Source organism: Strigops habroptila, chromosome 4 (genome assembly GCF_004027225.2).
Source record: "Strigops habroptila isolate Jane chromosome 4, bStrHab1.2.pri, whole genome shotgun sequence".
NCBI lineage: Eukaryota > Metazoa > Chordata > Aves > Psittaciformes > Psittacidae > Strigops > Strigops habroptila.
This window is the reverse complement of record NC_046358.1, coordinates 77,185,729-77,311,697: the sequence shown is the minus strand read 5'-3', so window position 1 is coordinate 77,311,697 and position 125,969 is coordinate 77,185,729. Positions and strand designations below refer to the sequence as shown.

General features: G+C 41.2%; 3 protein-coding genes and 1 long non-coding RNA gene across 13 annotated transcripts; all 4 read left to right on the top strand.

Moving 5' to 3' along the window:
- Positions 1-7,095: 7,095 nt before the first annotated feature.
- SMG1 (SMG1 nonsense mediated mRNA decay associated PI3K related kinase) lies at positions 7,096-93,890 on the top strand. 6 transcript variants are annotated; one of them, XM_030481472.1, is made up of 63 exons: positions 7,096-7,421; positions 36,254-36,417; positions 40,352-40,507; positions 45,378-45,514; positions 47,714-47,772; positions 48,522-48,735; positions 49,533-49,658; positions 49,753-49,825; positions 50,507-50,604; positions 52,173-52,346; positions 53,389-53,613; positions 54,356-54,457; positions 54,886-55,155; positions 55,713-55,843; positions 56,576-56,737; positions 57,235-57,353; positions 58,103-58,190; positions 58,273-58,374; positions 58,816-58,956; positions 59,250-59,449; positions 59,733-59,929; positions 60,625-60,792; positions 61,593-61,747; positions 62,828-62,973; positions 63,792-63,993; positions 65,580-65,689; positions 66,078-66,225; positions 66,651-66,810; positions 67,478-67,598; positions 68,274-68,522; positions 68,830-69,114; positions 70,095-70,239; positions 70,524-70,662; positions 70,952-71,182; positions 71,281-71,458; positions 72,125-72,286; positions 72,605-72,822; positions 73,012-73,166; positions 74,128-74,350; positions 75,291-75,537; positions 76,129-76,358; positions 77,366-77,614; positions 77,999-78,137; positions 78,225-78,334; positions 78,688-78,906; positions 79,598-79,788; positions 80,400-80,572; positions 80,955-81,234; positions 81,941-82,213; positions 82,347-82,581; positions 84,091-84,317; positions 85,532-85,682; positions 85,769-85,958; positions 86,212-86,681; positions 87,705-87,842; positions 88,744-88,896; positions 89,233-89,412; positions 89,634-89,861; positions 90,307-90,518; positions 90,742-90,848; positions 91,548-91,727; positions 91,866-91,972; positions 92,645-93,890. In XM_030481472.1, the coding sequence occupies exons 1-63, from the start codon at positions 7,315-7,317 to the stop codon at positions 92,720-92,722; spliced, it is 11,007 nt and encodes a 3,668-aa protein (XP_030337332.1). In that variant the 5' UTR covers positions 7,096-7,314; the 3' UTR covers positions 92,723-93,890. The 6 variants fall into 6 exon arrangements, with proteins under 6 accessions (XP_030337332.1, XP_030337334.1, XP_030337333.1 ...); XM_030481473.1 differs by lacking the exon at positions 7,096-7,421 and adding an exon at positions 27,050-27,316; XM_030481476.1 differs by lacking the exon at positions 7,096-7,421 and adding an exon at positions 27,510-27,611.
- Positions 93,891-99,126: 5,236 nt separating this feature from the next.
- ARL6IP1 (ADP ribosylation factor like GTPase 6 interacting protein 1) lies at positions 99,127-106,175 on the top strand. Of its 2 annotated transcripts, none has more exons than XM_030481478.1 (6): positions 99,127-99,246; positions 101,376-101,509; positions 103,256-103,375; positions 103,962-104,079; positions 104,722-104,806; positions 105,058-106,175. In XM_030481478.1, the coding sequence occupies exons 1-6, from the start codon at positions 99,211-99,213 to the stop codon at positions 105,174-105,176; spliced, it is 612 nt and encodes a 203-aa protein (XP_030337338.1). In that variant the 5' UTR covers positions 99,127-99,210; the 3' UTR covers positions 105,177-106,175. The 2 variants fall into 2 exon arrangements, with proteins under 2 accessions (XP_030337338.1, XP_030337339.1); XM_030481479.1 differs by lacking the exon at positions 99,127-99,246 and adding an exon at positions 99,334-99,427.
- Positions 106,176-106,707: 532 nt separating this feature from the next.
- RPS15A (ribosomal protein S15a) lies at positions 106,708-111,961 on the top strand. Of its 3 annotated transcripts, none has more exons than XM_030481482.1 (5): positions 106,708-106,802; positions 107,928-108,065; positions 108,264-108,343; positions 109,984-110,069; positions 111,826-111,961. In XM_030481482.1, exons 2-5 carry the CDS (start codon positions 107,933-107,935, stop codon positions 111,917-111,919), a joined length of 393 nt encoding a protein of 130 aa, XP_030337342.1. In that variant the 5' UTR covers positions 106,708-106,802; positions 107,928-107,932; the 3' UTR covers positions 111,920-111,961. The 3 variants fall into 3 exon arrangements, with proteins under 3 accessions (XP_030337342.1, XP_030337343.1, XP_030337341.1); XM_030481483.2 differs by having other exon boundaries at positions 106,771-107,154; XM_030481481.1 differs by lacking the exon at positions 106,708-106,802 and adding an exon at positions 107,111-107,128.
- Positions 111,962-113,296: 1,335 nt separating this feature from the next.
- On the top strand, positions 113,297-123,773 carry LOC115606115. 2 transcript variants are annotated; one of them, XR_003990818.1, is made up of 4 exons: positions 113,297-113,709; positions 115,141-115,701; positions 120,086-120,382; positions 121,052-123,773. It is a non-coding gene; the product is annotated as an uncharacterized LOC115606115 (long non-coding RNA). The 2 variants fall into 2 exon arrangements; XR_003990817.2 differs by lacking the exon at positions 113,297-113,709 and having other exon boundaries at positions 114,185-115,701.
- Positions 123,774-125,969: the final 2,196 nt, after the last annotated feature.

Genomic DNA, 125,969 nt, shown 5'->3' with positions numbered 1-125,969 from the left:
CAGGGCAGACAGTATCAGCTGCCATGGTGCTTGCAGCGGTTCACAGCGCAGGCTGCCGAAACCTGCTGCCTTCCTCTGCTGCTGACAGGAGCAGGACTCTGATCCAGACATCCTCGGCACAAAAATGACAGCTGCTCAATGGAAATGTGGTTTCAGGAGCTAGAGATGCTATATTTTATTTTCAGTACCAAAAGAAACAGTGCCCTGCTCCCATGCTGGGAGAGATTGGGCAGTCTGTCTAAGTGGGTGCTGGGGAAGAAGAACCATGAGATAGGCAGCCCCATGCTCCTGCCTGGCAAATCCCACAGGCGCAGCCTCCAAGGGTCTGAGAGTCATGGTACTGTTGTGATAGTGATACAGGAACTCTGCAAGAGGTAGCAAAACAAAGGTCTGGTTTTAGGCTTCCCCCCCTTCCCTAATGGTGCACTTTAACCACCATGGCTGCTGCCAGAGCATCCCTGCAGATGCAAATCCAGTTTTTCCCCTACTCTACCCCAGCCCAGAAAGGATTAAATCGAAGGGGGGCCAGGGCCAGCTGGGCTATGCCACAGCATTCTTTTGGTCCATGCAGCTGAGTGCCTGCCTCATGGAGACCCGACTTTGGGTAGGGAATGGGGAGTTTGGCACCTTGGTGTCCTGGCTCAGTATGAATTCAAGAAAACTCCAGAGCATGTTCCCAGACCCCTGACTGGGGCTCCCCACGTGCACCCACTTACACAGAGCTGCTGTAAGGCTGGTGGGATCCAACTCACTTTGCCACCTGAAAGGAGGTTTTATTGGGGTGAGTGTTCGGTCTCTCTCCCAAGTAACAAGTGATAGGACAAAAGGAAATGGCATCAAGTTGTGCTGGGGAGGTTTAGATTGGATGTTAGGAAAAATACCTTCACTGAAAGTGTTGTCAAGCATTGGAACAGGCTGCCTAGGGAAGTGGTTTAGTCACCATCCCTGGAGGGATTTGAAAGACGTTTAGATATGGCACTTAGGGACATGGTGTAGTGGTGGGCTTGGCAGTGTTGGGTTAGCAGTTGGACTTGGTGATCTTAAAGATCTTTTCCAACCTAAACAATTCTGTGATTCCATGATCAGTGCCTGGGGCTCGCCATGGCCCTGCAGGTAGGAGGCTCCGCTCAGCACCTGCTCTGCCAAAGCCACCACTGTCCACCCTAAAACCTCCTGGTTGATGGCTCCAGAAGGGCCGGTATGGTGCTTGGCAGGGCAAGGCAGGAGTCCTGAAGCGATGCCAGGGCTCCATGGACCATGCAAACCCTCTCTTCTGGCTCTGCACATGCACCCAGCCAGGGACTGGGAAATACCTGGATTTATCCAGCAGGAAAGCTGCAGGACATGGATGTCACTGAGCAGCTTCTGCTGAGCAGCCTGATGTGATTTAGAAGGAAAGCCCCAGAACTTAGAGTCATTTTCCAGGCTTGACCAGCGCAGCTTAGCAAAAGGTCAGTCTGTGGCTGGGGCTGACTGACAGTCCTTGGGGTGCAGGTACATACCCACAGCATCAGCAAAAATGATGAAACAGCTGGCAGGACCTGGGGTGATTGAGCACAGTTTGCTACAGAGGGAAGTATTTCAGTAGCTTTACAAGGTCAATAGAGATGCCCTTTTGGCTTGGAAATCCCTGTAGCCACAGCTCCTCTCTGCTTCTTGCTTGGGAATGGAAATGCAGTTGAAGTTAAAGGAGCAGAGCTGAAAGCCCTGCAAAAGCCCTGTCTGCTTTGAGGCTTTGAGGAGAAAACAAGCTTCTCTGCTGCCCAGGTGGCTCCCTGCACACAGAGCACTGGGATGGGGAAAGCATGAGCCTGCATAATCATTGTTATTAATGTCGTCAGTCTCCAAAGGCATTCTCCCTTGAACACACACCTCACAGATAGTAACCAACCAGCTGGGCAGATTAGATTAACCAGATTTCTGCATCCGAAGCTGATGCTGATGCCCACTGATTGGAAACCACTCCAGAGCAGAGGCAGTTAAATAGGAAGGTGTTTCCCGTTCATGCACAAGCTTTGCTCAAAGGAGATAAGGATACTTAATAAGAGGAGGCAGAGGAGACGTGCAGCAAGGCTGAATTAGCAAGGGGTTTGGTATGCCTGTCTGACGGTTACTACAGCTTCAGGAATTTGCTAATGGGCTGTGTGGGACACCTAATTATCTTGTCAGCCAGTAAGTCCAATAATAATTCAGTTTAAGCACCATTTATTTATTTGGAAGACTATTTGGCACTTTGACATCTTCATGCACTGTTGCAGCGCTGCACAGGCTGCAGGTCATTAATTCCCTGGCTCTGCAGGAAGGAGGGCTCACAACCACCCAGTCTCTCGGGTGACATGGCCCACAGCCCCACTTGCTGCTGCAGGAAAGCAAAGCAGGACACAATAGGAGGATTTGGGAAACAACATTGGAGTTTGAGGGGTTTTGTCTGTTTGGTTTGGTTTTGTTTGGTTTGGTTTTTTTTTTGGGGGGGGGTGTTTGGTTTTGGGGCTTTTTTCATCCCACAAGACCCTGAAATACACCTCAAAGATGGGGCCAAAAGACAAGCCCAGTGCAAAACAACAGCTTTCAGCCTGCTCTTTGGAGGCAGTGGTTCACAAGCGCCAGAGATAGCTGGAAAATTAAAACCTGAATGTTTTCAATAAGAGGCTGTGAGCAGTACAGAAACTTTTGTCTCAAGAAGATGCCGTGGTTACCCCAGGCCCTTATTTCTTCAGTCTTGTACTCTTCTCAGATGAGTATCCAAAGCTGCATGCACTGGATGGGGCAGAAATAGCTGGAAAAGGCTTTTTTTTTCCACCTACTTGGTGAACATTTCAGTCTGCGGGCTTAACTCTGCCCTTACTGACACCAGGGTAAATCTGAAGTTAATTTAGTTTACTACAGTTACTCCAGGTGTAACAACCTGCAGAATTTGTTCCTGCATCTGATGAGGGGTCCACATCCTGGGCAGGAGAAGAAGATCCAATATCAGTGCTGCATTTTCCCCATCAAAGAGTTATCTCCCCTGAGCCAAGGGAGAGGGGGAGGAGGTGGTAACTTACATTATTCATGAGCTGAGTCCTAATGAGGCTAATCACTAGTTAATTAAAGTTATCCTATGTGCTGGTTTTGGCTGGGATTGTTATTTTTCTTCACAGTAGGTGGTATGGGGCTGTGTTTTGGATTTGTGCTGGAAACAGTGTTGATAAAGTAGGGGTGTTTTAGTTACTGCTGAGCAGTGTCTACATAGAGTCAAGGCCTCTTCTGCTTCTCACCCCACCAGCGAGGAGGCTGGGGGTGCACAAAGAGGGGACACAGCCAGTATAGCTGATCCCAACTGACCCCAGGGACATCCCATACCCTGTGTTGTCATGCTCCATATATAGAGCTTGGGGAAGAAGAAGGAAGAGGAGGATGTTTGGAGTAATGGCATTTGTCTTCCCAAGTCTTCATTACATGTGGTAGAGCCCTGCTTTCCTGGAGATGGCTGAACACCTGCCTGTCCATGGAAAGTGGTGAATGGATTTCTTGTTTAGTTTTGCTTGTGTGCATGGCTTGTGCTTTACCTATTAAACTGTCTGTATCTTAACCCACAACTTTTCTCACTTTTACTCTTATGGTTCTCTTCCTCATCCCACTGGAGGGGTGAGTGACTGGCTGTGTGATGCTGAGTTGCTGGCTGGGGTTAAACCACGACAGTCCTTTTGGTGCCCAATATAGGGCTTGAAGGGTTCAAGATAACAACAGATTTGATCGGAATGCGCTAGGTAGAGTTTATGGCTGTTACTGCTGATTAGCTATTAAGCAGCCGGCTTCTATGTTTGCCATGGGGCTTGCTTGCCTTACTGGATATTAGAGTCCAGTGCTCATTTGTGGCTGCTTTTTGCTTACATTGCTTGCTGTAGTGCTGCACTGCTTATCGTCTTATTGTGCTGTGCCTGGGAACACTCTGATAACAGGAATGGCCACATGCCTGGGCTGGCAGACGGCCAGGGTATCCCTGCTGTAGTGGACAGGCTGGAACTACTGCGTGAACTCATATTGAAGGGACTGGACCTGTGGATGAGCCCATGTGGGAGCAGGACACTACAAAGCATCTATGACTGTGGTTATGTCTGTGCTGCAGCAGGTGTACCTCTGAAGGGCTTGTGGCCAAAGGATAAGTCCACGCTGGAGGAGGTACGCCTCAAAGGTGGCTGTGCATAAGATCATGCTGGAGCACCTCAAAGCATTTGGCCATGGATAACCCCATAACAGAGCAGGGGCATCCCTGGAGGGACTGCAGCCATGGGTAAGGCCATGTTGAAGCAGGTTTACTTCTGAAGGCACCATAGCTTGGGTAAGGCCCCACTGGAGCAGGTATATCTCTGAAGGCATTGTGGCTCGTGTATAAGGCCATGTTGGAACAGTTACATCTCAAAGGGAGGTGGTTATCCAGCACTTGTAGCTGTGGATAAGCCTATGCTGCAGCAGGTATACCCCTGAAGAGAAGCTGACCCATAAATAAGGCTTCACTTGGAGCAGATGCACCCTAAGGGACTGCAGACTGTGAATAAGTCCAAGTCAGAGCAGGGGCAAGGAAGGGGGTTCATTGCAATGTTAAACACTACAACCTGACCCACAAGGACATAGGGTGGGTATCCTGCACTGCTTTCCCTAACATGGGGAGTTAACTGAAGAAGCTGAAAAACAATTTCTTTGGAATACATTCCAAAATCAATTTAATACATGATGTCTGCTGGGACCGGGTGAGTCAGAGCACTGTGATGGGCCTGTGAATATGCTGCAATTTATTTGTGCTGAAGTTTAAACAAGATTGATGGAGCCATAAAAATATTATTGAAAAGACTTTGTGGTGGAGCCTGGGGAGAAAATAAAGCACAGCAACAGGCTCTTGGTTTTGTGGCATCCTCCCACCTCACTGTGGGGTTGTGATGGTGGTAGATCTTTGTCAGCTGTGTTTGGGTCCCCAGAGAGTTGTGGATGGCTGTAGGCTGGGGTGGATGCCTGGGACTTGCAAGAGCCACCAAAGCTCTGCACGAGATTTCTCAGGAGATGAGAGATGGTTTATGGAGCTGTATCCATGTAGCTGTAGAAGTTTAAGGTCAACCTGAATTTTCTGGTTTAGATCTGAGCTTTTGTCAGAGTCGGCCTTGAAGAAGGCGGCTTGCAAACCTGCTGAGGTCTGGGGCTAGTTTGATGGGGATAACTTGACGGGAATGCAGAGGTCCCAGCTGATTTGAGCCATTTTTAAAAAACATCTCCTAAATTGAGAGCTCGAATTTCTTCCTGTATTCCTTGAAACATTGACAGGAGAGTAGACCAGAAGTAGCCTTTTGGCTGCCTGGGACGAGCCAAGGCCATGGCAGGGAAAGGTGTTTTGGAACAGAAACCAGAAAATCCAGAACCGCTGAAGGTTTTGCTGGGAGTTACTGGTGCTCAGACAGTTCAGAGGTGGCTTGGGACTGGAATACCTCCTGGAAAAGAGCATTCATGCTCCTACAGAAGAAACCAACCCCTGTTGCTGGCTGTGCTGCCTGGGAGAGTCTTTGCAGCAGCAGGTGACTGCAGCTAGGGATAGAGGTGCTTTGAGGGTCTGGGCATCTCCCGCTGAATCTGAGGCTGTCTCTCCACATCCTTTTTTCTCTCTTCACCCCACTTCTCCGCAGTGCCAGTACCTCTGCCCGCAGTGCTGTGCAACGAACTTCACCAGCAAACCCCGGCAGGCTGGGAACTGGGGACAGCCCATCTGCCACAAGTGCTTTTGGAAGCAGAGCAAAAGAAATTGGATGGATGCTATAATACAACTACAAAGGATTATTTGCTTTGGTTTGCTTTTCAAAGATTAAGAAGCTCTTTCAAGTGTCTTGGGCCTCATTTATCACTTAGATGTAGGCCAGCACAGGCAAATACATTTATGGTGCAAGATATCTCTAAAGGTCTTTCTTCATACTTTGCAGCTGTGAGGTATCAAACCCTCAGCTTTTTAATGATAATTCAGTCCAAGAAAGACATAAAGAGCAGCAGCAAGTATATGTGGAGCTGTGGCAGTCTGCAACCACAGGCTGGACATCCATGAGCCCTGGGGCAGCTCCACTTTCCCAGCACTTATCACAGTGTCGCATTGCCAGCATGCTTCAGCAGCAGGGGTGGCCTGGGAAGGTTAACTAAAAACCTGCTGTCAAATGTTCATAGGCTTCCAATTTTGGCTGAACCCTCTCCATTTGGGTCTGTAGAAAGGTTTAGTGGTGGCTGCTGCCCTGAGGTTTTCAATGCCGCACGCGTGCAGGTGACACGTACAGTATTTCTCATTTGGAAATCTTTTTCCAAACTGAGACCTCAGCTTCAGGGCAAGAGCAAGAAAGACCTAGGACACACCAGGATTTCCAACCGGGGTATTTCTGTTGCTTCTGGATAAAAAGAGCTGAAGCAGAATCCTTCTGAGTAATTCAGAGTCTCCCTTTGCATTTGGGCATGTGAGTCATCAATGTGTTGACACATAGTCATTTTAGTAAAATCTGGTATTTGTTTCACTAGTAGTGTTGATGTATAAAAGGCATTGAAATTAAGTGCTGCATGTTAAAGATCAATTAGCTTCTACTCCCACTGAAAACGACATTGGTATTTGGAAGACATATGTGCACACCCACGTCCCTGCTTACGCTTGCTGGGAAATTTATGGCCCTCTCCCCAGCTGCAGAGAGGCCATTTCCTCTGCAGTGAACTTGACACTTTGGTTTCTAGCTCTGCTCTTTCTCCAGTTGAGTATGTTTGTGTGTGCAGGAAGGAAAGTCCTGGAAAGAATGAGTACTGGCCAGGAGAGGCTGAGAGCTGCCTGCTGTTCTTCAGACCTCACTGCCTTCTCCTTGGGGCTTATTTTGGGTAACCAGAGGAGCAGATTTACATCATGTGTGTGGGCTGCAGGTGGAAACGCATCACCTGATGTGAAAGCTGCACCTCTGGGGCCGTTAACAGCAGCTTATCGGGAAACACTATCACAGGTACCTCCAAGGGAAGTGCTGTGGGATCTGGTGCAGAGGTTTACAAGGCTGGTACCAAGGGCTTTATGCTGCTCTACTAGAAGAAGAGACGAGGGGTCTCTTGCCTGGGTCACCAGAGACACTGAGTTAAACTTGTCCCAGTCCCCATGGGCATTCCTATGTGGTTATCATGGGGCCCTGCTGATTGCTGGCTTGCTCCTCTGCTGATTTGAACTGGGGGACTCTTGCTGCTGTTCTTCTACTCAAGCAGCTTTGTTCATCAGTTCCCTGTGGTCTTGGGCCACTCTTTTAAAAGCAAGTGGTATTTTGAGGAGTAAAGCACATCTCTCAGATGCAGTATCTAAAGCAAGAGTCATCCTTAAATGTGTATCTGTCTGGACTTTCCTGTTCATGTGGTTGGTGTTGCAAAGAGGTGGAGGAGGCTGTTGCTCAAGACCGGTGAGTAACACACCCCTCCCTGCCCACAGCTTTCACGGGGAGTAGGCACCCTCCATCCCATCCCATCCCAGCCCTGCTGGAAGCCGGGATGGCCAGCACAGGTCTCTGCATGACCAGACCTGGGCCAAAATATCCATGGGAAAGGGAGCAGGGGGGCTCTTTTCAACCTCGTTATTTCTTTGATGTGATTAAGGGGACTGCCATTCCTCTCTCTTCTGGACTCAGAAACATTGGTGCATAAAGGATATGGGCACCTTTTCTTGTGTTTTGGCTTATTTCCTCTTCCATCCCCATGTGAAGAGAGATGCAACCTGAGTTTAGTACAGACAAGCTACAAAAGTGATTTCAGTTGCTGAGAACAGACTGGAAAGAGAGGGATGCGCATAATCTGCCTCTCATTTGTACCAGAGTTGTAGCTGTTATTTGTCATTTCCAATCGTGTGCATGACTTTGTCAGTTTAATCAAATTCCTTCTTTTAACACTAGATTTGCTCAGGGGCTCCTTTCCATTCCCTCCTATGTCAGGTGAGGATCCAGAACTGGCAGGGCAGGGAAGGCCATCCTGATGCCCTGCAGCCTCCCCAAAGTGCTGGTGGCCAGGGATGCCGCTGGGGGGCTGCCCCCAGCTTTGGGCCCAGGCTGGAGCTGGACACGCAGAAGCAGCATGTTGGGGGCCAGCAATGTGTCCCTGCTGTGATGCTGGTCCCCGGGGAGACCCAGAGGAGCTGACCCGGTCATGGATAGCTGCGAGTGATGGCAGGGAGGGCAGCAGTAAGAAACTTGACGTCACTGCTACGGCTGCTCGCTCCGTCTCGCCTGCTGGGGTCTATTTTTAGCATTATCTCTAAAGTGCCTCCTCGCCAGGGTTTAGTTGCTTAGCAGCCGCTTCGCAGGGTGTGATTTGGATGGGAGCAGGCAGTTATTAATGCACATTTGCAGAGATTACCTGGTGGCTTCCACGCAGTCGCTGCCCAAAAACCTGGTAGCTTTCAGGTCCGTGGGGCTGGGGACAGGGGCATTTCTGCCCCACAGGCAGATGTCCCCGGTGTGCAGTAGTGACAACCTGCACTGGCCTTGGGGGGCTGCCTGTATGCTGTCCTGGGATCACCCCTCTGGCACAGTGGACCCTTTCCCTCTGTTTGGGAACAGGCATCAAAAAAGGGGTTCAAGGTCAAAATATACCTCTGTGGAAGTCCTCAACCTGCAGCCAAGAAAACATGGTGCACAAAAGATGGGTGGGATGCTTTGTTTATTCTTCAGCGAGCCATTTTACTTTCAGATGATCTGTTTTCTCTGACATGTATATATAGAATTGCATGTTTCTAAAACTGCCTAGCAGGATCGCTGGTGTCAGAGTGGAATTATGTTTGTCGTTAAGTCAGTGATAACTTCAGTCAGCGTTAGGGCTCTTGGAAGACAAAGGGAGTTATTTTCTCAAATCGAAAATTTTAGTACTTTACTTAAATGATATCTGCTCAAATTGATTAAATCAGATTGCTGAGCCACAAGTAACTTTACAAATACATTAAGCTGAAGGAAAAAAAATCTTTTAAGTCTCCATGCCCTGACAGGCTCCTTTTAAATCCTGAAATGAGTTACTGCAGGTACAATTACAATACACAAACAGGAGTTTTAGGGACTGGTTCCCAAAATGGCAGGAGCCCAAGCTGATGCACAATTGTAAGCATGTCCCAGCCGCTGGCAAACTGATGTCTACACATGGAGACTGCAGCCTTCCGAAGTCAGAGCATTGCAGCTCCTCCTAGGAATTACTAGAAGAAGTTATTTAGACAGCAAAGTTGTCCTTCAGTCTCTGTTCAGGGATGTTCTTGCTCAGTGATGGTGTTGGACAGTGCCTCTGGGATGGTCACTGTGCAGAGGGACAGCCAGCATGCTCAGCCAAGGGTCTGCCCTAAGGAGCCTACATAAAGGGACAGACAGGCCTTGGAGATCAGGTGGCAAAGACAGGGGCTTTTGTGGATGGGCAGAAAGCGATATCCACCACCTTAATGCCATCCTTGACCATGCTCTGGCCCTCAGCACTCTTTGAGCTGTGTAGATCAAGAACTTCCTCAGCAGGACCCCAGCTGGGGACAGCAGCCCCTCATTAGCACCTTTAATCCTATTCAAATTCCAGGATAGTGCAAATAATATTCCTCAAGAGTGATCAAAAGCTTACACATAGACATGGAGCAAAACTGGAGATTGTGCAAAGTGGGCATAATCTGATAAACCTGAAAAATCAGGCTGAGGCTGTGTGTGCCTGCTGGGATGATTCCTATTCTTGTCTGCCCAGGACCTTCAGGGACATACTGTAGCTCTTGTTCCTGCACTTGCATCTCATCATCATGTATGACTAGTTATGGCCAGGAGTGCATCCAAGCTGGAGAGCAGTGTTGCAGAGCCACAGGTCTCTGAGCACAGGCAAAGGAGGTATTGGGAAGGGGAATGGAGGTCTAGGATCTCCTCAATAACCCACTGCCTGATTATCAAGGAGAAACATGGCATTGCAAGGACAGATGCTATTTCAGGAGTAACACTGTTTGTGAGACAGAAGGTCTTCATCAGGCACCAGGGCCTGAACGCTGCTGGCAGGAGAGGGTTTCTGTTGCATGTCAGAAGCTGTCAGGAGGAATCCTGCAGCATTCAAACCAGGGATCAGATTCCTACTCCAAGGAAGTGATCTCTGAGTATCACCCTCTGTTCAATCTAGGGTAGGTTATGCTACTGTGTGTTTTATGCCCAGGATCTCATCTGGAACATCTCCACCTCTCCTAGGCAGTGGGTAGGGAGAAGAGGTGGGAGCACTGGCTTCCAGCACGAACGCCCTGCATGCATACCTGTAGTCTTACTGATTTAGCATAAAAGGCAGAAATCAAGTACAAATTCAGCCTTCTCTGCCAGCTTGATTCACAGATTATGCATTTTTAGAAAGCCATCCTACATCCTTCAGGCAACTGAGAGTTATGGGCCACCACTCGTGACAAATGTCAGCCAATTATGCAAGGTATGGGAATGGGGCAGTCATGTCCTTCCTGCAAGTGACAGAGATACCAAAGGCCTTCCTGGTGGCCTGTGCTAGTACCCAACTAGCTGGCAAGCTTGAACAGAACTTCAACGGTTTGAGGAGAAGTAAAATACAGTACTGCACAACAGAGGAGGTGTTTCGGTCTGGCTATGGTTGGCACCCTAGAGTAATCTTTAATCACTTAAAGATTAAATGGCAATTCCTGAGCTACTGGAAACTCAGCATTTCAGAAAAACTGCTCTCTTAAAGCATGCTCGAGTGACGGAGCTATTTCCTCTCACTTTGTCCTCTTTAACCAATGTACAGTGAAGAATGTAGAGCCAGTTACTAAGCTGTTTTTCCTGACCAGCCCTGGGTCAAGCAGCAAAACGCAGGTGTGTATTTCTGCCATGGTCCCAAAAAGGCGATGGAGAATCGAGTACCGCTGTGCCTGTGCTCCTGTTCCTGTGCAAATACAGCCGGCTCATTTGCACTGTCTGGCACGTGTCCTGGCTGAATCAACCCAGTGCGCGCCCAACTGTCTGCACAGGCATGCCCCGAGGTGATGCTGGAAAGGTTATTCCTTGGCTTTTTGCTTCTATTAGTCATGTCAGCGCTTGCGCCTGTATCGATCACTTTCAGACATTATGCAACATTTAAGCATGAAGTTGAAGCTCCTTCACCGTGGTGAGGCAGCGTGAGAGCAGATCTCTGTGTTTTTCTTCAAAACAGCTAAAGCTATAAACCTGTGCGTTTGCAAAACCAACCCCTCACCAGGCCTCTGAATGCTTTTAATGAAACACTTTCTGCATCCAAATTCCAGTCGCCTCTCGCTCAGCGTGACAGTGCCTTCGCTCTGCCACCTGCTGCCAGCTGCTGCGGGCACTGGCTTCATTGCAGCCAGGTCTAGGCCTTGGGTGGTTCTTCTTTATTGTAAATGAAATTTGAACTAAGAAATAATATTTAGGTGTTTTAGGGCAGAGCTTTATCCTACTACTTGTTTGCTTGATGCTTTTCACTTTGGCAAGCATGTCAAGAGTGGGAAAGGAAATGGGTGTTGACATTTGTCACACATTTGGTACTATTGCATATAGAAAGGTAAATGCCAAATGTACATATGCCATTTTATAAATAAATGCTCCTGGCAAGGAAAGGCGTTTTCTACCCAATTATGTGGCCTTTTTGATGTAAATGTTATGAATGTGTGGTAATATTTGGCCATCTGCTGATGATAGTAAGAATTGCAGTGGCATGGCAGGAGGAGTCGCGGCTCTGTGCTGCTGCAGGCGGCGGGAGGGATCATGGGGACCCCAGCACCTCACAGAGGTACTGACATCTACCTCACATGGCGGGATGGGGTGGCAGCCTCATCCAGGATTCCTGACATCAAAAGAAACCCAAATTCAGGTTTGGGATCACCACCTTGGTCTGTAATAGTGCCTGTGGGTGGCAAGTAGCAGATGACTCTGCTGGTCCACGGCAAGCTTTCCCCACGCTGTTGACCACTTGCTGCTTTCAGTCACTGGAGGTGTTTCTAGAAATGTGTTTGCCTAGTGTCTGTAACCTATAGGGTCATGGACTGCACCCAGAAACAAAACCAGGGTGCAGTATCTGAGTGAGAGGGGAAAAGGAAAGGAGCAAGAAGAAAGAAAGGGAGATGAGAAAAACACAAAGTGGAAAAGGTCTAAATCAACAGAAGTCTTGATTTGTGAGGTTGAGGCTGTGTGAAGGAGGAGACGGAGGTGGAGAGAGTAAGGAAAAGCTGATGAGGGTAGACTGAGAGACAAGAAAAAGGCGCTGGGAGATGGAAGTGATGAGCCCTTCTTAGAAGAGAGGTTAGGATCTGTCATTCAGGTCCTGATACACAGAAACTCATTCTCCACAACAGCTGTGGGGCAGCGGGGCAGAGGGGAGGGTGCAGGACTTTTCTGCTCCTGTCCAAACCCTGCTAGCACCAGTATTTCACACCTTCTCAGCTGATGGGCAGTGGGATGTGATGTCCCTGCATGTGCGGGTTGGGATGTTTCAGTGCCCTTCCAGCCTTCTGGCTTTCTCTGCGGATTGGGGAAAACTGTGGGTTCAGGTCTTGCACTCATAAGCTGGAGTCAGTCTGGGTGGAGGAGCTGGGGCAAATATGCTAAGTGCTGGGGTGATGGCAGGGGCACAAGATTGTGACAGCAAAGGTAAGGTCTAACTTTGCCTTGACTCCCTTTCAGAACCAAAGGAAGTTAGTTATCAGTTTCATCACTGGTTTTGTTTTCATCTCTGACACTGGCCATGTTTTGTGTGCCAGCATAGACCAGCACGGCGGTGACCCTGGCCAGGGTGGACACAGGGACACAACTGTGTCACCTAGGAGACACCTGGTGCTGAAGTCTCCACCATCCTGTCCTGCTCTTCCCTCATCACATGCACATATTGCAGGATATTGGTACTGTGCTTTACAAAAAAGGGTTGTATAAAGGGATGTGATTTTACACTCTGCCCAGCAGAAGGCAGTCAGGTGAGCTCTGACAACTTTCATCCTCTCCTCCACCCATCAGAGGGATCTTTCAGTTCTCATCCCTGCCACCCCATAAAAGGTACCGAGGAGGTGTTTTAGGAGATGAAAAGGGAGGACTTGGCTTTTAAACCCACAGAAACATAGTGAGTCAGGAAAGGTTTCTAGAAGAGACAGATAAAATAATAGCACAGCTGTTTTCTTCTGATCTTTCCTAAACGTGTTACACACATTTTTCTGCTGAATTAATCCTGAATATTCTCAGCACAGCCAGAGTTTTGCCCTATGAGCCCACCTCCTACAAAGAGAAGGGCACCTGGCATTGTTATAACACCAGTCCCACCTGTATCCACCCTGAGCCTCAGCTGTGGGTCGTGAGCTGGGAACAGAGGACCATGTCCTAGAGCAAGAGTTAGAACTGGGCAAGGGAAGGTGACAAATACCTGGTAGGGATGCTGAATTAGTGGAATTCAATAGGAGTATGGGCCCCAGGCTGGTCAGTGCTGAGAGCCTCCAGCATGAGGAGCAGTCCTTGGAGTGTGCAGTGCTGCTGGTCTGGCTTTCCTGGGGGAGAAGGAGAAATTCTCATCTGTCAAAAGTCATCCCCTGAAACCTCCCAGTCTGTGCTTCAGCCCTGGGGTCATTCCACTGCTGCAATGAATTTGTGCCAGGTAGGGACTTTGTTGTTTGCATCTGTAAAAAATATGTGGTTTTTTTACTTTCAGCTATCATGACTTTGAAAAATGCTTCTATACTTGGCAGGCAGTGTACTGACTTGCCTCTGCTCATTTGCTTTCCTACTCAATTTTTCATTTCACATTTCTCAACATCTCACCATAAGCTATTGAAGTTTGCACTCTTTCTGTGACAGGGCATGTCCACAAACTAGTAACTGCGCATTTTGGACAAGAGATGTCTGCTTCAAGGCTTTCAGCTTGGCTTTTTAGAAAGACCTGAACAATTTCCAAAATCTGGATCCAGCTGTGTTTCAAATGGATGCAGCCAAGACTGCATTAGGGAGCTCAAGTACAGCACTGCAGCACTATGATTTTTTTTCAGCTTAGAGTAAAATATACATCTGATATATATTGAAGGAATTTATGGAGATGTCATTCAGAAGAGTGAAGTACCTGTGTTAAGAGGTATGGGGACAAATTCCCTGTTAGGGGATCCTACAGGGAAGAGCCTGACTTCCAGGGATGGGATGTTCCTTTGGCTGAAAATCCTGTGCAATTCCTTCACTCTTCTGAGTGAAAAGCTGTGTGCTCTCTCTCTTACCACAGTCCTTGATCACAAGCGAAAATCTTTCCACATGTGGCTCATATCTTTATGTGGCCTAACAGCATTCATAGCATTTGTATTCTAATTTCCTCTCTTATGTGACAGTTTAATAATATCCTGAGTAGCATTTAATGCTACTGTTACACTTGCCACATCTGGTACAGAATGAGTATCGATCCCTTACAAAACTGGAGGTTGGGATATTCATGAAAGCTTTCTTTTATGCTGAGTTCATTGTTGATTTGTTTAGTGTTCTATTTTTGTATCTTCTGTTTCAATTAAAGAAAAAACAACTCTGAATAAGAAAGTGAAGAGAAAAGGCAGTTTCTGTAGGCTCATGTTAGTGTTCCTGACCTACACCCTCTTGGTCCTGCTTACCTGTAGCTCAGCTGAAGCCAAACTGACATTCAACCCCTGTCACTGTATCAGACTGGGCCATATGATCTTTATGTATAGATTCCCCTGCCTTCAAGGGGAATATTTGACCTCTGAAGCATCTGAGCAACCCCCATTGCCTGGAATGGTAAAAGTGTCCTCTGTGTGTTTGCCAGGAGGAATCATTGAGCTATATTTCAGGCTATTGCTCCCTCCTCCAGAGGTGGCTGCATTGCAGCAACAGCAAAAGAAATCCCAGGTTAGAGCACTGCAAGGTTAAACTGAAGCAGACACCGAGTCATTTCTTGCCATGAGACAAATGGTATAACTGACACAACGTGAACAAGATCTAACCCAGGACTTATGAAGACTGTCAGCTTTGCACACAAGGATAAAAGGCATTAAGGAAATCTCTCTTATTTTTATGATGTCTTGTCTTTTCTGGGACTTGCCCATTTGCCAGGTTTGTGCCCTCATGCTGAATGCAGTTTGAGCTCTCAAGTGCTGTGTATTTAATTGGCTTCACAGGCAGGCACCTCGCGCGACACAGTCTGTCTTGCTGGCAGCCTGAGAAATATTTTGCCATTGTTCTTTTTCACTTGGCACAGGAGGATCTGCACACAGTGTCCAGGATAGCCAAGTCCAAGTCACTGATGACATCATGGTCTCTGGAAGAAAAACTTCCTTGGGGAGCTGGGGCAGTAGGAGCAGCTTTGGGCTAACTACAAATCAAATTCACTTTTATTTTGTATAGAAAATGAAAAATATGCTCATAAAGATAAAGGGAAATTATAACGTTGATTACTAGCAGAGGATGTGTTGGATGAGCCCAAAGTTGATGTGATTGTACTTTATACTGTACCAGCAGTTACATCTGTAGAGTGAGCCCTAGCTCCCAGTGGATTCATCCTCACGCCTTCATGGCCTTTTTCCTCTTACAAAGAGCAAACTGTGGTCCAGAGTGACCTGTCAGGATTCAGCAGCAGCTGACCTGAAGGAAGCCTCCTGTCTTGGGAACCTGTCACTTCCAGACTAGGGCCTGCTGGGCCCGTGATTTCCCTTTTTAATTCTTTTTCTTTACTTTTTTTAAGCTGATTGCAGGTAGCAAACGGTAAAAGCCCTCTTTGGCAACACTGATGCAAATTCATCATTCCTCCTGGTTTCCAGGAAATACTGAAAACTCCAAGGCAGGGAAGAGTCAATTGTAAGGGAGGGAGGAGGAGCATGGCAGGAGCTATTCAACTGTCCTGGGAGATTTGCATCTTTCGGCTAATAACTGAAGTAGGGTATAAGAATGGAATTAAATCGTCTGAACAATCAAAGACCAATTACTTCCTTTAATTATGAGCAAGTTGGAGAAAACAATAGGGTTTAATTTCAATAAAATCTCAACCAGCTCAGCTGTGATTTTTATTTAAAACAAAAGTGACAGAACTTCCCACTTTGCAGTATTCTCTGTGCCTGAAAATTACCGTGCTTTACCTTCACCATACATGATAAATCATGGTACGGACTTTGCTTAATACTCAGCACCTGACTGAAAAATAAACCAGGGCCCTACACTTTGTTTTCAAATTATAATCCCAAGTCTGTACAGCAGTATCTGCTCTCAGTGTCAAAGTTCACTGGGAGAACCCAGCACTAAGTTGAATGATGCCCTGTTTGTTTTGATATTACTTATTAATTATATATTTTTAGACCCACCCAAGTATCGTAATTCCTTTACAGAGCACACAGCCAACTCGATCTCTCCCTGGAGAGGCTGAGGGCTCAGCAAAGGGGATGTGAGAGGGGCCTTTGGGTACTCCAGGCTGGAAAAACTTACCGAAATCTGTGTAAACAGAAATGGAAATGAGAGCAAAAGTAACAGCTGGATTAGTTGGCCACTGGAGTGCTGCAGGCAAGCTGGTGAGTGGCACAGCTGTAGAACAGTTTTGGCTTGCTTCTTCCGGCTTTTTTTGCCTTTGTAATTGCAGATTATTTTTTTGCTAGTATTTTTTAGCATTGTTCCAGTTTGGTAGCATTTAACCTTGCTGCTATAATAACTGCTGCAAACATTGTCATGAGGGAATTTATTCTGTCTTTGTGAATGCATTTGTACAGCATGAAATAAAGAAGGCCTGAGGCAAGCTATTGAACAACAAGGAAAAGACAAAATATTGACTCATCAATTCAGTAAGCATCATTTGCCTAGTGTGCTGAACAAGGCAGGGGTCCTATAAGAAAAATCTCCCTTGGCCATGCTATTAAGGAATATCTCATAAGGCAGAGAAACTGGAGGATTGAAGACCACTGCATGGCCTATAGTAAGCCTGATAATTTTTGGATACATGATTTTGCAGCATGTGAATATATAAAACTCATCTATAATTCATATAGATAGGCAAAGGAACTGATATAACCAGAAATATATTTCCAATTCATGTAAATCAGTGGTAGTTTCATTCCTGGTGTTACTGGTTCCATTTATTCTCATCTTAGTGTTTGTTGCTTTTATTTAGAGTTGCCCCTTCTGACGTCCTGAGTCACTTCAGAAGAGGAGGACATGAGGATCCAGCTTTAGCTTCTCCAGGCAGCTCTCTCATGCCTCGGTTGTTGTCAAGGAGACATATCTCTGGCATATATCTTCTCTGTGGTTTCTCTTCTTAGTATGCTTTTCCATTGCTATGGAGACTATCAGAACTCATTTAGAAACTCCCAGTGTCCCATGAGGAACGTGTATTTCATAACTCACTGCTCAGAACAAGGAGCGTTGTTTAATTTTTGACCTCTCACCTGCACTGTCCAGCCCGGCTATGCCAGGGACTGTCTGTGCTGAGACCTTCTGAACTGACACAGCTCTAAGGGCAGAGCTATAAAAAGGTGTCTTCAATGGGGACAGTTTTGAAGCTGAGGCAAACCTTGCATGTAGGAGGTAGCCAAAGGCCTGCCTTGGCTAGTTGGCATGGCTCTACAGGTCCAAAACCCTCTTATTCTCCAGTTCTTCAGCTTGTGTTCTGCTGAGGTCCCATGCCATTGTTATTTCTGGTAGAGACCACTTCAGATCAAGGAGTGTTTGCATGTTGTAGGTGAAATGTAGCTCTGGAGTTGTCAAGGGTTTCCTAATAATTTATTTTGAAGACACATACTTACATATTAAGAGACTTCCCTACAAATAGCAAGAGGGACTGAACTTGTTGGGATAAGAGCCGAATCAGCTCAGAAACTTGAGGATCGGGGCAGAGAACATAGGTATGGTGGTCTTTCATGGATACTACGTGAAGCAAAACAGTTGAAATCAAGGAAAATACCTAACTATAATGGTGCAAAAGGAAACAGAACCAAGCTTGGCCACCACTGCGGGGCAGGAGAGAGGGAACCACGCAGCAGGGCTAGGCAGTGTGGAGGGATCCAGCGAGAGGGAGGATCTGTGGTTTGGTTCAACCAGCTCCCAAGACTGCCAGCGTCCTGATACTGCAGATGAAGGCTGCATCTTCCTCAGGGCAGTACCTGAGTTTGTGTCAGTCAAGTGGTGACACTTTGGCTCCTAGAGAGCAGTGGAGCAGTTGCGCTAGAAGCAGCAGCATTCCAGCAATGGAGATGGCAATAGCAGGCTGGAGAAACCTAATTGTGTACTGGCACTGTGCACTCAAACTGTGCTGACCAGTACAGAAGTACAGGCTTTACTAAGAAAACCAAGACATAAGAGAAGTTATCATTTGGGGTTTACAACAGCTGGTACGCAGGAAAGAGGTCACTGCTGGGCTGAAGGGACAGAAAGCAGTGGGTTTGAGCACACCAGAGCATCTTCCTCCTGAGATAGGAGAATCATCTTTGCAACCCAATCCAACAGGGACTCAGTTCCATGGGAAGACCCCTTTCAAAGTGGATGCAAGTGAGCGGGCAAAAATTAGAAGTAAATGGGGCAGCCTATAAAATAATGAAGATTCACGTTCAAGGTGGGAATTAGAGCTCAGCTCATGAGCTCTGTGGTTCATACTGAGATGGCAGCTGAGGCTGCAGTTCCCAGCTCCCTGCCCTATTTCCCCACTCCAGTGCACAGTCTGACATATTAGCATAATCCTCAATTCCAGTTTGCATTAATATGTCGGTCTATACCCTGCAGTAACTCAGGAACAGATACACTGTCATTCAGCTCCTGGAGCTAGAAGGCCTAGGAGGGATCTGAGATGGGGAGAGTAACTCCATTACGCTCCCAGGGTAAATCAGAGCCCACCTATGCACAGAAATCTGTAAGTAGTTGGATAGTCTCCAAATCACCACCTAAATGCCACACAGAGCCATAAATATTCAGCAGGTAATAGGAACAGCTGAACCCAACTAAAAGAATCTAAATATATTTTTAAAAATGAGGTAATTAATCAATTCAGGCATTTTACAAAAATGTACATAAAATTTACATGTTTTGCTAAGGCACATGATTTGTAATGAAGTAGAGTTTTGGGGAACTAAAAGGAATCACACATAACCTGTCACTTATGCAAGTCACTCTCTATTCAGATATTTTAAATATCAGTTACATGTGAAGCTGCCTTAAGATGCTGACATGCATCTCTGAGGTGTACTAGGCCTCCTCTAGATGTGCTGGACCGCAGCTGGTTCAGCACAGCTCTGAACTGTGCTGGTATAGGAGGCATACCTTCAAAGTACCCTGCAGCCAACACGCTCACAGGCCATGACCAAAAAACGGAGGGAAATGCATAAAAAATCTACCCTGAACAATTAATCTCAGTATACCTTAGAAGAGATGGGTTGGTTTGTAATTTGCTTCGGTGTCATTTTTAACCTTAGGAAGTTCAAAATTATAAGGGTATATTTCATTCAAACTTAGATGTTCTTTTTTTCAACTTGGATTCCAGATTTAAAGGAAAGCAGTTATGTTGATCCAGGTAGGGTCTGTAGAAATATATGTGTAGGCACATATACACCATACATGCAAACGCATTTCAGAGGGGTACCTATGCCGAAACAGCAATTACCTGTGCAGCTCTGGTTCGTACCGCTACATTTCTCAGTGTCATTTTTTTGTCCCATCATCGGTTTTCTCTGCAGCGTTTAAACACTTAGCTTGTTCTTTAGCTCTGTGTTGGTGAAAGTATACAGCCAGGATTTATGGACTTGCAAACATGTCATTATCAGGCTGGTGGACTGGGTCTGCACGCCTGGAGCTAAATTCCATTTATCTGGAGAGTAGGTGTTTAACTAACAGGCACATCAGACATGGAATAAATGCACGGCAGCTTCTAGTGTCAGTGTTTTACAAAAACATCTGAATGAATGAGCTGAGAGAGCAAAACATTGACTGTTTTTATATTCAGTGAACAGAAATAACAAGAAAAAGCACCACGATGAAGCGCTATCCTGGTGTATTACTGATTACCTCAAGGTTAATTTTATTCACTCTGAATGATCGCTGTATCTGCAGGACTGAGGAACAAGAAGTTCAAGGAATCGGGAGAATTAAGCAATTACAAAACATAGGCTAAAACCAATCTAATTAATATCTCAAATAAGAATTTAGAGGAACTTATGTGAAAGACAACAATAAATTTATGTCACTTATTGATTACTTTCTAGCTGAATGAAAAGCTGATCATGCTTGTTAAAAGGCCTCGGGGTTAAAGGATTGTAACACCACTGTGTGCGTTGGCTGTGTGAGCTGTGGTCTAAGGAGGACAACTGTACTACAAGGAATCAGGCAAAAGTGTGGTGTAAACTGTGGTCTAGAAAAACAATAATAGAAAGAAGAGAGAGATGTGCTCTGTTTAAGGGCTCATTCTGTTTCAAGTAATGAAGCTCCCACCAACTTTAGGCTCTTGAACTCTTCTATAGCAGAATTATTAGACTTAACATTATGCTGTGCTCCAAGATCCCAACTAGATCAGGGTCTTACTGTGCTAAACATAAGGAAAGATATCATTTCTGTCTAGAAAGATTCACAGTGTAAAGAGTTTTATAGAATAACATGTTTTTTACAGGAGAAATCACAAGTATTGGGGACTAAAGAGTATCAATTCTGCGTAAATCACCAAAAAAAAGCTAAAAGAACATATCTATATAGCATGATGAGATCTGCTGTCTTCCTTCTGTTTCTCTCTGATTAAATCCTGGAGTTTCCTCTGTAAACATGCAAAAACTGAATTAAAAGAACTTTATGAAGGTTGAAAAAGAAAAATTCAGGTTGACTAGGAATAACGTATGCTTTTTATGCACAAGAACGCATGCTATTTTTTCATCCTGGCCTGGAGATGAGTCAAAGCTGCGTATTGAAGGAAGCTGTGGTTTGTGAGGCTGTTGTTAGAGAAGCTGGCAATTGTAGTGATTTAGATAGGGCAGTACGGGAAGATGATTTGGTGGTTACGATGCATGTATGTTATTTGGGAAATCAGATTCTCTTTTACATAATGCTAGACAGTCCTCCCACACCAAGCTTTTCAAAGGCTCAAATTAATACCAAGTCTTCATGCTGAATATATCTGAAAGTAGAAGGCAATTTATTCTCATTTGATTCAGCTGGAATTGTGTCATTATTCCAATACTGGACACAGCCTTTCTCACAGAAATAACATGCAATAACAACTATGCAGGTGAGATTTCAACCAGGTAGTGCCTGAGGCCTCTATTCCCCTATAGAGACTTTGACCCTCCCGAGTTTGCTCTAGATAGTGCCAGGTGACTGCAGCCACAGGGGTGCCCATCCTCTGCAATGCCAAACAGAACAGCCATGGCAGAGCTGGAGCAGAGCAACTCCTACTGCTGTTGCCCTAAGTTTACCCCAGCTTTATCCATACACCACGAGTGAAGGAGTCCAACTCATGCTCTGATATTATGTTTTTTCTCATAAAGGCTGGTTACTGAGCTATCACTTAAAGTATGACCCAAGTGACGTCTCTAGTGATATCGTCATAGTCTTTTCCAGAGGCTTCAAGGAAAGATAGAGAGATAAGGACTTGGTAATGCTGAGACCTGAAACACATTCAAGAACAGGTAGGAAAATAAGCCGAGAAAAAGCAGTTAAAATTAGTGGAGATTAAAGGATAAATACCCTGGGGGAGTTTACTGTATGTTTCACCTTCTAATTGTACTGCACCTCTTAGACCAATCTTTCTTTTAATTTTCATAGCACTCCACTATCAGCAATAAACACCAAACTGAGATAAATTAACAAGTTGGATTCATTACACCATCCAAACAAATTCTCCCAGGCTTATTATGCCTTAAGGGCTTGACACTTTCCTCGCAGCCTCTTTCAAGTTACTCCTTCAACAAACACAACATAAACTTGGGTCTGCAGAGCATGAAAACTTGTGTGATAGAGCAGCTATTTTAAGATGATGGAAATTCTCAGATTCACCAGAAAGGTGAAGTATCAAGTACATGATTAATTTTTCAAAAGGACTTCACAGTATAATAGTCTTGTACTATTGGCATCCATGGTAAAAGATAACTGCTTCCTGCTCCAACTTTGTCTTTTCTGCAGTGCAGTGAACACCAGCTCTGTTCCAGCACTGTGCAGCATTTCATAATATGCAATTGCTTGTGAGTCCTGATTCAGCTTTTGCTCTTGCAGGATGCAGTGTTTCTCATTAAGCTCCTGCACAGGCTCTCCAGAAATAATGCAAGCAGCACAAATTTCCCAACAGCTGCCAGTCAAAACAGCCAGCTCTTGCAGCAACATGAACTAATCTGCAGCCACGCTGTTTGGCTTGCAGATAACAGAACATCTTGGGCAGGACCTTGGGTACTCATTGAACTGCTGCTCGTGGCACACATTTTATTCAGTATGAGTAAAAGCATACTTGATTCTTGGCCAGCACTGTCTACCAATCAGACATACAACTGTTCCACAAAGAGTTTGATTTTCAGAAATGTTGAGAATTTTTTTTAACCTAGTTGCTATGATGCTGTCACTTTAACCACGTAACACACTGCATGCAGACTATGACTTTCCTCCAAGGCATTCTGCGTGGCTTCCAAAACTCATAAAAGGATTGCTACAATTTCTGCTCTCCTGAAGACCAGCATGGAAACTACTGCTTTGGGCTGCCTTGTTGGTTTTACTCTGGCTGAAATTTAACAGATGTAACATGGCCAAAAAAAAAAAATTGACACAAACAAAAACAAAAAAAAAAAAAAAAAAAAAAAAAAAAAAAAAAAAAATTTGACTTTTCTACCTTTTTTCCTTGGATATTTCAAGACCTAAATATTTAAAGACCTACAACTGTTTTAGGCTATGTATTTGTCAGTTCAAAATAACTTAAATGACTGCTTGTTTAGGGACCAGTTACTTCAATGGAAGTGCTCAGTTTATATGTTATATATGACTGTTGCTGGTAATATGTAAATGTTTAGGACATTTAAGGACGCATATAGTTAATAAACAGAAATTAAAAAAACAGCTTATACACACAACCAAGGACTTCTGTAGTTCTGATGTAATAAATCCATAACGAATGTCTGTGACAGGAACTCAAATACTTACTCATATACTGTACATAATGCTACCTTACCTAAGAGATGTAAAATGCCTTAAAGATGCAATAGCCTTAAAGAAATTCAGTAGAGCAAAAATGCAAGTTCTAAGAAAGTTACTGTATTTGTTGCACTGATGTAGAGGAATGCTGTTCAGAAAAAGTTATCCTCTAAAAGACCTTGAGGAAATGGAGCAGATGGTTCCATGTCCTATCCCACTTAAATTCAAAGTGGTTTTATGAACACTCAGAAAAAGCAAAATACTATTTCCCTCAGTCTTTTATCTAAAGAAAAGAAGGTAAAAAATGTTTTTTGTTAGTATTCAAATCACAGTGCATTTATTATGGAATTCCAAAATATCGGATTAACTGTTTTTTGCATTAAAAAGATATTAAACTCAAAACTGTAGAATGGTTCGATATGCCTTGCTATCAGGACTATTTGTACGTTGGATTTCTGTATTGATATACCTCAAATGATAAGGAAAAATTCCAGTTTGGGGTGAAACAAGGTAGACCCCTATATAGTCTGTGCTATTTGTCCATGAAAGACAGTATCTGTGCTCGGCAGTACAATCTCCATAAATCATTACACCTGCCGACATTTTTAATGAAGAAAACAGTAGGAGTCCTGCGGGACCTCCTGTGCATGCGCTGACGGCTGTGCCTGCGCCACAAGTACAATATGTTCCGGACACCCTGGGCTCTCTATGCCTGCACAGATTGGCCATACATCACATGTGCTTTGAGTCTGCTATGTCCAGAAAATAGTGTATGGGGCCATTCAACTGGAATTCTGGTAGGTTACTGATAAAAATAGGATTCTGCCATCCAAGCAGTAGAATTGGCAGGTATAGGGAAAAACTGTTCTAGGAATCCGTTGTAATTCTTAAGAGGTATCCATTTGCAATATATGGGCTACAGGATCTTGGCGTCTGGTACTTCTCAGCTCTAGTTAAATACTCTTTTGCTCCTTGGCTTCTGTCCTATTTCCAGAAGAGGAAATAGCATCTCTTTCCCTCTCGTGGTTGGTGATTGTTTTTCTCTCAATCTGTAGCTTTGTTATGGATCAAAGCAAGCCAAGGGCCAAAAGTGATTTGTAATCCTCAGAACATGCTGTTTTTTCTAGACATACTGCTTAGTAAGGAAATAAACTAGTAAGCGGTAAAAGATGCAATATGGTGCTTACCGCCCTATTTCAGCACATTAAATGTATACAATCTGCACTTAATTCCAATTAAAAATAATGCTCAGATTAATACAGCTTTCTTTTATGTATTAAATAGAGAAATCATTACCATGAATTACAAAGCAGGAAAAGTGTGGTTGACAGTGTCTGTCACTCCAGAGTTCTGCATTAGTATGGATGTGGACGATTTGACAGAGTGGATGGAGCATACGCCCAGCAGTGAGAAGGGAGATAGACAGACCTCTGCAAGTGTCATCGACTCATTCTGAGATTTAAAATTCGTCTTTCAAGTTCATATAGTCCTATTTTGAGAGGGTCCAGATTTAGACATGCTATTTATTTATTTTTTAACAAGACTCAAGAATCTACAGCTCCAACTGATGTCAGTGCCAGCCACTAAGTACCCAAAACTGAAGTCCCAAACTTGAGGACAGAAAATTAGAAGGCAGTTTTGAAAATCCTGGCTTCAGCTTCCCTGGGCTTCTTCATTCATTGAGTGGTGTCTGGATGGCCTTACTCATCTTTGCAAAGTGGCTGCAACTGATAGAGTGCTATACAAATAATTATTGCCCTCTCTCACAAATCTTGAAGAGCATTTTCGGTATTAGTAACATTCAAATTTCACAATATAATCATCCTTGTAGAAACAGATCAAGTATGTCTTCTCATTTGGCAACTGTATGATATTCCACAGTTTAAGGCTGTGCACAACAGCAGTTTGGAAAGCTAAACATCACTGATCCATTTTACAAATGGAGACAACTGCACTCAGAAGAGGGATCTGCATTATACCACACAGACTGCAGCAAATTCACCACTAGAATACAGGATTTCTGATGACACAAAATTTCTAAATCAGGCAGTTGTTTGTCATAGTATGCCAGCTTCCTTCCTTGCTTTCCTTTGCTAAATTCATTTGAAAGGTAGTTAAAAATACATTCCTAGTATTACCTTGCCCCTCAAGTGATTCATGTTGTTATTGCTGGGATACTACTCAGTCATCAAATAAGAAAAATTACCTGATGCATCACCAAGGGCAGGATCTGCTAGACCTTGTTGGAAAGGGTGAGCAAATTTGCAGCAGGTATTGTTACTGCATTTATAAACACGTAATTTTGCTGCATACTGTGTAATTCTGGATCTCAACTATAAAGAAGGGAAAAAAGATCTATCATGGTTCACGGAATTGATTGTTTTTGCAAAATTGAGTCACTTAAGATACACAAGCGTGCGCCAGTTGAAACACAGTCTGATGGGCACTGAGTCCTATCACATCAAAATGGCATTATGCTGCAATGAAGCCTCAAGGTATGATTGTTTTGTTTTTTTTTTTGTCCTAAAGCTGATTTTTAAATCTGTACCTGTCTTGCACACGTTGCTTATGGACTCTAAGCCAACAAGAGTGTACCAGCAGGATGGTGGCTGTCCAGCAGAATCCAAGGGAGGCAGCAGGATGCCATCTGTCTTAGCCAAGTCACCACAGAACCATGGCACATTACGCACAGGGGAATTTTAAAAGTCCCTTCAGGTTTTTCAGTGGTCTCAGATCTAGGATAATGTAATTAAAAAAAGAGGTTTAGCTACTCAAATCTCTTTGCTGAGTATCTCGCTAAACTATTCTAATTCTTCATAACTAAGAAAATATTCTGCAGTCAGGAACTGGGTTTATCAAATCAGCTAATACAATTCCAGGTGTTGCAGGAGGAAAAAATATGCCTGAGACAGTCTTCGCATTTTTGAAGGGGGGGAATGTACTCAGAATATCTACCAAATTGAGGAGATTTTTATTTTACTCCCCTCAGATTTCCTCCCTTCCGATTTACAGATAGGCTTTCCCCACAATGGGCATCTAGCAAACGTGGCGATTGCTTTACATAGAAAAGTCATCTGGGCTTAGAAAGACACTATTTCATTATTCTGCTTTTGAAATGCATTTTAGCAGCCGTGAGGAAGAAGGGAGGAAGGAGAAACCTTTGGGGTTTAGTTAGTGTTTAGTGTGGGATTAATCTGCTTTTTGCTGACCACTGCCAAACATCAGACTTCTCCCTGGCAGTCATATAAGGGTGGCATGTCCCATTGGGAAGAAACGTGGGGATGAAGATCTGATCTGTTCAGGACACAGCAAGGCTTGGGGCAGCACAGACCGCTTCAAGAGAAGCGGGGCACGGCGATATCCACATCCTCCTAGCAAGGGAGACGGGCCCCAGGTTCCCCTCAGGCCCTGGGGCCCTTGGTCCCCTCAGCACGCAGAGGCCCAACCTCCCGTCAGGACCCAGTGTCTGGGATTCTCTGGCTCCCCTCGCATCTGGGGCAATGGGAGACCCCACTTGCCCTCATGCTCTGGGGACACTGGTCCCCTCGGGGCGCCGGGACCCCCTCCGTGTGCGGGAACCCCCAGATCCCTTCATGCTGGTCAGGCTGGGATTCCCTGGCTGCCATCACGCCCAGGTTCCCCCCACAGTTGAAGGGCTGGGAGCCTGTCTGCTGTCACCGACGCTGACAGCCCATGGCCTCAAGCTCCCCTCAGGACCCAGGGACTGGGATCCCCCGTTCCCCTCACACCCCGGGTCGGGGTGCTGATGACGGCCGCCCGCTCCCCACCGCCCCGCTCAGGGCAGACCGCCGCCCGAGGCCCCGCGGTCCACGCAGCCGCGGGGCCCCCGGCCCCCCGCCAGCGGGGAAGCCCGTTCCGCGGCTGCCGGAGGCGGAGCTCCGCCGCCCCGCGCCCCGTCCCCCGCCCTCCCGGCGTGCCCCGCGGAGGGGGCGGGCGGCCCATGTCCGTGGTCCCGGCATGCCGTGCGGCCGGGCAGCAGCCGGAGCAGCCGCGGCGGTCGCGTCCCCTCCCTCCGGTGTGAGACAGCAGCCGCCTGCGGAGCGCGAGTGAGGAGCCGCCGCCCGCGCCCCAGCCTCGCCTCTCTCCGACGCCTCCTCCGCCCCTGCCCCGCGCCGCTGCCCGGCCGGCCATGCCGTCTCGGGCAAGGTAATGAGCCGCAGAGCCCCGGGGTCTCGGCTGAGCGGCACCGGCAGCAGGCAGCACTACCACCCGCGGGGCTGGAATGACTGGCAACCCAGGTGGGCAGGGCTGGGGCAGGGGGCGCGGCCTGGCCGCCTGCGGGGCGCGGGGCAGCGGGGCTCCGCGGCTGGCGGCTCGGCCCGGCCCCGCCGCCGGGCCTGGGGAACGGAGCGGGGCGGTGCGGGCCGGGGCGGCGGCGGCGGCGGAGCCACTTCCTGGCTGTTGGGCCTAGCGCGGGGCGGGCCGGCCTCCGGGCCTAGGCAGCGGGGAAGGGGTCGGCCGCGGCCGTGCCCCGGCGGGGCGCGGAGGGGATTTCCGGATCCGTGTCCGCCGGCGGGGCAGGGGCCGGGACAGGTCTGTCACCGCGCGGGGCTCGGCATGACCTGGCCCGGGCTCCGAGCTGGCGGGTGCGGGCTCCCCTTCCTCCCCGCGCTGTCCTCTCGTCCCCGCGGTCAGTCGGGGCTGTGTAACGTACCGAGCTGATATCCGGTGTGTGTCCGCAGGCAGCAGCTTCCCTCTCCCTGCGCTTCGCGGTGGGAGACGCTTCCCTGGGAAGCTGAAGCGCTGGGTGACCTGCAGCGGGGTGGAGAAGGGGTGGTGGGCTTGATAGCCGTGTTCTTTCTGTCTGGTTCTCAGCTGGCAGTTCATCAGAGAACAGAGGCTGCAGGAGTACCCGTAGTCTTCTGAGGGTTAATGAAACAGTACAGGATTATTATTGGGTTTGTTTTCATCTGGGGAAAGTAGTTGAGCTGTAAGTAGGCTGGGGTGAGAGTTTATGTGTTAGGTTTTAAGGTGTGTTTATACCTGGTACCTCTTAGTAAGTGACAGTCAGAGTCGGCTCACTTTAGTTGTGTAGAGACAGTGTATTTCAGGTCCTGATTAATATCTGGTTAATAAATCTGATGCCAGTGTATTTGCTATACTCCTCAGCTTTGCTATTTTAAGAGTCTAAATTGTCATGTAGGAATTGTGAATAAATTTGGTATTTCTTTCTTTCTGGTGGAAGATTTGGGCTTTTTTTTAGTGTTTTTGGAAGTTTAACATGATATGGCATCCTGCTTTAAAACTTTCCAGCAAAGAACAGAGTGGCATATGTTTGGGAATGTGTTTACAGATGACAGTCCCAGTCGCATGTGATTTAGGCTAGGAAAATTGGGTGGATGTAAAGGTAAATCTTCAGATGAAACAGATGTAACTGCAGTATTTACTATGAAGGAAGCTTTCCTTTTCCTCCAGCAGCTAGCAGCTCAGCCTTAAGGGCTAATACTAGAGGCTATTTAGTTCTTAATGGTGTGTGGGGCATGATTGTTTAAGTTCTAATTTCTTCTATTATTGAACTACTTGGTTAAATAACTTACAAGTTTTTCCTTGCTACATACTTGGAAACCTCATTGGTGACATTTTCTTATAACATCTGGATTTTGGGAGGGGAGTTAAGAAGTCTGGTCTCTCTCTTCTTAACTACTGCCTTGCTTTGGATTTCTGGGCTGCAGCCTAACTGTTGACCTTCTCACCTGGAAGAAATTGGATGTACATCTTGTGTCTTTCTAGTGGACAGCTTCTATAAATGCTTTCTGGTTGAGTATATTAATTTGTCATATGTTCCATCCTTTAGCCTAAAAAACTACATCTTACAGGGGCTAGGAAGTTTTTCCAAGGCAGCACTGTCTGCAATAGGTTCAGTTGTGTTAGGGATGAAAGGAACAGTGTAGCTGCAGAAATGCTTTGTCTGGTGGTAAGCCTGGTTTAAGAAGTTACTGTTAGCTCAGTGTCTGACTCTGGTCCATACCCCATGATGTAGTTTGGTGCCTCCTTAGCTCCCAAGTACAGCTGCTGTAAGCTGTGCTGCTAAAATAATTATCCCAAAAGCCACAGCAGAAACAAAAGTCTGAAAGCACTAGAGGAAGGGTACCTTCGTAACATGGGTAGGGCCTAGTTCTATTTCCATCATGCTGTGTGTTAGAGCTCCTGCTAAGAAATAGGTTACACCTCTTCACTGATCCTGTCATTTGTAAGGATTTAACTTTATCCTTTCCTTTAAATATTATTTTTTTAATCTGATGAGAAAGCCCAGGAATCAGGAATGTTCACACAGTCCCAAACACAGAGCACATTTTTCCCTATGTGCTATGCCCAGTTTTTTTAAACCTCAAAAAGATAGCTTTAGTGATACGGAACCTGTGAGTCTACACTAAGATCTCACAGAACTACACGGAGATTAGATAAGTCTTTGTTGTTTTGGCGGTAACTGATTTTTTAGAAGTGATTCAAATGCACAGTAGAAAGGAGATCTGTTACGTAAAACTGGCAGTGAGTGTTTCTTTTTCATTGATTGTTTCAAATGTGCTCTTGGACAAACCCCACAACACAAAATATACCCATGCATTCTTCCCTTTCCCTTTCTTTTCTGTTAGTTTCGTTTAGCTTAGGTGATGTTTCTAGTAAATGCTTTCTTGAAGGGCGTGGAAGAGGGAATGCACGTGGCCAGAGTAATGAAAACTGCAGTAATGGTAGTTGTTTCAAGTTCCTGAAAGGGAAAGAAGGAACTGCTAATACACAGGTGTATCATCAGATGGATTGTGTTTTCAAGCACACATTTTTGTCTGTGTAAAAATGACTAGATTGATTGTCATTACTAGGTCCAGATTCCTCTCAATTTTTAATAATGCTAATCAGCACTGGGACTTGGGAGGAAAACACTGTGAAACTGAAAGTTGGAGCCCACATTCTTCTTTAAGGGAGACTAGTTTTTACTTACAATTCGATATTTTTTTTTTTCCTTTGTGCCTTCATGAATGCAGTAATATCTGTGAGATGCACGTGGGCTGGTTTTCCTGTAGTATGTGTGTCGACAGTGTATTACAGAGGAAGAAGTTGTCCTAATATATATGGGCATATTAGTTTGTGCACTGAGGTGTACCAGACCCTAAATTAATAGCAATACATTTTCCCTGGTATGACTTCTGGGGGAAAAAAATAAAATCATGTCAATGTGCAGGTCTTGCATGTGAGCAAAGTTAATTCGGTAGAGTACTGAAGGCTAATTATATACTGAAACAAGCAATGCTTCCCTTTGATAGGAAATGCAAGTTTCACGTGCTTAGGTGGTACTAAGCAGGAGTGTGAGTGCAGGGTGGCAGGTTAGCAAGTGCGAGGTGCACTGTGGCTTTCTTATTCTTAGGCAAAACTGAGAAAAGGAAGATAAGATTTTAAGTGCCAGGACCTGTCTGTATCTCCTGCCATGATGTAGGTTAGGAGGGGAGTATACAGAAAAGCGAAAATCATTCACCTCTGAGAAGAGTTCCAGAAGTGTCTTACTGAGTTCAGTTCTGAAATTCATTCTTGAAAATAAAGTTTATTGTTCTCATGCAATGTGAGTGTTACGAATTACTAATTTCTGTTAGTATGGTGCCTGCCAAGCCAAGTTACCGCCTGGGTCCCCATGGGTCTAGCCATGATGAGACAAGACAATGAGACAAGACAAGACAATGGCTCCTCTTCCAGGTAGCTTACAACCTAAGCAAGAGAGTGGTATTGGCTAGCACTTCGTAACTGAGGACAAGTACCCTGTCTTTAATTAAAGACAGGACAGGAAGTATTGGCAGGGAGCAGAGAAACTCATCAGAGCAAACGGACTAAGAAGGTGATGGTTAGAACAGTCCTTTTTACATGTCTATGAAGAGCAGAGGTATGTCTTACAGAAGGCAAGCACTAGTTGTGGATATTGTCGGTTCATAATGCAGAATTAATGCATTGAATGACAAGTGGAGTGATAGTAGTGTAGGAAACAGACTCTAATTCTTCTGCATTTGCATGTATAAGGAACTAAGAAAGTGTTTGTTAGAAATAGGCTGAAATCTTAGTTTGAACAGATCTGTAACTGAGAGACCTGAAAGTTGACAACATAAAGGTGTTTGAAGATGTCACTGAAATTAGCTGAGAATGGATGTAGTGTCATTTCATGTAGGATGAAAGTTTGTAAGACTTCTCCATGTCTTCAGGGATAGTTGAGAGAGGAGTGTGCAGTGAGATAGGTGCAGGGGGGGAGAGAGACAGAAAAATAATCTGTGATGTTGAAGGCAGTTGTGAGGTGCCGTTATGAAGAGGTCAATGGAAACCTTGGGAAGAGATTCAGTGGACTGCATGTGGGAGGTGCTGAACAGGAATGGGTTCAGTTCCGAACTGGCAACAAGTAATACTTGATCTCCTTTCACACCTGATTGTGTTGAATATGCTGATAAGGTTGGAAAGCTATGAGATCAAAGAGCTTTTTTGGGTTTGGGTAAAATGGGGGAGCCTAAGTTTGTAATGTGAAAGCCTTTGTTTTTAATGTGAAGACAGAGGAGAATGAGATGCGAGAAAGATGAAAGAAGATGAAAGTGCGTCAGTGGGAACCAGAAGGAACTTGGAGAACAGAGTGTCTTCCACACAAGAGCCATACTAGATCGGACGAATGATAGAGCTAGCATATTATCCTGTATCCAGAAAAGACTATCAGAAAGTGGCTATGGAAAAATAAGGACAGGATACATATACGTGATACACTTCCTAAAGTTCTCTCCCAATGTCCACCACAGGACAGAAGGAAATTGGTGAGCTACTGTATAAGAAGGGAGTGATGCAGAACCTAGAGGTGATTTAAAAAACTACTGTGACTGCACATGGTTGTCCAGCGGTGGATATGGCAGAACTGAAGTAGGAAAATAGTTAATTAGTTGTTATTTTACTAGTGGGAAACACTAGTAGGCTACTTCCACTCTCACTGTTCTCTCTCAACACAGGAGTTGAAACAGAAGTAGACTTTGGGGTGGGCTCAGCAGGCATGGGCCAGGCAAGATGGACCAAGTGATGATAGAAGAGCATGGCAAAAGAAGGCTGTCATAGCTCTGCATGCCAGTGGAAGAAAGGTTGAAAACTTGGTTGGAAGCTGTCAATTGAGTGGATACAGTGACTCTAAGTTTTGAGTGTTTTATTGATGAAGATTTTAAGTAATGAAGAATTTTTCTGCATTATAGCAAATAAACTTGTCAAATAGAGCAAATAAGCCAATAAAAAAATTGACTGGCTTGAACAATAATACAACTCATATGGTAGTTTTCTCAGAATAAATCTTCCATGTAGATTCTGTACTTGGAAATAAAATTAAGTGATTTTTGTCTCAAAATAATATCCATATGGCAGGGTCACTCTGAAAGAGCTGCAGATAATGAGTAGTACACACCAGATTGTTTGTAACAAGTTTCTTGGGTAAAAATTCTTAAGGCTTCTATTTAACAGGAAAAACATGGTATATTTTTGATTGACCTATTTTTCTTAGAGATTATTTTTAAGCCAGTTGGTTCATGCTTTCTTCAGTTATACAGGTTGGTTAATCAAATCAGGCTGATGCTTCTGATGGAATGAGTATACACTTAGTTTTTGAAAAGTCTAACTTTCCTTTTGTATGTGTGTCCTCCCAGAAAAAAGTTTTGGTTTTAGGGAGAACCAGTGCTCATTTCTGCTTATGTAGGTAGGTGAACTATTTTCTTTTTCTGATGGATAGAGGCACATTTAAAAACCACCCTGCAGAAAGCTGAATGCAATCTCTTCTGTATAAATGATATTGCTAAACCAGTGTATGCAGGAAATTGGTGCTGCTGTTGGTAGTAATCAGGTAGTCTTCCACCTGGAACCAGGCACAGATGAGAACTGTCATGTGAGCTCTTGAAGTACTTTGTTTAGTCCCCATCAAGGACCTTTTCAGGTTGAAATAAAGCAGAGTAGCATCATATAGTGGCAAATACGTTTTTGCAGCTACAGTATAAGGTAATCATAGACACGTTCATCCTTTCAATTTCCCGTTCCCACTTTGTATAATATCACATTTGTATTTCTGCTTATGTGTTGCTAACATTATACCTTGTGGTTTTATTAGTATACAATGTTTGGTGAGGTCTGTGACAATGTCAATATGTGTAACTGACAGATTTGTTGTTACATAGACTTCTTTTGAAAGATGATGCTAAGCCTCAGGTCTGTGACATAACCTACCATCTGCTTGGCACAATGTAATTAAAATGGAAATACTGCCATGTGAACAGGCAAAGGCTCTCCTGAAATGCAGGCATGAGCTGGGGTAGCTGGGAGTACAGTTCTTCCCATCGCCACGTGGAATGGCTGCAGTGTACCTTAAAGGGCTGGAGAGAAGTGGAAAAAGTAACACTTTGGCAAGTATCTGTCCATAGAGTGGCTGCGTTTTGAGTTCTAAGTGGTCGTCTTTCAAAATCATGAGTACATTACTGACATGAAAAATGGTATTTTTCAGAAACAGATTTAAAAAGTCAATGTGACAGGTACTGGGATTGTGTGCCCAGGTCTTGACAAGCTCATGCCACAAACTCCCAGTGTGCTGATGCAGGAGCCTGCACTACAGCTTGCTTCCCACCTGAGACATAGTGTACATCTCTGGACAGGTAGAAATGCACAGGCCCATGACGTGGTGGGCTCTGCTTCTTGTGTCAATCTTACTGCAAACTTCCTTTGGTTCAAAATCCTTCAAAGCAGTATGGGCTATAGCAGCCAGTTGGGTCACAGAACATAGTTCGCTGGAAACAGTATCTTTCCACGAAGCATTTTTTTCTCTGCCTCAAAGAAGGGGCAGAAACTGCTGGGTATCTAAGTTACACGTTTATTGTAGTGGCAACAATGTTTTCAGTGGGAACTACTGTGTCTTAACTTGATACATAGGAAAACAATTATACATTTTTAATAAAATTGTGCTCCCCTTTTAGTCAGGTGATGAAGTGTGAACAGGTCAACTTGCAGAAAGCTGTTCCCACAGACAGAATGAAGCGAGCATGTGGATTTTTTCAGAGATGCAATAGGCTTATGTATTTTTACCACAATGGAAAATTTTCCTAACTGTTCAAAGGCTGTGCTGCAGGAAGTGAGGTTAGCTGAGAACACGGGTAGTCCTTCAGTTGATTGGGATACACAGAACAGTCTTAAAAATTGTACGTTTAATCAGCTTGCCTTCAGACTTGATGACTGTCTGACAATTGGAGATGATACAGTCTACAGCATGTTGCCTTAAAAAAAGCAATGCTCTTTGGGAGGTACACCGTTAACCCATCAGTACTTAAATTTATCAGTTGAAAATTTGTCAGTTTCATTGAAAGGCTAAAATAATTTGAATCCTCTGTAATAAACTGTGCTACTCCTCAAAGTAAGCTGGAAGTCTGCTGTTTTACAGCAGAGAGAAAATCTGGGGGCTCTAGCTGACTGGAAGATTTGCACGTGGTTTAGGCATATTTAAAGTTCATATCATTTGAAGGTACAGTGCAGAACTTCATCGTTCAGCCTTACTTAGGTAAACGATGAAGGTCCAACTGTGTAAGTATTTCTGTAACCCTAGTTGACTGTCATAAGCAAAGACTTTTAGTAAGGCTTTGCCTCTTGAGTAGCATAGCCTGTTTTATAAAATAGGCCAAGCAGTGCTCAACAAAACAGTAGATGTGATGCCACACTGAATACTGAGTGAGAAAGAGTCTTATTGTGTGTATCTAGAGATTAATTTGTTTATAGAGCAGAAGGGAATAATACCTGCCAAGCAAACCTGGTGTCAACCTTTCACTGTAAGAAAGGGCAAAAGCACAATTTTGTTCTTTGGAACCTTATTCCAAAAGATAGTATATTGTCTTTTAACAGTCTCATAAAATACATGTGTGTGGGTGTTTTTAATTCCAGTTGGCTTTGTGAATATCAACCCTCGTTGTATTACTCTTCCAGTTTTACTGAGGACAACTATATTTGAAAATAGCAACTAAACAGTATTTAACTCCTTTTCCTTGAATTTGTCTATCAGTTCTAATCACAGTGTTCTCTTGAAATGTATAAGTGAAAGACTTCTTCCCAAGAACATGTGGTGTTTGTTCTGACATGAATTGTAGTTAATTTACAAGAATGAAAAGGAATGAATAGTCTGTCCGGCTTTTTGTTAAAGAATCAAATGAACTATCCAAAGCCTAAAATAAAAATAGTAGGTCTTCAAAGTTTGCTTAAAGGAGAAGACCTCTGTAAATAATTTCAACAGTGTGATTCCAAATATATTTGAGTTGAACAAAATTTTGTTTTTTATATTGGATTTTTATATTGGATGACTATTGTTTTGCTGATTTCAATGTAAAACCTCCAGTATTGCTTGTAAGAATGTGTTTAAAGTGGTTGAATGTAGGTTCTGAATTCTCATGTGCACAAGTTTCATCTACTAAAGTTACTGTATGTTTAAAAATGAAATCACATAGTATATCCAGTGAGAGTTGGTTCCAGTATTTTCACCTTTTTCCTTAGAAATTTATTGCGGGCTATAAATCAGTTTTCTGAGATGAGTGGTTTTAACTTAATACGGATTTTTTTTAACTCGCTTTTTATCTGCAAACGTTTACTCTGAAGGATAACAACTTTTAACATTCCAGGTTTTGTCACAGTAAAGCCTGTTTTTTTGTTTTGTTTTACAAAATCTTAATGTATGATTCCTGTATTGATTACCAGTGACGTTAGTGATACCTCCTAGTAAGTGGATATATTGCTCAAGAAGGCCCATAGCATATTATGTAAATGTTCATGTGTGGATTAGTAATGACTTTCACAAACGGTAGACACTATTGCCTAGCTGTGGTGTATACCTGTACATGGTTGTGTTTTGTTTTTCACTTCTGGGAAGTAATTTTTGCTTATATAGGCCTCCAACTGGAAAGAGACTTGACAATGTCCTGAGAAAAGGCACTGGCACACTAGAATATGTTATTTTGCATGTTGCTGTGATAATGTGTCAATTGAGTCAATTCTAATCCCAGTGTGAATTTAGGGTCACTTTTGAAGAAGCAGGTTAGATGTATTTTCCTGTGTCAAAAAGTTGCACATTTGTGATTGTCATTTAAATATGTTGCATTTGTAAGTGAATGTGAATCCTGCTCCTGTTATACCACTGCATAAAAAAAATATTTTTCTCTTTATAGAACTGACAGTGCATCAGCTGACCAGGACAATTTAAAATACTCTTCATCCAGAGATCGGGGCAGTTCTGCCTCCTATGGATTACAACCCTCAAATTCAGCTGTGGTGTCTCGACAAAGACACGATGATATCAGAGTCCACACTGACATACAGAATGAAGAAAAAGGTATACAGATTGCTGTTTCATGTGTAAATTCTGAGGGGACATTCAGAGAAAGGCAGTAAACTTGAAATGGTGGAGATTACTTTCCAACTTCCCCCAAAAAGAACAGTGAAATGATACAACTCATTACCGTAGTATTGTTGTGTTAAGAGATTTATCAGGGATCAAAGAAATGTGGTTAATATGAATAGTGAGAAAAATATGCAGTTGCATTAGGAGAAGAATGTAAGAGAAGACTTAATGCATTAACAGAATAAGCAGTCTTTCCCTAAAAACCAGTATTCTGGATGTGTCTGGTCTGCAGGTTGTAATTTCTTCCTGAATACTGTCTAGTGCTTCTGGTTTTGAAAATTGACTGCTTGACTAATCTGACACATTATCTACTGCAGCTCTACTGCAGCAAACTGGAATCTTTATTTGGAATCAAATCTATATTTTTTCATTAATGGGATTTTCTACTTCTGTGTGGCTCTGTCAGACTTCATAGAAATCGTATGATGTACGGCTAATAGAGACTTTTTCCCTTTTTTATTTAGTATGGAAATACTTTCTTTACAAAATAGCTAAAATTCAGAATCATATCTCTCAGCTTTATTAAAAAGAAGTCTGTATTCTGATTTTTTTTTTTTTCTTTTTAAATTGCTAAATACAGGTATGAAAGAGGAGGATTTTTTACTTGCAGAGTCACTTTTTAGACTATGTAAATCTTCAGGCAGGCCAGACTCAAAAATCTCACAGGAATATTAGTGTGGGAGTCTTTGTTCAGGAACAGAAAAAGCATTCGCACTCCCGTACTTCTGTCCTATAACTATCTGTAAAGAACTGTTACATCTTAAGGGAAGTTACAGCTGGGTGTGTTGATGCAAATTTATTTTTTATAAGTAGTAGGTATTATTGGTAGGAGGCAGGAGCATGAAACAGGTACTTGTTTATCTGCATACCTTGAAAACCTTAGGATTTGGTTAACTTTAACAGAGAAACTGCTTAGAAAGTGAGTATATTTGTCAGTGTGTCTGCTAAGATGGAGAGTTTTACTGCGTTTCACAGACTAGCATAGTAGGTTATTCTTATGCTTTGAAGTGTGCTAGTATTTAAAGAATGTACTGCTAATATAGCGAAATAGTACGTTTCAGCTAAATTCAGCAAGGTAGTCTGTAAAGTTGGTGGGAGAGTGCCATTTGAAAAGAAAAATGCACCTATCTCTCTCTGAAGTACTGTATCTTAAAGTGTTGAAGTAGCAGAGACATGCCCTGTAATTATGCTGTTTTATTCTGGTGTGACTTTGAAAAGAGATGATTAGGATATTCTGTACTATAAAACTAAATTCCAGGTATTTCTAGTTCAGTTTTTATTTTTGGAGAAATTTATAAGCTCACAGATGCAGAATAGTTTCTTTGTTTACTAAGATTTTTCAAGGAATCAGTTGGAGTCTGCCAGCATGGAATTTTCATTTTAGGAACTTCTAGCTTTTCTGTCCTGGATAACCATGTGCTATAAGTACCCAGAATCCGTGGGAAGAGGTTCCACACATCCCCTGCCCCTCCTTCCTCCCAGTTTCTGGTATTGATAATAAAAATTACTTCCAACTTGATAATTTCTGGAAGTTGTTCAGGTTTGAAAACCTCCAAGGATGGAAGGTTCTATAAAGTGTCCCTTAGCAGCCTGTGTAGTGCTTTGCCACTCTGCTGGTAAATAATTGTTTTCTCATATCCAGTTTGAATTTCCCTTGCTGCAGCTTGTGACTGTTGACTTCTGTCCTTTTGCTCTGCATCTGTAAGATTAGACTGGCTGGTTTTACTTTTTTTATTACTATGATTATGATTTTTAATAACCCTTCATGTTAACTAGTGGAAGAGTACAATTATATCTCTCTCCTTTGTCTTCTTTACTTTATAAAACAAGACAGAGGAGTTGAACTACTGAAGTTTTTAAAACTAAATAGAAGGCTCTTGGGTTTTTACTTCCAGATGAGATATTCACCCTTCCTATGACACTTTCCTCCCTTTTGATTTGTAACTATGACGTACTCAGAGTCCTTACTGCTAAGGATACTGCACTAGTATTTGTATGTCATGGTATCTGCATTTTCATGCTAAAATTATTAACAGTGACATAGCTGGTCATATCCTTATTTGGCCTCAGATTTAACATTTAAAGAGAAATTAATAGAATTTGTATATATTAAGATTTTCAGAAACTTTTCAGACCAAGAGATAACCAAAGAGAGTTATAATATTTACGTCCCTATTGCTGGGGCAAAAAAAACCCACCAACTTTTTTAAATTACTCTAAACGACAGTGTGTTTTATATTGTTGCCAAAAATGTACCATCTACATGTCAAGTGGGAGAATACAGGTTTGTGTTTGATTCATTTAAGATAACATCACATATGCTGCAGCAAATGCTACATGCCTTTGCAGACAACCAAAAAAGCTCTGGGATATTGTGTGCTAAAGTATGCAATAACTTTTAAGAACTCCAGAAGTATGTGATAGTAGGTATGATAGTCTGGGTTTGATAGTTGATGTCTATGGTCTGAATGCATGATTATCTGATGTCTTCAGTTAAACTGATTTCTTTGTTGCTTTGAATTTTAGTGATACACTTCTCTTTAGTCATAAATACAATTATTGTCTTAAGAGGTAATTTCCTTCATAGGACAGTGTTGGTTTGTTACGGCAAAATAATGTTAAGGTGGCATACATGCTACTTGATGTTTAAAAATTGAGTTTAATGTTGTAAATCCAAATACACACATTATCTTTACAGTAATTATAACTAATTACAACTGAGATGTTGGACAGGATTTTCTGTAATGGTAGGGTAGTCCCATTTGTTTAGGAATATAAACCGCTACCAATAGTTCACAGCTTCTTTTTATCGAAAGTTTTGCTTTCAAGATGACATTCTTTACATCTACTAAGGTCCAGATTCACCTTGATATTTGAAATAATGTCTTTTTAACTACCCCGTAGGCTGCCTCTTATTACAGAGAGCTCCCTCTCCTTTTCCGCAGGCTTTCTTTTATAAGCTGATGCACGTGGAATTGTGGAAATACCTTTTCTGAAAGAAGCCTTGCATATCTTTTGTCATTCTGGGTTTAATTTTACTAGTCAATTCTTCCCTGTCTCAGGCAGAGAGGCACTTCAGAAAGCTGCCTGCACAGCTGCCTTGAAAGTGAGCTCTAATACATTGAGTGAGGTATTGGGCAGGCTCAGGGGACAGTTTCAGTTCTCCACAGTACTGCATAGGAAGAACTTGCCCTCACAGTGGTGTGAGAGACTGGAAAAATCTTTGGTTTCAACATTTAAGTAGGTAAAATCTTGTGGATCTAGTAGTAAAAGTAATTGAATTGCTCAAAATGACACTTCTGTTGCTATTTTATATTGTTACCAAAGATGTACCATGTGTGTCTCAAGTGGGAGAATGTAGGATTGAGTTGAAGTATTAGTGTGTGAAAATATTCACTGTTGTATGTTTCTGGAGAGTTGTTTAATCTGTACACAAAATGATCTGTGTTTTTTAAAAGCTTTTTCCTTTTTTTCTGTTGACCATTTTACTGAGCCTGTGTGGTGGATCTATAACAAAAGCAGAGTAAAAAATTATACTGCATAATCAAAGAGTTTGATGTGAAGGGCCCTGTAAAATACAGGGTCAGAAGTAATAATAATAAAAGCCCAAATGCAAAAAAATCAATGTTAAACTTCATTGCAGTAGAGATTTTTTCATATGCTTCAAAAAAGACTGATAGATTCTGAGTATGTGACCTGGAAACTCACAGGGCATAACAACAACATTTTGCATGTGAAAGTGAAAAAGGAAGCTAAAGAAGGTGATAGAGGTTAAAGCTGCTAATTTGCATGTGAATTGAATAACTCATACTACTAAATATATGGTCTGATTGCCTGTTTTAATCTCATGTTGTTTTTTCCACAGGTGGCTACAGTGTCAATGGAGGATCTGGGGAAAATACTTATGGTCGGAAGTCGTTGGGGCAAGAGCTGAGAGTTAACAATGTGACCAATCCTGATTTTACCAGTGTTCCGCATGGGAATCGTGCTTTAGCCACAAAAGACATGAGGAAATCACAGGGTAAGGATACCACAGATTTTCAGGAAAGGAGGATGTCTTTTGGCAACATCTCTTTTGTGTTCAGAATCTGAAAAGAACTAGGTGATCTTAAGGTCCTTTCCAGCCCTAACTATTCTATGATTAGGTAATGTATATGGGTTTTATTTTTTGTGATACTTGATTAGATGATGTTGATGGAAACTGTCACCTTGTATTTACTGTTCCCTGCATTGAGACTTCCTCCACACGTTATGCAGATGTCTCGACTATATAGCTTATGCTATCAATCTTTCAATTTCATTTAAATAGCTTTTGAACCCTTAATCAGGTTAGCCAAATTTGGCAAAGAGATCAAGGGCTTCAGGAAGGAGAATGTACTCTTAGGTTTGTTGAAAATCAATGCCTGAGTAAAAAGTTGTTAATTAACGAGTCCCTAGTGTGGGAAAACCTGCAGTGGTGAGCTCAACAGTTATCTATTCTCACTGGCCTGCAGGTCAACTAGTCATCACATCATACCAGTTGATTAGTCAGTAGATGTGTACTCCTGAACCAGCCACAGTTCATGCTCCCTCTTGCTCAGCTGCGGATTAGAGGCCAGGGAGGAACTGGAGGCATCATAAGAATGTGGGCAAGGTCTTGAGATGTAGTGAGAGGAAATCTGGAGTTTCAAGAGGGTGCAAGAATGCTGGGCACATTTTTGAGAAAGAAGGCTTTGCTTTTCCCACTATTTGGGTTTAATTTATAGGGTTTGTTTTGTTTTTTTTTTTTTTAAACAAGTTTTTCTGAGGACTTCTGATTTAAAATAGAAACTTTGTTATGACTAAGCACTGTTACTTATTGCATCATTTAGTATAAGGGGTAGTTGAGCCACTGACAAAAACTGTGACTGCTTTATGCCACGCAAGTTATATGCAGACATGGTGTTTCATCTCAGGAATTTTTATTTCAGAAGATACAAGTGGAAGAAGAGTGAGTGTGCTTTGCAGGTGGAAGAACTGAGGTGCAAGTGGTGACATGACTGTTGCAAAAGCCTGATCTTTGGAATGGGTCAAACTCAGGCTTTGTAATCCCATTCTGGTATCTTGATTTAAAAATTATTCAGTCCTTGTAGTATCTTGAATTATGTCTATGTAGAAGAAATAGAGAATTGTCTAATAGAGAATTCTGTGTAAATAATATTTCTGGTAGTGGGCTTGTGCATGAATTTAGTATTAGTACTGGCAGAAACCGTTCTGCTATGTATGTGATCACCTCTTTAAGCCTTAAAATGTTAGGAACTATAATTTCAGATGATTGAAGCTACTGCCTATGACTTCTATGCTTCTGTATGTGTTGTGTCCTCTGGATGTTGGTTTTCAAGAGTTTCTCCTTTTTAACTGGACTGTGTTCATGACCGTAGGTTTTGGCAAACCATTTTTATTTTTCGTATCTTCAAAATACAGTGGGATTATGTTGCAACAGGATCTTTTTTATTTGTTTATATTTTCTTGTTTGTTTGGTGTGTGCTTTCAGCAATTTTTGTAATAGTTGTCTTCTGTGAGTTAGCATGTGGCTGAGACCTTGCTGATATTTCACAAATGGAAGTTACACAGGTGTTCATTAACTAGTGCTTTGATTTATCATAGCTTCAGCTGTGCTCTTGGTTAGCTTATTCTTTTTCTTTAATTTTATTTTTAGGTTATTATTATGGCTCCACAGACAGCTAACACTTACTCTCTTAGGGAGTAATGCCAATGTTCATCAGATATTAACTGGATAAAAACAAAGCTGCTTTTAGTAGAGAGCTTTGAACAGTATGTCTTGTTCTAGCAGCAGTTTGTGTGTTAATTGTGTGTTTCATACCAGTAACCTTGGTAGTGGTAGTTTTATTTACACAGTCCTGGTTTTAGGATATTTTTTGCATGTAGAACAGCACAACCATATTTCAAAATAAATTACCGTTTTCCATAAAGAGATTACAAACAAAAAGATAAACCACAGAGAAGACAACACTAAAAAGTTGCAAGTTGTGGATTTAATTAATTCAAGGCTTATACTTCTTGTTGACTTTTCATCTAATACGGAAGAGTCAACATTATTAGGGACAGGAGGGAAGACTTTTAGGGACTTTACAAAGATCTAGAATATCTTTGTTAAAAGTTATCTAGTAAAACCAATTTTCAGTGTTTTCAAACCACTGCATGCTATTTGCCCTTCAGGAGCAGTATGTAGTGACCTAACCCTGCTGTGCCAGTGTAGCTTCCCATGTGCTTGCTGAGTGGTAGAGATCAGTGCAAACTGGGAGTGACAGAAGAGAAGTGATGTATACTGTGCATTTCTGATCAACGTTAGTGTTGGTAGGGTGCAGCTGTAGGAATATTGTAGGATGGATTTTTTTCTTCCTCATGAGACACATCTGTTGTCTTGGAAAGGAGTATGTTATGGGGTGGCAAATGCATTGAATTATTCAAGGACAGATTCAGATTGCTGTTTTGAGAAGCTTCGTATAGAGAGAGTCTAATAGTGAAATAAGTTTGTGTAGATTTGGATCAGCTTAAGCTTTCAAAATACATTCAGTAGTGTAGAACACAGTACTTGCCTAGCAGAAGAGTTTTCACATGGAATTATTCATGAATAGCAGTTGCACTTTTTATTGTGTCTACTGTAGTCTGTGTTAATTTCCATTGTAACCAAGCTTTAAAAGAACTTCAGTTTTTATTTGCATATGTTCTGTTTCTGAACTATTCATTAGAACTTTCAAAACATAAAAATTTTTTTCCTGGTCTGGTGATCTGCTGCTGCTGCCCAGGTTTTAAAGAGAATGGTAGTCATGGTACAGCCCCGCACAGGCTGCATTCTTCCTGGTAGTCCTTTTCTTCTTTTTCAGGGCTGACCAAATTTTTTGGGTGGGTGACTGCACCAGGTCCATCTTTCTGGAGCTTTGCTATGTATTGACCATTGGCAGGCAAGCCTTGGACTACACCTTCTAGCTCAGCTCTGAGCTGAAATAAAAGGAGATCGTTAGATACAAGTGATCATCTATCAGGGATTGTTGGCATTAGTCTGGCACCATCACTCAGGAAGACATCAGATACTTGCTTCAGAAGGTGTCTTTGCTGATCATGATTCCTTTTATGTTTCTCACCAGACACGTGGCTTTTTGTCCAGTACTTAAGACTGTGGTTTCCACATAAAGAAACTTAATTCTTCCTAAATGGATATGTATGCCTTAGTCTCTTGTAAAATCAATAGCATCTTAAAAGAAGTGCTCTTAATATCTGTCACATAACATTTCAACATCTCTTGTGTAGTTGTGCTAGCTAGGAACAAAATGTAGATTTGATCCTTCAGACTCTTACTGCTATTTTAATGTTTGCTAAGCCTGCCTAGTTCTTCAGGATGTCAGATGTCTTCAAAATTAATTGCTTAAACTGATGCCTGGCAAGAAACAGATTATCAAACCTATTTTACTCATACTGTCTTTTAAAAATTCAAAAAATAAAGACATCAAAATAAGGTTGAGAGTATTCTTCATGACTATAATACAGTAGATATGCTCCTCTGTAGATGATGTCATGACCTATAAAAGTTACTGGCCTGTGGGTGGATTCACAGGATTCTGTAACGCATAAGGACATAAAGGTTTTTGTTTCTTAAGTTTCTTTATTACAACTTACTACAAACTACCACTAGAAAAGGAAGTATATAGTTACAATTAATTACATATATGCACTTATATACATACTATTCAGATCCTTACTGGTACAGCATTTGTCAGATTTTTCCCAGGAGTGGAGCAAATTGATGATGGTCTCACTTCAAAGGTGATCTGCAGCAGCCTGGAGTCAGTCAGGCATTCCCAGTGAGGGTCTGGTCTGTCCAGGAGATCTTGTGTAGTGAAGTCTTTGCAGGGGAAGCTTTTGGAGGGAAGCTTCGTTTTGGGTAGAAAGCGAGTTATTTTTATCCTGTTAGAGACATAAGGGGGTGTAGGGCACAACCACTTGGAGCCACCAGTAGCTTTTACTAACTGCTGTTTTTCACCTGGAACTAGGCAGTAGATGCTCCTGCTTTCTATTTTCTCAGACTAATGTTTGCATTCTCAATCTGTTTTTCCAATTTGAGCAGCCAATAGCTGTTGCTTTCCCAGGGTGACTTCCACCACTGCAATCTGTTTTTCATGTTTCCAGACAATAAGTTGTTGCAGTTTCTTGGTTTGTGCTTATCCAGGGTGTGTTGGGATGTCTCAGGTTCCTAGGTACCCAGCTGCCCTTCAAGGATGCTCCAGGTTCCCAGGCCAGGTTCTTGGGCTAATAGTTCCCAGGCTGGCAGACATCATCTTCTGTCAGTGTTTTTCCATTATAACCTTCCCGTTTTAAGCAGGTTGCCTTTATGGCTGCTCCCAGCAGATGATTGTTGTATAACATACTGGAGAAAAGAGCTGTCTGTAGTTGTCTTGGGTGTTCATATAAGAGTCATGGTGACTAAGAAAATCTCATCATGTTCCATGAATCCTCTAATTTTAATCATTATAGAACATCTAATGTTAAACTTTCAACAGAAACTTTTTTCCTTTTTGCAAATTATGGAAATGAATTATTCATATGAATTCATTGTAATTGGTACCTAAGGGTACTAAACCCAGGGTTTTGTGTAGAAGTAAAACAGCTCTGCTTAGTTCTGAATGAGTTCTACCCAGGTATTGGACAGTCCACTGAGAGAAATTTAACATTTAGGTAGCTAAATTAAATTTTACATTTAATTTTTCTCATATTAGCTTTAAAATCAGGTTTTATCTTTTTACTTTTGCTCCAATTATGACTTATCAAGCGCACAAATACAAATATTTCAGACAATACAGATCTTACTGATCAAGTGCTGTAGAGAAAATAAATAATTGCCATTTCTTTTTCAGAGCGATCGTTGTCTTATTCTGACGAGTCTCGACTGTCAAATCTTCTTCGGAGGATTACTCGGGAAGACGACAGAGACCGAAGACTGGCTACTGTAAAGCAACTGAAAGAATTCATTCAGCAACCAGAAAACAAACTGGTAATTTCTACTTTTCCATAGCACCAGAGTATTTCTCATTTTATAAAACTATCTTTTTAAAAATCTATGTGTTAGGATATGTTTGTGAGGAATATCTTATATACAAAGAATTTCCTTCCACAACAAAGCGTATTCCTGGATTGCATGTTGTTTTTCTGGCATTGAGGAAATTTTTTATTGCTTGATTACTTAGGGCATACTGCCTTAAAGCAAGCTACTGAATGCATGAGCTGTAGGAATAAATATGGTATGCATGTGGGGTTTTTTGGCTGGTCTTAGCAGTATCCTCTGGATCCTTCAGCAAGGAAATAGAAGAGTAGTAAAATGCGTTGTCATGTTCAAAAACTGTTTCTGTATTTCAAATTAAAAATATGCAGATATTTAAACAGTCTTGTGAATAGCTCATCTTAGAGTTATTCAGCTTTCTAGCTAAACACCTTTGTATGCGGATTCCCTTTTATGGGAGAGAACAAAATGAGTCTTTGTTTTCATTACATCTTTGGTTTTTTTAATGGATTGTTGAACTAATATCCTCAAGTGTTTCTTAAGGATTGGGTGGGGGAGAGTATCCTGCTGTGGATATGTTTTTATACTACTTAAGTGTTTATTTTGTCTGACACAGTTTCCCCCACTGTTTTGGAGAGCTTAGGAGTTCTCCAAGTATTGAAAAGGCAGGAAGTGATGGTTTAATACCTTGCCACTCATTTACTGGCAGTACTATGATTTTTCAGTTGTGGGTTATGTGTCTATCCATATTTATAAGAAGTTGGTTCATTCTGTCATTATGTATTGATTAACCAGTGTTAATTGTGCTCTTTCTCAAAAGATATGATAGTCAAATACTGAGACTTCTATACTCTGTGCATCTAGGTATAAGCAGACCACGTGCAAGCCTAGCTAATACTTCAGCTTTCCTCTGAAACAAAATCCTTGTTAGTACAAGTTAGTACTGAAAATGCTTCCCCCCCCCCCCCCCTTTTTTTTAATAACTGCATTTTAGTTAGGTTTATTAGTATCTCAGATATAGAATCGCGATTCCAGTATGTTGTAACTCAGTGGTGACAATCTTTGTTAATGGTTAGAATGCTAGAAGTTTGTCACTGAGAAACTTTTCCTTAAGCTTCTTCCAGCTTGGTAATGAGAATAAGATCAGATGCCAAGTAATAGCCACGATGTCAAGCCTAAAATTATAATGGACTATAATAGCAGCATAAAATAGCAGTAGCTCCTGCAATTCTTGACACTACAATGTGTAGCTAGAGTTCCCTTCATTCTCAGGGTTGAAATGTGTGTTCAATGAAGTGAAGTAGTAAAAGTCACTAGGCAGTGGCATTGTCATGTAATGGCATCGTGCTCCAGCTTCTAAATTGTATAGATACTTGTCTCTTTTGCAGATACCAGGCACATTTTTAAAATGCCCTTGTGAGTTCTGAGGGGCCAAGTATGTGGACTTCTTTTCCACCTGCCCTTCTCACACCCCTGCAAAAGAGTGATGTTGCTCAAAACTTAGCAACAAAAACTAGATATGACTCTTTAACACAGTAGAAGTTATCTTTCTGAAGATAAGAGAACAAACCTTTTTATTAACTTATCAAGAAAGCTTATTATTAATATCTTAAGCAGTTACAGCTAATGTATTATTTTGCATCTCAACTCACTAATGTGGGGAGGGTTTTTTTTTTACTGCATGTTGGGAAAACAAGTATTTCTGGTTATGTTTGCTGAGAAGCACTGATTTATCAATAATGTTTCATGCCCCTAAATAATAATCCATTTCTCTGAAATTCAGGTTTGCCTAAGGAGAAATTTTACTACTTCAGATTATATTATCTGATGAATTAAATATTCTGCTGACTCAATTGGTTATTAGTATAGGAGACTAGGTGTTCAGTAGATGCTACTGATGAGCTGTATGTTGAGTCTTACATTTGTGATGTAATGTTATCAGCAAGAACTAAACATAGAACAAACCTTGATAGCAGGCTGCCAGTGTATTTTTGTGGTTACTGTAAATAAATATGAAATATAACATGTAGGATAATATTGCAGTATTGCTTAATATAGTTCATGCTAGTCTGCAATGGCCATGGGAAGCATAATAGCATTCTATTAGCAGCCACTAACAGGGATGTAAAGAGGACCTAGTTTGCGGAAGTTATTGTGCCATTATTATGCTTATGGCTTTTATGTATCTTATAGGTACTAGTTAAACAACTGGATAATATCCTGACTGCCATTCACGATGTACTCAATGAAAGGTAAGCTGGAAAAACTAAGGCTTTTCTGAAGAGGAAAAATAATGACAGTGTTAGGTTTGGATTTCAACATTGAAATGCAATGAAGGGGGAAAGGTTGAAGGAAATTAATTCACTAATTTTGCATGGGTGTGACATTGCAGTAGCAGGACGGAACTGGGGGAGAGTTAAGACTCTCTTAGGTGTATCAACAATACTGTTAGACTGTCTAGAGTATACTTAACACGAAAGAATTTGAATGCATGCCTGTGGCTTTTATTTTGTACGTCATACAAAGTCTGTCTCAGCTATGTTTGGTCACCTGAGTGTAGTAGTGTGCTGCTGTGGTTGTCTAGCTTGCAAATTGAATTTCAGTTTTTTTATAACCTGATCTAATGGATTTACATACAACTAAGAGCATATGTAGAGGGAATTCAGGTGTGTGTGAGGCTTTTTGGTGTTTAGTTCAGTGTTACTACCTGAAGTCAGCTGTCTGTTAAGAATTTTCTTCTTTGGATAGTGTGTTCTAAGTAGAATAGCCTGTTCATTGCATATTTTTATTCAAGTTGTTTTATTCCATAGAAATAAGTATTTCACAGGATTTTTCAGATTATTAATTTTTCTTTTAGCTTCACTGCTGCTGCCATTAGGTAGGAGAGAAGCAGCTTCGTTCAAGCATTTTTCTGCTTTAGAAATGTCTTAATCTGTTCATTGTTTATTCTGCTGTTATGTCTGGAGATCCCACTTGGGTTTTTTTCTGCCCCAAAATACAGTAGCAAATTGCTGCAAGAACTGAGACAGGAAGGAGCTTGCTGTCTTGGACTTCTTTGTGCTTCTCTGAGCTATGAGGCTGAGAAGATCTTTAAATGGATTTTTAGCAAATTCAGCTCATCCACAAAAGATGAAGTTAAACTTCTTTATTTGTGTGCAACCTACAAAGCACTGGAGACTGTAGGAGAAAAGAAAGCCTTTTCATCTTTAATGCAGGTAAGACTACAAGTTAAAACAGGATTATTAATGATTTTTCCAGTGCAAGGCTTGAATCAACTTTTTAATTGGAATGAATGATAAGTAATGATATGTTGACATAGTAAGTAAATATAATTACAGCTGGGAGGGAACTTTCTGACTGCATGGGATTCTTTGGTTCTGATTACATTAGCAAGGAATGTCAGGTCTTTGTAGGACAATATATATTTTGATGCAACTTTTTGGTATATGTTGCAGATTTAAGAGGAAGAGTCTTGTTGAGACTGAAAAGAGAATTCAGGTGGAATGGCGCACAAACCCCAACCTGTTAATTGCTTTGTACTACCTCTTATTTACAATTTCTATCTTGAATTGTGTTCAGATCTGAGAGGGAGTAGGATTTGTGCAGACAAATCTGGTCCCCTGGTTCAAGTTCTAGGGTCTTTTATTTTGGATGCAGAAAAACTATATCCAGGTCTGTACTCCAATTTAATATTAACTTTACAGAGCCAAAAACCTTCTCCAAAAAGGAGAAGCAGGAACTTAACTGGTTGTTCTGTGTCCCTGAGACTAAAACCTGGGTCTGCTATATTTCAAGCAAATGCCCACTTTAAATGATTATTTTCGTGCAGTATATGTTATGCTTTTTATGTTTTTCCTTCATGCAGAAAGAGTATTCAATGTTTCTGATGAGCTGAAATAGTTCACTAAAAAGTGTTCAACACTAAATAAATCTGTGTGTGTCCAGTATCGTAACTTTTTCACACGTTGTTTTAAGGAAGTGAAATGTCTAGTGGCTTTGCTTTACTTTTTAGCTTGTAATGACGAGCCTGCAGTCCATTCTAGAAAATGTGGATACACCAGAGTTACTGTGCAAATGTGTCAAGTGCATCCTTTTGGTGTCCCGATGCTACCCACACATTTTCAGCACCAATTTTAGGGTAAGCTTACTTCTTAGTCTGTATCTTCCTTCTCACATGGAAATGTTGGTGCAGCAAATTGGGTAATTAACCTTTCTTCAAAATTGCTTTCCAGGACACAGTGGACATACTGGTTGGGTGGCATATAGATCACACTCAGAAACCTTCCTTGACACAACAGGTGTCAGGTAAGTTTGGCCAAGGAGTCACTAACGTAGTCCACTCTGGCTTGCAGATGATGTGGGTTTACTTACACAAGTCTGGTCCTACTGACATGGAAGTTAACATAAAACGGAAATGAGTTTCTGGCTACATAACAAGAAATTTTGTTCCTAATTTGTAATTATATTTGCATTTGCCATTTTATGCTGTATCTGGAAAAAAGGGATGCTTTATTCAAGCTACAGTTAAACATTGTTTTGTGTAATTTTTTTAACAATTGTAAATAAGTTTATAGATCTTAATATATTCTCTGTGGAAGAATATATTTTCTCCTATGTACTTCTAGAAAATCTTTGTGATAGATACTGTACTGGCATTTAAGAAATTGGGAAGCTTCTTCCTATAGCTAGAGCAGTTGTCTTGGAGTTATTCACAGCAAGTCTGTTAGGTTTCCTGTGTCACAGTCCTAGGTTCCATCATTAATGTTTAACTGCTGGGGGGCAGGGCTGAACCTGAAAATGAATTTGTCAAAGGCATGAATGAGGGAAATACAATTTATATTTATCTTAAAAACACTTTGTTAACATTTTGATGCAGATGACCCTGTCTTACCTTAGCAACTTTTACCTCAGCAATATGCAATTAAAATTTAATTTTCATGTGTTACCTTGTTCCACTGTTTTAATTGCCTTGATATTTTTATACAGGATGGCTGCAGAGCTTGGAGCCCTTTTGGGTGGCTGATCTTACTTTTTCTACCACGCTCTTGGGTCAGTTTTTGGAAGATATGGAAGCTTATGCTGAGGTAAACAAGACTTTATGGTTTATACTAGAGTTAGCTCTTGCAGATTTCTTAATAAATCCACAGCTGTGATTCTTATGGATGTATCACATTTGTAGAAAATAAAATTATCTGGTTTTCCTAGGGAAAAGAGAATCAAATTACAGAGTATACTTAAGGCATGTACAATAACAATTCTACACAAATCCTTATGAACTACTTACATAGTATCATAGCCAGGCTTTCAGCCATTGTTGATTGAGAATATGATGTTATAATAAAAATAAAAACAATTGACCAAGTAGGAATGCCTTCATTTTTAAAAATCTGTAGTAAAGGCATTTCCCAGTCTTTCCTTGGTGTTTTCTCTAATTGTCCAACTTCAGAGTTTTTCAGAAGTAGTGACTGCTGGGGGGAGAGGGATTCCTAATGCTTCTGGAGATTAATGGTAAATTTGTCTTTTTACTGAAGTAACAGATTATACTGTGCAGGAAATAATGAGGCAGGATCTGACAGAAAACTAAAGTATATTGACTTAACATACTTTGTTTTGACTTTGTAACCTTTGCTTAGGTAACAGAGTGTAGAGGTTGTCTGGTGCTGGCATTAAATGGGTTTTAGAGGGGAGTGTTGGTTTTTTCTTAAGGTGCTCATATGTATGCTTCTAACTACATTATGCTGTATTATATATGTTAGCATGCAGTTCCTATAGGTGAAATTGTACTTCCACCTAAATCTGTTTCATTCAAGGCAGAATAAATTATTTGACATTATTATTGTACTTATATGTACACAAGGCTTCTGATAGTACAGCTTTGAGTTAAGATTCACAGACCTCTTTGGCAGTGTCAAGCCCAGAGAAACCTGCGTGTGACTGTAGGCACACAGTTGGAAGTGATTAGTCAGGGCAGTAGGTCGCTACTTACCAACTTGTCTGCTGAACTGGACAACGTGTATATTCTTAGTCACGGAAGAGTTTTAAGATAACACATTAACTTAAATCATGGAGGAGGTGGTTCCTCCATGTGTGTGTTTACCTCACAGTGGGGTAGACCAAGGCTATATCTATACTAATGAGATCAGTACTTCTGGAATGTTCCCAGGCACTGATGCCAGCTGGCATGAAGCAGCCTGCTAAGTAAACTCATCATCTCCAGATCAAGGTAGCTACATGTAAACAGTGTGATGGGAATGGCCACTCGAACGTTTTCGCTCCAGTTTGTGGATGGGAATTATTTGGGAGAGTGGTAAAAGTGTGCAGACAACTGTAAGTGCAGCAATATGAATGATCATGTTCTGGGGCTCAGGAACATCATGAGCCTCTGCTTTAATTTGCACAATATAGCCCGAGCACTCCATTTCAGTGGCTAAACTAATGAGCAGCATCTCATTACTGCTCTGTGGCTTGCTCAGTGTCATTATGTGACTCTATCCCATCTTCATACATACGTAAGGTTAGAGATACTGGGTGAATGTATCTATAATATGTCTGGAAAATAGATAAAATATTTTCAATCTCATATTTTGATCTTTTATACATGTATTATAACTGTTAATGATGTGTACTGAAATAGAAAACTTCTGTGCTGTAGGACCTCAGCCATGTGGCTTCTGGGGAGTCGGTAGATGAAGATATTCCTCCTCCTTCAGTATCTCTACCTAAACTGGCTGCACTTCTTCGGGTTTTCAGTACTGTGGTGAGGAGTATTGGGGAGCGCTTCAGCCCAATTAGAGGACCACCAATTACAGAAGCATATGTAACTGATGTAAGAATTCAAGGTTTTCTTCCTGTTTTTCTTTGTTGCTGACACAATTTATCATCATACAATGATGCTTTTCACTGTTGAGTTTGTTTAGGTTTTGTGAATCTTACATGAATATGTATATGCTCAGCTTTGAGCAAACGTATTTTCTAGAAGAAATATGCTACAAGAATTTTATTAAATATTAAGGTATAGGTTGTGATAGTGGCACATATGAGTAGTATATAGAAGAAACTAATTTTTTTTTTAGGCATTTTAACTTCATGTAGCTAGGTTTATGCTTTTGTTATGTCTTTGTAACCATAAGTTACTTTTATTCAGATTGCTATGACGCTGTAAAAGCTGAATACATATTATGAGTTTGATTTTGTAAAACGTAGGGGTTTTGTCCATGCCGAAATTGTGTCTGTCAAATCTGATAGCAAAGTCCTTCTGTTGTAAAGTATAGTATAGGATGGTTTAAACTTGGAATAAATATTATATAATATGCCAAGTAGCTGCTATACTTCTGTAACAGAAACTGTAGAGGGGGTGAATGTTAAAAGAAAATAAAAAGGAAAAAAAATAAAAATATTTGCAGTCAAATTCTTCTTGCTGCTGAGCTGCACAACAGGAACTTACGCTTTTGCAGAGTTCTCGGATAAGTGTGTGGATTTCCCAATTAAAGCCAAAAGAGTTATGTAACTTGTCTCTTAATCTGCAGGCGATTCTTGTGACAAAAGAGAACTAGTCTGTCTTTTAAAAGAGGAGTTCTGTTGACTTCAGCTGCAACTGTACAGATTTCTGAATAATTGATTTAAGTTTTCTAGGTCTTTTCAGGTCTTTAACTGAGTAGGAAACCAGACAATTGAAGGTTTGTTTTGTCTTATACTTCTGAAGTGTAATGCCATGATGCATTATTCAGAATATTGTGTTGACAGAATTTACCAAGCTGCAGAGTAGGTTATGGAACAGGATATCAAATAGATGTGAATATAATCAAATAGCATGCAGCCTTTGTCTCTTTTTAATGGAGCTTAATTTAGGTATGTTTTTAATTTTCCAGGTTCTGTACAGAGTAATGAGATGTGTGACTGCAGCAAACCAAGTATTCTTTTCTGAAGCCGTACTTACAGCTGCCAATGAGTGTGTTGGTGTTTTACTTGGCAGCCTAGATCCAAGCATGACCATACACTGTGACATGGTCATCACATACGGATTAGATCAAATGGAAAATTGTCAGACTTGTGGCACTGATTATATCATTTCAGTCCTGAATCTGTTGACACTGGTTTGTACATATTTTTATTATTGTGGGGTTTTTGCATTGGAAAATACTATTTTCTAAGCAATCTTGTTGGGTTTTTTTGTTTTGTGTGTGTGTGTATTAGATAAATATTTAGAACTCTTCCTAACCACAAACCAGAAATTCCTCTTCTAAATGCTTGTATTCTCTTCTCTAAAGCTTATGCTGCTAGCTTGTTTATGCATTTGGCTTGTTGATATAGTAGCATGTAATTTTAGCTTGAGTGCTTGTATTTTGTATTTTTGGGTTGGGTTTTGGGGGGTTTTGGTTTGGTGGTGCCTTTTTTTTTTTTTTTTTTTTTTTTTTGCAGCTTGAATGTTGGACAATGTCATTCTCTGGCCTCTGAAGTTAATAACAGCACCTGATGAATTTCAGAATCTTGGTGCTTGATATGTTCTATTTATCTGCTTATGCCATGACCTGGGAAATCAGACTTCTTCAAAACATAGCTCTGAATGTATAGGCCACAAACTCCTAACCCCACAATGATCTAAATTAAAAGAGCAGCTTTGTCTCAGGTGTGCTGTTAAAGCCTGAAAATAACTAATTCTCTAAATGTGAATTTGAGAGAGCAAATACAAGATACTTGCATTGCTGGGGAGCAGGATTTTTTCTAGATGTAGTGTATACAAGCTAGAAAAACAGTATTTTAATTCATCTTTAATAATCTATTCTAATAAAAATTAATTCAGGTAAAGATGTTTACAATTTTGGTTTTTGTCCCCAGATTGTTGAACAAATTAATACAAAGCTGCCCTCATCATTTGTAGAGAAATTATTTATACCAGAGTCTAAACTACTTGTTCTTCGTTATCATAAGGAGAAAGAGGTAAGAGTGGCTTCTACAGGTGTTACAACAGCCTTTGTGTATTTCCCAGCATATATTAAGCTGTACAACTTTGTTCATCTTAAATATGTTTTTTTATCTAGCTAGATATCTATGAAACTTCTGAAAAGGCAGATGTAGGTAGTTCTTGGTTTTGGCATTTAGATTTGATAAGGAATTGGTAAGATGGCCATCATACCAGGTAGATAATTCCTTAGTCGATGTGGCTTTCATGCTCAGTGTGTTATATGGATGATCCAGAAAGTAATTAATAGGTTTTTGTAAGTAAGTAGTACTTAATTACAGAAAACTAAATCAGATTAGGCTATTTATAGATAAAGAAGCATCATTTTAAATTCTACACTGGTGATAAATATATTTTATAATTTTATGCTTATCACTTATTACTGTAATTATTTTTTATTCTCAAGGTTGTTGCAGCAGCCCAGGCTGTATACCAAGCCGTACTGAGCCTGAAGAACATTCCTGTTTTGGAGACTGCTTACAGGTTGATTCTAGGAGAAATGACCTGTGCTCTAAATAGTCTTCTCTATAGTTTACATCTTCCTGAGGCCTGTTCTGAAATCCAGCATGACTCTTTCAAGAAGCGTATACTCAATGTGGATAATGCGAAGTTTGTTGTTATATTTGACCTTAGTGCTCTAAGTACTATTGGAAATGCTAAAAACTCATTAATTGGGGTGAGTAAAAACTCCACAGATAAAGCTTGTGCAATTTTTACTTACAATATACCATAATATATTTCACCAGTAGTGCACATATGTGTAATTAAAGTGATTGGTCTTTTTTTTTCTCCTAGCTTAGTTAGAGAAAAACTTCAGTATTAAAACTTGGGGGAAATAGAATGTGTGGATCATATCTCTAATTGGTGCATAATGAAAAGCAGTTTTTAGGGAAGAGCATTTTGTAGGGGTTATTAACGGATTGAGTCTATGATTGTCATAGTAATTTTTTTTTTTTGAAAGTCAAGACAGATAAAAACAGCTTTAGTGGTCCTTTGCTAGTATCAGCCATGTGAAAACTTCTATTCCAGATCTTTCCAAATAAAACAAACTGCTTTTAACAGGGTGTGTAAAAAAGGGAAAGAAAATAGTTACAATTAAGGCCAGAAAATTAATAGAATTGAATTATTTCACATGAGAAGAGGCAAACCACAATAATTAATGTTATGGAAACTTCACTTAAAAATAGATCCTATTTATTATGTTTCTTTGCTCACATTGCAATTGTTTTATAGATGTGGGCCCTTTCGCCGACTGTGTTTGCACTACTGAGTAAAAATCTGATGATTGTTCATGGTGACATAGCAGTTCATTTTCCTGCTGTCCAGTATGCAGTACTCTATACATTATATTCACACTGTTCCAGGTATGAAGTTTAATAATTCATCAGTATTTTAAGAGCAATAGGATGGACTGGTCTGAGTAGAATATGTTGGAGAGATTAATTAAAATAGGCTATTACAATCAAGCTTTTGCCCAAATTTCTCTAATCAGTTTTTACTTTCATTAATTGCAGGGAGTCTGTATCTCAGCCAAGAAAGCATGTCCTGACTTAAAATTTGGCATTTTATTCAAAGGCAGATTAGAAGTCTTGTGTTTGAATAGAGATAACTGAGGGAGAACTCTACTGAAAGTAAATAAGGAAAGATTATTTACTGTTTTGCTTACTGTGAGATCTAGGAGAGGTAATAAAATGTAAATAGATTTAAACAGTTTTTGGACCTTATTGCTGCAAAGTGTTGGCAAAGTAAGGGAATATACTAGTTTAACTGTTACTCTGTACATTTCTCGGATTCAGTGATTTTTCACTAAGTGTTTGATATCGACCAGAGTTAAAACTGGGTTACTGGGCTGCATGGACTAATGTAAAATTGTAGCTTTGTTCTTTTAGACCAGGGATCAAAATATTTGGGTTTTGACATAATGTGGTTACTGTGTGGGTGTGCATTAACTTTTGTTGCTGGGATTTTTTTCTTTGTTTGTTTTGGGGGTGTTTGTTTTTTTTTCCTTACCCCACACCTCTCCCCACCAATACTCTAAGGAAGTATCCCTAATCTGGGGGTGAGTTTACATTTTATGTTTTTCCTTGCCTTTTCAGGCATGACCATTTCATATCCAGTAGCCTCAGTTCTTCCTCTCCCTCTCTGTTTGATGGAGCAGTTATAAGTACCGTAACCACAGCAACAAAAAAGCATTTCTCAATCATACTAAACCTTTTGGGGTTACTGCTTAAGAAGGATAACCTTACTCAAGACACCAGGTAACTAACATTTTCTTATTAATCAGGAGTCTTTTCTCCCCCTCTCAGTAGAATGGCTTAATTCGGAAATCAGGATAATTTTCATCTGTGAAACTTGGCATAAATTTGACTAGTCAAGTATTTGGGTTTTGTTGGTTTGTGGTTTTTTGCCTTTAAAAAAAAAATTAATAACGAAATACCTGTGGAAAAAGTAGATGCTCATTCTTACATGTGAGAGTAGAAAAATTGAAACCATCATAAGGTCTATACAGTAAAAGCAGAGCTATGAGATTTTACTGAAAAAAATTTTGGTCGCTGGAGGTACTCTTTTACAATAGTTACAATCTTGTATTACCAAAATGCTGTTTAAGTTAAACACATTTTTAATGTTAAGAAACCTTTTGTTTAAAAAGTGAGTTATGGTGTAATACTAATCTGTAAAGTGAAGTAGTTTAAGTTACATTAAAAGGTATCTTTCTGTAACTGTATGGAGTGATTAATACTTTTGTTTTTTGAAGGAAACTACTTATGACGTGGGCTTTGGAAGTGGCTGTTCTGATGAAAAAATCAGAAACATATGCACCATTATTTTCTCTCCCATCTTTTCATAAGTTTTGTAAAGGACTTTTAGCAAACAGTAAGATACCGCATATTTTTACTTTAACATGCTTTAACATGTCTTCTATATGGCATAATTAAGTACATAATTGACCGTGTCATATACCACTGATAGCTGTAACTTCTTGTTTCATTTACATTAGGGATGCTTTCAGTTTGTATTGTGCAAAAACTTACACTATATTTTTTCTCAAATGGATCCCTACCTATTACTTACGCAAACAATTTTTTCTCTTAAAACTTGTGATTGTGAAATTGATCTGCCAAAAATGTCAGTGATGTGCCAAATCTTGTAAGATTGCATTTTACTTTATCAAAAGCAGTGGAACCATTCGATAATGTGATGTACTGTTTTGGATTTCAAAACTTGGAAATGGAAATATGGGAACTAATGCTTTTAGTAGCATAATACTAGCAAAAGCAGTAATTTACCAATGCCAGGAGTTACTAACTCTACCTTAGGGTTTTTTTATTTAAATATATTGTGTATAATCTTGGTGTGTGAACTGTAGAAGGATTTATCTGTTAGCCACCAGGAAAGGCCTATAAGTAACACATTGCACAAGTGACTTTCTGTTACTAAGCATTTACTTGTTATAGTAAAGCAGTCAATGAAATTGATAGAATAGTATCACTTAAAGCCTGTGTCTCCTTCTACCAGCTATGCTGTAAAAACATCTTTAGATGTTCTACCACAACCAGCATAATGCAAAAGTTACCTAATTCTAGCAAGAATAATTTTTTTTTCCTTTTAACTCCTTAATTCAGCCCTTCTGGAAGATACGAACACTTGTCTTCAAGCATGTAGCAGCCTCCATGCCCTGTCTTCCTCCCTCCCAGATGACCTTTTACAAAGGTACTTGTGCAGAATTCTATGTGTTATTTTAGTTATTCTATTAATGGAAATGTTATCACCTCTTTCTTTTTTATTGACGCAGGTGTGTTGATGTGTGTCGTGTTCAACTAGTTCATAGTGGTGCTCGTGTAAGACAGACTTTCGGAAAGCTTCTGAAGTCAATTCCTTTAGATGTTGTGTTGAGGTAAGTTGTTCAGATTAGCTTCAATATAGAGAATAGTTGGTTTCTTCAATGACAATTATGTAAAAAATAATGCCAGTTGAATGTCATCATACTGTCTTAAAATCAAAAAACATGAAGTGCCTTGCTGTCTCTTCTACTTTATTACAGGTTTAAGAATGGTAGGTAGTACACAAAGTAATTAACAAGTGTGATACAGCACTTCTTGCAGCAAATATGAATGCTTGTAAGTTCCATGTTATCCAGAGCTTCATCAGTACTGTGTCCTGCAGTTTGTCTCAAAGACCTGAACTCTTAAAGCACTTTGTCTTAATACTAAAAAGTATACTTATTTCCAGTTATTGTGCATGTATATACATGTGTGCTTGTGTGACTTTTTGAACAACTTTTTTTATTCAAGTACATTATAGCATGGGTTGGTTTTTTTTCCCCCTCTTCCTGCAGTAACCGTACCCACACAGAAATACAAGAAATTTCTTTGGCTTTAAGAAGTCATATGAGCAAAGCTCCAAGTAATACATTCCACCCACAGGATTTCTCTGATGTCATTAGTTTTATTTTGTATGGAAACTCTCACCGAACTGGGTAAGAATTTCTTTTAAAATTGAAATTCGTGGATGTTGAAATCATAGTAAGCTGTATTTATTTTAGAATTTTAGAAATCACATTGCTTTACTTTCAATCATTTTTTTTTTAATACTTTATAAGTATTTATAAATATCTTTAAATACACACCTTTTTGCATATTTGCCTATGTACATTGCTGCTTGGATATAATCCGATGAGATTTGTTGGAGAGCAATACGCAGCTGAAGTGTGTGCAGTATAAACTCCTGAACCACGTGAACTTGTGTTAATGTACTGATGTTTTCTTTCAGGAAGGATAATTGGTTAGAAAGATTATTCTATAGCTGTCAAAGACTAGATAAGAGAGATCAACCAACCATCCCTCGCAATCTGTTGAAAACTGATGCTGTTCTTTGGCAATGGGCTGTTTGGGAAGCAGCTCAGTTTACTGTTCTTTCGAAGTTACGAACTCCTCTGGGTAGAGCCCAAGATACATTTCAAACAATTGAAGGTAATGTAAAAACTCTAGTTTACTTTCATGGGATTTTTTTTTGTAAGGTTATGCAGCTAAGAACTTTGTGTCCAAGCAAGAAGCACAATGTTATTTTTCACTGATTATAGATTTTAGCATGTTCTTGACTGAGGCATCAAGAAATGTAATGGCAGAAGACTGGTTGTATAATTACTGTTAGTGTTTGAGAGGTTTTGAGAGATAGCATTGCTGTGCCTTGACATATACTAAACAAAATACTGTCTAGTAACTCTTTTGTCCCATGTTTTGGTAAAATATGTAGGTATTATTAGGAGTCTTGCAGCTCACACATTAAACCCTGACCAAGATGTTAGCCAGTGGACTACTGCGGACAATGACGAGGGACACAGCAGCAACCAGCTTAGGCTTGTTCTCCTTCTACAGTATCTGGAGAACTTGGAAAAATTGATGTACAATGCTTATGAAGGATGTGCCAATGCCCTTACCTCTCCACCCAAGGTTGGTTTGTCTTACAGTGCTGATGTTACTTGAAACAAGCTACTGAACAATGTTTTGAGGGTTGTTTAGTTCTTAACCATGGAACTTCAGAAGAACTTCTCAAACCAAGTTTGAGACTCTTAATTCATCTGGCTTTGGCCTATGCATAGAGAACATGTGAAAACCAGGATTTATTTCTGGAGTACCAGCTTGTATAGTAATGTAAATCAAGCAAGTCTGTAGTACCTCTAATTTGTAGTAGTCACTTACTTGTAGATTGTCAACAGTCCTGTTATAAAGTAACACAATTATTTGAGACTTTAAATTGTTTTTTGAGGAATATAATAATTATTTATAAACAACATGCCCTTTTGTGTAGTTCTCACTGCAAAACATTTTTCACTGTTGAAATAAGCTGTTATATTACTGCCGTGTCAATGCCTGGTAACTACATAATTATAGGTGGTTCGTTTCAAGACTTTTAACTTGTTTTTAAGCCTGGCCAGTTGCATGCTATGCATGATTTCAGGATGTCTGCATTAATAAAATTAAAGATGCAGAATTTTGCCTGTTTCTTGATCTCCTGATTGGAAACTCAGCTGGAGAAAAGACACCTGTCCTGGCTTTGATTGTTACAAATATTAAGTACTTAATGTAACTATTTGGATTCATACAGAAGAATGGTATTGTAAACCTTACCTTTTCTGTCTTTAAAGGTTATCAGGACATTCTTTTATACCAATCGTCAGACATGCCAAGATTGGCTAACGCGGATTAGGCTTTCCATCATGAGAGTTGGGTTGCTGGCTGGCCAGCCTGCTGTGACAGTCAGGCATGGTTTTGATTTACTCACAGAAATGAAAACTAATAATAGTCTCTCTCAGGTACTCTCTTTTCAAACTCTTTGTTTGTAAAATTTGTAAATTATTGCAAAATATCACCATGATACTCTAGAAGAGCTAAGCTAAGGCAATCGGTAGTTATTAAACCAACTGGTCTGTAAAAGATCGCGTAATTTAAAGCCACGTTTTAAACTCATGCTTTGGTGTTGACAAACTTCTGTGGTTAAGTGATGCTGTAGGTTGGAGATTAGGATGTACTGTATACATATGGTGAAATATTATACTTGAATGAATGAAACCTATAGTTCATTCACAATTTGTATTGAACAATTCCTTTTTAAGCAGAATGTTCTGCTTAAACTTTACAAAACTGCTGTTTTATTAGTGTGAGGCCTTCCCAAGCTTGTAGTAGTGTAGTGTCTTTGCTTACCTGTGTATGAGCAGGAGAGGGATGTGTTCTGAGGATATTCTTCCTTTCTAAGTAACTAGCAGATAAGTGCAGGGGTGGGTTGAGTGGATAAAGTGGCTAAGCCTTCTTAAAAAGGCTGAATAGTTTCTTCAATACATGACTTGATTTGCTTAAATATTTTAACAAAGGAGGTTTGATAGATAATTACTACTTCCTATGAAGTAGTGGACAGTCAGGCCGTGGATTCACAGCATAGACTCTTCACTTAGCTCCCATGCTTTTCCAAAAGCAGCGTAATGGATGGATATGCCAAGCACTTCACTTGTAGATGCATATAATGAAATGCAGCTTTACCATTTGCAAGTACTTAACCATGTATATAGCTCTTATTTTATATGAGGTTTGTTAAATAAAGCTTTTGGTTTGGTTTTAGGGAAATGAATTGGAAGTGACAATCATGATGCTGGTAGAAGCATTATGTGAACTTCATTGTCCTGAAGCTATTCAGGGTATAGCTGTCTGGTCTTCTGCTGTAGTTGGGAAGAGTCTTGCCTGGATCAGTTCTGTAGCACAACAAGCAGAAGGGCGGTAAGTTTTCTGAGTTAACTGGATGTTACAAACTTGGATACTTTTTGCTTCTTATGCATAGTTCTACTTTTGAATCTTTTAAATTGTGGTGTGAATGAAGGCTAATGATCTAATTTCCTTTTCAGTTAGTCATTGTGTCTTTCAGAGATACTCAATTCATCCAGCATTTTTAGGTATTTTAACTTTTAACTAAATTACCAGGATTTTAATATAAATGGTGTTCCTATGCTGTTTTTTCCTTAGTTTTTCATACATAGCAATGCTATTTTATATTGTATTTAATTGCAAAATATTATTAATTTAAATACTTTCTAATGAAGTTTCTGACCAACATTGTGATCTGGTACCTGCCACAGTTTGCCAAGAGAGGGCCTCCAAGAGAGATGCTTTGCAGCTTTAGTTCAGCTTTGAAAAAAGTGGCTTCTACGTCTGTTGAAGTAGAATCTTTGGCTGCAGATACAAATAAGTGGGTCAATGTTCCAGATAGGGTATGCATTCCTTTTAGTGTTTTCATCTCCTTAAAGGAATGCATCCTTTCTTTTGTATGAAATGAAAAAGGGACCTCTTTCATTATTTTTCTGCATGTAAAAATTCCCAAATAAAACAAAAAAAGTAGGTTTTGTATTTATAACTATCTTTCCCCTATTTTTGTAAGACTCCTGAAAATAATGTGCAGCTTTGTAATATGTGAGAAGCTTCTCAGAAATGTCAAGTTTAAGGTGTGAATTGTTGCCTTAGACCCAGTTATACAATCCTCTATTAAATGATATGTAGTTAATCGGTATTCAGCTTTACTCATCCATGTAAAAATTGACAGTCAAATATAAAACTGATTTATTTCCTTCAGTCTGTACTTGATTTGAAGTTGGCATTAAAACCTGAATGGAAAAACTCTTATATTCTGCTATAACCTGGAAATTTAGCTGGTAAACTTGTATTCAGTGCTAATCCCTTTCTTTTGCTGAAGGTGACATGTGAACTTTTTGGGTGTGGTGGTAAAGGAATGTTTAAGATACAGTCTATTTACCCCAAAAATAAAAGGTTCTGTAAAATGCTGACTAAAATATTAAACCATTTAAGGTTTGAAAAAGCAACTGTGGAATACCAGGAGCACCTGTGCTCCATGACAGGAGTGGATTGCTGCATAACAGGCTTCGACAAAACTGTTCTGAAGTTGGCCAATTCAAACAGTGTGAATAATGCCAGTCCAAAGCATTCCTTGAATGGTCAGTATTCCTTTCTTTTTATGGGAAATACAGTTTTGTAACACAATGTACATAAAATTAGAACATCCAGTGATATAGCCATGATAATGATAGTGTCTAATCCTTAAATCTGAAAACTTCTTTCTGTTTGTGGTTAAACTGAACCACTTAATGCCACTTTATCATAGAATCATAGAATGGTTTGGGTTGGAAAGAACCTTAAGCTCATCTAGTTCCAACCCCCCATGCCATGGGCCGGGATGCCTCATGCTAGACCATGTCACCCAAGGCTCTTTCCAACCTGGGCTTAATGGCATTGAAACCAATGTTATGTCTAAATATGAGGGTTTGCAGTACTGAGGTCTAGCTGAATGAAACTAAAAATAATAGGTAAAATATTTTGTATCTTACTAATTTGGTTCTAAATTATTTTAGATCATCATAAATTAAGGCTTAGTATTTATGTTTGTATCATAAATGCATTAGTGACTCAGAGTTTTTTAACTACTGAGACTTTGTTTCCTCTTTGAAAAGTGACCTTCTTTCTTCCTAATTTAGTTCTTCTGTTTTCCTGTTTTGATGCTTCTTTACAGATATGGACTATTTCCAAAACCTCGTTTGAAAACGTTCTTTTTTTTAAATAAAAATTAGAAGTGGAATAAGGATGCTGCAAATGTTGTGTAATTTTTTTTTTTTATATTAAGTGTTTTTCTTGGTAAAACTTAATCAAGAAGTTACATTTGAGTAATAGAATTTACATTTGAGTAATAGAATTGCTATTTAAAAACACATAAGTAGAAATATATATTTAAGCATATATTTTTTTGTTTGTTTCACAGGAGAAACTAGAAAAACTGTTCTAACTAAGCCAAGTGACTCTTCACCTGAAGTTATAAACTACTTGGGTAACAAAGCATGTGAATGCTACATTTCCATTGCTGACTGGTCTGCTGTTCAGGAATGGCAAAATATGGTCCATGACTTGAAGAAAAGCAATAGTAATACCTCAATCAATCTGAAAGCAGATTTTAACTACATAAAGTAAGGATATAACTAATTTTTTCAACAGTTTCTTAGAGTTCAGTATCTTAGAACTGGATTATTAAAGTTTTTAGGGATTTTTAGAAACTAGATGTCTGAAACAGAGGAGTGATAGGAAGAAAGTTATGTTTTTGGAAGGCGGGGGGAATATTTTCATTCATTAATATAAAAAGCATATTAAGGAGGTGGTCTTGACTGCTTTGATTTTTCTTTTTAATAGCATTTAGAATTGTAGTTTTTACATTTATTTCCTAACCCTGGATATTTGTCTGGTTCATGAAAAAGTATCTGTCCTTGAAATAGTCATTCAAGGTTTAAGAGTCTTTCTGTTTCATTTTGGCAACTTGATTACTATCCACCCCTGTGCTGTTGTGGTAAACATTGTAAAATCCTTTTCGCTGAAATTTCTTGACTAGAAAATGGAAGCATAAAAGGAAGCTTTGAAATCAAATCTTTCAGGTCTGTAAAGGTGACTACTTCTGACAGAGAATAGGGCAATCCTTTTCCTTACTGCAGTAACCCAGAGTGCTGTGCAGTTAATCATTAGGAAAGTGAGTGCTTGTCGTGGATGTGAAAACGTGTCATTTCTGAATGTTCATGGTTTTGTAAACTGAAGCCACTGTACTTTTGATAAACATCACTATTGCAGAGGTCTGGTTGCTTGTTTGAGTTAGTTTTCATCCAGATAATTACTGGAAGAAAGATACTATATCATCAGAAAAATCCTGTGAAGAGCCTCTGAGGATGCACAGCACTTGGACCCTTCTATCCCTGACCAGGCCGAGCAGAGACTTTCTGTAGTAATGAGGATCAAAATAACTCAGCAGAAAGGGGAGTTTTCACATGCTGAATAGTTTTGTTTGTGTTTTTTGGTTTGTTTTGGTTGTTTTTTTCTTCTTCCTTTCCTAATGCAAATACTTAGATAATTCCTTCTTCAGTGGATAGTAACAAGAATATAGAACCTTTGAGTCTTCTGAGCCATGAAGGCTCTTAACCTTTCAGTACCTTTTTTGTAGAAGTCTATAATGCCCAAATTACTTCGGGGGGGGGGATGGGGTGGGGGGGGGGGTGGGGAAGTTAAGTTTGCAGCTTCAGGCTATTAAGCAGTATAATTTTGTATAATCTATGACCTGAACAATATACCAGTCTGAAATTTCAGTTTCATGTAAACTGAAGAGTTGAAACAATGGCCACATGAAATTCTGCCCCAGAACTTATCTTGCTGTGTATGGCAGGGAGGGGGAAGTTTTGGGGGTTTCTTTGCTTGTTTTTAAACTTTTCCAGAGTCAACCTTTTTCTTCCTGATTATGGTGGAAGAGTATTACATGTAGTGTAATGATAATATGAAAAGCTTCATACCTGGGGAGGTGTTTTCCTTTCACTTTGATATTGAGTGTATTCTTTTGGTGCAGTACTATTGCCTTTTGTTGATCCATTTTAGAATTGGGATTTTTGCTTAGAATTAATCGTAAGTGCTCTGCAGGATTTCGAGTAGGCTTGAGTCTTTCTTTTTTGCTGCATAAAATATTTAGCAACTGGAATGAAGTGAGAAACATGAAAATAAAACTATAAACATTGAATTGCAGATCTTTGAGCAGCTTTGAGTCTGGACAGCTTACTGAATGCGCTGAACAACTAGAATTATTACCAGGAGAAAATATCAACCTACTTGCAGGGGGATCCAAAGAAAAAATAGGTATAAATACTTAAGTTAACATTGCTTCAAATACAAAAGTAAATATTTCTTCATGCATCTGTATCTATAAATGACAGACTGAAACTTCTTCTGAGTGCAGTTTGCTGTGTTCAGTGGACTGACCATAACCTTTATGAATCGAGCTTCAAAATGATTGGCAATGGTCATTCTATGTGTTGATATAAGTGTGTTTTCTGGAGCTGATGTGTGTTTATAAGTAATCTATCATCAATTTCTAATATGAATGAATGCATGCATACATACATATTAAATATGTTTTAAAAGTTCTTTTTCCAAACTTCCTTGCTCTCAAATGCGTTCTCAGATGGTGATGCTTTGGTAAAATTTGGCTGTTCTAGTTGGTTTCAATTGTTTAATTTCCATATAGACATGAAGAAGCTCCTTCCTAATATGCTAAGTCCTGATCCAAGAGAACTTCAAAAAGCAGTTGAAGTACAGCTTTTGAGAAGTTCAGTATGTCTGGCAACAGCTGTAAACCACATAGAACAGGAGCAGAAGTGGCAGTCAATATCTGAGTAAGTTGCAATGTGCTATGAATGAATGAATTTTCTGTAATGTGGAAAACTGTTCTAGTTTGTTAAACATAAATTTTTTTTATGTTTAACAATGTTAAACATAACGTTGCATACCCTACTTTGTACTTCAGCATCTATTGTAATTGCTACCAGTTTTAGCTGTAGTGAGTTATAAGTTTACTGAGGAAAAATCAGGTGATGTTTAACTTGCAGATTATGTAGTTCTTTGATAAAGTACTGCTTCTGGTCAGTTTAACAATAAAATACCATACTGCAACTCGTGTGTGATGTTGCAAGATTTTTTCTCATAATATCTTTTGAAGATGCTGAATTTGCTTTTTATTCAGTAATTTTGGTATCACTGTTTAATCTGTAAGTCTAGGTTTAAACAAACAAAAATGACTGTTGTGATTCTTTGATTTCAGAAATGTTATTAAGTACTTAAAGCAAACATCACGAATTGCTATTGGACCTTTAAGACTTTCCACACTTACTGTGTCTCAGTCTCTACCAGTGTTGAGCACTCTTCAGTTATATTGTTCTTCTGCTTTGGAAAACACTGTATCCAACAGGCTGACATCAGAGGTATGTCTGTGTGTTCAAAACCTAAATTGGAGTAGTGTCTTTCTCCATATCATGAAGTGTTGAATATAGAACATACATTAATTGCTTTGACCATTGTTAATAATACTGTAAAAAGACAGTTTTCTGATGGGCCTTGACCCAAGTTTTTTTTAGAGTTACATCTCAGTTGGACTTCTTTCTATAGTTATTAATATACCATATCTTACAATTACAGTATTTCTAAAGTTTTACTGATAGTTGCTTTTTAGAGAAGTGTTGATATTTCTTCTCTAAATAAATCGTAAAACTTATTCCTACAACACACACTTGTAATTTACTTTAAAAGTAACTTTAAAATATTTATAAAAAACCAATCACCTCAGCAATTGAAAAACTCTATGTCAAACTTCAACCAGCATCAATGATCTAGTTCTAATTTCTAATCATATAGTTCAGAAAACAGTTCTGCTTGATTTTGAGCTGTTCTTAGTGGTGTTCTCTCAAATATAGCATGTCTTTCTAGAGTTGTGTAAAACATATTTGCATTTTATAGTTTACTGTGAACACTGGCTACTAATACAAATAATGCGTACTCTGTACCAAAATGGTCTTTGGTTGTAATAATTGAAAATACATTTTGGTAAAGATGTGTCTCATGACAACTATGCGATTTCCATGCCTCTTTCAGGACTGTCTGATACCTCTCTTCAATGATGCTTTGAGGTCATGCAAACAGCATGATGTAAGGCCATGGATGCATGCACTGAGATACACAGTGTACCAGAATCAATTGATGGAAAAACTTAAAGGTATGTAAGCTCTCGTTTTAGTGTTATGAAAGGTAAATGCAGAATTTGAACTTAAATCTTCTGTTGAAAGCAGTAGCTGTGTCTTTTTTCTATTAATTAGATGGTTTACTTTCTAAAAGCCAAGTTTGAATTATTTAGGTGTCTTGCTCTAAAGCCAGGGGTCTCAATTACTACTGTGACATAGACTGTTAAAAAGAAAAAATCATTCCAAAATGCTTAGCAGTTTTATACTCTTCTAATTGCCCTTTACTTGCTCATCTCTTCATATTTCAATGCTTTCCCTTTTGAACGCTTCAAGACTATCAAAAATGGTTCTTTAAAAAGTCACGAAAGTCATTTAAATGTGCGGTATGGTAAGAGGTACTGGGGAAAAAGAAGTATTGGGGAACAAGTAGATTTCTTAGTTAAGAATAATGTTTATAATGAAAAAATCACTCTTTTGCCCAGCAGATAATCTATGGATATATTTTTTCATTTCAAGTGGGGTATATAAGTATTCTAGGCAGAAATAAAGTAATCTAAATTTCTGAAGGAGGTGTTAGGAAATGTGAAAGAGCTGAACAATTTTTTACTGATGACCATATGCAGAATATGTTGGGCAGAAATTATCTGTATAACCCAGGTACAATTACTGCTTGTTTAATAATTTTGTTTACAATGTTTTGCTTTCTTCAGAACCAACAGTCCCAATTAAAAGCCATCTAATGGAGCTGGGCTTAACAGCAGCAAAATTTGCACGGAAGCGAGGAAATATTGCCCTAGCTACACGACTGCTTGCCCAGTGCAGTGAAGTTCAGCTAGGAAAAACCACCACTGCACAAGATCTAGTCCAGCACTTTAAAAAATTGTCTGCACCAGGTCAGATAGATGAAAAATGGGGTCCTGAACTTGATATTGAGAAAACAAAATTGTTATACGCAGCAGGTGAGTATTTGCTAATTGTGTTGTAGATACTTGAGCTTCTTGTTCCTATAACTAGACCAATTCCCCTGACCTTGAAGAAATTGTAATAGGACAATATGATTTGGAACTGGTGTCATCCTGTTAACTGTTATCTCAGTCTGAAAGTGTTTTCACAAGTCTTTTCTTACTTGTAATTTTCAACTTCAAAAGAGAATTTTCTTTGTAAAAATATGTTGTTACAAGCTGTATCTAAACATACTGAAGTTCAGGAGAAGTGTTTTGAATAAAGTTAACGCTCTGATGAAGATATGCTTTTCATGATATGCAGGTCAGTCAACACATGCCATGGAAATGCTGAGTTCTTGTGCCATATCCTTTTGCAAATCCGCCAAAGCTGAATATGCAGTTGCAAAATCTATTCTCACACTGGCTAAATGGATTCAAGCAGAATGGAAAGAGATTTCGGGACAGTTAAAACAAGTATATAGAGCTCGACAGCAGCAGAATCACACTGGTCTCTCTACCTTGTCTAAAAACATATATAATTTGATTGATCTCCCTGCTGTAAATACACTAGAAGAAGAATATCCTAGGATTGAAAGTGAATCTACAGGTAGATTTGTTCTCCTTCTTATTCTTTTGTGGTTAAATTAGTTACTGATGATCCCTTGAAGGATAGCACCAGTTACGTTGATAAAGAGTAAGACCTCCATCACTCATGTATTTGTTTTCGTAATACCTGTATGAACAGTCTGTTTTGTGCAATAGGTAACCATACAGTTAAACCTAAACACTTCATTGGTGATATTTCATGTTGCTTTCACATTTTTCTCATTCAAGCAATGGTAGCCTGAAGAAGAAACTGGAATGTGTTTATTTTATGAGGAGGATAATAAATTTTGTCCTACTTTTGTCTGCTTTCAGCTCCTGTATTTGCTAAAGCTTTAATAAGATCTTTCAGATCAAGCATTGGCAAGATTTATATTTTGAAGGCCCTGATATGTATGAAAAGCAGTTACCATAGTTTTTCTCATGATCTTTAATCTATACATCGTTTGAACACTTCTGTTGCCACAAAATGTACTCAAATTCCCAATTTTCTGCTGACTTGTCTTCAAATGTCAAAGTTCTTTGCTTAAACATGGATTTCATAAATAACTTCGTTCCTCTCTTGCAGAGTCAGAGTTATTTTAGATCTGTTAATGGATGTTAAACAGTATGTGCTTTCTGACTTGATGGTGAAGAAAATAAATATAAACACAAATGCACTGTCCTAGATGCTTCATAACTGCTCTCTGAAACATCTTGCTCTTTTGGACATCACGAGTTCTTGCCTAAGTTCCATCTTTCTGTGAAAGAGAAAACAATTGTAGACTGTAAGCAGTGATTGTTAGCAAATGAAAAGTGGTCTTTGTTTTGCAGCCAGTATCAGAACTGAAAAATAATTGCATTTAGGAAAATTTTACTCTCTTGGGCATTAACTTGACTGAAAAAATACTACATCCTTAAAATGTTTTGATGTTATTTTCTGTGTTACGGAAATTAGAAGTAGGTTTTACATCATAACATATTGCTGTATTTCTCCCATTACAGTAAATATTGGAGTTGGAGAACCTGACTTCATCTTGGGACAGCTATATCACTTGTCTTCAGTACAGGCACCTGAAGTTGCCAAGTCTTGGGCAGCCCTGGCTAGTTGGGCTTACAGATGGGGCCGGAAAGTAGTTGATAATGCCAGGTAAATTCATTCTAATGTTTAAATCTGTACACCACAGTTAGTTTTCTTAAGGTAAACCCTAGCTTTATATTTATGATTACTGTTCTTTGTGGTCTGAAGTCACATATGTGAGCAGAAGACTGAGTATTTTCTCTATTACTTGCCCTCTGTAAGAAGTGATTTTAATTCTGAGATAAGGATGAAAATTTCTTCCTTCAAGAAGTTTTATTTATACAGTCTTAATAGGTTCAATAGCTCTACAAATACTAATTGATTGGGGATCAATAATTCGTTAAATGTTACAGTCAGGGAGAAGGCGTTCGTCTGCTGCCCCGGGAAAAATCTGAGGTTCAGAACTTGCTTCCAGACAACATTGCAGAGGAAGATAAAGAGAAAATCTATGGGATTCTTGGGCAGGCAGTGTGTCGTCCAGCTGGGATTCAAGTAAGTGTAAATTTGCTTGCTTGAAAAATGTTCAACCTCAGTGTGAACCTTACTTGTCCTCTACTTGGCATTCATATTAATTCTCGTAAAAGTTTTGAAGTTAAAATTCGGACAATACAAGAGTTCTCTGAGAAACCATCTGTTAGCTAAATGGCTACACATCTGTTCTGCGGACTATGGGAATATTATTAAGTAAAGCAGTTGCATGACAACCACATTAGGAACTAATGTGGCTTGTAGAAGTGGTTGGAGGACTTAATCAAATTGTTTTCGCTTTATTTGCACGTAGGATGAAGATATGACTCTACAGATCACTGAAAATGAAGACAATGAAGAAGATGATATGGTGGATGTTATATGGCGTCAATTATTAACAAATTGTCCCTGGCTTTCAGATCTTGATGAAAATGCAACAGAAGGGTTAATTAAAGTGTGGAGGAAAGTTGTAGACAGAATCTTCAGTCTGTATAAACTCTCCTGCAGTGCATACTTTACTTTCCTCAAACTCAATGCTGGTCAGGTTAGTGTTTGTACTGATGAAGAAATCCAGTTACAAACTTTTCTAAATGATGATATGAACTATGAACTTAGCTTAGGGGAGTAATTCTTTCTTTCAAGGTTCCACTTGATGAAGATGATCCCAGGCTGCACTTAAGAAATACTTCTGAGCAAAGCACTGATGATGTTATTGTGATGGCAACTCTCAGACTGTTACGACTGCTTGTGAAACATGCTGGAGAACTTAGACAATATCTAGAGCATGGGCTAGAAACTACACCTACTGCTCCTTGGAGAGGTAAGTATGTGTTATGTAGTTGTTAAAATTAATTTTGGTGCATTTTCTCTAAATACAAGCAGAAAGCATTCTGGTTCCTTCCCTCCCCTGCCTTAAGACACTGAAAGAAAAAAGGAGATGTAGTTTGTGGATTGTTATGTTATATTACCACCTAAAAAAAAAATGGGGGGGGGGGGGAGGGTGTTTCCTAGCCACGTTTTAAAATGCAGTTCAGAGAAAGACGTATGGCTAGATCCAGATGTCTCAGAATTAGTTGTTTGTCACTACACTACTGGTTCTGGGTTCCCACAGGCTTTCCCACAAAGGTTGTAGAGTGAAAACGTGGAAGGCAGCAGCAGCAGAGGCTGACTGTTGTGAAATTGTACTTTATTTTCAAACATTGTTACTAACTTCAAGAACTATTAAGGAGACTTTCCTTATTTTTGAAAAACGATAGAACAGATACAATGTGCAAAACGCAATTCCTAGTGCTTGGCTAAAGGATTTATGTATTGCATTGATGTTATCTGTATCTGAACAGTAGAAGAAAATAAGCTATTGCCTGTACAGTAAAAAGACATTTATGTTCTCCTTAAACATAACCATCATACTTTTAAAAATAAAATGTCTGCATCATTTGGAGTGAAATGAAATGAATGGGCCCACTTTCTTTTCCTGTTTATGAAGGTATTATACCTCAGCTTTTCTCCCGCCTGAATCACCCAGAAGTATACGTTCGTCAGAGTATTTGCAACTTACTGTGTCGAGTGGCTCAAGATTCTCCTCATCTCATACTATATCCTGCAATAGTGGGCACCATTTCACTTAGCAGTGAATCCCAGACTTCAGGTATGGAGAAAAGATAAATATTAAAATACACTTTAGCTAATATATTTTTATGTACTGGATAAAAGGATATTGAATTTCTCTCTCCCCTCCCCCCCCCCCCCCCGTAACTGTAATACTTTCTGTTTTAAATGGAACCTCACTGTTACCTTTCATTTGATTTACCTGTTTGGCAAATAAGTGTTTTCAGTTTCATCATCGTATACTTTGCCGGTACTGAATGTGATACGGGGACCTGATGCTAAATGAAATGTTGACTGATACACATCTTTCAAGGCCAGAACAGTGTAACTGATATTTTAACATCTGTTTTTAATTTAGGAAACAAGCTGCCTTCTGCCATCCCTACTTTGCTAGGTAATATTCAAGGAGAAGAACTGCTGGGTGGTGAATGTGATGGAGGGAGCCCGCCAGCTTCTCAAGAAAGTACTAAAGATGACACAAAAGTTGGATTAAATGAAGATCAAGCAATGATGCAAGATTGTTACAGCAAAATTGTGGAGAAACTGTCTGCTGCAAATCCAACAATGGTATTGCAGGTAAATAATCCAAATGTATGCTACTTGCGCAGTTACTTGAACCACAAAATACATAATATGTGGGTAGACCTGTTGAAAGGTTGGTGCATCTTGCTGTTAGGCTGTCATCTTATTTCAAGTTGTACATCTACAAAGAGTCTTCATACTAATACTCTTAAAAGTGAGTGAATCTTAATTTATTTTATACAGGTTCAGATGCTAGTGGCTGAGCTGCGCAGAGTTACAGTTCTTTGGGATGAACTGTGGTTGGGAGTTTTACTGCAGCAGCATATGTATGTCCTCAGAAGGATTCAACAACTGGAAGACGAAGTCAAGAGGGTCCAAAACAACAACACTTTACGGAAGTATGTCTTTTTTGAATAATTCAAGTGATAATTGTAACAAGTATTTGTTCTTGGGGAAGCAGTCAACCGATCCATAGTGGTGTTGCTCCTGAATTCATACTATTCTAGCTGCTTCATGTAAACCATCGACCTTATTTCAAGAACGTTTTGATGCCACAGCTAGTACTGTAATCAGATGAGAAACAACAACAATCTACCTGTGAATCCATCGTGGAATTTCCTTAGTAATAATGTGTTAGAAACCAATGCATATTCACTTGTGGATTATGAGAACGTGTAGTTCTCATTTCCAAGATCTTTCTTGCAAGTCAGCTGAAATGAGGACAAGGCCATTGAAGAGTATAATCCATTTGGAGTAAACAGAAAATCTGCTTTTGATTTTCAGCATTCAGCAAGTTTCACTTTTTTGGGGGGTTTTATTCTTTTTTTTTTTTTTTTTTTCCCCTCCTTCACCTGAGTTCTGCTGTGAATGGATTTGTGGAAGAGGAAGGCCATTCACTGAGGTCTTGCCTAAGCTTAAGAATGCCTCTTGCATTCTTATAGTCAGGACTGACATAGAATGGGACAACAGCATGATCTGAATATCTCTCTTCTTCTTTACAGTGTGGTGCATCTTCAGGCAGTAGTAGTAAAGAGCTCTTTATTAAAAGAAAACAGTTTGTCAGAGTGGTTTGAGCTCTGAGCTGCTCCTCAGGGTTTCCAGTGGTGAAGAACCCAGTTCAAATGTTTCAGTTACTAAAAAGACCTCAAAAGAGGTGGGGTGGGTGAAGTGTGGCTCAGAGGAACATGCATGCAATGTGGAATGAAATAGTCTTCATTTTAATAGTTATCCTTGAAGACCTCATTTTAGAGACATTATAATTCTTGTGAATTCTTAAATGTCTCATTTGAAGTCTTAATGCTCTGCTTATGAAGTAACTTGTTTTTTATGGAGTTTAGAGGAAATTTTTATTTTTACTAGAGAGGAGAAAATAGCAATCATGCGTGAAAAGCATACAGCTCTGATGAAGCCCATTGTATTTGCTCTGGAACACGTACGGAGCATCACTGCAGCTCCTGCAGAAACTCCTCATGAGAAATGGTTTCAGGATAACTATGGAGAAGCAATTGAAAATGCGCTGGAGAAACTTAAGAATCCTTTGAATCCTGCTAAACCTGGAAGCAGCTGGCTCCCGTTTAAAGAGGTACCATATGCACAGACTAAGTACAATGTAGAGACACTCAGCATTCTTGCTGCACCGTGTGCTTGACTTTCTCCTTAGTATTCTTTTATTATTCTCTTGCCACATCAAAATTGCGGTCTGAAACTTTCTCTGCAATCACCATAGGCCTGCTAGGTAGTAAACACAGCAGCTTTTGCCTCTGTAAGAAGTCCTACTGACTGCCTGCAGTATTGCGTTTCTACCCAACAAAATTGTTTTGTTTTTCTTCAAATCTTGCATATTCTGCTGTCTGGGATGCTGTTAGTTTTGGGGCAGGAGGCTCTATGATGTTTAGATACTGTCTGTCTGAAACTGGATGCCATTTGAGTTTAGTGGATTTATATTTTAACACAGTGGTACTCTGGGTGTCTAAGCGTAGTTCTCGGGCTGTGCAGCAAGCTTCAAATGGTCAATCCTACCCAAAGATACTTTATTTTTCAATGATGTGATCTTGTCTTAGTTCTTAATGGGTCTGAGGAGAAACAAAATATATATTCATTGGATATCCAGGGGCAACCTCGTGGTTTTAAAAAGTCTTGCTAGACATAACCTAGGTTTTACACACAAATAGACTTTTGGTTTTGTAGTTCCCCTTCAGCTTTGCAGAACAAGCAGATACATAAACAGGAGGTTGCTTAGTGCTGCTGCCTTTGACCACAAATATTTATAAACACAGGAGCAAACCTCTTGAGGAGTTCTTGTGACGTTGGTGCTTATCACCAGGCAGGGTATATTTGCTGCATAAAGGATGGGTTTTTGTAGTTTTTGTCATCTTCATCCTAAACTGTAGCTGGATTTATAGGGTGGCAAGGATGCTTTCTGGAAGATGACCACCATTAAGTCTGTTTTGGTGATAGCTCTTTTTTAATGCTAGCTCTTAAGGTGAACCTCTACTTAAATAAAAAAAACTTCTTTGGAACAGGTCATGCTAAGTTTGCAGCAAAGAGCACAGAAACGGGCTAGTTACCTTTTACGACTTGAAGAAATCAGTCCTTGGTTGGCTGCTATGATGAACACTGAAATAGCACTTCCTGGAGAGGTATCTACCAGAGACACAGTCACAATTCATAGCGTGGGCAGCACCATCACAATCCTGCCTACCAAAACCAAACCTAAAAAGCTGCTTTTCCTGGGTTCAGATGGGAAGAACTATCCCTACCTCTTCAAAGGTAAGAAATTGAAGATTTTTCATGCAAGTTACTGTCTCTTTTTATAAATTAAACTGCAACAAAGTTGGGAAGCTGCATGGTTGCAACTTGTGTTTTATCTGCCTGCCGGATACAGAGAAAAGAGTTGTTTGGAGCATCTGCTCCCTCTCCTCCCCACCACCCACTTCACCATACATTTTCAAGGAATTTTGCCTTGGGAAGCTGTAAGTCAGACGTTTCAGATCCCTTCTTTATCAGGGTTGCATCAGAAACAGTATTCTACTTGCATACTGATAGGATTAGCTGGATGCACTTTTCCAGGAGTTTAATGTATCACCCAGAAGAGAACTTCAGAGACTTTATGCCTTCCCTGAAAGGGAAAGACCTATTAATTATGTTAGTAACTGTTGTGTGTACTGCTTACAGAGTGAGCTGTCATAAACTGGTGATTCTAGTAGGTAAATGCTATGGAAACACTTAAGTTTAGGCTGAACAACCCATCCTTAATCTACATAATTTATAAAGCTGTTCATAGTCTGAAATGAAGTAGGATTTCAAAAAAGGCTTTTTTTTTTAATCTAGAAATTAAATTTTAAACAAAATTTATTGCAGGTTTGGAAGACTTGCATCTGGATGAAAGAATCATGCAATTCTTATCAATTGTGAACACAATGTTTGCTACTATTAACCGTCAAGAGACACCGAGATTCCACGCGAGGCACTACTCTGTGACACCTCTGGGAACAAGATCGGGCTTGATCCAGTGGGTGGATGGAGCTACCCCTTTGTTTGGTCTTTACAAGCGGTGGCAACAGCGAGAAGCTGCTTTACAAGCGCAAAAGGTGACAACTATGTTTTATACCAGCTAGAACAGTTCAGAAGGAAAACATTCTGATTTGCTTTGCAATTCTCCATAACATTGTCTTAAAAAGGTTGTGTTATGTTTATAATAACACAGAATGGTTCTGTATATTCTTATCTCTTATGATTTCACCAGATGTCAATATGTATTTTTTTTATATATATATATACACGGTATATATTACATAAATATATTCTTCTTGCATGATAATTCAAGGAGAATTGTTTTTGAACAAATAGAGTTAACCTTGATTAAAGTTATTTTAGTTCCATATCTCATTCTCTCGTTCTAATTTGATTCTAAATATGGTTTTTACAGTTATATTTTTAAAATTTTCCCTGATAAATTGTACAGTTAAGCCAAAACAATGTGTTTTGTTTATTTAGGCTTTTCAAGTATTGAATTTTGAAAGAATTCTGAGGTGTAAGTCACCTTCAGTAGAGGAGTTGATTTTTGTATTTCATTCTCACCAAAACTGAATTTGGGATACTTCTCTGTAGTGATGAGTTGTAATAGGTAAATTAGGGCTAGATAAGATAAGAGGGCTGGAGCACCTCCCATATGAAGACAGGCTGAGAAAGTTGGGGCTGTTCAGCCTGGAGAAGAGAAGCTGTGTGGAGACCTCACAGCAGCCTTCCAGTATCTGAAGGGGGCCTATAAGGACGCTGGGGAGGCACTCTTCATTAGGGACTGTAGTGGTAGGACAAGGGGTAATGGGTTCAAACTTTAACAGGGGAAGTTTAGGTTAGATATAAGGAAGAAGTTCTTTACAGTGAGGGTGGTGAGGCACTGGAGTGGGTTGCCCAAAGAAGTTGTGAATGCTCCATCCCTGGCGGTGTTCAAGGCCAGGTTGGACAGAGCCTTGGGTGACATGCTTTAGTGCGAGGTGTCCCTGTCCATGGCAGGGGGGTTGGAACTAGATAATCTTAAGGTCCTTTCCAACCCAAACCATTCTAGGATTCTAATTACAATTTTTACCTCTTCTAGGCTCAGGACTCTTACCAGACTCCTCAGAATCCTGGAATAGTGCCTAGACCCAGTGAACTTTACTACAGTAAAATTGGACCCGCACTGAAGTTGGTTGGGCTTAGTCTTGATGTGTCACGTCGTGACTGGCCCTTGAATGTAATGAGGGCTGTTCTGGAAGAACTGATGGAAGCAACTCCCCCAAATCTCCTAGCTAAGGAGCTCTGGTCATCATGTACTACGCCAGATGAATGGTGGAGAGTTACACAGGTGAGTTATAACAAATACTTTCTCTTTGAAAGGCTGTGTTTTTAATGGGGTGAGGGGCAGCAAATGCCTGGGATGTGTTCAAGCAATGATACTCGTGAGTTAGGTGAGCTAGCACTGCTGAAGTTTCATGTAACAGGAAATGTTGGCATCTGTACCATCTGAAATAAAAAAGGGGTATACCACTGATAGCTCTACATTATTATACTGCAATTATCAACCTAAGACATGAAAACTCTTTAAGATATCACACAAATAGAAAACAGCTTGGAATAAGTTGGGTTTGAATTGTATTACGCTTACATGTAATGTTTTAAGATGGTAGTCAGTCCAATGTGTTGGCAGAGGATTCCCACAAATAATTTTTTCCTGAAACTCTCTTTAAAGTCATATGCAAGATCCACTGCAGTTATGTCCATGGTTGGCTACATCATTGGTCTTGGAGACAGACATCTGGATAATGTTCTTATAGATATGACTACAGGAGAAGTTGTCCACATAGATTATAATGTTTGCTTTGAAAAAGGTAATTTAAAAAATGCTATATGTTATTCAAATAAAAGGTTTCCCTTCTTGCTAGTTAAAAGAAACAACTTAAATTTTTATCTTAAAGGGAAAAGCCTTAGGGTACCAGAGAAGGTTCCGTTCCGGATGACGCACAATATTGAAACAGCACTTGGAGTGACAGGTGTAGAAGGGGTTTTCAGGCTTTCTTGTGAACAGGTAAGTTAGGAAACTTGCAGAAAACTGAAGGCTGTCACTTGCCAAATGCTATCTTAAAACTTTTCTATTAAACATTCTGATACTGATTTATTTATAAAGCCTTTGCCTTTTCTTCTGTGATTTTAATTGGACTTTGTTTGTGTGGAAGGCTAGACTGCAATCTTTAGTTTTAGTGGTGTTACTACAGGCTAGCTGCATTTTTATGTACTGTGGTGTTCTTCCTGTGTTTGTAGTGGTTAGAGCAAAGTTACAGATTTCTGTACTTACTTAAGTACAGTATTTTGTCTTTAAAATTCCACTGTTCTCTAAGAATAATTTAAGATCAGAATGACTCTGTTTAAAATATAATGCAGGTCCTTCATATTATGCGGCGTGGGAGAGAGACTTTGCTCACATTGCTTGAAGCTTTTGTTTATGACCCTCTGGTGGACTGGACAGCAGGAGGCGAGGCAGGATTTGCTGGAGCTGTCTATGGTGGTGGTGGCCAGCAGGCTGAAAACAAACAAAGCAAAAGAGAAATGGAAAGAGATATTACACGTAGTCTTTTCTCTTCAAGAGTGGCTGAGATAAAGGTGAGTTTACTACAATAATTTTCTTTTTTATAACTGAAGTAGGGCCTATGCTTTTACTTCATTTATTTGCATTTTTGGGTACTGGAAGACGTGGTCATTTATTAGAAATAGTTCACAGATTTTATTAAGCTAAATTCAGTTTATATAAATGGAAGTGCTTATGTGGAACTTGCAAGTATTTAATCTTCATTTCCTGTGTGCTTAATCATAGAATAGTCAGAGTTGGAAAGGACCTTAAGATCATCTAGTTCCAACCCCCTTGCCATGGGCAGGGATACCTTGCACTAGACCATGTCACCCAAGACTCCATCCAACCTGGCCTTGAACACTGCCGGGATGGAGCATTCACAACTTCCTTGGGCAACCCACTCCAGTGCCTCACCACCCTCACTGTAGAAAACTTCTTCCTTATATCTAACCTAAACTTCCCCTGTTTAAGTTTGAACTCATTACCCCTTGTCCTAGCTCAAACTTGGTTTAATGTTTTGCCTGAATCTGAGCTAGAGGAATAAAAATAGAGGCTTAGAGAGCAGTTTACCTGTCTGTTAAGCTGTATCACTTGTAGCACTTGTAACACTGGAAGTAGTCCTAGGTTAACAACATGATTGAAGGGTTAAGCGCTGCCATATATTACTTTCTCTTACCTGTTTGAGTGAAGTCCAGTTGTATAATGTCTGTGTCTTGGTTATAGGTTAACTGGTTCAAGAACAGAGACGAAATGCTTGCCGTACTGCCAAAATTGGACAGTAGTTTAGAAGAGTATCTGAACCTGCAAGAGCAGTTAACAGATGTAGAAAAGTTACAAGGAAAACTACTGGAGGAGATAGAATTTCTGGAAGGTGCAGAAGGAGTGGATCATCCCTCCCACACACTTCAGCACAGGTATAGAAGAGCCAGGAATCCTGTCAGGAATCTCGCAGTTCAATACAGTTGGTGATTTAGTGATGTACTTAAGAGTTAAACATTAGAAATGTATAAAGGGGGAGATTAATAGCTGGATAAAAGCTGTTCTTAAGTAAGTCACTTCCTGTATGGAACTACTATTGAAGCCATTTTCCTACTGAATAATCTTATTTATGTTCTGTGTCTCATACTCCATCAGTATAACCTGTGTTAGTCTGTGTTCCACACTTGATCCTCAAGGCAAGAGACAGCATGTGCTGTATGTGGTGTCACATCAAATTAATCCACATAATGCAGTTATTGATAAATACCACAAAAATGTTTTCATCTAGGTTTCTAATTCTTTAACTTTTGAGTTTATTTGAAATTGATTAAGGATTTCATTATCGCATGACTATGCACATGCATTATTTTGTAGTAAAATTAATTATTAACACAACATTGTTAAAGTTTTATGTAATTGTTGAAAATATGTTCATTTTCTGGTCAACGAAGTAGTTGTATTGTTCAATATTGTTTTGTATTCAATATAGTTAAGTAGGTTTTTTTTCTCGTAGTACTTACTTAATTCTGTCGCTTTAATAATTCAGGTATTCTGAGCACACACAGTTGCAGTCTCAACAAAGAGCTGTCCAGGAAGCAATCCAGGTGAAGCTGAATGAGTTTGAGCAGTGGATAACACATTACCAAACTGCTTTCAGCAATTTAGAGGCAACGCAACTTGCAAGTCTTCTTCAAGAAATTAGCACACAAATGGATCTAGGTATAAAACAGTATTTGTGGGGTTTTTTTTAATGGTTTGAAGACAACTAGAGTTTAGTATCAGGAGGCATTATGAGTGTCCTCTTATTTAAAGGCAAGGACCTGTATATAGTAAATTAAAAGAAAGGCGGTCCTTCAAAGGGTGATTTAGAACTTTCAAGGCTTCTGTGCCAAGCTACCTGAACGAACTTGTCTGTCTTACCCTAGCTGGGCATGAGATTATTCTCTTATCTTGTGCTCAGAGTTCTCAGTACGAATTCTCAATGTCGTCTTTATCACAAGTAAAAGAATATTTTTTAAAATATATTAACACTCAGTATTTGTATGTTATAAAATGTGTGCTTCAGAGGTGCATTTTAAATTTTAACTGTCTTTCTTAAAAGGTCCTCCAAGCTATGTACCAGCAACAGCATTTCTGCAAAATGCAGGCCAGGCACATCTCATCAGTCAGTGTGAACAACTGGAAGGTGAAGTTGGTGCTCTTCTCCAGCAGAGAAGATCTGTGTTACGTGGTTGTCTTGAACAACTGCACAACTATGCAACAGTAGCTCTTCAGTATCCAAAAGCTGTGTTTCAGAAACACCGAATAGAGCAGTGGAAAACTTGGATGGAAGAACTCATCTGTAACATGACAATAGAGCGTTGTCAGGATATCTTCAGGAAGTAAGTTGACAGAATAATGGATTGTTTGAAGAACTTAATTTTCAAGCTACTCCAGGATTTTAATATTCTAATTAAAATAAATACTTTTGTGAGGACTGATCTAATTAGAAAGCAAGACAAGATTAAGTTGTAATTCTATAAGTTTGGAAAAAAAGATGAAAAACTGCTTTAAAAATACTGTTCTAGAGTTTAATATCTGTACTGCAAGAAGAACATTGCCATGAAGAACCATGCTTGTGGCTTTAGTGTAGTGGTATTTAGACGTCTTAGAAACTTCTATAATAATCACTTAAGTAAAGAATTTTTTCTATTATTTATTAAAACAGATTTTCAAGCAATTTTTTTTTTTTCTTCTGAAGTTAGAGCATTTTGGCATTATTACTGCTTGGCTTACAAGATCTAGATTATATTTGAGCATTTACACCAAAACCTGTTTCCTTCCTATTTCTTATCTTCTATTAATTCTTTGCCCCAAGGACCACTGATTGTCTTCTGTCCTTGCAAATAGGTATGAAATATGATGCATTCTAGGACTTCATGAAAGTTTCATTAGTTTAGCCATTAACTGCTGTGGTATTTAGAGTTGATATGGAATAGGTGATGTAGCAACTGTTTAAATGCAGACTATTTTCCAGAATACAGAGCAGAAAGCAATTTGCTAGCACTTGAGAAGGAAGAATTTTCTCATTGTACTTTTGCTTTACAGGTATGAAATGCAATATGCTCCTCAACCACCTCCAAGTATGTGCCAGTTCATAACTGCTACAGAAATGACACTACAGCGTTATGCAGCAGATATAAATAACAGGCTTATCAGGCAGGTGGAGCGTTTGAAACAGGAGGCAGTTACTGTACCTGTTTGTGAGGAGCAGCTGAAAGAAATTGAACGTTGCATAAAAGTGTTCCTTCATGAAAATGGAGAGGAGGGCTCCCTGAGCTTAGCAAGTGTTATCATCTCTGCTCTTTGTACGCTGACGAGGTGAGTTGCCTCTTGTGAAATTTTTTGGTATGTGTTCATGTTTGAGACCACACAGAAGGAATATTCAAGTGATGGTTGTGTAGGGAATGCAATAGCAGGCAGGTTGTCTAAGTAAGTGTCATAATTCATCTAGGCGAAATCTGATGATGGAAGGTGCAGCATCTAGTGCGGGAGAGCAACTGGTTGATTTGACTTCAAGAGATGGAGCCTGGTTCTTGGAGGAGCTTTGCAGCATGAGTGGGAATGTTACATGCCTTGTGCAGTTGCTGAAGCAGTGTCATCTTGTGCCTCAGGACTTAGATATTCCTAACCCAATTGAAGCATCAGAAGCTGTTCACTTAGCAAATGGAGTATACATCTCACTTCAGGTGATACTTTTATATTACTTTTCCTTTCCTCATCCCCAAACTTCTAAGGCTTCAGCTAAGCCATTCTTAACATCTTCTTCCTTAAATGGCTAAATGTTTGTTTATGGTGCTGCTGTGATTTTTATTTTGTTGGACCTTAGTCGTCTTCATTGCTGTATTTGGTTGAGCTGAACAGGCATTTGCTACTGCCATATACACTGGTTGAAAGAAACCATTTTGATCTATACATGAAAAATTGTAAAACCTGCTGTCAAGTAACCATAATAATTGCTAGTATCAGATTTATAGACACGCCAGCTTTATGTCTTGCTTTCGTTCTTTTGTTCTGTTGCTGGCAGTTCAGAACAATTTCCAAACTGTTTAATCTCTGCTCTGTCTGGTTTCTGCTCCTATTAAGTCTTACTTATTTTCACCTGAAAACAAGTAGGTTGAAACAAATTCTGAAAGCCTGTTTTACAGGCCCCTATCTCCAAGATTGGTAAGGAGAAAAAACTGCATTTATAATTTTGTGGTTCAGAAATGTTTCCACCTTTATCAAACAAACAAAATGACATTGGTGGCAGATTGAGTAAAATACCTGTTGAAGACTTAAATGGTTTATAAACTGTGGCTGGTGTAAATAGCTTATTGAGGCTTTTGGTTCCACTGTATTGTATTGGAAAAATATTTTCCTACCTACCTGTGTAAGCACATTGAGATTTTTTTGTCATGTTGTTTCTTCACTCCAAAGTATTAACACTTCAGAAATTTTTCGGAAACATGCATGCAATTTTATTGCATTGCAGCTGAGGTCTTTCAGCCACACATTGTTTCCTCCCTGTGAGCTCTTAGGTAAGATGTGTATCTCACTGAGCAGCCAAGATAACTAATCTTTTCTTTTCTTTTTGGTGTGTCTTGTCTCATTTTGGAGACAGAGCATAGTGGTTGCTTCTTTGTATAGCTGCCTTTAGTCCTCTGGTGCATTCTGCTTGGGGAAAATTGCTTTATGCCACTTAAGGTACTGTTGTTCTTAACTGCATTGATTTCTGTGGCATGAGTAGGACTCTAATAAAAATAATCACTATCTGGCAAGTTTTTTGATTCTTCTCTCTTGCCTAGTCCAATCAGTTTAGCAAATCATAAATTCAGTAAATAATTTAACCTACTCTTTTATAGGTACATAATGGAAAGAAAAGCTATCTAATTTGATTAAATTGACTTGTAAAGTGTGATGTCTGTACCACTAATGCTCTGCTAAGGATTGCTGTAGGGTATTGCTGATGATGCAGTTGAGGTAGTTGTTGCTACATTGTGCAAATGTCAAACCTTTGGGTTTGTACAGAGTGTAATGTGTTCCTTATTTCTTTCAACTAAAAAAATGTTGATTTTGACCCTTGATTGACCACCATTATGTTACCTTTCAGATAATGTCTACTGCAGGGTGGTGTAATACTAAAATGAGAAAGATGCTGTATATGTTACTTTTTTAGAGGTGAAATTTCTTACATTTTCATACCTACTTCCCAACAGGAATTGAACTCAAACTTCCGACAGATCATTTTTCCTGAAGCGCTTAGGTGCTTAATGAAGGGGGAGTATACTTTAGAGAGTATGCTCCATGAATTAGATAATCTCATTGAACAAACAACTGATGGAGTCCCTTTGCAAACTTTGGTTGAATCTCTTCAAGCCTACTTACGAAATGCCGCTATGGGACTAGAGGAAGAAACACATACTCATTACATTGATGTTGCAAGGTAAAACACTTTTTTTTCAGTTCAGGTATGAGAGAATGAAGACTGCACAACATTAGTTTGTCTAAATATTTGTTTGATGTACAGGCTTTTCTTGCCCAAGAATACCCTTAAGCAGAGTGCAGTGTCTAAAGTGCACGTTTCCTCTCTATGTGTTTGTGCATTTATCCACATGCATACGTAGACATACAGAACTACGGCAAGTTAAATTTACATTTGCCTGAAGTTGACTTTTGGTAGTCAGCTTTGTCTAAAACCTATAGTTGTGGTTTTATGCTTGAAGTTAAAGGATGTTAAAAATAGAAATTGGTCCATTAGTTTGTGGGAGGAACCTGGGAAAGGGAGAGCTTGTAATTATGAAACTTCTCCATCAGGAGGTCTGATGAGCAGCCTTTGTATGGTGAATTGGTGACTTCATCAAAAAAAACCCCAAAACAGAAATAAACAAAATCCCAACCAAACAAAAAGACTTGTGCATCTTGTAATGTGGGACAGTACCTTTGTGTGGAAGTTCTTGGTAGACAACTGAGCCAATTCAAAAGCTTCCTGCTGCATAGAAGTGATCTTGATGTTTCCCTTAAGCCAGTTATGGTGGCTCCATCAGTGCTGCAATGCAGGCTGCTATACCGGTCGAAAAGCATTTACTTTTTTCTCTTAGGTTTTCTTCCTGGTTTACCCATTGGCAAGCCTGCTCAGCCTGTTAATTAAGGGTCAAAAGTGATATAAGGGAGGGAGAGTATAAGACCACCCTTTCAGGAGCAGTAAGCTGTTAAACAATCTCAGCTGTAACCAAGACCTCATCTGCCACCTTTTTACCCCATGGTGCTTTCAGGCATTTACATGTGTATGTTTTAAAACCACTACTTGATTTTCATGAAGGAAAGGTGATATTTACATCACTTACTATTCATAACTTTTTTTAGCATACTCATAGGAAGTATAGTTTGTATCCTCTACCTGCATTTTAAGTTAGCTTTGTAGCTGGTCCTTTAATACAATCCTGTCTTATATGGTATCCTTAGCAGTTCTTATGAGACCAGCATTAAGATTTATGTGGTAAGTAGAGGAAGAGGAGTAGGAAGAGCATGCAAAGATTTCACCGTGTTCAGATGCATCTTAATTCCAATCTGCTCTGGCTGTGGGAATCGATCAGTTTAAGAAAATCCTATTTATTTCTTGTAGACTAACGAAAACCATGTAAACTTTTTTTTTTTAAGAGTGCTTCATGCTCAGTATGGTGAACTGATTCAGCCAAGAAATGGTTCAGTGGATGAAACTCCCAAAATGTCAGCTGGACAGATGCTTTTGGTAGCCTTTGATGGAATGTTTGCTCAAGTGGAAACTGCATTTGGTTTATTGATTGAAAAGGTATGGATTTGTTCTTTGCAGAGTACTCTGAGTCAGGAATATGAAAGCTTTACGAAAACAAACTATATTTCCTTTACATTGCTCAGCTAAACAAGATGGAAATACCTGTTGCTTGGCGTAAGATTGACATAATCAGGGAAGCCCGCAGCACCCAAGTTAACTTCTTTGATGATGACAATAATCGGCAAGTTCTAGAGGAAATTTTCTTTCTGAAGAGACTGCAAACAATTAAAGAATTTTTCAGACTCTGTGGTACCTTCTCTAAAACATTGTCAGGTAAAGAAATGTTACCAAATATTCAGTATTGCTTTGTCCACTTCTCATCCTGTGTCCTTTTGAGAAGAATGTAAAATGGTCACTTTTACTGTAACTTAACTTTCATATGTGGCAAGCATGCAGAAATTAAAAACTAGCTCCTGTTATCTTGTTGTGATAATAATTCAGATAAGTCAGATAAGTCAGATAATAATTTTCTAGATGCATCAAATGTTTTGTTTATAACAAAAATACCATTTATTTCCTTTAAAAGGTATCAGTTCACTTGAAGAGCAGAATGCAGTAAATGGACCTGTTCAAATTGTCAATGTGAAAGCCCTTTACAGAAACTCTTGTTTTAGTGAAGACCAAATGGCCAAACCCATCAAGGCTTTTACAGCTGACTTTGTGAGACAGCTTTTAATTGGACTTCCAAATCAAGCTTTGGGACTTACTTTGTGCAGCTTCATCAGCGCTTTGGGTGTTGATATCATTGCTCAGGTAGAGGCTAAAGACTTTGGAGCAGAAAGCAAAGTTTCTGTAGATGACCTGTGCAAGAAAGCTGTGGAGCACAATATCCAAATCGGCAAGTTCTCACAGCTGGTCATGAACAGGGCAACAGTATTAGCTAGTTCATACGATACAGCGTGGAAGAAGCATGATCTAGTGCGCAGACTTGAAACCAGTATTTCATCTTGCAAGACCAGTCTTCAGAGAGTACAGTTGCATATTGCCATGTTCCAGGTAAGACCACAATGCACAAAACACATTTCTCTTCAAATTGTGTCTGCTGGAAAGTGAGCTTTAGTTACTGTGAGTACAAGGACTTTCTTATTTTATTGAATGAGCTTTAGAGTATTTTAATGGAGCTGATGAAGTATTTTGGGTTTAAATTATTCTGTCAATGTATAAGGAAAAGTGTTACAGCTAGCTTCTTTTGAAGACTAGCTGCTTTATAAGATTCAAATGTGGAAAGGTGTACATTCTTTTTTGAGTCAATGGTTATTGAAAAAAATTACATGTATTAAGTCATTTCTTAGCAAAGAAGTCACTCACTGGCTTTCTTACTAGCAATGTTCTCCCATTCTCCCCCTTTTTTTCAAAGAGACTATGACTTTAAGGGAGGAGATTGCTTAAAACAGAGGGTATTCATTGCTGAATGTCATCTTGTACCTTTCCTTCTAAGTTTCAATGCATTAAATGTCATCTTGCTCCACTGTTTGCCTCATGACAAAATATAAATAGTAGTTGTATCAATCCTGAAAATGTTCCTCTGAGGCCTTAGGTAAATGGCATTGTGCAACTTGAGCTGTATGCTGGTATCTAGTTGTATTATAGTATCATTGATCTTCAATTTGTAGTGATTTGTAGGTTAAGGGTAAAGGCTTTCTCCATGTCAGTTAATGAACCATTTAACAGACTGGTAAGCAAAATTGTGTTTGTTTTAATGCATCACAAGGGAATTGTTTGTGACTATTTATGGGTTTTTCTTTAGATCAGGGAAATGTGTGTAAATCACTCCTAGTAAGTTAATGACTGACTAATGGTATAAATATCCAAGCCAGCAAAACATAGTTTACAGCTACTTATATAATTTAACACTAATAATTTAGAACTTTTAAGCATGCCGGTATCATCTCACACCAAGCTCTTTTAAAATGCCCTTACTTATAAAGTATGCCAGAGTACTACAATTACTATCTGTAAAGCAAAGTATTTTGTGATGAGAAATATGGCTGATCAGGTGTTCCCATTATCTCCTTAAAGTGGCAGCATGAAGATCTCCTCATCAGTCGCCCACAAGCTATTTCTGTTACTCCTCCACCTCGTTCTGCAATTTTAGCCAGCATGAAAAAGAAACTTCACACGCTTAGTCAGATTGAAGCTTCAATTGCAACAGTCCAGGTACTATTACCTTTGGGAGGTTTATTCAGCAACATATTGGAATGTAACTTAATGCAAATAGCAAAATTATCTCCCACGTCTGGATTATGTTCTCTCTTTTGCTATCGAAGCACAAATTTAGTGGTGTTTTCACTGATCTCTTTAAGCCTGTCTGATGTATACTCTTACATTGCTTGATTTTTCCTGTCTCATACAAAATATTCTTTCTGGAATATCACTCAATTTTTTTCACAAGTGAAAATACAAGTATGTGAAAGTACTTTTCCTTCTGAAGGCTGATCATGCTCCTATTCTTTAAGTTTGTCTGACCTAGATCATCCTTATTATTATCTTACTAAGTGTCAGAAGCTCCCTTTGTAGATCCAGGCAAATCAGTTATTTTGTGTGTTAAGGTTTCTCTGTGCTGTGGCTTGGTTCAGCTCTTTAGACTTTTGGGTACCAGTAATATAGAATGTTTAATTGTTTAAATAATGCTTAGCTGCTTGAATTTTTATTTCCTTTTTAGTTGTGAAGTTACTGTTTGTAATAGTTTTTTGAAGATTATTTGTAAAATAATTCAGGACTCCTATGATTTTATATAATTTTTAGTCTAGAAATGTGATTACTTTCAACCTCCTTTTGGTTTGGTGTGTGTGGGTTTTTTCTGGTGGGTTAAAACCTAGAAAGGTGACTTTATTTCCATAACAATCAAATCCAGTTGCGATGTGTGCTGAAAATAAACCTTTAAACAGTATAAGATAACATTTGTCAGTCATGAGTACCACATTCTTTTCTATATATGGGTGTAAGAATGTGTCTGCATGTGTTACATGCATAATTTTTTTTAAAGTTAGGTTTAAGATTATATATATCTGTATGGATTATCTATGTTTATGTATATAACTTTTTGTTCCCAACACAGGAGAAACTAGCAGCACTTGAAGCAAGTATCGAGCAGCGTTTAAAATGGGCAGGAGGTGCTAATCCTGCACTGGCACCAGTCTTGCAAGATTTTGATGCCACTATTGCTGAAAGAAGAAACCTTGTACTGAAAGAAAGTCAAAGAGCAAGTCAGGTACTGTACAGAAGTATAGTATTATTGACTTTGTAAGTGTATTCACTCTGTATTTCCTATTTGAGATTTATGTATAAGACATTTTTCCTTCTCAGCATCTAAAGAGCAAACATAAATAACCAAATACTTCTGGGAATTCCACTCTAAAAGCACTATGAATAATTTCTGGGGGAATTGCTGCAGGGTTGGATGACTCTGAAATGATACTGCTACTGTAACTGAGCAGCTTTACTGTTGTATTTAAAATTCTCCCTTCTAAGGACATGGAATGAAGGCAGTTTGTGTAATAGACAGCTTAAATGGAATAATTTTTCTCACTCTTGCTTTGATTTTCAGGTCACTTTCCTCTGCAGTAATATCATTCATTTTGAAAGTTTACGTACTAGAACAGCAGAAGCCTTAAACCTTGATGCTGCATTATTTGAACTTCTCAAACGCTGTCAACAGATGTGTTCGTTTGCATCGCAGTTCAACAGTTCAGTCTCTGAACTGGAACTTCGACTGCTTCAGAGAGTGGTAAGTAAAGGTCAAAGAGAAATATATAACATTACAGAATCTCTATAATCACGAGTTCTCCATTTTGGCTTTCATTCTAAATTAGTGTTATGTATCCCTCCTAATGGGTCGTGGATTACAGAGTTTATTCCATCAGCTGCTAAACACTTGGCAGTAGCATCCAGACAGTAATTGAATTTTATCTTTGGATACAGATACAAAAGTGTTTCTGCTATTTTTAGGGCACTGGTCTTGAACATCCTATTGGCAGCTCTGAATGGCTTCACTCAGCTCACAAGCAGTTGACCCAGGAAATATCTACACAGAGGACAGTACAAACAGAAAGAGAACAGCAAACAGAAACAGTTTGTGAAACAATTCAGAATCTGGTGGATAGTATTAAAACTGTGCTCACAGGTCATAACAGACAACTTGGAGATGTCAAACATCTACTGAAAGCTATGGCAAAGGTATGCCTAAAACTTCATTAAAGTTATTGCTCAAACCAGTATAGATTGAGGGAAAAATAACACTTGTAACAATATACTTTTTAAAGTATCTGGAAACATTGAAATGTGTTCATGCATATGGAGTTCAAGAAATAAAATCCATTTCACCTCTAAGAATTTATAAAGCTTTACTTCTAGAGTTAGGCTAATCAGGCTTTGGCTGAATTAAACCTTTTCTCTCATTTGGCAGTTGAAACATTTTCTTTGTGTTTACAAATCCTCCTGGGTTTTAAGCAGCAAAATGTTTGATCTTTTACAAATTTATTTTCTTCAAATGTAACTACTGAAAATTATGGTTCTTTGTAGTCAAATGACAGAGGGGCTGCAAAGGCTAGGAAATGCTCAGCTTTTTTGTCTTAGCCAAAATACAGTGAATAGTTAACCTTTTTGCACATCTTTGTTACAGGATGAAGAAGCAGCTTTGGCAGATGGTGAAGATGTTCCCTATGAGAATAGTGTTAGGCAGTTCTTGGGTGAATATAAATCGTGGCAAGATAATATTCAGACAGTTTTGTTTACATTAGTTCAGGTTATGGGTCAAGTCCGCAGTCAGGAACATGTTGAAATGCTGCAGGAAATAACTCCCACCTTGAAAGAACTAAAAACACAGAGCCAAAGGTAAGAGTCACCTTCTCCCAGGCAAAGGCATTTTGCTTGTCTGCCTGTACATAGCAGAAACACAGCCAGCACAGGGAATCTACTTGGTACCCTGTCTGTCTTAGAATTCATTCCGAGTCTTAAAATGCAGAAATCTTTTTGCAGAATTTGACTTAACTTTCTTTTTGAGTTTTCAATAAGTCAAGTAGTTGCATGAATATTTATCAACTCCATTGTTTCCTAGTGTCTACAATAATCTGGTGGGTTTTGCATCACCCTTAGTCACGGATACATCAAATGAATGCTCAAGCCCAACATCAGCTGCTACATATCAGCCAACCTTTGCTGCAGGTAATACTTGAAAAAGTAAAAATATTAAAATACCAGGAATTTATATTTAGAGAGGGGACCAAAACTTTTAAATCTTGAAATACAGACAATCTCTATAAGATTATAAAAGCCTATAAAGTTAAAGCTATTGACCATACAATACTGAATAAGCGCTTATCCTAGCCCTTGAATAGCCTTTGAGATCTGGATTCACTCCACAAAGCCCAGAATACATGGAACACATTGTCGCATATATCAACTGAATGGTAATTTCTGTTGAAATCAGTACGAAAATTTATGGTGACTTTGAAATCAATCCAGAAATCCTACAGGGTCATTCATGCAAAATGTTCACGATTTTACACTTAAAAACACAAGTTTTCTCATGAGCATGGGCTTCTTTCTATTTAAGGAGAAGACAGAAATACTGTCAATATTTGAACTAAACACAGGTTCCTGATTTCTATCAAGAACAAGAATTGCATTTTCTAAGTGCCATACAAAATGATAGAATTAAACAAATGTTTTGCAGTGGACCAAAACCTCTTGTTTAGTAAGTGAAGGAAATTAGAAAACAGGAAGATTGAAGAGAGAAGAACGGGTGCAGAGTTTAAAGTACAATTTAAAACACATTTGTACACAAGTACTGATAGCTGCATTTGATACACTTGTGCTTTTTCTTGTGACTGTAATATATTATTTTGAATAACTTTTTTCCAGCTGTACGTAGCAATACAGGGCAGAAAACTCAGCCAGAGGTGATGTCGCAGAATGCAAGAAAGCTAATTCAGAAAAATCTCGCCACATCAGCAGATACTCCTCCGAGCACAGTCCCAGGAACTGGCAGAAGTGCTGCCTGTAGTCCCAAAAAGACAGCCAGGGACCCTAAAACAGGAAAAGGTAAATACAGGGCTAAAAAAACCCAAACAAATAAAACTAAAAACCCCATCGCTGACAACAGCAAGAAAACCCCCAAACACCTCAGTAGGCTTCTGTGCAGGAATGTAAAAGTGAATTCATTTTATTTTGTACCTTTAGCCGTGCAGGAAAGGAATTCATATGCAGTTAGCGTGTGGAAGCGGGTCAAAGCCAAGTTAGAGGGCCGAGATGTGGATCCCAACAGGAGAATGTCTGTTGCTGAACAGGTGAGTTGAAAATAGTGTAGTTCCAATACTGGTCCTCACTTTAAATATTTGGTAGGAAGCACATGTGTGTGGATGCTGAAGTATGCTCTGCAGATTAAAATCCTACTGTGAATGGGGGGTCCCTTCTGAGGTGTGTGATTTATATTCCAATACAAATCAAGGCAATCTGCTGCCTTGTATTGCTGTTTTCTTTTTTTTTTTCTAATCAAATGCGTTTTCTGTATCGTAGATTTATATAAAACTCATGAATTGGATAAAATTGCCTTTTGTATATCAGTAAGCCAACAACTGTTACGCAGCTGTTGATAGCCAGGGAAAAAGGAGAGAACTTGTCTGTGTTTTCTGGCATAACACAACCACACTAGTGACTCTGGGGAGTTGAGTCAGGGGACCCACATGTCCATGTAAATTTGAGCATGTTGTGACTTGACAATGTTTCAAGACAGGGGCTATGAATGAGATGATGTCTGATCTTGGTCTGCCCCTTCAGTACAAATTCCCATTTCTTATGTGGACTACACAGAGTTATGCAAGATTGTTTACAGTTACTGTAGATCTTTTTTCACTGAAATTCTGTGTTTGCAGATTACTTTCAACAGTAAAATTTAAGATCACTTAAACACTTTAAAAAATCTGGCTTATTTTTAATTACTTGTTTGACCTTTTTAATAGGTTGACTTTGTGATTAAGGAAGCAACTAATCTAGATAACTTGGCTCAGCTGTATGAAGGTTGGACTGCCTGGGTATGAGTAGGGAGAAAGCAGATCAGTCTGGTTCAGCGAGGTCAGACATCCACCAGAATCAACTCGGCCTCAGGCATCCATAGCCGCACCACAGTCAGTGGTGATGCATACTGGGGCTTAATCTGAGGAAATCTAGGAAATCTCGGTGCACTGGGAAGTGAATCCTGCAGGATAGCTGCACTCAGGGATACGCTAAACACAATGGTCTGCAACCCCCACGGTCAAGGGTGAAAGCTCACCGCTTGAGCAACACGGTTTGTCTTTCTGCTATGGAAGAACTGCAAACGTGTCTGGGGGTTAGCTGCAGAAAGAAATCGGGATGCTACAAACCGCAGAGTGATTTGGAACTCAATTCCACCTGACCCTGTGAACAATTCAGGAAACACCGAACCCTGGTCAAAGAAAAACGGGAAAAATGGGGCCATGAAGAAATCACAGCAAGGGAAGATTTGATGCATTCAGATTCTTGTTACTCTTGTTGCGTGGCAACAGTGCTGGTTGAGTCGACCAGTTAGTATGGGAAAAGGCTACAAAATGTAAACTTCAGAAATGGACTGAAAGCAAAGAGCTGTACATCAGATATACGCCGCATTGGAAGAACTTCTGAGATAGAAGAAAAAGCCTTTGTTCTCTTCTCCCTTTCCTCTTTCTTTCCTCCCTCCCAGCCTCTCCTTGCATATACCCCTCTTGGCTTATTCTTGTAGGTTAGGCGTACTTCCAATATACTTTTTATTTCAATCCTCCTACTTCACAGTTTAGTCAAATTACCAACTTTAAATTTCATTTGGTAAACAAATTTTCCAAAAGCACTGAAAATACGGAACATCAATGATTACTTATGAGTTGGATGGTCAAATGCAAAATGTAATTTTGGTTATTTTAAAGTCATCTCTGTGATTCTATTATGTACAGTTTCTCCAAATTGTCACTGTGCATTTAAAAGTAATAAATCCTACAGGCATTTGATTTAATGTGCACTTCCCTCTGCTTGCAGTGTACACTTTTTTGTAATTCAAATTGTCCCTCCAATCTCATTCTACTGTGATTGCTGTAGTTTCTTTCGTACAACGTAGCTAATCCAATGTAATCTTTACCTTTTTAAAAACCAGGATAGAGTATCTAGTAGAGTTTTACATTGTTGATGACAGATAAACAATAAAGTGATGTTCTGGTGGAGGTAGAGTGATATGCTTTTTACTTCACTTTCCTAATACTTTTAGTTTACACTTGTAAATTACAATGCTTCAGTTCACAGGGGTATATGTATAATCCAGGAAATGAAGGACTCTCCAATTTTTGTTCACCTAGATCTGTAAAGATTTCTGCAAAGTAATTTTCCTTTACCATATTACTTCTGTAGATGGCTGTTCAATAATGCATCCACAGCGAACCTTCCACCACAGTTTTCTGCTTGGTTGGGCATTTTAATCAATTCTGCACTCAAAGTGTGATTATGGTCAGAAAAGTCTCTCTAAAAATGGCATCTCCTTACTTAGATCAATGTCCTGCTTGTCTGCCAGTTTGTTTTCAAGTGGGACGTGTAGGAGAAGGCAGCTTCCTTTTCTTAGAGCAAACAAACCTACCGCAACTCAGTAACAACCACAGAATCTCACAGGTGCTGATAGCTAAAGCAGAAGCGCACACTGGTGTTCTCAACCCAGGTACATTTGTGAAGCTATGTATAAAATGGTTCTCTTTTGTAAACTTGGGGAATTCATTATGCACAGTTGCTGAAAAACAATAGACGCAGGAACATTATGCCATTTTAGTCACTTTTCAGAGTAAAACACACTTTAAATACAGCATTTTTTCAATCAAAATACAAGTATTAAAGGATTTGAGCCAAGCTTGCTACTGACATAAAATTCATTTAACTGAATGGGTTTGCAGCAGTTCATCTGAGTAGAAAGCTTGGCTAGTGATTTTCGGATAACATAAAGTAATACCAGGCATAAGTAATAGCCAAACCTGTATTATTTTCAGTATTTGCACTATGCTGACTGCTCTGCCTCCTCAGTAGGTCTTAGAATTCACTTTCTCCTCTGTTGCCAATTTTTCGTGGACATGCACTTTGACGTGTGAGGATTTCCAGCAGACACATGGCCTTTTTTGCATTCTGATTGCCTGATTAACTCTAGGGAAGTCACAGGCTTCATATCGGATGATACCCATGCGAATGCATTCCACTGCCATTGCTTCCTGAACCCTCTGCCATGCCACGCATTGCAAGAAAGAAGGTGTTTGAATGTTGCACTGAAGAACATTCGTATGCAGGACAAGACACTTGACACTGTCAGTCCTTTTTACTTTTCTCCAGTTAAAAATAACCTTACGAGCAATCTGTTCGGAGCACTGTAAGCAAGAGTGTATTCTACATGCTGTTTTATGTCATGGAAGCTGGGGGGAAGGGAAGGGTAATGCACTCACCTGTGGCTCATGTATTATACCTCTGCTATCCAGAAATGCAACACTTGTGTGGAGATGGGTTCTTACTGCGTAATTTAATAAAGTTTTAAAAAAAAGAATATGTATCCATAATTTCCTTGTATGCCAAAATGCTTGTGGTTGTGAAAATTATGGGGGAGAATGAAGTGCCTAACACAAACAAATACAAAATAAATCCCAAATTGGAGCAGGATTCTAGAGAGACCTAGATTTGCATAGCTAACGTTGAGGAGAGAAGAGCTTACCTGCTGAGGCATTAGTGGCACCATCGGCTTTTGTGTGCTGACGCGTTTTTCTTCATAGATGTGGCCAATTCGTACAGTCTTGGTTAAACCTAAGATGCAGATTCTGTGTGTGCATCTTGCATATTAAATAAGATTGCATTAGTTATGGTATCTTTTAAAAGATAGTGTGTTTCTTATAAAGATAAGGTTACTCTTTTTTTTGTAAAACTGAGTCATTTACTTTTTCTCTGCAGTAAGACAGAATTATCTAAAATAACACAAATCTAGAACCAGATCTTTGTAAATACTTACAAACCAGCTGAAGCCAAAGTATTCAGCTGACGCCCAGTTTGCACCTGATGTTTGCCTGCAATAAATGCCAACCCAGGGACCATGCTATAAACTCATTTCTCAAAGTCACATTCAAAGTCTGCTCATCAGTTTTGTTTCCCCCCCCTTAGATAGGTTAGTGGTTGAGATGCTTTTAACCCTTTGAAAATCCAGTTACTAGTTTGCCTCTCTTCCTGCTCCCCTTCTGTAAAGCCTAGGTGTGAGCACTGATCTACCAAATGGGTTACTGGGATATGTTAAGTGGGAGTCGGAGTCTTTCATGGTGCCTTATGTTATTTTGGTGGAATAACAGCAGTGTCAAGTTAATATAACTGAAATCGGAACATGTACAGTTAAGAGAAATTATTTTGGTACTTTTTAGGGACTTCATGGTCTGGATTTGCTTTGCAACAGTTTTGCCTTCAATGATTAGTCTATTTAGATTGAAAAAATAGGCAATGTATCACTACTAGCTGTGAGAGACTTGAGTCTCCTATATAAATCAGGCAAAAGTCAGAGGGAGCTGGTTCTCCAAGGAAAAATTAGATGTCTGTAAAAGCCTATGCAAGGTTACTGTGCAGGGTGAGGTATTTCACTGCACAGACCCCATGGGTGACACCACACAGTGCTCTCCACTCTCCAATGAACTGACCAAATAACATTTATCCTGTTGCTGACTGTGTGGTGTCTGAATGGAAAGCACCATATAAAAACATTCCTTCAGAAATACTGGAGGAGATTGGAGAGGTTAAAGGTCATCTTTCTAAATGCTGTAGTCCCGAAGGTTTATCTGCTTCAATTATTCATCAGTGTCTTGTGCCAGGTACATTTGGCTATCCTGTTTTGGCTCACTCAAGTACTTCAGAGGTTTTGGGGTTTTTTTTCCTCTTTTTTTTTTTTGCAAGCTTTTCCTAAAATTAGCAGATATCCCCCTTTATGTGTTGAAGAATTGGACTAGCAAAAATGTTTTAAGATGACACCTGCCACCCATCTTTTTCTTTCTTAACACAGTTCCTAGTGATGTGCATATATTTTTATTTTCTTTAGCGGAAAATAATTATTCATTAGTATACTGTTAATATTTTAAAGAATTTCATTGAAAATACAGATATTACATAAAACTACTGTTGTATGTACTTAAATGCATAACATTACAGCAGTTTTGCCATTCATCAGACTACTTTTTTGTTAATGGCATGAGAAAGTTTGCCATGCATTTGCTACATTAGGTGTGATGAACAGGTGGAGGCTTACTGTGAAATTTGTGTGTCTCTGAGTGCACACAGCAATTAAACTGCTCCTTTTAGAGGTGCTTTGAAGTTAGCTTGGGCATTTATGTTTCTGTGCATCTGTAAGAGAAAATCTCAGCAAAGGAAGAATGCATCACACTGCAGCATGATCTGCATCATACATTAAAACATACAGAAAACAATTCGATTTCACAGCTCACGTAATGTATGGGAGGTGATGAATAGGTTTTTCCACACTCTTGAGTTACTGCGATTACCATTCTCTGCCCTTTGCACTACAGCTCTGATTTTAACAACCAAATGAATAAACGTATACATGCATATGTATGCACACAGAGCTTTTATTCACTTCACATTGTGCTTCAAACGGCCTGGCTGCTCAGCAACGAAGGAGCCCTGCGCTGTCCTGTTGTCTGCAGTGCAATCATCTGTCTCCACTGATATTTCTGGGAGGAGAGGGCACCCTGCACTGCTCGCTCTTCCCTCTGCTCCTCCAAGTTATGGAGAAACACTTAACATGACAGAATTGAACCTCTGTGGGCCCTCTCGGGTAGCAGAAGCTGTAAAGGTAGACCGATTAGGGAGCTGGCATTTGAAAGACTGGCTGGAAGATCACTAATCTGACCATGGCTCAGGATGATGGAAATACCTGCTGTTTTCATGGGTAAGTGCTGCTGGTTTTGCAGTCAGTCACACAAATGGATGAAGCCAGGAGCTGGCTGATAATACTGAATAGCCAGAGAGGTGGCTTCTGCAGGACATTGCAGATACCCCTAGGAACAGCAGTACATCATGCTTCTACATGTGTCCGTGCTTCCTTAAATCTAATTGGAATTACTGCTGGCATAATTTCCTTAGGAAATTAGCACTTTTTTTTTTTTTCAGCTTTGCCATGGTAAACTTACAGATTTCAAGGGTGGGCTCCACCACCTAAGTACATAATGGTACACAAAAATACTCTTAGCAACATGCAAATTAATTTGAAAGTTGTAAACAAACTACCTTCTTTATGAAATTTTGAGTGAGTGTAAAAAGCACCTTGTAAAAGGTCAAACTCATCTGTACATACATGGTTTTGCTTTTACCGTGTCATCCTTAGACCTCGTTTTCCTCTCCCTCAAGCTGGTGACCTGGGTTGGAAAAGCATTGCAGTTTTGGTGCCAGAAGCGATAAGGTGTTTTCTTTGTCCTCAGTTTGGAACCGCATGCATGACATCCTGGGGACTGTGATTAAGCTCATTGACACGAGTGACTGGAACATTTAGAAAGTTGAGTCAGATAAAACATTTATATCCTGGTGCTTTTCTCCTGTGTCTATCCCCGTGCTGCTCCAGCCTCAAATAAAGCAAGTGCGCTGTTGGACAGAGGGTAATTATCGGGGTAGGTCAGGCAGTGGTTGGAGCTGGAGAACCTTCCTGTGGAGTCATCTCACCGTTTTCCTGTGTGGTAATCTGGAAACTTTGTGCCCGGATTCTGGTGTGCACAGCTGGCACCTCAGTCATGTGCAATACAGAAATACCTGTGCTGGGAAAACAGCAAAACCTTAAGTCAAAGCAAGTCTGCTGGCGAGTGCCTCCAGGGCTGTTACTTCAGCAATAACGGGCTGTTTGTTACCCTTGAAACGTTCCCGATCAGAAGGCTCTGTCTCGTTGGTAGGACACGGGCACATACAGCGTGTGTCAAGAAAAGGTAACATGGTTTTAGACAGCACATCTTTCACCTATTTGCCTCCTAATAACCACACGTTCAGGCTACATGCGTCAGGTTTATTTTTAAATAAAAGCATTATCCGTTCATGTCCTGGCGGGGAGGTGACTGTTACCGCCGCTCCTGTCAACGGCTGGCTGCTGGCTCGCCCCCCTCAGCCGAGGCAGCGGCCCGGCGGGCGGGCTTCGCCGCAGCTCCACAGGCAGCGCCCGGCGCGACGCCTCCGCCGGCGCCCGCCTCGGGCACGGCCCGGCCCCGCCTCAGCCAGGCCCCAACGCCCGCTCCAGTCGCATTGCGACGGAGGGAGGGGGAGGGTGGCGCGGAAGCCCCACGCTGATTGGCCGCCTGTCGCCATTTGAATCCCACCAGCCAACCGGCTGCCGAAAGGGCTCGGTAGGAGCTCTGGGATTGGTCCATGCTGAGTTTCAAGAAGGCCAATCAGGGTGCCGAGAAGAGCCGCGGAGGCTATAAAAGGCGGCTGCGCGGAGCGGGGCGGGAGGGCGCGGCCGGTGGGCGAGGCTGTTTGGGCGCTGTGCAAGATGGCGGAGGGTGACAACAACAGCGTCTACCAGCTGGTGAGGGCGGGCGGCGCCGGGAGCACTCGGCCCTTCTGCGGCGGGGAAGGTGCCCTGCCTCCCGGTGGCTGGGCAAGGGATGGCGGCCGCTCGGCTCTGCTGGTGCCGGGGGAGGTGGGGGAGCTGGGCCTACCTGCGCCGCCGCTGCCGAGGGCCGCCTCGGCTCCTGAGCTTGTGAATCGCGGGAGATTCACCTCACGGCGCTCGGGTTTGCTTCTCAAAGCTCTCGTAAGGGATCGGTTTATGCCCTAGGGCCTGGCGGGGGCTGGGGTTGACGAGGCTGCTCTGTGCGTGTGCCTGGGAGCGGGCCGGAGCTCATCGTAATAGTTGGCTCTACCCGATGTGCAGGGCTTGCGCGTAGTATTTGCGTCTCTGTTTCAGCACTCCTTGGCAGTGTTACAAATGCTTCAGCGGTGCAGGAGACTGGTAGGAGTTGGATGATTAGCTTAAATATGCCAAGGGTGGGTTTAAATACTTCAACGCTTAAATAAATATAGGGATATGTATATTTATCTTTGTTGTGGTAAACGGTTGCCGTGGAAAAATTACTGTGAAAGCATCTGAAGGAGTTGGAGAGGGGCAGCTTTTGGAGAGGGGCAGCTTTTGATGGCGTTATTGATGGTTCCTGCTCCCTGCAGCAGGGAGCCGCACAGCCTCAAGATGACGGGGAACTTGCCAGGAGCAGGGGGGTCGAAGGTTCGAATTTCTGCAGAAAAAGTGTGCAGAGCTGTGTTGTCAAAAATGCATAAAGGGATGCCCCTTTCGAGCAGAAGTTCATATTCTCAGAGACTTTCTGTTGTTTGATTAATGAAAAAGCACTTTTGGTGGATGGGCTCTGGAACAAAGGTGATGTTGACAAAAGCTGTTACGTTTTCTCTACCTGGCCCAGTGGGAAAGCAGCTTGTAATGGTTGTCTTTTAGGCAGACAGAGGCAGGCTGCTGTTAATAATGCTGTTATATTCCAGTCTGCTTTACATTAAGTGTTGGTTGTGATGTTAAACACAGACACGCAGGTGTAATAAAGAAAAAGTTTGTTATAAAATATCTCCTGGAGAAATGCAGCTTTTTTTTTTTTCCCCTCCATGTGACAGTTTGTGTCAATACCATGAACTAGACAGGAGAACTGGAAGGTGTTCAGCAGCATGTCAGATAGTTTTCTGCTTTTTCTTTTGTCCTCAACTGTAGTTTTCAAATAGCTTCCAATAGTATCACACACATGAAAACTGCTTTACCATGATAGCTGCACTCAGCTGTCTTTGTTATCCTAGTGGTATCAGGCTTCTCATCTGGGTTAAGCGAGAATGAAACCTGCTCTATCTTTGCACAGTACATGTGCAGGTCTTGGGCAGTGATGGGTTCTGTTCATGGTTACCGGAGTCTTTTAATCCCTGAGATATACCTTGTTCCCCCGAGGGGAAACTATTAAGCTATGTTAAATGTGGAACATCTCAGAGGAACTGCTTAGCAAGCTGATGCCAGAGCAGATAGGGCCTCCTTGCAGAAGATGTCTGGGAAGGAATATTTTATGAAGGGGGTTTAAAGGCTGCCTGGTGACTGTCTTGGGCAACCTGTGGAAGAACTTTACATGCAGTCCAAATGTGGTCAGTTGGGTAACTTTACCGTGGATTCTGGGTTTTTGTCCATCTTCCGCATAATAAAAAATTGGTGTCGGATAGCAACTAGAAAGCTTCAGTTTAATGTGGTAGAGTTGTCTTTGAAAGGACATAGAATATACATATTTAAAATAGTTTTCATGTTGTAATTTTCCAGATGTTGACACTGAAAACTTGAGAGGTTTTTATATAGAGTTTAAAATTTTCTACTAATCTGGGGGGAGGGAGTATTGTAAATGGGAGACTGGGAAAAAACACCTTGGCAAAATCTGGGAGGAGGTATCATTTGGTCTAATAACATATGCTGCTACTTTGTTAGGGTCTTGGCTATATTAAAGAATCATTGCTACGATGTCATAACTTAATGCAAAACTTACAACATTATTAGTAGCTTAGTTACTCAGAAAGGTTTGTGACTGGGGTCTTTAATTATGACTTTTTTTTTTTTTAAGTTACTTGGAGTGTGGGAATTAATTTGATGCTCTGGCAATAATAGAGTTTTCTTTTTCTGTGTAGGCTGCCGAAACTGCTAGCTTGGAAGAGCAGTTGCAAGGATGGGGAGAAGTGATTTTGATGACCGATAAAGTTCTTCGCTGGGAGAGAGCCTGGTTCCCTCTGGCGCTGATGAGTGTTGTTTCCTTCTCTTTTCTGTAAGTAGCTTGTGAAGGGAGCCTAGAATACCACTGTACTTTCATGGCTGGCAGCAAGCCTGTTAAGTAAATTAGTAAGATGTTTTTAAAAGCCTAATAGGAAGGCTTTTACTCCACACCCATTCAGAAACAGAACCTGAACTTTGTTGAAAAGAAAAACCTTAAGTATTGAGAACAGGCAGTAACATGAGTCCCGTCCTGCTCAGAGGGAGGAGAGTGCTTTCTGCAAGAGCTGTTTACCAGCAGTGGTTGCTGTAGTTTTTATCACACTCAGCTGTATGTCCTTTGGTGTGTTCATATTCCTGCTGCTTAGTTAAATCTGGTTATCTCCTTTGGCGTTTTTCCCCAAACCAACAGCAATACCATTATGGAAAGCTTCTTTCCGTAAGGCAAGCTTTCCTATTCTGCACCTTTGCTGTGGTGTTTAGGATGAATTGGTTTTGCACAGCTTTTTTTTTGCATTCTTCGTCCTGTCCTTTGAAAAAGGAGGAAAAGGAAGGCCTGCTGGTAACTTTCAGTCAGCAGGACGGGAGAATGTGGCCTCTCCCTGGATTTGAGATAGAACTGGCTTGCTGGAGGCACTTGTACATGCTTTCACATTACATGGTAGTAGTCAGGCTGACCCCAACCTGCCTTGTACAGATAAGTGTTCATGCCAACTGTGCAGTTTGCCAGTTGCCTTTGGCTTTGGAGTACGGAAGAGAGTTACAAAAATAAATGCTGAACCAGGTGAGGCAGGGATAATCAGTCGTCGGGCTAATAGAGATTTATGATCTTTAAGGGAGGTGAGGAGGATGGAAATCAAATGAAACTGAAAAGTAATTGCATGAACTTCAGGGTATTTTGTTACAAATGATGTGATTGTAGCAGAAAAGGTCATGTGTTGAATAATACTTTCAGGAAATTGAACTACTTTAGATTCTGAGTTGGTACTTCATCAAAAAGGAACTTGGATATTCAACACAGTAGCACTGTGCAAGGTGTATAGAAAGACTGGCCCTGCAATGGGCTGTGTAGTTACTTTTGTTACTTCAGTGTTCAGGAAGTTCTGTTAAGTGCAAATAAGTAGCATGGGGCGCAACTAAGCATTCACAGGCACTTGTAAGATGAGCTAGTTCTTGTCCAGTACACATACTGCTGTGTTAGAGTGATGCACACTTAATATGTGAGACACAACACTGTCCTAATTGGAGATTTATGGCTCCCTGTCCAGAACAGGTTTGGTTAGGTCTCACAGGTGAGACAGAGCAAATGACAGTCCATAGTGGATCTGAATTCTGTGACTTAAGAACCAGCAAGATTAGAGGTTTCATTCTACCTGGTTATTTCCTATATTCACTCACTCGTCCTCATCCCCCACTCAGTGTTGAGTTCAGTAGATGTCAGCTTCTGAGAGAGCAATGGTGATGAATTTTTACTTCTACCAAACTTCATACTATGCTTACAGTATTGTAGGATTTTTTTACCTAATACTTAAAACCCACAACCCTAACACCCACCTCCCCCCCAAAAAAAAACCAAACCAAAAAACCACCAAACTGGTTTTCATCTGTGTTTCTCTGTAATAGTGCTGAAATACTTAAACCTCTTTTTATTAGCAATAGAAGCAAATTTGAATTTTCTTTTTATGTTGGGCAAGAGGATAGGTCTGCTATTTGCAGTCCTGAGCCAGTCTGAATTGGTGACTAAATATGTCTAGCATTTAGCAGTCTGATCATCAAGAAATAATTTATCTCCTTTCTGCAGGATGATCTACTACTTGGACCCATCAGTTCTTTCAGGCGTCTCCTGTTTCGTTATGTTCCTCTGTTTGGCTGATTATCTTGTTCCTGCTCTTGCACCTAGAATCTTTGGCTCTAATAAGTGGTGAGGAAATAAATCAATTAAAACAGCTTCTTGAGTGTGAATAAATCATGAACTTTATAAAAATGGATGTCTGACAGATATCAAATGAATACTTTATAGAGTCATTGTAGAAAGAAATCTGCAATCTCTGTAAGATAAGTGAGAACACTAGTAAGACATCCTTCATTTTTATGTGAACTAAATTTTGAGTTAGAAGTAAGTTAGAATTTTACTGTATCTGCTTTAAGATGACTAATGGATAAATGTTCTTGTCTAATAATGAGCTAACATAAAAGCTGAAGTTATACAGACTGGTGTCAGGTGTGTATTACTTGTGTGTATCACACTGGTATCAGCTTTAAATCAATGGTCTCTTGGTTTGAATGGGGTTGCTCCTGGGAAGTCAATTTGAGAGTCAGTATACGGAAAAATTATGTGGGCAATTGTATTGCAATGCTCAATAAAGATGAGTATAAAACTAAGAAGCAAATGCCAGGGTATGTACCACATAACTTTTTTACTGATGGAAAAATAGCATGGGAGATTTTTTTAAATTTCAGATGAGATCTTGAATTCTTATTTCTGGCTTTTTTCCTTTTAACAAAAGGACTACAGAACAGCAGCAAAGATTTCATGAGATCTGCAGCAGTTTGGTAAAATCTCGTCGCCGAATTGTTGGCTGGTGGAAACGTCTCTTCACGCTGAAGGAAGAGAAGCCTAAAATGGTATTGAGTCCCAGGAGTTCATCTCAAGATTTTGTTTTGTCTTAAGTGTGGCAAGGGACGTGGTTTGAAAAAACAGTTTATTCAGACAAGAACCAGCAGTTCTGGCTGTGACTTAATGCCAGTCACACAGCTTATTCAAACTTGGTGTGGCAAGATACATGACTTGTAATACTGTGCAGTTGGGTGCATACCCTTGATATTAAGATAAAGCTGAACTGTGTTTGTTTGGATAGCTCAGTCTTTGGAAACACAGCTTGTTTCCAGTGTACACAAACAGTCAACAAAAACTGGATCTTGGTGATATGTCAGCTTAGGTACATGAACTACTACTGAGTTTATTGTCCTGAAAACACCTTCAGGTACTGTGTGAGGCTGAGGTTGTGTCAGTGGGAGTGGCGTTGACTCTGAGGGATATCTGGACAGAAAAGAAGTGGCATCCTGTAAAACTGATGATCTGAAAATCATGAGAACATACAACTGTAGACTCTCTAATGTCAGTTTTGACAAGCCTGTGCATAGGTATCGTGTGTGGGAGAGCTGAACTTCATGTTAGTATTATATGTTGAAGTGTTGCCAAATACTGAAGGGAAAGGAGGAGAATTCCCAACAGGTCTGTGATAACTGTTCCCTTTTCATTTTTAGTACTTCATGACCATGCTTTTTTCTCTTGCTGTGGTTGCCTGGATTGGACAGCAAGTTCACAATCTCTTCCTGACCTATCTTATTGGTAAGTGGGCAGCATGCAAAACAGAAGTAACTTTTTGCTAGCTGACTGAAATGGTGTGAGGTGGGTAGGAGCAATTTTTTGAGTGTGGTGATTTATGTTTTTGGTGGTTTTGTTTTTTGTTTTGTTGGGGGTATTTTTAGGTTTATATTTTCCTGTTTAAGGGCTTAAGGGAAGCAAGGAATCACAGGTAACAAGCTTCTTAAAAGGACTGTTAAGTAATATGTTTGGTTTTTTTTTTTTCCCCTCTCTAGTAAGTTTCCTGTTGCTTTTTCCTGGACTAAACCAGCATGGGATCATCACGAAGTATGTTGGAATGGCAAAAAGGGAGGTTAACAAACTTCTCAAGCACAAGGAAAAGAAAAATGAATGAAGACTTAACTGCTGTTCACTCTCATAAAAGGTTTCCTGGGGAACAGTTTTGAGAGTTAATGTATAATTTCAGTAGAAGTTGTATTCCTCACTGGCTTCTTTTTTTTTTTTTTACTGGCTCCCTGATGAAGTGAAAATGTCACTGTAGCAACTGCTGTGGGTTTTGTGTCTCTTGCTGTGCTGACTGGGGTTCTGCAGCCTGTGGCTGATCTTGTATGAAAGATCCTGTCCTTTGATGTACGGAGCCTGTTCAGTGTCTTCACCAAACTAGGAGGCCCTGTGAATAAATACCCAACTTGTCAAACAGCTGAACTGTAATGTGAGATAGCAATTCTGTAGCTGTGTTCCATTCACTGATCAGTAATTTGTGGCTGCAGCAAGTATGAAAAGCTTAAAGTTCTGAAAGCTTACTTTTCTTGGGGGGTTGTTACTACTGATCCTTGTGGAATGGAGGGGACCATTAACTGAGTAAGAATGATGATAGCTGAGGGTGTATATGGAAAGCTGGGGCAGAAGGTGATCCCACTGTCTTACTGAACCTGTTTGCTCTTCTTTTTTGGCTGCATATACCCAATAAGCTATTGAATGGGGGTATGGAATATATAAATTTGTAGTTCAGTTATTTAGCTGTAGTATAAACTTAAACTCGTTGCACTGAGACTGTAGGAAAATGAGTTAAGGTGTGTGTTACCTTAACAGCTGATTGTTTGAAAACCTGCTGTTGTCACGGAGCCATGTAGCATGTTTGGTTTTATGAATGTTGTTGTCTGTAAAAAAGTCAGACAAATATGCTAGGTTCGTGTCTGTAAATAAGCCTGTCTGGACTGTTTGTGCTTTTCTATGACCTCTCCCTCCTTTTTTAAAAACTGAACTTTTTTTTCTTTAAACCGCTAAAACCTGTGTTCATGTTTTAAAAGTTTACTGTTCTAAAATGAACTCTCTTCAGTGTCCATTGTAACTGTTGAATAGGTAAATACAGATTAAAGAGAAACTTCTTTAAGTTCTTTGTCCTTGTTCTTTGTGAATGAACACAAAATTGTGGGAAAATACATCTTTGATTCATGAACTGGAGGTGGAAGTGGTGTTCCAGTGCTGTGGGGTACTCGGTGTGTTTCAAACACCTTATGCTTGAAGTAGCTCTCTGTGAGGAGCAGCACTTCTGTCAGCTGTGGCTGTACGCTGACAGCTCCTGCTGCGGCGGGGAGGGCTCTAACGTCGTCTGCGGTTGGTTAACGCTGGTAGAAGCGGTGGGTGCGGGCACGTTGGACCCAAGGGGTGAAACTCGCGGTCGATCGGCGCTGCGGGAGGCGCTGCGCTGCGCTCTTGTTCCTCCGCCGGGACCCGGGTCCCGCCGCGGCGGCTGCAGCACCCCCGGACCCCGCAGCGCCTCGCCCGCCGCCAAGCGTCCTGGTTGCTATGGGAACCCGGCCGGCGGCGTCGCTCCGGAAGTGCGTTCCGCGGTTCTCGGCCAATGAGGATGACCACGCCCGGCGCGAGCAGCCACCGGACTGGGACTCCAAGTCTCGCGAGAGCTGGCATGGCGCCGCGCGCCACCCCGCGCCCATGGCTCTCCCATAATCCCGCGCGGGTGCCCGGCCTCTTCCTTTTCCGCCATCTTGCTGCACCGGTGAGTGGGGGTGGCGCTAGGTCCCGGTTGCTATCCGCCGCCTCCCGGCGCCATCCGAGCCCCGCGGCCGCCGCTACCCGCCTCGCCGGGGCCGCGAGGGTGCGCCCCACCGATCCCGCCCGTTTTGAGCCGCCGGCGTGCTCCCTAGCGCTCTCTAGAGCCCGCCGAGTGGAGGGTGGGAGGAAGTACCCTCTTGCCTGTGGCTCCGCTCTCCACAGAGATGCGGGGCGGGAGCAGTGGGGCGGGGGCTGGCGTGGCAGCCAGGCCCAGGCCGGGCTGGGCAGGGCTCGGGGGAGCTCGGCTGCGGAGTCTGTGGACTTGGGCGAGTGAGGACCGTGCTGCCTGGGAGGAGGTAGCGGAGGGCTTGGGGAGCGGGCGGTGTGCCGGGCCCTGGGAGAGGAGGCGGCCCTTGGGACGGGCGTGTGGCTGCACTCGCCCCCTGGGCAGCAGGTAGCCAGGTCTGCTCAGCTGGGGGTCCCTGGCTCAGGGGTAAAAGCCTCATGTGCCGCAGGACCTGCCATCTCGGGAGTGGCCCTGTGGCCCCCGGGAGGAGCACCGTCATGGCCAGTTCTGGCAGTGCTCTGGCTCTGTGGCAGGGCGACAGTACCGAGTCATGTCGGGGGCTGTGGTAGTCCAGCTCTTGAGTTTGTCACGAGAATGAAAGAGTTGATGCCTGGTGTCCTTCTCAGAGTGCCCTGTTGTGCATGCATCCTGCAGGGGTTTTGCAGATAAGCAAGCCAAGCAGCAGATACTGTATTTAATAGCACCTGTGAACTACTTTTTGGACAGGGCTGATACTGCGAAAGTGGCTTTTAAAGTCCCAAACGATTCACCTGTGAAAGGTGTCATACCCATGAAATGTTGTCTGGATGGTTGTCTTAAAAATGTTTGTGTGTGCATGCTGATAAAGCCAAGTTCGTGTATCAGATTCCCTAACTTGTCATGATAGTCGCACATCCTCTTGAGCATACCTGGCTATGTGATTAAATCTGTTTTTCAGCCTAAGAATGCTTTTTAAGGTTTAATGTAACTTCCTGTCTCTCTTAGATCTTTTAAGAAGTGTGCTGCTCAGTATTTCTGTGCTGAAAGGCAGGTGTCCGTAACTGCCTCTCCTCTTCCCTGCAGGCACCATGGTGCGCATGAACGTTCTAGCCGATGCTCTCAAAAGCATCAACAATGCAGAGAAACGTGGGAAACGCCAAGTTCTCATTAGGCCGTGCTCCAAAGTAATCGTCCGGTTTTTAACTGTGATGATGAAGCACGGTAAGTGCAGAGTGTGCAGCGCTGGCTCCTCTCCTTTGCGGCTTCTGCGGGCACTGTTGTGTTAAGGGGCTTTTTGGCTAAAAGCAAGTCAAGGTGCTTGAACTAGTTTTGTACAACATAGTTATATTAACGAGTTGAGTTATATTGATGTAGTTAAGTATGACATGTTTGATTTGTCTGTTTGCTAATCTTCTGTAGGTTACATCGGCGAATTTGAGATAATTGATGACCACAGAGCTGGGAAGATTGTTGTCAATCTCACAGGCAGGCTCAACAAGGTAGGATTTGTCTTTCTGGATTCTGTTCTCTAGGAACATGTTTTAATTGATTCATTTTAAATGCTTGTGTGCTCCAGTTCTGAAAGGGAGGTGCTATTTATGGGATCCATGTAACTGAGAGTAATATGGGTGTTATCAGTGGTTATCGAATGCTTGATAATTTTTCTGGATTCCTAATGGTATGGGTGACTAATTAAATTTCTTTTAAACTCTGAATATGGAAGATATATTTTCAGGGAAGTCTGCTTGCAAGTGTGCTGTGTTTCTCTCTCTTTAAAGGCTTTCTGGCTACCTAGTGAGTTCCCACTTTCTTTGATGTTTAAGGTGTCTAGAAGACTCTCTTAAGAGATAGGAACTGAGCTGCTTTCCGGTTGATGTTTGATACCTGTAAGTGTTGAGGAGTCAAGTCTTTCTCCTGCCACTAGATGGGCTTTGCTTGTAGTTGAGGGAAAGTTGAATGTTGTGTTACTTTTTGCTTTTTAAGTTCTGGGGCGTCAGAAGTATTTGTGTGTGTTTTGGATTTTTTTTTTTTTTTTTTAAATGCTTTTGTCTCAAAATACTGAGCTGTCTAGTTCTGTGATGGCTTGCTGTGCATTGGGGTTTCCAGTTAAGCTATTCAAGTGAAAGGTGGCTCTTCAGTGAAGAAATAAGCAAAATTAGATATCGGGTAAAAATTCCTTACTGTGAGGGTGCTGAGGCACTGGCACAGGGTGCCCAGAGAAGCTGTGGCTGCCCCATCACTGGCAGTGTTCAAGGCCAGGTTGGACACAGGGGCTTGGAGCAACCTGGTCCAGTGGAAGGTGCCCCTGCCCATGGCAGGGGGTTGGAACTGGATGAGCTTTAAGGTCCCTTCCAACCCAAACCACTCTATGGTTCTATGAAAATCACTTGGTCAGGACACGTTGGGGGCTATCTCCATGATGAAATTACAGGTGAACATTGCTTGAGTGTAGTAGGCAGAGTTCTGGCACCACTCAAATTCCTAGTGGTATGTGTCTGTAAAAAAAAAAAAGTATGTCAGATTTGAGTATAGTGTTCCCTGAACTCCTGGGATGATTTTGTAACAGATCTTCTGGAGTGCAGCTGGATAGAATGTTTCTCTCAGCAGTTGCAGTAAGGGAACAGTTGTTTGGGTCAGAAAAATGTCTGTCAGTGCAGGAAGGTGTGCTGCTCTTGGGGAGTTAAGATAGTTGGAGCCAGTGAGGTAACTGGAGGCAGTAGTAGCAGTTGATTAGAAGTAGAATATCCCTGAGCAGTCGCAGGATTTCTGATGATGAGGATGCTTAATAATCCTCAGCAATCTATAGTATGCTTTTGTGCTCTCCCAGGCCTAGCCATTATTAGTTTAGCTTCAGCAATGTAAGTGTAAGTCACTCTAAGTGAAGAGGAGGAGGTTGTGAGGAGGAGGCAAGACTGCTAAGGAAATAACAGCTGAGTAGTGAGAGAGTCTTGACTTACCTGAGAGGAAGCGCTGGTGTGTATTGCGGGTAGTGGAACAGACTTCTTAGTACTCTGATCTTTTGCTGCCAAGAATATTTTAATTGCAGTTGTTAAATTCCTTTACCCAGTGAAGGGGAATGACAAATGTGCAAATCCAGTGCATAAAGTTCTTCAGTTTGTAATGGAATTCTGTTTTACAGTGTGGTGTAATCAGTCCCAGATTTGATGTTCAGCTGAAGGATTTGGAAAAGTGGCAGAACAACCTGCTGCCTTCACGTCAGTTTGGGTGAGTATGGGGAAGAGTTAAATCCATGTTGTATGTAAAAATGTGTGGGGGTTTTTCTTACAATTCAATACTGTGTGAATTAGACTTGCCTGACACCTTTCCTCTCTCATCAGTCTGGAGGTAGATACCAGTCTAAAAATCAATCTTCCATATAAATGCTCTTTTTAACCAGTTTTAAAGGGCACTGATAAGCAAAGCACTATTTTTGCTTGGCTTTGGTAAATCCTGGTCTTACCAGTTCTATAGTTTACTGGGAAAATGGGACTTCTTTTACACATTTCAGTATCTGAAGGGGGCCTACAAGGATGCTGGAGAGGGGCTCTTCCTCAGGAACTGTAGCAATAGAACAGGGGGTAGCGGATTTACACTTAAACAGGGGAAGTTCAGGTTAGATATAAGGAAGAAGTTCTTTACTGCGAGGATGGCGAGGCACTGGGAACAGGTTGCCCAAACAAATGGTAAATGCTCCATCCCTGGCAGTGTTCAAGGCCAGGTTGGACAGAGCCTTGGGTGACATGGTCTGCTGTGAGGTGTCCCTGCCCATGGCAGGGGGTTGGAACTAGATGATCTTAGGTCCTTTCCAACCCTAACCATTCTATGATTTTAATTTTATTGATGGCCATATGTAGGTAGTTAAGGTATGGCGGCCGGAAGATATCGCGATGTACGGAAAGAGAGAGCCCCTCCCTAGGTACTCTCACAAGCCCCATAGCATGAAGAGGGGAATTGTGGGGCTAGGCTGGACAATACCATAAAAGGTAAAAATTGTTAACCTGCCCTTCTGATTGGGTCAGAACAGGTACTTCCGTGTGGCCGAAAGGTATAAAACACCTGCTGTTGTTTAATAAAACGCTATTTGGTCATCCTCCATATTGGTGTCTGTGATCTTCTAGCCCTAAGCCAGGGGTTGGCTTAGTTCTGCAAGTCTTGGCTGAAGCAACGCAGCAACAGCCATATATAGCAGGGGGGAGGAGTGCTGTAAGTTACCAGGTCAATGGAAGTAAGCTATACTAGTTTAAATTAAACTTCCTGATTGTGTATAAATTGATTAGATATCAGGTGATGAGAAACTCAGAGCCTCTGTTAAACAAACCTCCACAACATAGGAAATCTTCCTGTTGTGCAGTGTATTTTTCTTTCCCAAAATTCACTGAGTCAAATCTTGGGGAAGGCAGAATAGTGTTTACAGTGGTGGAACAAGGGGTTCTCAGACCTGAAGCAGTATGGGTGAAGTAGGCTGGTAATCCAGATGTTGGCATTAGCAATGGCAAAGGCTGCTTCACATGTCAGTCCAGATCCAGGTACTCATCTGTGCTCAGAACACGGAGAGACAGTGTCTGCCACCATGGCAACTCTGCCTGCTCTGAAGAAAAATGTCTTTGTAAAATAGAATTAGATTTTGCCTAGAAACTGTAGAGTTGCTGCTACAACAGCTGAACTGACTTACAGTGGGAACGTGCAAGAAGACATCTTGCTGAGACACAAATGTTTGGCGAACAGAAGCTCATGGGTGTGTTTTGTGCACTGCAGAGTTGTACTTGTGAGAGGAGTTTTCTCTCTCACTGTCTGAGAACCTGACCTTCCTTCCATTAGGCCCTTTCTTAGAGAAACAGATCTTGCTGTTGTAATGAAAATTACAGACATGAATGTGACATGAATGTGACATGAATATACATAGAGAAATGAAGTTAGTGTTGTCAGCTCAGCAGGAGCGTAGGACAGAACCATAAACTGAACATTTGTTCTTTCTTCACAGGTACATTGTTCTGACAACCTCAGCTGGCATCATGGACCATGAGGAGGCTAGGCGAAAACACACAGGAGGCAAAATCCTGGGATTCTTTTTCTAAAACTTGTAAAAAAAGAGGATACTAATAAATTGTTCAAACGGACTCTGGTGTTTCCAGTCGGTATTTTAATGACTTCGAACACTACCTGCGCTAGTGTTTTAACAGACAGCTCTTCAGTAGTACTCAAGTTCCAACTTCAGAGGACGTTCGGGTTCCACACCGTCCCCGGTCCTAACTTTTATTTCTGTTTATGATATAACCTGCTTTCAATAGTTACGATTTGAGGGACAGTTGCAGGTCACTGTACAGAATGGCCTCAACAGGGGAGCTCTTGTGCTAAGCTGTGTACTCGCTACTATGCTGTGTGGTCACGTCTCGAGTGTTAGGTATGTGTGTCTCCAGTTACATATATGGGACTCTGTAGTTTTGCCCTTTGGCTAAGTAATAGAAGATGCCTTGCCAGAAGGTATTTCCTGGTTATGTTTTAAAAGGTTATAAGATGTAGGACTGTAGAGTAATTAAGATGGTTGAAGTTTGATTTCAGATCACAAACTCGTTCCTCATCTTGCAGCTAAGGAGTACATGAGAGGTGAATTTTTTTTTTCTTCAGATTTCTACTTTGAAAGTCCTTTGAAACAGGCATTTTGAATGGGGTAGTTGCTGTGCAGCTGCTTTGCATCTTGCATGAAGATGTCACTGTTCAGGATTTCTTTAAGTTTCTGGAGCGGGGCAGTAAGCATATGTGAACTTGCAGGTAGTGAGTATGAAGTATTGAATGAGTTGCTCTTTGTTTCAGGCAGCTGATGCATGAGAGTATAATGTACTTGATGCAGAAAAATCAACACCTTTCAAAGTACGAGAGCAGGTGACTGGCTGAGCTGCTTGCAGATTGTGGAGAATGGGGAGCAAGCTTCCGGGCGATTGCATTGTCCTTTAACAGCAGCTGGAAATCCCTTGCTTTGCTTTGTTTGGAGTCTGTTGGGAAGGAGCCTATTGAAATGTAGCAAGCCTGTTTCACCATGCTGTGAAACAGCTGTTGAATTGGTGGTTCTCATGATACAAACAGTTGGAAACAAGTTTCCTTCTTGGCAATATGCCCTGATGCTTGATACATATAGTTGCTCAAGTCAGAGGGGTTGTACTGTGAAGGTGACATGGAGAGCCTTGGGGTGGAAGTGACTTCAGGTACAAAGTATTCATAACTATGTAACCTGTTGCAGGGCAGTCTGTTACTTGTTAGGGAGAAAAGGAGAAGATGCTGCTGCTGGGCAAACAGGTCTTGACTCTGTAGGCAAGCAGCACAGTCTCGTCTGCGGTGGCTCTTCCCTCAGGAGCGAGGAGCCAGCAGCAGAGCTGTGGAAGTGTTTACGCTGGGTGTTGTGGGATGAATGCCAGCATCCTGTACCAGACTTGCACCGTGACTGAGAAGAGCAGGGGAATAATAAAACTCACTACTTCAGCTGTTTTGTGTTGGTCACCTGCAGGTTAAGATCACAGAATGTGGATTGCAGGTGGCAGCAGAACACTCAAATGTGATCAGTACAGTTCTCAGTTTGATTTGAAGCAAATTTTCTTAGCTGAAGATAAGGATCTGTACCTTGAATTACAAAGAGTAGTTGGAAAGTCAGAAGTCTGCCCTGACCCGTTTTTTCTTGTCAAATGAGCTCTTTTGTTACAGGGGATTTTTTTTATCATTAATGGAGATAATTCCACAGTACTAAGAGCTGATACAGACCTGAGCTTTTGTATTTCTTGCTCAGAGTAACCCTGAAGATCACATCAAGATTCCACTGTTCCATCTTGACTCAATCCAGAATAGAACACGAGTTTCTGATACGTGGTTGAAGAAGGTCAGTGACACTTTAAGGCTTCCTTTAGATGAATTTACTATGGCTTCAAGTTCCCTCCTGGTCTGACATTCATGTTTTAAACCAGTTTTATACAGGACACACACATCAGTTCTGAACCAGTTACCTGTGTATGTGCTTCCCCACCACAGAGACTTCCGAGGTAACAGGATTTCTGATAACTCTGAGTTGGGAATAGACTGTTAATTTATTTCACAAGCCAGACCAAAGACTTTTGTAGGATTATTAAATGGAAATTAGAGCTTCAATGTAAAAAGAATGACTTGGAGCATGCAGCAGCAGATGCACCATTTCCACAGCACAGCTAACAAGTGTGACTACTCGCTGGCTCTCCGCAGCTAATGTGAGTTCATCAGATGATCTCCGAGCTTGTGTCTCACTGATGAGAGCTTTACTCCTGGGCAGCTGCTGCTGGCTGAGATCTCAGGAACTCCTGAGGTGGGACTTGGGAGCTGACAGGCAGGATTAGGACATGCTATGCAACACAACTGCTTTAAATCCATTTGCAGGAATTCTTAATTCCCAGACATGTTTAAATCTGAAAGTGGTTTGTTGGGTTTTTTTAAGTGTCGGTGCTGTTTTGTGAGCTGCGGGAATGTGCCTTGGGAAAGCAGTTTGTGGGTAGAAGTTAACTGTCATTTTGGGTAATAAAAGGAGTAATAGGGAGAGGTGAGACGGAAAGCCGAAAGAGCAGTACAGGTTGCAACTGGCAGTGAAGGCCAGGTGTTAGTTTAGAGAAGGTGTTTGGTAGCAGTGGAGCAGAGGGGGAACGCTGGTGGCGGAGGAGGCCCCATGGGACGGGGCTGCTGACCTCTTGTGGAGAAATCTGGGAGGGTGGGTGGCTGCTCGGGAGAGCATCTGTGCTGCAAACAACCCCTGGAATTACCAAGCTTTCCCTCTGGTGCTATCCTGGATACCTGCAGTCTAACACTGAACGAGTCTGGAAGAGGTGTGTCACCTCCATACCCTTCCAGATGTAGAGAGAAGCCTCGGCATTTTGGCTGGAGGTCTGCTTCTGCTTGCTATGCCAAACCTCAACACCTAGGTTGTGTGAGCGCAGCCGCTTGCCCAGCTGTTGTGCTGTAGGGAGGCTTGTTAGCGTATGGATAGTGCATGGTGATGCTGTGCTGCCTGTAGTCCCTTCTTACCTGCTCGGCTGAGCGCAGGAAGGTAAGTGTCAGTAGTCCTAGTCGCAGGGGGTGAAATGGGGTCAGAACTTAGTTGCAGTTATGACAAGTATTTATTAAGTTAGAAGTAGTTGGGAGAGGGTTGGTGACCGATCTGCGGGGTACAGCCTGGTCTCACTTCTCTTGTCAGATACATGATCAGTACTTCAGATACCGATTACTTATGCCACTGTTTAAGAACAGGATGAAACATTGTTCAAACCGCATTATCTATTTATTGTTGCAGTAAGAAGTTGTCAGCAGATGGCAGCATCCGACTTCGAGGGCGATCTGTGAGAGAGGCGTCCAGTGAGGCTTTGGCGTTGCTGGCATCCCTGGGGTCCCTGCTCCTTCCGCAGAGCTGAACACTCTAACTTCTCCTGTGCTCTGGCCCACAAAGAGAATTTGTTCTTGTCTTTGGTGCAACAGAGCCTGGTTTAAGATAATATGGGAGGTGAGGTAAGCGTGGATCTTCGAAATACCCCAACAGGGTAAGAAGCCTGGCACGTAACAGTGGCTTCACTGGAAAATACACTTTCTCCTTCTCATCCTTTCAATTTGTTTTCTACAACAGGTAATTCAATCAGATCCATTCCCCTAGCTGGAGCATGTGTTTTGTTTCCCGAATTCATGTGCCAATTACTTGCACCAGAAATGCAAGCAGTAATTAAACCTGGATCTCCAGTGTCTGAACAGTTATCTTCTTGTCTCTTTTTGCCTACCAAACTCTAGATGCAAGCCAGCAATGACAGACAAGGATGTGTGTGGTGGTGTGGCAGACAACAAAGGGAGAAAATGGGCTGAAGTGGTAAGCGAGGCTTTAGAACTTGCTCCAATGGATTTTGCACCAAGTAGTTATTTCACAGCAGTGAAAGAATGAGGAGATGCTCATGGTTGGTTCCTGCCTACAGCATGCAGGAACAGGGAGCATGGTGATGCACAGGTCAGGATGTGCAGATAAGGCTGATGGTAGAGGATAGAAGACACCATTTGTTTCTAAAGGATCTGGGGCTGCCCAAGCCATTACTTTGGGGGTTTTAATTAAAATTACATGCTCTGAAATAACAAGATTTTTTTGTCTTGCCTAATGCTATTTAGTTAACTTAGATTTAAGACGACTATTGTTCAGTGTCTGACTGCCAATTAATGCAAACATCAGGCTCCCAGTAAATAGCTGGGTGGATTTAACCACAGTTTAGTCCAGAGGACTATTCTAGTAGAGCCAAGGAGTTTCAGCAGCTGGTGGCCTCTGTTCTTGCTCCTGCCTCTGATGCTTTCTCTGCTCAAGAGCTGGCACTTAACTCGTGCAGTTCTGTTTTAAAAGAGAAGTATCTGTTTTTCTGTTCACCATCTCCTTGCTCTGGTATGTTCTATTTTGACTATCAGCTCATGACCTGGATTAATTTGGTCTTGTTTACAACTATTTATACAAAAAGAGAAGTGCTGACATAGCAAGTGATGAGAATAACTGGGTGGACTTTATTGCTTGATATGCAAAGGTGCATGTTCTGCTGGGGGAGAAAAAAATCCATTGACCTCCTGTTCTTCTCAGGCAAAGCAAATGAGGATGTCTGAAGGCATAAAACTTTCTGCTTAGTTTGCAGTTAATCCAGTTTCACTTATTGTATGAGATATGTAAGGATAATCTCATAAAAGCACTAGAAACAGAGGAGAACATATACAAAGAAATGTGGTTGTGGTGAAGGTAATGAGAGTTTTGAGCTTTGCTAGGACCACTCTTACTGTAATTGGGTTGTCCTGATACCCACCGTTACCTAGCTGTACCCATGGTTTTGAAAGCTGTCCTGGTGTTCTTGATCTGACTCTGCTGGGTTTAGCAACCTTCCTGCTCAGTGTGTGGCTGCTAACATGAACCTGTATATATTTATATAGAGAGCACAAGTTAAAATCCGTACTATTGGCGTGCTGGGAAGCACAGGACACCGCATCTCATCAGTCTTGTGACTGGCTTGAGAACAGTGAATGCTATTGGTGCAATTGTGCTGGTGGGATGGACATATGCCTTTGATTTGGGATTAAAAGGGCAGCATTCAAGTTCCAGGTCTATCTTAGTTCCATTTTATTGAAAGTTTTATCTGCTAGTGCTGCAGTTAATCATTGTGCACGCATTCCTGTAGCATTGTCTACTTTTGGACATGCTGCCCTAGCAGGGAATGTGACCCCTCCTAAACGTTCTGTCTGCCAAGGAGGTACTTTTCTTCACAGTTTGGGGATGGTGGTGTGTGAGAGCAAGCCATAGAAACAGGGAGTGTTCCTGCTACTCTATAATCCATTGCTATTCCCTCTTGGGCCTTAGTTGTTTATAACCAGGAATTAATTTGTTTCATATTTCATTCATTTTATTTATTGTTCCTGCTCTGTGAACACATCATGCTACACAGAAAACTGTTTTTCCAGAAGCTTGCAATCCCCTGCCTGTGATCTCTAGGTGTCTCTCTTGCCCTAACATAAGAAAATAAGAAAAAGGCAGGAGTAGCAAAATACTTAGTATGTGATCTTGGGTAGAAACATGTGCATGCATCACCCTTCTGTCTTCATCTCCCCAGCTAGATTAGAGCGGGATTTGCCCCTTCCATTGTGGGAAAGAAATGTGGCTTAACCATTCTTCTTGTCTTCCACTGATGCAAGTAAATTGTGCTTTCAGGCTGTAAGCAGGAAGGAGCAAGGATTATATCTGGGAGCAGGAAGAGAAAAGCAAGTGACGAGTGAGGTTAAAAGAAAAGCTGCTGCTGAAACCCACCTCTGGGGTACTTTCCCAGTCTCATTAGCTCTATGGATGGAGCCTAATTGGTGTTTGGTCCACTGTTTTGTGCAGTTTTAAAGAGCAAAGTCCAGGGACATCAATGAGAACTTTAGGTTTTCAGTATCTTTACAAACCAGGCCTTCAACCATATGAATGAAAAAGAAGGAAAATGAAAGGATTTTCTTTTCCTTTTTCTCCCCACACCTCTGCAATTCACATGCATGGTTGTCTCCTCACTTGCAATAACATGCCCAGCTGTATTCTTGCATAACAGGATCCTCGACATATAATCCACAAGTCTGCGTGAGCTGGTAATTAGTGCTGGCCCTCATTCAGTCCTTGGGATTCATTCCTTAGCACAGCAACATCAGCCCCTCAGTTAAGCATCTGTGCTCCTCAGATTTGAAACCATTTTTACCAGACCCGGGCGGGCTGTGGGTCATCACTTGTGTTTGTGTGGTGTGGATGGGCAGGTGGACCTGTCCCTCTTGGGCAGCAGTCAAAGCCTTGCTTGTTTCCCACCACTGGTGGAGGATTTCTGACTCAGTTCTATTTCCAGTTTAATGTGAAAAATGGTTATAGTTCAGCCCAGGTAGTGGGAGTTTGAGCTTGGTGTGATGCCTTACTGCGTGTGTGAAGCACCGTGAGGCGGAAGATGAGATGTGTGTCATAGGACCCCTAAATTCATCTGCTACCTGCCAAGCAGACGTTTGCTCTGGGAAGGAAGCAAAAATCGTGAGAATATTTTTAGCTCTGAAATACTCTTCTTGAATGACATTTAGTCCTCGCCAGCCTTTGATGAGCACAGAAATAGTCCCTCAAGGGAGCGACTGAAGGTGCCTGGATCGGCTGCTGGCAGCCCCTGGTGTGGCTGTGGGAGCGCTGGGGCAGCTCCCAGTGCAGCAGTCACCCACAGACATCACCTAACGCAGGGGCTGGGTGAGAGCAAAACGCATGCGGGGTGGCAGGGAGCTGGGGTACAGGAACGTGTCTGAGCATGAATGAAAATTACTCTGAGCCTGTTTCCTCACAGAGACCCAGTCCTATAGTGTGTCGCATGGAGCTGAGAAACACAAGCCCATTGCTTGCCAGGCGTCAGCCCTCTTCCCATGCCCATGTGGGAGAACCCATCTTGCAAACTGGTGAAATAAAAACCCAGTGCTGATAGGTGGTGGCTCCAGAAATAGAAAGGTACAGTGATAGCAGATAACACTCCCTGATAGCTGAAATTAAATGAATTAAACTCTACAAAAGTGTGCTTTAATTGCTAACTCTCTCCTGTCTGCTTAAATCACTAGAAATAAAGGTCTCCTCTTTAGTGATGAGCAATTCCAGGCAGAACAGACATGATGGGGGAAACATGTTTGGAATAAATACTGATGTGAATGACACTTATTAGCTACAGTGTGGCATATTTATTTCTCTGTAGTTAGCATAATAACACAGCTTGAAATGAGAAGGGTTCTTTTACTCGTGTGTGTGTGTGCGTGCATAAAAATAACAATGGATTGTTATGGGCAGAACGCAGATGATTTTCCTGTCTCTGCAATTAGCACCGACATTTGGATGGCATCATTTGCTGTGGGAGATGAGCAAGTGGCCGAAGCACGGCTGTGCTTTGAGAAAACCCTTCCCTTCCTTGTATCAAACAGGAGACAAGTGAGACAACAGCCCAAGAGGCCAACTCCTCTCCCCCATCTCCATGCCCAATAGTTGCCTGCTGTGGTGACTCTGCTGTGCTTTTCGGTGCCTCAGCCCTGACAGTGAGCTGTGGCTGGAGTGGGAGGGGAGTGGAAACACCCCAATTGTCTCACAGGAATTTAGATGCAGATGTGTGGGTGGTGGGGTGAAAGCTTTATTGTCTTGTGAGGAGTTGGGTGCTCCAAGTGGAGATAGGCGATGGAGATAAGGTTCAGTGTGCAGGTTCGCTGCCTTTCTGCTGGTGGGAACCTGCTCATCATCTTCTTGCCCTGCTTTTCTGTGCTTGTGTGCTGGGTGCTTTCAGGTGCCCCCATACCTGGCGCTCTTAGCTGGGAGTGGTGGTGGAGGCTCTGCAAGGAGGCACTTTTGCTCATTTGCCCGGAGCCTGCTCCATCATACTGGCTCTGTCAGGGTCTGGCAGCCTCACTGCTGCCGGGCCCCTTCCCATTTCATGGGGCTTGGGGTTTCTCACCCTCAGAGAGAAGTGCTTCCCACTATGAGTGCCATTTCTTCCCCAAGTTTCAGGAGGGAGGAAGACAGGGAAGAAGGAAAGGCAGGAAGGCAGGCAAGCTTTGCTGAGGGTCTGTGTGTTGGGCAGACACTGGCTGCAAGCTGGCATGAGGTGAAGGGCCCCCTTGCAACAGCTTCTGGACTTGAGTGGTTCAGCAAGCATCATCTTTGAGTTGTTGCTTTGCAACAGCAATAACATTTCTCATCTCTTCTGCAGATGTTTCAATGTAAGAACATGTGGAAATGGACAATCTTGGACCTCTACTGTCCTGTTTAAACCTTGAGGGAAGCTGGCTGGTGGATTTCAGAGCTGTTTGGGGAAGGGAAGAGAACCAGGAGGACAAAATAAGGGACTGAGCTCTGTTTCCTTGAGAAAAATCATGAGACATTTCCAATGAGGAGCCAAGAGGTTCTCAGGTCGGCTGTGAATGCTGAGTACTGTCTCAGAAGCTGTCTTGGAAGCCTTTCCATTGAAGGGAATAATTATACTGTGGCAAAAGTATTTACTTGCCAGGTATTTGCCTGCCTTATTTGTACTGTATTCTTCCACTGCTGAAATAGAAGATGAAAAACCTTAAGACATATGCCTGGGAGTAACAAACTTTCCATTCTTTCTAAGTTCACTTGATTGAGTGCTTGGTTTAGAAATACCATAAAAGTGCCAGCCCATAGCTTGAAATATCTCATTACCAGGTGTCAGGCTGCTTATAACTTTCACTCAGGGATTGTTGAGGGCTTTTTTCCTGTTGGTCTTCTAATGAAAATGCCAAAGGGGGGAAAACTATTACAAAAAAATAAAAAATGCTGCTTTGATTGAAAATAAAAATGCTGAGGCAGCAGTAGCGCTCAGTAGTGCTTGCTCTATTGTATTGCCCTGACTATATATTATTTCCAAGCCTGTGGGATATTGTATGGTGTGAGAGTCTTGTACGGGCACGGACCTGCTGGGAGATATTGCAGAGCTGAGAGATGAGCAATAGAGGGACCTGACAAGGAGGAAGGGAGGAAAAGCTCAGATGCTGAGGTTACAGCACTGAGTTGGTTGAAGCCACAAAAGTGTCCCCTGCAGGGCATGGGCAGCAGGGTCAGCTGAGGGGACAAGAACCTTATTGCACCTTTTGTGTTGCTGGTGACCTGTGACAATGTGATGACACTGTTTTAATGCTCTTGCCTTCTCTTACAGCGTTGTCTGCTCCTTTATCTTTGGGTGCGAGTGCAATAAGTGATGTGAAAGAGCTTATGGTATGCCCTGCCAGCGAGAGGCCACTGTGGACCTGTAAAAGGTGGCTGAAGAAGCAGCTGAGAACTGATGGTCGAAAGCATGAGTAGGCAGCAACGGTGTTGGGAAGGAAATGTGGGGAAGGCTAATGCAGAGTGCAGCTGGAGAGGCTGAGGAACGCATATCTCCTCTGCCTGAAAGGAGGGGGAAGGTGTTTCTCTGGTGATGTTATTCATGGTTGGAGATTCACGTGGCATCTTCAGAAGCCTCCTGTCATGGAGAAAATGATGCTCTGGAGGACAGTCTTGGCCAGGTCCAGCTTGTATTGACTTTGGGTGGCATCAGGATCTGTCTTTAGTTCTGGTCTTCACTAGTGCTTCCCTATTGCCTGAGCATCTCCCAGAGCTGGCAGCAGAAGTGATGGTTTGAGGATCTCCCTGTCGTGCTGTTTAACGTGCTGGTAAGGATGGAGGTGTCACAGCTTGTGGACCAGCACCCGAATGTGCTGGCTGCTGGGAAGCCTGTCATCCCATTGCTGTCTCTCAGTGAGCCGTGCCCTGGCACAGGAATGTCCCTGCTGCCTGGGGCATGCACACAGAGGTGCTCAAAGACACTGCAGTACCACCCAGGAGGTTACAGTGCCCCAGAACTGCCTGCATTTGGGGGAGGTTTCTGTGGTCCTCTCCAAGATTCAGCTGATTGCTTCTTCAGGCCTGCCAGAGGCTGCAGTCCCCTCCTTACAGCAACACTGGCACTTTCCACAGCAGGGAAAGGGAAACTTGGAGACGTGGCAACCAATTTGCAAATAATAAAACACTTAAAGCTATATGAAAAGCATCTTGCATGGAAAATCAGACAGGGCAGGAAAAACAGCACTTACTATCAACATAATGCAGCTGAGAACTCTTTCTGAGAGATAATCATCTCTGACTCCAGCAGTAAAAATAAAGGACAAAAGCTGGAAGAAGCCAGAAAGCACAGTCGTGGGAGTGAATCTGGGTGAAATGAAAATTAAAAACACAATGAAAGGCATAGAATTGCCTTAAGTAAAAACAGAGCTGTCTGCCTAGAACAACAACTGAGATTATATGGGAAGCACATGGGGGTGTGGGGAGCCAGGCTGAGCGTGGGGCTGCAGCGGGGCTGGTGCTGTGCCAGTGCTCAGCTGCGAAGTAAGGGAGGGGAAAGAGCCCCTGGCTACGCCTGAGAAACGTCCAGGTGTCCCTCACAGTCTAGGAGACATTCAGGTTCTTGCTTTTAGCACCCAACCTGAAGGATAAAGTAATTTATGGTCTGTCTGAAGGATAATGGCTGATCCTGGCCACTGCCTGCTTCTGCCTGGTGAAGCTCATCCCTGAACTGCTGACCTTTAAATGGACAGCATGTGCTGAAGTGGCCTTCTACAGCAAATCTCAGCGAGGCTCGCATTTAAAGGTCTGTGCAAGTCAGTCCTCATCCAAAGCTCAAACAACTGAACGGAAGATTTCCACTGGCACAGATCCAACCCCCACCAGGCTGTGATGGCTCAGAGAGGCAGAGCTGCCAGCTGGACCCGGTTGGGAGTAGCCCATGGAGTTCATTATTGTCCCTGCTATGTGAGAGCACGGTCTTACGCAAATCAGAGCCACAAAACTGGGCTCTAAATGTTGTTTCCCACTCCAAAATGCCATTTGGAGACCTACATTTAAAAATAGGTATTGCTTTTTAAGTGCTACAGGAGATGCACAGCCTTTTACCGAAGGATGCCGACGTATGGTGTGAATACATATGTCTTGTGACTGTTTCAGGCTGAGCTTGATGGATTTGTTACACTAAGTGTCATAAAAATCAAACTGCTCAATGAACTATCTGCTATTTCCCACAACACCAAGAAAGCACCTGGGGCCCTTTTGCTCCCCATAGACAATGGCACACAAGGGCTTATGCACCTCTCTTGCTCTGGTGCTGCTGCTGGCTGCTCTCTTCCAGAGATGCAAAAAAGAGACTCCTAACTACATGCTAATTACATTTTCAAAGCTTCAGCTGATGTTAAAATGATTCAACCATTGCCTGAACTCACATACTTCTGTTTGTTGCCTTTTGTGTGCTGTGTGTAGCTTTTCATATGACTCTGCCTATTTTCTACCAAAATCATGGTTTGGGAGCTGCTGTACGACAAAGGATGTTTTTATCCTTTTTGAAGACCTTTTGAGTTATCCTTGGCCCCAGCTACCTGAAATACAGATTCATGCACATATATTCTGTCTGCAGGCAAAGAACAGAGGCTGGAATAGACTTTACAACTGTGGTTCTTAAATTTTATAAGTCAAAGGGCTGCCTGACCTTCTGGGGGAAAACAAAATGCCTGGGAACCATCATATCTGATGCTTCCAGCCTGGTGTCCATTTATGACCAAGTAACTTCTTTATAGGATATTTCTTTTACTAGTTTCGCTTGCCCTTTTGTTTACTTGCTTGTCTTGGTGGGAATGTGCTCAGTAAATGTCTTTGTCTCTCTTCATGGGTCACTGGTGTCTCACCCAGCACCCTTGGGTCTATACTGAATGTGGGTCTTCAGCCCTTGTGGCCTCTGCCCCATCAGTCTTAATGTGGAGCCTGCTAAGCTGAGGAAAACAGTCACTTCTCTGCAGATGGTGTGATGAAATTAGTCCTTTTCTTAGTTTTTCTTGTTTTCTTGGACATGCTCAGCCCAGCGCATTGTCTGATACTGAAAAAGTGTTCTCAAATTCAGTCCATCACAGAATAAACGCACCATGTACTTTTATGAATATGGAACACAACAAGTGATTGACTTGGCTTTTCCTGGTTTACCGCGCACTGGTGAGGACCCCAACTTGGAGCAGGGTCCTTGAAGGTGGGATTCATTGGGAATGAAGGGAAGGAGATGGGAAGACCCAGATGGACTTTGCTGGTGTTTCCAGACCCAGGGTGCTGCTCGCGCAGCTGACCAGGGCTGTCAGCTAGGGCAGGCTGCAGCCATCTCTCTGCAGAGATAAGTGGGGTTTTGGGTTCCCTGTGCAGGAACTGGTGCTTCCAAAGCCAGGCCTATCGGTGGCAAAGCAACACCCAGGTTTGCTGCTCCCAAAGGCAAGGGAACAGCAAGGCCTGGAACCATCTTGGCCTGGTGTGGAGGGGCCAGGCTGGGGGGCACTGGGCTGCCCTCCCAGGCATTTTGGGATCTCTCCCTTTGCCAAGCTCCTTTCCTGGTGCCTTGTCATTGCCTGTGGTCTCAGAGATGGGCCAGGCACCCATGTGCTTCCCTGAGTGGCACCTGGACATGGACAAAGGCTCTGCATGTTCATGGGTCCCCTTTCAAAACCAGTCAACTGTGGTTTTCTGATGCACATGGGAAGGGAACGGCTTCCCATGGTACCTCCAGCAAGCATCCCGTTGATGCCCTATGCTCTTGTCACCATGTTTCTTAAAGCGCCCCACTGCCCCTTTCTCCCACAGCTTCGTGTCTCCTGTAAGTGGTCGGGCCCCTGGCAGGGTTCAACTCCTGGCCCACGGAGCCTGTTAACGCCACACAGCCACCACCCGCGCCAGGAGGGCAGCTCTCTGTGCGGATCCCGCTTTTCAACGGGGCATGGCCGGCCACGGCTGCCGGCGGCCATGGCGTCGCAGACCAAGCCCACCCCATGGCTGCGGCCCTGCCCCTGGTGCCGCCGGCCCGCAGCTGGGCGGGTTTGGCCCTGCCCCTCCCGAGGGGCTGTGGGGGTTGCTGCTCCCTCGGCCTCCTGCTGCTGGGTGGTGTTTTGCTTTCCAGCTGCCCTCTCAGTCACTTCTGTGTCCCTTCTGCACAGCTATGAGGGCTGGTCCGGCCTGAAAACACCGTCCCTGAGTGGGAGCACCACCCCTGGAGGGCAGTGAACAGCTCTGGGCTGGGCTCTGCCGCGGTCCCTGCGCTGAGGTGAGGCACAGCAGACATCTTGATAGAAACTAATCCCGTGTAATTCAACCACCAGAGGGAGCGACCTGCGCTGGTGGAGGATCGGTTCTGTGCCCCCTCTCTTCCCTTTGCTGCTTTTCTTTCCCTCTTCTTCCTCTTTAATCCTCATCTTTCTTGGATTTAGCTTTTTATCTTGGTCTTCAAGGACCAGTGCAAAATGCTTCCACAGCTCAAGAAGCTGTCCAGATTCGCATTTAACTTACTTAAATATTTAAGGCTAAAATTAAAGCAAAGGGAAGCGAAATTGGGAGCAGACCAAAGTATAAGACCGTGTGTGTGCATGTATGAAGGAATAAAGGCGATGCTTACAGATACACAGGGAAAATAAAACATGGGAAGAAGACAGAGCCCAGTCCCTCTTTGTTGTTGTATCAAACGCACTGTGACTAATGGTGATAATTCCCACCCTCATCAGTAACATAATAGAAGAATAAAACTAATTGTCATCTGCCACGCACTGTTTGTAAAGCAGCTTCTCTTTAAGTAGTTCTTTTGTATTGAGTTCAGCTGTCAGAAGGAGCTGCTTTTTTTATGGTCTGCAAAATGCATTTCAGTATGAACACAGCTCGATGCAAAGGTCACCCCATCAAAAATGTTTTCCCTCAATAGTGAGTATAACAGCAAAAAAAGGCATTTTGCAGTCTATTCTCACCATTTTACTTGATATTTCTTAAATGGTAGACAGCTGGAGATTAAATTCCCTTTGATGGGCAGAATTTGAGGGAAAACGTTTTGTAGTGTATTTTGGGTTTCCCCCTCCTCTCTTCCATGCTGCAGCACTGGCTCTTTAATAGCTACTTATGACAGGTAGTATGAGGCATAAAAAAGCTGGAGACAGAAGAAAATTACCTATTGTTTTTCAGATTGGCTATTGTTCCTTAGGTTATTAGTATGTGTTCCTCTGTGTGCTAGTGTTTTAATGGTAGTTTGGTTC

What these genes read in the sequence shown, in the direction of transcription:
- SMG1 (XM_030481472.1), top strand. Translation starts at nt 7,315, where the DNA reads ATGCAGTATCTAAAGCAAGAGTCATCCTTAAATGTGTATCTGTCTGGA. An exon ending in ATATGGAAGCTTATGCTGAG is followed by an intron (nt 50,605 to 52,172) that starts GTAAACAAGACT and finishes TCTGTGCTGTAG; the next exon opens with GACCTCAGCCATGTGGCTTC. An exon ending in AACAACAACACTTTACGGAA is followed by an intron (nt 73,167 to 74,127) that starts GTATGTCTTTTT and finishes TATTTTTACTAG; the next exon opens with AGAGGAGAAAATAGCAATCA.
- ARL6IP1 (XM_030481478.1), top strand. Translation starts at nt 99,211, where the DNA reads ATGGCGGAGGGTGACAACAACAGCGTCTACCAGCTG. An exon ending in ACAACAGCGTCTACCAGCTG is followed by an intron (nt 99,247 to 101,375) that starts GTGAGGGCGGGC and finishes TTTTCTGTGTAG; the next exon opens with GCTGCCGAAACTGCTAGCTT. An exon ending in CTTCCTGACCTATCTTATTG is followed by an intron (nt 104,807 to 105,057) that starts GTAAGTGGGCAG and finishes TCCCCTCTCTAG; the next exon opens with TAAGTTTCCTGTTGCTTTTT.
- RPS15A (XM_030481482.1), top strand. Translation starts at nt 107,933, where the DNA reads ATGGTGCGCATGAACGTTCTAGCCGATGCTCTCAAAAGCATCAACAAT. An exon ending in AACTGTGATGATGAAGCACG is followed by an intron (nt 108,066 to 108,263) that starts GTAAGTGCAGAG and finishes AATCTTCTGTAG; the next exon opens with GTTACATCGGCGAATTTGAG. An exon ending in TCACAGGCAGGCTCAACAAG is followed by an intron (nt 108,344 to 109,983) that starts GTAGGATTTGTC and finishes TCTGTTTTACAG; the next exon opens with TGTGGTGTAATCAGTCCCAG.